This window comes from Erpetoichthys calabaricus, chromosome 10 (assembly GCF_900747795.2).
Source record: "Erpetoichthys calabaricus chromosome 10, fErpCal1.3, whole genome shotgun sequence".
In the NCBI taxonomy this organism is placed as follows: Eukaryota; Metazoa; Chordata; class Cladistia; order Polypteriformes; family Polypteridae; genus Erpetoichthys; species Erpetoichthys calabaricus.
Window position 1 is genome coordinate 85,023,343 of NC_041403.2, and position 127,713 is coordinate 85,151,055.

At 37.4% G+C, this 127,713-nt stretch overlaps 3 protein-coding genes across 3 annotated transcripts in view; 2 read left to right on the forward strand and 1 right to left on the reverse strand.

The window, feature by feature from the left end:
* Positions 1 to 6,682: 6,682 nt before the first annotated feature.
* On the reverse strand, positions 6,683 to 52,552 carry dnai3 (dynein axonemal intermediate chain 3). The gene is made up of 23 exons (XM_028811527.2): positions 52,457 to 52,552; positions 49,075 to 49,198; positions 45,250 to 45,288; positions 43,621 to 43,805; positions 42,957 to 43,061; positions 41,676 to 41,813; positions 41,024 to 41,223; positions 40,656 to 40,772; positions 39,475 to 39,665; positions 38,695 to 38,819; positions 33,351 to 33,440; positions 32,986 to 33,078; positions 29,036 to 29,158; positions 26,525 to 26,598; positions 22,796 to 22,946; positions 21,459 to 21,555; positions 18,051 to 18,175; positions 17,297 to 17,360; positions 16,849 to 16,979; positions 15,534 to 15,738; positions 13,206 to 13,297; positions 12,361 to 12,483; positions 6,683 to 7,170 (listed from the first exon to the last, which is right to left on the reverse strand). Exons 2-23 carry the CDS (start codon positions 49,196 to 49,198, stop codon positions 7,027 to 7,029), a joined length of 2,736 nt encoding a protein of 911 aa, XP_028667360.1. The 5' UTR covers positions 52,457 to 52,552; the 3' UTR covers positions 6,683 to 7,026.
* A 466-nt stretch (positions 52,553 to 53,018) lies between these two features.
* Positions 53,019 to 91,296, forward strand: mcoln3b (mucolipin TRP cation channel 3b). The gene is made up of 14 exons (XM_028811528.2): positions 53,019 to 53,192; positions 58,522 to 58,751; positions 59,532 to 59,699; positions 63,980 to 64,133; positions 72,679 to 72,763; positions 72,843 to 72,939; positions 74,311 to 74,410; positions 74,563 to 74,675; positions 76,291 to 76,440; positions 78,990 to 79,091; positions 79,189 to 79,311; positions 82,907 to 83,113; positions 84,685 to 84,815; positions 90,972 to 91,296. Exons 1-14 carry the CDS (start codon positions 53,144 to 53,146, stop codon positions 91,003 to 91,005), a joined length of 1,743 nt encoding a protein of 580 aa, XP_028667361.1. The 5' UTR covers positions 53,019 to 53,143; the 3' UTR covers positions 91,006 to 91,296.
* A 15,369-nt stretch (positions 91,297 to 106,665) lies between these two features.
* LOC114659205 (mucolipin-2-like) overlaps positions 106,666 to 127,713 on the forward strand; it is a 116,411-nt gene continuing 95,363 nt past the window's right edge. Inside the window, exon 1 of the mRNA XM_028811534.2 lies at positions 106,666 to 107,063. Within this exon, the coding sequence (XP_028667367.1) occupies positions 107,014 to 107,063 (50 nt within the window). The 5' untranslated portion in view covers positions 106,666 to 107,013. The remainder of the gene's footprint in view (positions 107,064 to 127,713) is intronic.

Sequence of the window (127,713 nt, forward strand, 5' to 3'; positions counted from 1 at the left end):
GCTTCAGAATACGAATAACTGAAAATTTTTGGAGAAATTTTGAACTCTTAAAAGTTTTTGGTAGTAAAAAGCGGTTTCCATAACCTATCAGAGCAAGCAAGCTTAGCCTAATTCTGGTCATACACTGTGTGATTCTGGCTCGATTTGTATTCGCTGAATAATAATCTTCTGAGTCCATCCAAATTTCATCTTCATTGGCTATTGTTTCACATGTGGTATGAGAGGGGTTGCAATGCCCGATTACAGTATGTCTTACAACTGGGCTGTCATTTCTGTCATCTCCAAAATTTCAGCCAGCCTCTTGTATTGTGAGCAGTCTCATGACCAGATTTTCTGATGTCACCATCAAATTTCCTGAAATTCATTGTGCAGCCATCACAATACACTGTACATTTGGCATTATTGTTACCATGCTCATTTTAACCTTTTTGATTTCAAAAAGTTACATAGATGAACAACAACATGGCCAATAACAAAAGTAACTTAGCAAACGTTTACTAGAAGAGCCTGAAATACACATGCACAGGTAAATTACATGCTGTAGACTGCATACACCCATTTCTCTCTGTAAAATAGACTGTCTGTATACCCTGTACCTTCCCAAACATACGCATGTCCATTTATGTCTTTTTCTTTTCTTTTTAGTTTCAGAGCACAGTACAGTAAGAGCCGGCAAAGTAGCTCTTTTGTTTGTTGACATTTTGAGAAGCCCGTGGCCATATTGTTTCTTGAATGGGTGAAACTGTCTGTTGGAGCCATTTACACATATAGTTGAAGCGGCCTGTCAATTGGACCAAACATGCTCGTTTGTGCTCCCATGCGACTCTCGACTGTCATACAGTGTGAGTAGTTGTGTGGCCATTATTTCTAAAGGCTGCACAGTGTACACCTGGTACTAGTCAATAATGCAACAAACGCCAATTAGGCCCTTTCACTTAATGCACTAGCAGTGCACACTGGGAAAAACACCACCAGGTATTATTTCAGAGTAATTGTAAAACTATATCTTCAATCATAATTTTGATTTCTCAAAACTTATGTTTAAATTCTTTTTGCGACGGGGATCCTACTTCATTTTCGATGACCTCAGTGGTGTTTCTCTTTCCCAATGCTCGTCTGTTTTCTTTCTTGCCTTTTCCTTGATCTTGGCTAATGCTGCTCTTGCTATAGTAATATACTGACTCATTCTTTCACTATTTTTAATGCTTTAATGTTGACTAATCTTACCTACAGGATGTTGACATTTTGTGCTTTTGCTTTGAATTTTTTTGTAACAATTGCCACACAGATAGTATTTTGCAACTAACTGCTGTCCTTAAGAAAATTATCATCTATTTTTATACCTACATCTTATTAACACAGTATTACAACATGGAGATTATTATCCTTAACAAATTATCATTATATTTCTGTTTAAAATACATAAACCCTTCAGGGCCTTTTGATAATCCTCTATGAAAAGTGTAATCCATTTAAATATTTCCATAATTATGTGACAGAATATACATGGCAGGTGATTCCATTATGTTGCAATTATTATAACAAAAAACTAAAATATCCCAGTGATGCAATGGAAGGAGAATATCCTAAAGGAGCTTAATATACTTAGTAGAAATGAATGGTCATGCAAGGTTGTTATTATTCACAAGGAAGAGGATAATGACAATAGATTGATGAGATACCACTTTATAGAGTTATAAACATGCTAAGACTGACAAGGGCCCTGGCTGAAAAAGGAAAAAATGGGGGACATTCCAAGGTACTCGTGGCAGGCGGTGCCACTTTCTTTTTGGTCGAAAAACATGAAAAGCGGAACCGATGTCTTGTGCGCTGTGCACTTTCAAATGGCCTCTCTCCATTCAGATATAGGGCTCTTTAACGGGGGCATCTCTGGTTTGTTTTGGGAGCCCCTTTAAGGTACCTGTGGTTTCCACAAACACAGTACTTGTAATTTAAAGTATGTAGTCATGTATTTTATTCATGCGTATTATTTTCTTGTGGTAATCCATAATTCTGAGTTTTGTTCCTTATCATTTTTGCAATTTAATACTTCAGACATTAGCTTCTACAGAGATATATACCAACTGATATTGATTATTTCTATTTGTGCTTGTATTGTTGTGTCACTCACAATATGGAAACTTTATGATTATTTTTAGTAAAGAACTAAAATAAAACTACCACCTGATACTCCAAAAAATTCTGCTTAGATATAACATCTTGAGTACTTTTTATAATTTGTGTTCATTTAGACAAATAGAAATTGGCTGTGAATGATATAACATGAGAAAGCGGAAATGTGTGTTAAAACTGTATCAGCAAAGCTAACAAAAGCATATTAAGCTTCAGGTTTGAGTTATTATTGTTTTACAAAATAATGTAACATTCTCAAACCTGCTCAATCAAAGCAGAGCCATAGGGGCCTGGAGCCTATCCTGGTACTACTGGCGGCAAGAAAGCAAGCCACTTAGGGCATGGTGCCAGTCCATTGATGTTGAAGTGTTTTAAAAAATGTCATGAATCACTGATGTGTGCAAAACTTAGTAACAAAACAAATTAATATGTTTATAAAGAGTTAAGGTCCTTATTGCCACATGTACAGAGCTAAACAGCATGCAATATACTGCCACACTCTGTGCCATGATTAGTGAAAATAACTGCTTTACCTTAATATTTCTATCTTCCCTACCTGAACAATTTCAGAAATAATATGTTCTAAACTTGCATTTTTTCTGAAGTTTTTAAATGCGAGGATGTGTATAACTTTCCACTAGTAACAGGGACTACTAAGGAGGTACTGGTTTAATTAGAAATTGTAGAGGGAGAAGTAATGCTTGGATTAAATAGTCCGAAATATATCAAATCAGCGGGAACAGGCAATATTTATCTTTGAGTGCTCAAGGAGTTAGTGAGTACTTATATAAACCCTTGAAGCATATTTTTAGGATGTCACTGCACACTGGGGAAATTCCTAAGGACTAGAAAATGGCTAATATAATCCCGTTATATAAAAAGGGTATTCAGGAATTATTATAAAAGAGATGGAACAACACATGGCAAGAGCAGGAGTGTTAGTGAACAGTCAGCATGGGTTCTGAAGAGGGAGGTCGTCTTTTACTAACATGTTGGAATTCTATGAGGAAGCAACAAAAAGATATGATCAGAGTGAAGCTTATTATATTATTTATCTGATTTTCAGAAAACATTTGAGAAGGTGCCACACAAGAGGTTGGGCATCAAACTAAAAGAGGTAGGAGTTCAGGGTGATGTTTGCAGATGGGCGCAGAATTGGTCAAAACACAAGAAGCAGAAGGTCATGCTGTGAAGAACACTATCAGAATTGGGGAATGTTAAGAGCAGTGTCCCTAAGTGGTCATAAAAAATGGGGCCCATAATTACAACAGCGCAAGTGAGCAGAGAGCTGAGGAGACTTCGTGCCAGCAAAGCAGCGGGTCCAGATGGAGTATCGCCACGACTGCTGAAGGTCTGTGCATCAGAGCTGGGGGGTCCTCTACAGCGCATCTTCAACCTGAGCCTGGAACAAGGGAGAGTCCTGAGGCTTTGGAAAACATATTGCATCACCGCAGTCCCAAAGGTATCACGTCCTAGTGAGCTGAATGACTTCCGGCCTGTTGCTCTGACATCACATGTGATGAAGACCATGGAGAGGCTGCTGCTTCACCACCTGAGGCCACAGGTTCAATATGCCCTCGACCCTCTGCAGTTTGCATATAAGGAGAAGGTGGGAGCAGAGGATGCCATCATCTATATGCTACACTGATCCCTCTCCCACTTGGACAGAGGCAGTGGTGCTGTAAGAATTATGTTTCTAGACTTCTCTAGCGCCTTCAGCACAGTCCAACCTCTGCTCCTTAGGGACAAGCTGACAGAGATGAGAGTAGATTCATAACTGGTGGCATGGATCGTGGACTATCTTAAAGACAGACCTCATTATGTGCGTCTTGGGATCTGCACGTCTGACATTGTGGTCAGCAACACAGGAGCGCCACAAGGGACTGTACTTTCTCCCGTCCTGTTCAACCTATATACATCGGACTTCCAATACAACTCGGAGTCCTGCCATGTGCAAAAGTTCGCTGACGACACTGCTATCGTGGGCTGCATCAGGAGTAGGCAGGAGGAGGAGTATAGGGACCTTATCAATGACTTTGTTAAATGGTGCGACTCAAACCACCTACACCTGAACACCAGCAAAACCAAGGAGCTGGTGGTGGATTTTAGGAGGCCCAGACCCCTCATGGACCACGTGATCATCAGAGGTGACTGTGTGCAGATGGTGCAGACCTATAAATACCTGGGAGTGCAGCTGGATGATAAATTAGACTGGACTGCCAATACTGATGCTCTGTGTAAGAAAGGACAGAGCCTACTATACTTCCTGAGAAGGCTGGCGTCCTTCAACATCTGCAATAAGATGCTGCAGATGTTCTATCAGAAGGTTGTGGCGAGCGCCCTCTTCTACGCGGTGGTGTGCTGGGGAGGCAGCATTAAGAAGAAACATGCCTCACGGCTGGACAAACTGGTGAGGAAGGCAGGCTATATTGTTGGCATGGAGCTGGACAGTTTGACATCTGTGGCAGAGCGACGGGCGCTAAGCATGCTCCTATCAATTATGGAGAATCCACTAAACAGTATTATCTCCAGACAGAGGAGCAGCTTCAGCGACAGACTGCTGTCACTGTCCTGCTCCACTGACAGACTGAGAAGATCGTTCCTCCCCCAAACTATGCGACTCTTCAATTCCACCTGGGGGGGTAAACATTAACATTATACAAAGTTATTGTCTGTTTTTACATGCATTATTATCAATCTTTAATTTAATATTGTTTTTTGTATCAGTAAGGTGCTGCTGGAGTATGTGAACTTCCCCTTGGGATTAATAAAGTATCTATCTATCTATCTATCTATCTATCTATCTATCTATCTATCTATCTATCTATCTATCTATCTATCTATCTATCTATCTAGGGCCGCTACTATTTGAAATATTAATAAATGATATGGATACGAATATAAATAACCAGCTGGAAAAGTTTGCAGATGATATCAAACTAGATGGATTGGCAGATAACCGAGAATCCGTTGAATTACAACAGAGGGACTTGGACAGCATACAGGCTTGAGCAGATTTGTCGAAGATGAAATTTCATTTAAGAAAATGTAAAGTATTACACTTAGGAAGTAAAAGTTTAAGATTTGAATGTGAATTTGGAAATCTGAAACCACAAAGTACTGCTTATGAGAAAGACCAAGGAGATGCAGTGGACTTGTCACTATCACCTTCCAGACAGTGTTCAGAAGCCAATAAGAAGGTTAATAGAATGTTAGACTATGTAGCACAATGTATAGACTACAAGCCAAAGCTTTTCATGCTCAAGCTTTATAATGCTGTAGTGAGGCCAAACCTGGAGTACTTTGTGCAGCTTTGGTCTCCAGGCTATAAAAAAAGACATAGCAGTGCTAGAAAAAGTCAAGAGAAGAATGACTAGGCTGATTCGAGGACAGACAGGTATTAGTTGTGAGATAACAATAAAATAGTTGAATCTTTTCAGTTTCACCAGAAGGAGATATAGACATGAAATGACTGAAGTGTTTAAAATTATGAACAGAATTGCTACAGTGGATCGAGACTGTTACTTTAAAATGAGTTCAACAAGAACACAGAGACACAGTTGGAAGGGTAAGTGAGAAGGGTTAGGGTAAATTTCAAACATTAGGAAGTTTATCTTCACACAGAAAACCATACCTAATGAAGTACTGTAGTAAACAGTAGAATTTTAGGGAGCTTCTAATGTTGTAATAAGTATAACTAAGATTGACTAGGATATACAGTACATTTATAATTGAGACTGTAGTCATTGGTATTTTTCACAACAGGAAATATTGACTTCTAATGCATAATTAATGTTTTTAATATAATTTGTAGTTTTGGCCTTTTACTTTCTTTGTAGCATTAAAAAACACAAAATACAAAGGGATGTAATAGACCTAATTGATATAAATACAATAATAGTTTCTAGGGAAGGCCATGTGGACAGAAAATCTGTGAATAAAAAAAATCTCAACAGTTGAGTAAAATATACTGTAACTAATTTATTTCCTTACTTATTTTTATTTTTAGTGTTTTCTTAACAAAAATGTGACAAGTGCTCCGTAGTAATCAATTAGACAACTCTGTAAACAAGGACTATACTAATGTTCAGAAGGCCCTGCACACTGGGAATTCAATTCAAAATGTATTTTAAAAGCTATACCTTTAAAGAGTTTCAAAAAGTACATTTGATTTTTAGCAGATGAGAATATTGAGTTATGTGTTCCTATAATTGTTTTAGGTGTGACAAGGTGTTCGGCACCAGCAGCTGTTGGATGAGGATAAGGAACAATGCTGAGGAGTGGTGCTCATTTGATTTTTTTTTCTGAAAGGTATTACGTTAATAGGCCCAAATATTCCTTCCTGTTCAAATCTGAGGATTCTGATCGTCTCATTGGGATTTTTGTGAGACCACAAACATGGCACACCTAGGATTCAATGTACTTAAGGCAGCCTTCACAAATCTTAGTTGATTGATAGAACATTCATTTAAGTGGATTATTCCAAAAGCTTTTATAAGCATCAGTTTAAGTTGAACAATAAAACCATTGAATTCTGACGAGTATGATGCTGTTAATAGCACAGGTATTCTGAATTCTGTCTTTATTTAAGTATTCTGCTCCTACCCACAAGCTCATAAAATATACAACCTTAGTCTTAAATGCTGCTCTAAATGAGTAAGAGCAGTTAAAACAGACAAAGGATATGTGTATTTTTCTCAGGATAAAAACAGTGTATATTGGCAGCAAGAAAACAAAACACAGGCAACTAAATATTGATTATATATTGTGCAAAAGAAGCCTTAGATACAACTTACCATGTTGTTACTTAGTTTTTTTATAGGGTAAGAAAAAAAGTTACAGTAAAATCTGAATTTACACTGTACATACAAATAGCCACTCAGCCATTGCACCTTAAACAGTAGGCAGTGGCTCCTCTGCTTCTTGTAAAATCCCAACTTGGATCAGAATTTTTTTCTCCACTTCCAAATACTCTTCATATTCAGTTTTTCTCTCCATTTCCAGTTGTTCTGCTGTTTTCTCTGGAGGCACTGCTTCCTGCATAAAATAAATATAAACCCATACGTTAACCATGGTTAGAGTAAACACTTTAGAACAGTCAGTCATTCTCAAGTTCAGTCCTGGGAAAGTCCTATGGCTGCAGGTTTTTGTTCCAACTAATTTCACAATCAGTGAGTTATTTTACTGTCAATTAATATCATTGTTGGATTAGTGCAGTAGTATGAGATTTACATTTGTATGAATTTTTTGTATTTTTACTATATCTTCTAATAGAAGTCATTTTCATTGTGATTCACTTTTTCTGTTGAGTTTTCTCTCTTAATTGTAATCAGCAATTGACAATTAAAGACAAAGTAAGGAGACACCAGTGCAAACAACAGAGAATGATAAAGAGCAGCTACAGAATTTCACAGTTACCCCATAACCGGAACATTAAAAAGAACAAAATGTTAAAAATCAAAGATAGTGAATTCTTAACTATGAACAGTAATACATGTGAATTCTTGCTTCATTCACGGAAATAATGAGCATATCCAGTTTGTCATTTCTGGGAACTAACAGCTTGCTGAGTTGAGGGGGTTGAGACCTCAGGACTGAACTTGAGATCACTAATTTAAAACAAACATAAAATATTCACTAAGCATTCTTTCTTTATTTTCAAATAATCCAGAAAACATACATGGACTTTAAACATTTTCACCAACAGAATATAAGACTCAGTCTTTCACCCATTTATCTATTACAGGGTTGTAGGTATCTGGAGCCTACCCAAGGGGATCTGATCAAAGAAGGGCACTACATCTGTAGAAAATGCTAGTCCACACAGGGCACATGCTTGCACCTAGCCACACTCATTTATATTAGGCCGTTTTAATGTTTGCAGTGAACCTGTGCTGCAAAAGTTGTATGTGTGGGAAGAAAACCAGAGTAAACTGTTAAAGCTGGCAAAACCATTGGAAGAACATACAAAATCCAGAGTTGTCACTAGGCAAAAAGTTAAATGTAGATCCAAAGAATTGTGACTGTTGTAGTCCCCTTCACCATCCATAGCAAGCACCCTCACATTAATATAACAAGGTAAATTACAAGATCAATAAATCACAGGGAAATTGGGCACCGAGTGTACAGTTGATTGCATGACTTGAGGTGAAAACGTTTGTGTTCTGTTTACTTTTGTTTGTTTTGCTCCTCAGGACCGTAGCTTGATGGTTAATATATTAAGCATACACTGTCAGTATGAAGTTTACGCATTATAAATACGTGTTTGCCTGGGTATCTTCCTGGTACTCTACTTTTCCTCTCACATCCTGAAGATATGCATGTTATTAGGTTACTTGGAGATTCTTACACGTCGTATGATGAACTGGCACCCCACTCTGAACTATTCGTGCCTTGCTGCTAATGCTGATGGATCCTCCTTTGGATTAAGTTAGGTATCCATCAGCATTTGTCATAATATGAAGGAGTGGAGTTAAATGTTTAAACTTTCCAATACTTCCTAGATGTCACACGTTTGGGGGGTTTATCCTGCCCCCAGATATAGTGAGGACACACTCTGTTAACTGGCCTTGAGAATATACTGTAGGTGTATTATTAGTTCATAAGATTGCTGTTCTTCTGCACAATTGTCATTTACCTAACCACAAGGAAATACATGAATTAATTAAAATAAGAGGATCTTACATACTTTATGTACTTTACATTTCTATTAACCTGTACATCATTTAAGTAGAGTTTAGAAAAATTACATAAAAATGACAACTTAATCTACTTGTATCTGCATACAACAGAAACAGATGTACTGTCTATTATTATAATGCTGTTCCATTTATTTATAATGTTGCAATTTATTACAACTTACATGTAAGCCAGAAAGGCAGGTATCATAAAATAATGCCATTCATGATGCTGAATGTTAGTTTTTGTATTCTGGGTAATTCATTTTATGTCATTTTAAACTCTTTTTATTATTTGAACAAAGTTTATAAACAAACAAGCTCCACAACATAGCATCATCCCTCCGTGGATAAATTCCTTCAAATAAAACCTTCTCATGTAGTTGGTTTTAGTTTATTTCCAAGTAGACCTTAGCACAAGGTTTCACTTCAGTTTTGAACACTTTTTGTCCCTGATTTCTCTTTTGATTCATCCTTGTGCTTTGTTCACTGATTACCTCTTTCCTTTTAGTTCAGATCTTTACATCATTATATGCCTGCCTGACTTGACATCTCCTGGTCTCCCTGCATCTCACAATATTTTTGGAGACACCGTCTCAAGAGTAGAAGTGAAGTCTGACTGCTAAAAACTGGCAGATCTGAAGTACAGAGCCACAATGCCACTTATTCCTCATAGCCTGATTAGTTAAATGGTCACAATAAATGACACAAGGAAGTAATATAATGATACTGATATATTTAAAAGAAATCAATTCCATTATAAATATTTCACTGAAAAGTGTGCATGTGAGATTTTCCTAGTTATTTTTGCTAGCATTTTGTTCCATACATGACAACATGATTAACTATTTAAAATGTGCTGGTGCAGACTCACAGCAGAATGAGCACATAAATATTTTCACTTATATACAGTATATGTCACACACGTGCGGATAGGTGGTACCTTCAGAGCTGTGACAAGGTAAGCGAAAGCACCATGGGAAGAGTCTTTTCATCCACAGCTCCGAAAGAACACAGTAGGGGATACCTAAGCCCCCTAGTATATCTCATTGGAAGCGGAGGTCTGTGATACGGTTTGCATATTTGTATCCTGCATATGCATACCATGTGGCGCATGACTAGCTGTATACATAGGAGAAACATCTAAAATGCTTGCAACATGTATACAAGAACATCATAGTGCTGTCAGAAGGAAGGACACATGGCCTCATATGTGCAAATACCAATTCAACCAGACACACGTTTAACTGGGACACAGTGCAAGTAAGAGTCAGGGCTAATACTAAGAGTGCCAGAGAGCTGGCTGAATCATGTCTTTCAAACGAAAACACCATTAACAGACACTAGGACATGAACACTGCATATGCAGGCTTAAAAAGTACAACATCCAAATAATAAAAAAAAGACTTTATGGCCAACACCCTACAAACCCCACCTTTCCATCCATCACTACTCCAGACCCCCATTTGCTATGTATTGCCTTTTATTGCTGTATGTCTAATCATTTACTTCTGATGATGACATCTGGTTGGTTGTTAAAGGATAGGAATAAAAGACTGTTTTATGATATGTGATTAATTTTCTCCCTGTGTGGATTTCTAGCTACAAATAAATAAATTATATATCTTAAACTAGGGAAGAATGGCACAGTGACCCACTGGTTAGGACTGCTGCCTGACAGTTCCAGCCCTGACCACCCTTAAACACTGTCTGTATGGAGTTTGTACATCGTCAGCATGTTTGTGTGAGAGCTTTTCTCAGGGTATTTTGATTTTCTTCCTGCATCCCAAACAAATGCAGGTTGCGTAGATTGAGAGATGTAAATTAGCCTGGCATGATTCAGTAAGGGTATGTCAGTGATTATGTTCTGCAATAGCTTTGGCTTCCTATGATTACAAAGTGGATGGGTGGATGGCATGATGCCCCACACTACCAGTATAATGCATGTTGTGCTCGTGTCTTTGAGGTTTTTTTGTAGGTGTGCTGTTTTCACATACAATCCAGAAGAAGTTTGACTGATGACTCTAAAGTGGCTTGGTGTGTATGTGTGTGTGTATAAACATGCTTTGTGATAATCATCCAGAGTTGGTACTAGCTTTGTGCATGATGCTAATGAGACAGACTACAGTTCTTTATGGCCCTGTAACAGAATAAACAACCTCAAAAATTGAATATATGCATTTCTGCATAAAAATTATAAGTACATATTTAAGGCTTTGTAAAGATATAGGTGATCATGGATAACTCTTTAGAAAAATGATTTGTTTAGCTTCAGTTCACGTTTCTTACAAAAATTTCAATAATGTGATTAATTTAGTTAAGTTTCATAAAAACAGATATGGGTTAACACTGGAAAAATGAAATTTCATTATACATCAGGTTGCTCAACTACATGGAAACAGATATTTAAAGCAGAGAGAGAGAGAGAAAGAGATTTCAAAATTGTTAAACAAAATGCATTCAACCACAATCAAAATAAACCTGTGCCTCTTCAGGCTTATGTATATTGGGTTGTTGGCTAAGATGTCATTACATCCTTATACCTTTGAGGCAATGCCTTGTATCTGTAATGCTAAAACTAATTTACTAGCTGTCAAAATGTGGCCATGGCCTACTTCTACTTTGCTGTAAAAGCTGGCAACAAAATAGTTTATGAGGTCAATGAAAAATGTGCCAAGAATTCCACTAATCTGATGTGTGGTTACTACCCAACATTAGTTTCAGATTCCTTTTATCCTGCTCATTCCACCATAAACCAGTGTCTTAATCGTTATCTTAAGATGTGCAAACCTGATTGCTTTATCACGATGTAAAACCTTTTCCTGTGCTCTTGTGTAACATAAGTGCAGAAAGCAAGAAATATTAGATGTAAATATGGTAACAAAGCAATAAATCATATTTAAGGAGTTATAAAACCTTTGCTCATAATGTGAAGTACTCTCATTTATTGCTGAAGGAGTAGGTTTTGTTAAGGCTAATTATTACTTGCCCCTTGTTTTCACAATCTAGTCTATGAACAAAATTAATTTATTCAGAATTGCCAGTTGTAATAAACTTGCAGGACTATGTATGTCATCCTTGGGAATAAATAATATTGCTTTTTGCAAGAATATCAGGAACCACGGGGCGCCAATACTAGTTCACTTGTGACCCCATTTTGCATAAAATAATTCCAATTTAAGAAAACAAACTGAATGTTTAAAAATAGTGCAGAAGGAACAGTGACTGTGTTAACAAAACAGCCTTGTTGAAGATGTTCTCATTGGTATGGGTCCAGAAACAAATCAGGAACAAAGGAAACTGGGACATTTCATGAGTGGTTCCAGGAACCTTCAGAATAAATGTAGTGGAAACAAAACTGGCTTGTCATGGGCCCACCTGGTCCTTGGTTCTAATGGAAAAGTGGCATAACAGAATAATTAAGTAGTTTAAATCAGTAAAATACACAATTTAACTGTTGCTACTTTTCCTTCAATAAGCTTAACTTCTCCAATATTCTCAGCCTAAAATGGGAATGAAATATTTAATCATTTTCAGCCATATTACATACTGCTTTTCGTTTTTGCTCATCTGCCTCCATTTCGCTTTTTTCCCTCTCTCTAAAGAGTTTCCGTGCCTCAAAGTATTGCAGGTGTTTAACTTCTCTTTCAAAGTAATTGCTGACACTTGTCTTCTGTAGAAATCAATTAAGAGAGAAAATAGAGCATATTAGAAACAAAACACATACAAAATTATTTTATATGGTACTATCGAAAATGCCAGTTTGATGTGTGCTATATTTACACATCAACCCAACTTTGAAATATCTAAAGTTCTGTACACCATTGGAACCTGACTGGGTTAAGTGACACTGTTGGCCATTAGCTGATTTGAAATGCTAACCATATCATTTCCAGACAAGAACCTTTTCCGCTAAGGCATATAGTATTTATCTTACAGAGAAGGAGTAATTTATGCTGTACTTGTTAAAAACTTGCTTAATGCGTACATATATTTATTGCAAATGTATACAATAAAGTTCAGTTTTATAAATTACACTTACTGTAAACTTTATACAAGTAAATTAGACATTGTGATTAACTAGTTGAAGATTAACTAACAACACATTCAGTATCCAGTGCACTAGGATATTAAAATATCATAATGTTGTGTGTGTGGTACCCAATACTTTCACACAAAAATGAGAACATTTCAGTGTAAAGTGTAAAACATAATATATAGCATCAGTAGTTTAAATTCTCTTCCTTTACGCTGCTTGAACACTTTCTTCTTCCTTCACAGAAGTGGCAGCTCAAAACAGTAAAGAGAAATTAGTATATTATGCATTATTCAATTCAAGAACTTTTAGTTAAAAACGCACCCATAACTAAGAACAAATGTTCCTATTTTACTTACTTCATTGTTTGAAGGATGACGTATTGTCCAAGGAATCTCTAAAATATATACCGTTCCTTGTTCATCTGAGACAGCTAAAAGGTGTTGTCTTGCTAAATGAAAAAATATAAAAGGAGAGTCATCTTAAAATATAAAAGCAATAACATTCAGAAATATACATAACTTCTCTACACACATTTCAGCATTATCAAGCTATTGGCCTCACATCATATATTCAAGACACATTACTTCTATTATTTATGTACAGTATGGTAACATCATAAACTGTTAACGAAGAACAAAGCTTAAAATATAAAAAAACAACACATTTGAATATGTCTACACACATATCTGGCTTGTTTGCCAGATTGTTGTTTTAATTCAGATTTGACAAGTGTATACCAACATCGCACAACAAGACTGGGCATTTTATTCTTTCTTTCTTTTTTTTTAAAGGACTGTTCAAGCTTGATAACACTGAAAGAGAACCATTAAAGAAGTCTGGGCTCCAACTTGGCTACCCAAGGATATTTAACTTTTACTTTTTTAGCCACTTGACTATAGTGCTTTGGTTGAGTGGTTAAGGTTGTTTCCATGTTGAAAGGTAAACATCTTCTCAGTTTCAGTATTCAGACACAGTAGGTATCTTTAAAAGTCTATTTGTTTTGTTCCAACCAATTTCCCTCCTGTCCTGAAAAACGTCTCTTTCCAAAAAAGAAACACCCCATATCAGTATGCAGCCTCCACTGTGCTTTAAAATGGAACTGGTAGTCCACAATGTTACTTTCTGTATTGGGTTTTCCTTCAATTGTGCTATTTACTCTTTAGGCTATGATTTCTGCCTTCATTAGGAAATCCTGAGAACAATGCGCACACTGGCTATTTTCAACATTCAAACTGGGTTTGAATGAATGGTGTCTTTCTTCACATTACTTTCCTGTTGCAGTCAGAACTGTGAAGTGATGGGATAACGCTTCAAGTTACATATGTAGACCAGCCTAGCCAATCTTTTGAAGTTATTACAAGTCTTTTTGCACTTAACAGTATGTCAGTTCTTTCTCAGTTCTAACAAGATTTTTGGTGGCTCGCTAGAAAGACTAGATGAAGGCAAGGTATTGGTGGTGCCACAAACTGAGTAGTTTGACTGGGCTCAAAAATTACTAAAAGTATTTTAAATCTTTTTATATTTTTTATACTGAGTTTTGGGCATTTCCTCTTCTGTATTCTATCTTTTCAAATCTCCCTATTATCCATAGTTAAACCTCCCCAGCAAAACAAACACATTGGAGCAGCTAATATTTTTCTGAAATGAACGGAATTATTTACAGGCTGACAGTGCAAAATGAGATTTATCAGAGTTCATTTTCTTATGTTATTATTAGTGAGTAAGTACACTTCTCTAACCAATTTTGCAGGTTTCCAATTTTAAGTAATATTCAGATATTTTATAATATGTTTTTCCACTTAAGGAGTTTATTTAACAATGCAGAAATATAGATAAATAAGTCAGTCAGTCAGTCAGTCAGTCATTGTCCAACCCGATTTCTGATTTAAGAAAAAATTCTGGCAATTGTGAAAGGGTATGGAAGACTACAAACTGGCACTGTCTAATGCAAAATGTACTGTAGATATGTTGTAAACTGTGGAAAACTAAACTTCTGTCCAGGCGTTCAATATTAAGACTTATTGTCAATAGAAATTATTAATGCCAATTTCTAAATGTAAAAATTGAAATTAATGAATTAAAAACTTCATAAAATGTTCTACTACTTTGCTATAAGCAACCTGGTCATCTAGTATGTTGTTCAGCTTTTTACATGCTAACCATGACAAAGTAAATTGATCATATTTAGAATGGATGGCCTGTCTTTAGATTTTTGAGCCCATATGCTAAATTTTTTAATTTTGCTACACTTCAGAAAAGAAAATAGTCAAGGCTACTGACAATTAGCCAACACCCATTGCATGAAAGTGAATGTTTAATCATTCCACACAGTGAAGTGCTTTCATGCGAAGGCCTGGCTAGCTGAGGAATCATCATGAAATTAATCTCATTAAAATCAAAAAACTCGGATTTAAAGAATGGGTTAAGTCTTACTAGTCACTGTACTGGCCATTATGAATATGAATACCATTATGAATGCAATTTTTATATCTTAACTCATAGATTTCTTAACCAGTCAAAATAGTATAGCACATGTATAACTGATTAAATGCTCAGAATATCTCATAGCAACCACATGTAACTAAGACCAACTAGAATAACGTATTAAATGTTTTTTTTCAGTATAATGCATATGTACTGTAGTATAAAGGTAAACTTTCATAAGAGGATGTTTCTGTACACACATGACATTATCCAGGGTTTAATGCACGTGATTGGTGCAGTACAGATGTTTTGTGTTTGTGATGGCTCGTGGGTTTTTTCTAGAAGATCCCAAATGTCAATGCTTCCATCTTCTTTGCCAATAAAAAAAACACCAGGCCTTGAAATAGACCAATGTCCCACAGTGCACCTCTTCTGAGAGCAACATGATTGAAGAAGGGGTCCGCTCTAGAATGTAAATATAGTTCAGGAGACATGCATTAATTAATTATTGTGGATAGTTTAGCTAAATTTAACAAATGTATAAACTGTAATTTAAAAAACTCAACTAATACAAGAATCATTTTAGCCTTATTTGTCATGTATAATATGTTTACTTGTATGTGCATAACACATCACATTGAAGATTAAGGATTATATTATTCATGCTTTGTAATCAGTATAGGAATAAAGTTATTGTTCTTGTATTCTTAATATTATTTTACACTTTATTGGTATCATCTTAGAAAAATTACATAAAATTTAACATATTTATAAATCCCTAACATCATAATGTTCCACAGAAACATTCATATTTTTATGTGGTTTGGAGGACATCTTGAGTGTACTTTTTCCTAACATTTCTTTACAAGTACACTGCAGAAGCCACTTGCCCTAACAGACAACTTCCCAAATGGGATATATGCTGACAAACATATCGAATGAAACCAGACCACTGTCACTGTTTATTGGCTTTTTTTGGACAGGGAAAATATCACTGTTGTGGCAGCGCTTTCCTGAGGCAGTAAGCCATTTGCATGGACATTACCAAATATTAACACTGAGTCATATCCTACAAAATGATTTAAAAGAATATAAGAATATTGAAACAGTGAATAAATGTGATTAAGAACAAACATGAAATGTATGGCTAGTAGAATTAAACATTATGTCTAGCCAAGAAGCATCATGCACCTTGTACACAATCCATGATGTAGGTAACTAATAGAAACATGTAAATGAATGTTTTTATATGTTTTAACAACTATACTTTAAAGCTTTAAAAAATATAGACATGCTCATGGAATAGGCTCATAGCTAGCATGGACTGAAATATTTTTGCAATGTGTAAATGAGATATACATACAGTCTAGAAAAGTCTTTTTTTTCTTTTTTTTTACTATTATAGTTTTAATAATAGGATTTGATATGAAAGATTCAAATAATTCAGGGAATTACAAATCTGAAACTAGTAATACATACATTCAAGACTGTTGCTCATTGGCTGCATGACAGTTAAATAAAAAAAATAAATACATGGTTTAGTAAAAAGCTACGAATTTGAGGAGGCATTGTTACCATAATATCTTCTTTCCAAATGGCGAAGGTCCATCCTCCAACTGTCAGAACTATATCTTTAAAAAATGGAGATCTTTGCACCGTATTTAATAAGCCATCATGAATTACAAAACAATTAGAGGGTTTAGAACCTAAAAATTAAAGCATAATAAATAACTGTAATGAAAAATAGATAATCATACAGTTAAATAACTATAACACTGACTTAATACAGTATAACCTGAATTAATTGGAATTGGTTCTGTCATTGTGATATTAGGCCTATTAGATAGAATCAAAATGGACAAGTTCATTATACGTGTATATAAATTAAGGGAACTATAATAGCAGTATTTATTCAAGTAACTACTTGCCCTATGCATTGGCTAAACGTATGGTTAGAAGGACACATTGAAAGACAGTGAAAACACACTTTATTCATACAGTACTGTACAGTACAATGACTTACTTGAAAGTTTGCCTGTATCGTTGTCTTTTTCCATTTTCCAGTCTGCATATACAAGTTCCCCATCCTAAAATAAAAATATAACCACACATAATAATCTTTATGAATCTAACTGAATGCAAAACTACAATTTCATGTTATTAAAATGAATCCTTAAATGTGCAAGTCAAAAGCTCACATATAGCTATTGTTTATTAGAATCTTATTTATATTCTTATAAATTGGAAAGAATAAAGATAATTGTCATATGGATGTGTGAAGTGTCTGTGAGGAGAAGATGAATGATGAGTTAAAAGAAAGATTTGGTGTGGAGGCTATGGTGTCATGTTGAGGAGGTAGTTTGGGCAAGTGGAGTGAAAGGCAGAGAGTGATTGGGTATAGAGGAGCACAATGATGGAGGTGGAGCTGATGAGGCCCAGAGGGAAGCCCAAGAAGACATAGTTGGAGGTTGGTATTGTTATAATATATAAGTATGAGTCTGACCTCAAACAATGCTTAGTGCTGGGAAGAGTCAATGGAAAACCAGTCAAAATAGTATAGCACATGTATAACTGTTTAAATGCTCAGAATATCTCTGGGGACAATTGGCTAACTTGGGTAAACATAGAAAATGGCTGTTAAATTGTTAATGATGATTTATATTCTTCATTGGTAAACATTTTTGACATTACTTTTTATATCAAAACCTTTATACCAGCCATTGTTAACATAATAAATATGCATTTACTACTACATGTTATTTTATTAAAATTCATACCTCAGTGCCTAGTGAAAATTTTGTGCTGACATCACTCTGTCCTTTAAGATTTTTAGCTGAAGGAACCCTCAATGTAGCATAATCAATGCCACTTTCTAACTTTTCAGTCTTAGGATGGAATTTGTCTTGCAAAAAACAGGAAAGAAATATTATTTGTGTATTGGTTACAATTATTTTGTTTTAATTTATCAGTTATTTCATAACTGATTAGTTTCTACTTACCTGAGGCACCCGAATACGTTTTTTCAGAACAACAGAACATAATGAAGAAAGATATTGAATAGCAAGTCATAATGAGCTGCTAAATCATAACTTATATCACTTCATCAAGAGATTTAGGCTAGAAAATGTTTCACTGAGTATGCATTTCACTGCAAAGTAACACATGTTAATCAGCTTCCCAATCCATAACTGCGATTTAGAAATTGGTAGCATGTAAATACAGGTAGTAGTACAAACATGTTTCCTGCTAAACAAAATCATTTTTTTCAAATGGCTATGTCAAACCTAAAAATGTCCTTCAAGGCAGATCACATACCTAATAGAGTTATGCAGGTTTGAACTGTATTTGCCATATACTCTTCTTTATTTATGCCATCCATTCAATAATGTTCTAAACATACTTTGTTAATTACATGATTATTTAAATTAGGAGCCCATGTTATCAGAACTAGCTCCAAAGCAGAAACAACCAAGTCTATTGGAAACTGCAAAACATACACACTCAGACTAGGCGATTTAACCCAGTATGTTTCTGAAATGTGGGAGGAAACTGGAACACAGTAAAAAGACTCTTCTGAACACAGGAAGAACACACTAACACTGTGGACCATTCATATTTTAGCCGACACTGGGTGCAAGTAAAGGATCAACTATAGGATAAGATGTAAATCCATCAAAAAAAAAAAGAAAACGGGCACCAACATCATCACAACCACCAACCCACCTTCAACACACACACACACACAAATACAATCACGTTAGAAGATATTTAGAGTCACTTGCTGAACAGACAGCATGTCAATGGAGTTCAGGGGGAAACAAACATGGTAATGGAGAAAATAACCAAATCATACAGACAAAGCCTGGTATTCAAGAACAAAAATAGGGCCTGATCAGGCCTCTTTCACTCCGTCTTATTTAAATGGTACAAAGAGGCACTTCAGGAATCTGAATGGAGACTTTTCTAATCCAATTTGTTGATGTGGAAAACCATAAGTTACTACTGAGGGAGTAAAAATATGCAACTGTGTGAAAGGAATGCCAGAAATGAAGACTCAAGTTTAATTCAGCAATAATGGGCCACTGAATTCTAAAGCATTATTTATTGGATCAGCAATTTAGTGTCAATACCAAACATTTTATGCTGAAGTGAATGCCTCTCAAATAAGAGACAGATGCATTAGTAACTGATTTTTTTTTCCTTTCCCATACCAAAATCGTATTGCTTTCAAACTGTGTGTCCTGCAATGGCCTGTGATAGTCCGGGGTCCTCTCCAGGGTTAGTTTCTGTGTAATATCCAGTGCTGCTGGAGCAGGCTCTCGCTGCTTATGACCCTTAACTGGATTAAGTGGTTGGGAAATCTTATGTTATGTTGTGTTACCAAAAATGAATTTCAAGAGGGCATAAATAAAAAAATGTACAAATTGTTAATTGGTAAGAATCTTAAAGGGCTGTTGGGAATAATGGAGTAAATGTGCAAGAGGACATAAAGAAGTAGGCAAAGAATGCATGTGAACTGCTAAACAAGCTATAATGTGAACCTCAGCGTTTATTGATTACAAACTGAACAGTAAAAAAAAATGGACTTATCTGTACTATTCGGTGCTTTGAAAAAGTATTCAGTCCCCAAAAAAATTATCTTATTGTCAGATTTTAAACTTCAATATATTAAATAAGAATTTTTCAGCTGATCTACAAAACAGTGCACCTCATGCCAAATCAAAAGCAACAAATTAAAAACCTTTCAGCAATGTGCTAAAATAGAAAAAATCAAATTGTCAGACTTAAACATTTTTCATACCCTTTGTAAATATAAGACTAACATTCCCCAAGTGCAGTGCATTACCTTATTAACTCAGCTAATTTGCTGGCTATCTCCACCTAGGTAGGAAATGGGTGGATCAACTATTCTCAGTTAATTTATGAGAATAAATACCTGCCTGTTGCTTGGATCCAACAGTATGGTAGAGATTTTACACAAAGAAAATCAAAATGAAGACAAATGGATGTTCATAATAAGTGAAAGATACAATTATAGTGAAGCACAGATCTGGGAAAAAGAGTACAAGATCATTGCAAAGGCAGTGAACATACCGTGGAGCTCACTGAGTCCATCTTATGATAGTTGAAAAAGTATAAATCTATAGCCACACTGCCTAAGTCAGGCCATCTCTCTAATCTGAACAACAATGGCACTTGTCAGAGAGACTACTGTGACAACAACTGTCATTGTGACTGAGTAGCAGAAAACAGTGGCTGCAACTGGAGAAGATGTTCATGGCTCAACAATTTCCAAAGTATTACATAAGAAAGATCTTTATCAAAGAGTGGCAAAGAAGAAGACCTAGCTGAAAAAAATATGCCCATAAAGAATTTGCTACATGTCTCTTGGAAGATATGCCCAAGATGGAACAGAAGGTCTTGTGGTCTGATGAGACTGCAGTAGAGCTTTTTGTCTTGAATACTGAGCAGTATTTTTGGCATAAATCCAACACCGCATATCAGCCATGGAATACCATCCTCGCTGTAAAATGTGATGATGGCAGCATCCTGTTGTAGGGATGCATTTTAGCAGCTGTGACTGGCATTCTGGTCACAATTGATGTGAACATGAATGCATTATAATACAGACAGATCTTGGTATTACTGCCACTGAAAGAAGATATCATTAGGTAGACTGTTGTTGTTTTAAGGGGGGACTAAAAATCTTGACTAACTGCCACTTGCTAACACATTTTAGCAGCCAGAGCTCTGAAAATCTGGAACTAGTTTAAGAGGACTTGTCCTTTTTAAAAATGATTTGAGCATGCAGTTAAGGGGGAGTACCAAAAATTTAAGAAAACAACAACAGGCCAAAGGTAGCTAATTTGGTGCAAATTGTGGCCAGGGCACCTATAAAAGTCATTCTAGTCAGGGCCTGGTGAATATTTAAGAAATTAGACATGGATAAATTGATATGGAAGCAGCCAGTTGGGTTTAGCAGATCTAAGCAGCTGATCCCTATTACCACTGATCATGTCAATATTACAGGCATTTACTCTCAGCAGTAGAACTTAAAATGTAATGGTATTATTCTTATCATTTTAAAAGGAATATGAAAGTAAGCGGCTGAAAACCTCACACCTTGCCTAATTAAAAGCATTTTGTTTTTTTCTGATTTTTACTTGTTAAACTTATGTACTCACCAACATTGCCATGTATCCAGGTGTCACGATGACTGTCTACAAGACTGAATTTCATGGAGCTATATTCTCCACCTCCATCAAGTTTAGGAAGAGCTACCTAGTGTTAACAGTAAAGTATAGTAATTAAATCTCCAATTAGCTTTTGTGGGTTATGTTGTACAAAATTATATTTGTTTAAACTTGCATGACCTGGTTGCCCCCAAACAGCTTTTTATTAATAACATGAAAAGGTGGGAGGCTCGTTTATTAAAAAATGATGTTTAACACATATCTAGTCTTATTATCCAACAACTCTCTAGTGTATCCATTACAATGTCACTGGGAGGAAATAAGTCAGACCTGTGTGCGTGCCTAGTCTATTCAAAACGCTTTGGAAATTTAGAATCAATAATTTACACAGTAGAGTGTAGCCAAATTTCAAGATAAAAAAACAATATAGACAAAATGAAAATGACAAACCAAAACTGTGCCCTAGCAAGGAATCAAATTGGGGTCCATGTGTGGTGAAGTACTCACACTACTGGTACCAAAGTCCTGTCTTGTAATATGAGGTTTCAAATTCCTAGTGTGTCTTGTTTAAATTTTAATATATTTAGGCAAAATAACTTCCCTGTGGAATGCTAATGTAAACCTTAACTAACAATGGATGAAACATGCAATTACAATATTTTATTAATTTCTTTTTATTAATATTGTAGTTGAAGTCAGTCAGTCAGTCATTGTCCAACCCGCTATATCCTAACACAGGGTCATGGGGGTCTGCTGGAGCAAATCCCAACCAGCGCGGGGCACAAGGCAGGAACAAATCCCTGGGCAGGACGCCAGCCCACTGCAGGACTTGTAGTTGAAGTCCTTTTCAAAGTCATTTTTTCTTTTAGCTACTTAAATAGTGCATATATAAACTTTAGCACTTGTGTCTTTTTTTAAAGTGAAACTTTACTTCTTCACAATCTCTTTACTACAGAGTACTGACAATGTATTTACAAAAAATTAGAACTGTAAATTAAATAAACTTCATATTCTTAAAAAATGTCTTTTCAATTACAACACACAAAACAAATTTGTACATTTTCGTTTTGTTTTTTGCAGTACATTAATTTATTCTTTTATTCATTTTTCAAACCTGTTTATTACAATTCATGATCTTTGGCACCCTGAGTGAACACCAGCATCGCTGGTACAATGCTGGAACCAGTCATGGGCTCAACATTTGCTCCGAACAAGGCACACTTATTTTGACACCGCCAAATCAGAGTCAATCTATGGCACTTAATTTTCATTTTGTATTACTAATTACAAAACTGTTTTTTTACTAGACAAATGTATAAACTCATTACCTTAATTAAAGGTTTCCATGTCAGATCAAGGTGTTTAAAAGTATCTGGAATTTCATGAAGAATGTCAAGACGCTTTTCTTCAGCCTTTTTTCTGTCTGTCATTTGGGATAACGGGGCCTTTGGTGCTCGAACATCCCATATAAAGACAGTACTACAAAAAAAAACCAGACTAAATAATATAACTAGTATACTTGGAACAATTTTCCTTATTATACTGAACAATATTAATTGCATACAACTCACAACTTAACCTCTATTATTTTAATTAGTAAAAATGCTTACTTTAATCAAATAAAAAATGCATATCAACCCTTTTAGTACTATGACTATAAGTAGGTGTATTGCATTGAATTGCCCATGGAGCCTTTGACCAAAGTTTTCTAGAGTTTTGTGCTTGTGGTAGAGCTACCTCTGGGAAACTGGTCTAATGGGATGAGCATTTCAAAGTATGTGTTATCAAACTGAAATCAATTTTGGCTTGATTATCCATGTACCACACGAGACTTTCTTGGTTTTAAGCAAACACGCTCATGGAGAGTGGCATTCTTATGCTTTGCTGACTCAGTCTTAAGAAGCTACATGAAACACTGTATAAGCTTACCACCCACAAGATATAGAGTGGGAGTCTGATACAGTGTCCTTCAGATGATGGGCATGTGGAGGACATATCCATACAGATTGGATGGTGGCAAAGTAAATTGAATCTTGGGATGTTGAATGTTATTTCACTTATAGTAATAAAGCAAAGACTTTTTCAGACATTTGAAAGCTGCTGATAGATATTATCAGACTCACTTCTCATACTCTGTAATTGCCTGATAAGTGAGGCTCTGTGCAAGCATAAGGGGACTCGCAAGACCCTAAGCTGAGAGTTGACCATTTAGAAATTTAACAAATGAATGACAGGGAGTCCTTATTGGTATTCTGAGTTAGAAAGAGGAAAGCTTTGACTGTTGTTTGTATGCTTCTAACAAACTGTTTAGAGTAGTTAGATGTGGTGGAAGTTGTTTGGAGTAGTTAGAGGTGGCAGATGCAGTATTTCAAAAGTAACCTGGAGTGTTCAGTGTTACCACTGGGGAAATACAGACACCAGAAAGGGTATTAATGGAAGGAAGTGTTGTAATTCTTATTTTTTTGCTTTAAGGAAGAGTATTGTTTATAGTCTTTTGGGTGATATCATTACAGTGCCATTTGTGTTCACTCTGTGTGCTATATTGTTAACAATTAGTACACTCTTGGTCATTTCATTGATGATGCTGTTGTGTGGGATGTTGAAATCATGGAAATTATTTAAGAAGGTGGCATGGATTGTTTGGTGACCAAGTTTTTGGATAAAAAAACCTCTTGTGAATGACTGATTGATTTAGAGAAAGAAATGTAGGTGAAATTCTCACTAGCTAAAGTTTTGAGGTTTTAGTTAACATTTTGGTGATCATTAGTTTGACTTCTTAATACTGATCCTCTGCCTGCTTTTCTGATTATTTTTTGGCTTGCCCTGGTAGATACTTTCATTTCTTGGTCTGCATATCATTTTACAAGTCCATTTTGCACAAGCTTTTCGTCAGCTCAAGACAGAAACAGTCTACCTAATCTGAGTTTACACTTTTCACAGATTCTTCATAATTAATACCATGGCCATGCACAAAGTACCTGATAAACATGCATTTCACAATGGTACCCTTAGGTCCTAAGTCATTGACTGAATTTATAGTTGTTACCTAAACTTTGGGCCATGTGCTCTAAATTCTAAAGTTGAAAAAAAAAACAAAAAAAACAAGGAGCTTATTACCACTTTGAAGTGAGCTGACTCAAGCTAGCCAGGGCAACACTAGACAGGTAGCAATGATGCCCTGGAAATATAAAGTATAGTCAGATCCTCTGCTCAAAACAACTTACGCTTCTACCTCCTGATTGACTGTTTTGGCACCTGAACAAATTACAAACATGGTGTCTAAATAGGCACTATTGAAAACATTGATATTATGTCTGCAAAAAACTGAACCAAATGGCTTGAGAAATAATAGGTGGGACATCATCTAGACACAAACTGCAGTTGAGAACCCAAAATAATTACATTTGGAGACCTGAAGGTTATGACTCTGCATTTTCTAAATAATACTGTAGCCTCATTTGACAGTACTCGGAAGTGAGCTGGTATTACACGTTCAGAATTGGAATTACCTCCAGGTGTTGTTTACAAGTGCTATAAGTATTATACAAGATGCTGGTGGTAATTCACAAGTTACGTCTGGTTAATCTACATCGTTGTCTTCACTTAAGATCATAAAGAAAATAATGTAGGCATAAGTAGATGAACTAAGTTTCCTCAGTAGGGATGTGGAGTTCACATGCCATGATATGCTGAGAAGCGTGATTACGGTGAGGACCTTAAAGTAAAGCGTATGCTCTTTGAGTCTGAGAGAAGCTAGATGAGATGGCGTGGATTCCTAGCAACTACACTCCTGGGACTGCCCAATAGCAATTTCATGTGTCATTTATTGAAGTTATTATATAGCATTTTGTTAATCACATATTAAAAAAATTTGTTAAAAATGTAAAATAAAATGAATAATAATGTCAGCATACTCTTTTTATTATTGTATAAAATTACAGAAAGTTAATTTGAGATATCTTGTAATGATTTAAACATATGTAGAGAATACTTTAAGATATCTTTTAAGTTAACTAAAGTTATGTATGCACCAATCAGCCACAACATTAAAACCAGTGACAAGTGAGATTAACAACATTTATTATCTCATTACAATGGCATTTGTCAAGTGGTAGGATATATTAGCCAGCAAGTGAACAGTCAGTTCTTGAAGGTGATTAGTTAGAAGCAGTAAAAATGGGCAAGCGTAATGATCTGAATGATCTGAAAAGGGCCAAATTGTGATGGCTATATAACTGGGTTAGAGCATCTCCAATACAGCAGATCTTGTGGGGTGGTCCCAGTATGCAGTGGCTAGTACCAATCAAAAGTGGTCCCAGGAAGGATAACCTGTGAACAGGCAACAAGGAGATAGGTGCCCAAGGCTCACTGATACTTATCGAGAGCAAAGGTTAGTCCGCCTGGTCCAATCACACAGAAGAGCTACTGTAGCACAAATTGCTGAGAAAATAATGCTGGCCAAGACAGAAAGGTGTCAGAACACACAGTGTATCTCAGCTTACTGTGTATGGGGCTGCATAGCTGCAGACCAGTTACAGTGCCCATGTTGACCCCTGCCTACTGCCAAAATCGTCTACAATAGGCACATGAACATCAGAACTGAACTATGGAGCAATGGAAGAAGGTGACCTGGTCTGATAACTGAGGTTTTTTTTTAGATCATATGGATGGATGGATGGTGTGTGTGTGGTTTACCTGGGGAAGAGATGGAAGCAGGATGCACTATAGTAAGTTGGCAAGCTGGCAAAGGCAGTATAATGCTCTGGTCAAGTTCTGGTGGTATGTGCTGGAAAAAATAAGTCTGAGCAATGGAGGCCTCACCTCAAAACTTACAGGACATGAAGGACCTGCTGCTAACTGCTAATGTCTTGGTGCCAGGTACCACAGGAGACCTTCAGAGGTCTTGTGGAGTCCATGCTTTGACGTGTCAGAGCAATTTTGGAGGCAATATTAGGCAAATGGTTTTAATTTTGTGGGTGATTGGTATAACATGATATGTATAAAACTCAGTGTAATCACAATTTATTCAAATACATTTATACAGTAAGAAAGCTCACCAGTCGGGGGAACATGTCATAATCTGTAAGCACATTCCACTACTGTTTTCTACAGGGGTTCCCAATCTTGAAACCTACAAAGATATTTGTACTGTAAAAAGAATTCAACCATTTTCTATTATTACCACTATAAATAGCTGAACAGTGTATTACTACTTACACAACACTGCATCATGCAAAAGCTACTACATCATCTTTGGATAAGAAGCTTGTTGTTCTGGGGCACCTTCAATTACTTACTCACTACTGTACTCTCTTTAGGTCAATATGCTGGTGTCACAGAAAAGTTATAAAGGAGTGCAGAATTTAAGGGTGACCTTATGGCTCAGTGTATCGCCATGATGTACATTCTGATGTACAACTGATGTACATTCATTGCAAATGTGTCACAATATAATAATAATAATAATAATAATAATAATAATAAATTTAAGACTTCACTGAATTATACAGTGTAATACTAAATAAATAGTGGAATGAAAATATTTGGATAATTTAAATGGAATGTCTTAATGATTTACAAGAGAAACATTAAAATGTCAGTATCACATCTGCTGTTAAATTCAACTAAGTAGGTGATCATTTAATGTAAAACATGCTGCATAAAATAAACATTTTTAAGAAATGACACTGAGATACCAATTTTAAACAAATTTAATAAAGATAACATCTTGTCATAAAAGTGAAATGACAACTAAAGCACTTTTATTGATTATTCCAATTTTGCTATATAATTTGTAAGAATATTCATCCACTGATTTTCTAATTTGCTAATTCGGATAATGGGAATGAGAAGCCAGTGCCTATCACAGTAGCATTGGGGACAAATGAAGACACATCCCTAGTTTGAATGCCAGTAATTGTCAAATATATGATGGATAAAACAACACTAAGGCACTGACCACAATACCAAAAAAAGAATTTCCCTAAACCTTTTTCACAATTGAAGAAAACTAAAATAATGTAATGATAGAGTGACAGGGATTGAAATGTATTTCAGAAGTTGAAAATTGCTTTTCACTAATAGCTACTATGCAACTTAAGAATACTTGAGCAATTCTGCAAAGAAAATCGGTCAACCATTAGAATGACTAGGTATGTAATGCTTGAAGAGGCTGGAATTTGCTTTAATTTTTGCCAAAAACAGTGTCTATGGAACAATGACTACTTAAGGACTTGGTTATTCCCCTTTCTTACATATAATTAATTTAGCAGAAACTGTGCAGTTTTGTTTTCACTTCAAGATTAGGTGTATTTATTCTGGATAAACACTGAAGAAAAAAAAAATCCCAGGTAAACACATTAAGATTGAATAATGCAACATTAAAAAAAAATTGCACATTATGAGGACAAACAAATCATACTTTAGATTGCTCATTTGTATACAAGAGTTAGGAATACTTATAAAAATAATCATTAAATAATACGTTAAATGCTTCAAATATAAAGTACTTTACATATATTAAAACAGCTTCAACCAAAGTTGTTTTCAAAAGTCTGTAATTTCTGTTTAACAATTGTTTAGCTACACCTAGTGGCCAGAGTGAAATATTACTTTTACTTTCTGTTTCATTTGGTTAGACTGGGCTTTAACAAATTCAAAGTAGACTGAATATTAAACTAGGAATCAAAACTGATACTTTCTGAAACATACATATGTACAAGCAGTATAGAAGACTTTTAACTTCATTAAAAAACAAATCTTTAATGCACGTATATATTTACTGTTTATATAGTTTTTATTGTTTTACAGCTATACTGTATTTTTTGTGGAAAAAGTGACAAAAACAGAAATTTAGTGTTGTGGATAGTAAGATTTTGGAGACCTTTAAAACTTGATTTAATGTCATATTGGAGAAATTAGCATTGTTGGAATGAATGGGCTGTGTTCGCTTCAGAATTGTTCTAATGTTGAAATGTTGGTCATATATAAATTGTTACTCTACATTTTTATTTTAAAATGTATTTTTTGCATTCTCTTTAAATATTTGAATAATTGTTAAACATTGACAGCATATAATGTATGTCACCACAGTACGTATAGAAAGAGAGAAATATATAGAATACTAATGACATACTTATGAAATGTAGTGATTGTTTCAAGCTCCCAGCTAATATGTCTGTCCTAAGATGTATTTTATATAGATAATCTGATATTTTGTTGGGTTTAACTTGCAGTGGTAATGGCAAATGTGTTCTGAGATTTTTCTGGTAGGAAGGCAAAAATTTCAAGATGAGGTTGTTACTGTATACTCGTTAATCACAGCACCAGGGAGGGGTGACATGTTGTATGTTGATTAGCATATGTAAGTAAAAATTTCATTGTACTTTGTACACGTGACAATAACAATGCTATAGACCTCTAAATAATGACGCTATTAATAATTTAAAATTCCTCTTCACATTCAATGATTAGGATACTGTTTTGTTGTTGTCTATGATTGATACCAGATCTCTTTTGCCATGGTCAGAGAAAAGATAAAACAACAGGAAATATGTGTATGTCCTTACCTCATAATAATCTGGCAGCCATTGAACATCTGTGACAGGTGCTTTATGACCGCTTTCAATAGATGACACAGCACAGTAACGCATGACTGGAGTGTCATTGGCATGTGGATCTTCAAACCCAGGCTGGTGAATTAAAACAGAAAAATGCAATTCATAAAATTCCATAATGCATTTCGCAAATAAGTGCTCCTTTAAATTTTGTTTAATATTTAAATTAGTAATTCTGAAATAAGGGAGGGGTGTTTAGCATTGGTTTGTCAGTTATACATTTTCTTTTTCTACCTTAATATGGAAGAGCAGGAACTGAAAGATAAATCTCGACTCAATCTCTAATCTCACCTCCTCTGGCACTTCACCATAAAAAAAGCCCAAACCAGCACAACAATATCATCCCTGTTGACCAGACAGCATAAAAGGCAGAACAGAGCCCAGAACTGTCTTCTTTGCTGTTTTTATAAACAGCATATTTTTCAACTCAGCCTGCAGGCTATTAAAGGAGGTTACCCCTGCTATTCAAAAGCTTTAGCTTGTCATCTTGTCTTAACTGCCTTACAGTTTTACATGGACCTGAATTTAATTTAAAATAATGTATAATAATTAACCAGCACTTTCTAACTGATATTATAATTGTGGATAAGCTAATCATCTGATATGTAACACATGATCACAAGTGCTACTTGACATCTGTGGAAACACCAGAACATACAGTACAATCCTATCAAACTACCAAAAAGAGATTGGCACTAGGTGGAAAAAAATTAAGGCGGGCGGAAACAAGCAAAAGGTGCAAGTCAGTGTTGTTCAAGCCTTTTCCTGGAAAGACAACTTTATTCATCTTAATATATACATTATCTTGTTATTGTGAGTTGTACTCCTAATTACTTTGTGAAGGTGTACTCTGTGAAACATACAACCTGTAGATATTACATGAGATACTGATTAAATAACTGAACAATGTTTAGAAAATGAAAACAATATATAATTTGCTATGTTGAAGTGTGTTTGCATTAGTATTCAGTTATCATAATTGGTTTATGTTGTAAGTAACATTTACTATTTTAAATCAGTCTAATATCAACCGATGAAGCATCAAGCTCTCAATTTAAAGTTAAAACCAGAATTTTCTAAACTAGTAGAACTTAACAACATGCAGCATTCCAGTGATCTAAGAGTCCAAAATGGCAACACGAAGGATGGAGTGGGTGGCTTAGGGTTTGAGTGTAGGGTGGGGAGGCTCAAAACGCAAAAGAACTACAAAAAAAAAGTCACAAAAAAATGAATGATATAAATAAAACTGAGCTATATTTGCACAATTCAGACAACTATGAGTTTGATGGTTTTCTTTGTGGAATTTAAATATTCTTCCAATGTTTGTGGCTGGGGGCAGCACCGTGGCGCAGTGGTAGCGCTGTAGCCTCGCAGTTAGGAGACCTGGGTTCGCTTCCCGGGTCCTCCCTGCGTGGAGTTTGCATGTTCTCCCCGTGTCTGCGTGGGTTTCCTCCGGGTGCTCCGGTTTCCTCCCACAGTCCAAAGACATGCAGGTTAGGTGGATTGGCGATTCTAAATTGGCCCTAGTGTGTGCTTGGTGTGTGGATGTGTTTGTGTGTGTCCTGCGGTGGGTTGGCACCCTGCCCGGGATTGGTTCCTGCCTTGTGCCCTGTGTTGACTGAGATTGGCTCCAGCAGACCCCCGTGACCCTGTGTTCGGATTCAGCGGGTTGGAAAATGGATGGATGGATGTTTGTGGCTGTTAACCTTAGGGCTCTGGACATGTTCTTGTAGAAATGGCTGATGTGTAAGTGTTGTTAAGGGGGTAAATGGCAGATTATTCAGAGCTGGTCCTTACTTTGTGTCTATTGCTGCTATATACTGGTAAGAGAAGATTCAAGAAATTGATGGAGGATGGAGAAATGTACAAGCAAATTTGGTGGTGTAGGCTTGTTTGATAATGCAAACATTAAATGAAGATGGATGTTCTTCTTGTAAAAGTATGAGTTGCTGTTCTTTGTGTTTATTGCCTTGTAATTCATCCCATGTGTAAGATTTGCTGTCTCATAACCCCTTAACCCTGGGTTCAATTTCTGCTTAAGGTACAGATTTATTTTAGCATTCTGATTTTCTTGAGCTTCATAAAGACTAGCAGATATGGTTGATTGTTGACTCTTGTGACTGAATGATGCCTTGTGAAATGTTAGTTCAAAATGATGGAATGCTTCAAGCAAGATGTTTATAGATGATAATCTCATCATCTCACATTACTTATTTTTACAACATGAATTCTTCCAGCTAAACTTCTAAGCATCTTTAATCAAAATATCTCTATTTATATCAATGTATCCATTGTACAAAAAGTTGGACAAAATTGTAATTTTGAATATTTGGAACACAATGCTACATATTGAAAAGAAGACCTTCCCAAGATCTAAGACAGACAGTTCCATGGCAATACAAAATTTCCAGTTTGTGCAATGTATACAGAATACACTCAGAGTCTTTTGAAAAAAGTAGGAGGCAACAAAACTGCACCTGCTTTGTCATGGAGAGGTAATCTTGTCCAAACTCTTCTCTGTATGGTTTGCTCTGTGCCTCAGTCATTGTTAACTATCAACAATTCACTACTACTACTCACTCACTCAAAACATTCTTTCTGGTTTCAGCCAGGGTTCCTTTCCTGGCCTGGGTTCAAATATCTCTTTTATATCTGTTTTTTATGTTAGCATTGTTCATTATTTAGTTTCTTTATGTCTACGCATCTTTTCCTATGTGCTTTGTGTTTTGTGAGTGGTCCCCAAGAGGCATGACCACATGTCCATCAATGTCAAGAGACTACCCTTGAAAACCAACAGTCCATGCAGTTTATTGAATGTGCTTGAGGTGGTTTTGCTCTTTTTATGATTATTGTGATTTATGGGATTTTGTGACTTTTTCATCTGCCTATTGAACATTCTTTGATTTTCCTATCGGGACTTTGTTTGATTTTGAAATTGCCTACATCAGAAGACACTGCCTTTTGCACCTTTGTACTCCTTAGAGCTTATATTAGTTCAACAGAGCTTTTTTTAACATAATTATTTTATTTATAAAGATTCATTCACTGCGGTGGGCTGGCGCCCTGTCCGGGATTTGTTCCCTGCCTTGCACTCTGTGTTGGCTGGGATTGGCTCCAGCAGACCCCCGTGACTCTGAAGTTAGGATATAGCAGGTTGGATAATGGATGGATGGAGATTCATTCATTGTCCTTTCTTTAACTAGCCAGAGTTTGAAGGTCTTCCCCCATCTAGTGGGCATTTTGATTTTTTGGGGGACTTGTGTGCTTGCAAACTCTTTAGTTCATAATAAATATTTCTATCACAGAAGACATTTTAAGGCAAATAAACAACAATCATATATTTCAAACTTCTTTAACCTGCACTGTATTTAATCAAAAAGTCACTTGGTATCTGGATGTTTAGAGACTTTTGCATAGACAATTAAAATACATTGTTCAAACAATTACGCTTCAAATATAATCTTTTCATAACACAATCTTTCCTCTGTACAAGTTAGAATCTTTGTGCCCACATACAGAAAATCCTGCAACAGATCACTTTAAATTGCTCTGGTGTGTGTGGGTATGTGAGGGTGTGTGGGTGTGCAAGTATGATGCACTGGAATTTGATCCAGGTTTGCTATGATAATGAATTAGAAAAAGTAGTTTAGAAAATGGATGGAATGATGGATAGATAAACAAACAATAAACGTACTCAACCTCAGAGAAACATGATATTAGTTTTCTTCAAAAACAGAAGACTTCAGCAAACATTTAGCATTCTGCTCCACCCACTGTGTGTTCAGATGTTCTTCCCATATGTGACAGATGCTCTCCATGTGTATACTGTATATAACATCTGCATTCTTTATTTCCTAGTATTTGCTTTTCCTTAGAAGTCAGATTTATTATAAGGTACATACTAATGAGGTTGCTTTAGCAGGAGCATGTTTTCCCCCTCCAGTCCTGGTGCTTTGTAGCCTTTCCATGTGTGCAGAAATGTCCCAGAGTGCAATCTGTAAATGAATAAATAACCACTATATCGATAAGGAAAACAAAATCAGATGTAAATATTTACTTTATTTTTATGGGGCACTGAAAATTGAGGCCAAGTTGATGTTAAAGAAATCTTCTAAAAGAAAAAGAAACTCCAAAATATACAATAAATATAAAATACTTATATAAAAAAAAATTCTGTAATATTGCTGTGATGCAGCTTATAGACATCTTTTATCTTAACAAAATGCAAAATAACATATTTTAACATTTTTTAAGCTAGAGATAATACCTGTCCATTCATACAGCCACCAACAATGATACTGGGATCAGACGGACAGAATTCAAAACAGTATACATCATCTGGACATTCCAGCAACAACTACATTAAAAAAAAGAAAGATGGAAATTAACTTTAATTCATAAATTACATTTTATTATTCTATCTAGTAAATAATTCTTATACAGGTTTAATGCTTTTAACACTACAGTAGAATGTTATTTAATGACTAAACAAATAACAACTACAGTATAATATTTTTAGAAACATAATGGTCTGGGTGATAAACCCTCATGAGATGTGTTCCAAAATACTGGCTTTAGAAAAGACTGAGATGACAGATTGATAAGGAAAATGGGAGATAATATTCATGATATAACTAGATAACAAGTGGCTGTTTTAAACAATAAAGATTTAAACATTACTTTTGAATGCCATGTGATGAGCAGTCAAAGACAATGTATACATTTTGCTCTTTTCGTTCTAGAATTCCTTTTGAATACTCATTCTGAAAGAAAACATTTATATCTTTATTTTGTTTCTATTTTGTAAGATGAAGAAATCAATGAATGCCAGATCATTATATATTAAAACATAAAAAACAGACTACCTACAAGGTATACATATGCTAATATACAGTCTAAGCTGTCATAATGCAGCAAAAGTCAAGTATTACAAATGGTCCAAATAGTGGAATGATTTAAGTTCACATTACTTAAACTCAATTAAACTCAAAATAAAATGTTTCATGACATAAAGACAGATTTTCATGTTAGGCTAATTAATACAACAAGAATTAAAAAAAATGGTCAATTTGATTAGGACAATCTGATTAATCATCAAGACCTACCTTCAAATCTAACAAATTAATTATACCACCCTGTCTTAATATTTACAGTGGACTACAATTTAAATGATCTATTTTCAGCTTTTTTCTCTAGTTGTGTTGATTGTAAAATGAATAATTTACAGGTTTGGTTGTGAGCTTGGGTTCTGATAACCGCTAGTCTAGTAGCTGTCCAGAGATTTGAATTTCAGCAACACAAAAGCAGGAGCTTAAATAAACATCCATCCATCCATCCATTATCCAACCCACTATATCCTAACTACAGGGTCACGGGGGTCTGCTGGAGCCAATCCCAGCCAACACAGAGTGCAAGGCAGGGAACAAATCCCGGGCAGGGCGCCAGCCCACTGCAGGACACACACACACCCACACACCAAGCACACACTAGGGACAATTTAGGATCACCAATGCACCTAACCTGCTTGGCTTTGGACTGTGGGAGGAAGCCAGAGTACCCGGAGGAAACCCACGCAGACACGGGGAGAACATGCAAACTCCACACAGGGAGGACCCGGGAAGTGAACCCGGGTCTCCTAACTGCAAGGCAGCAGCGCTACCCACTGCACCACCATGCCGCCCTTAAATAAACACCTTTTTCCTAATCCCTGACAAAGAATATATTGTGACTGCCTTACTGTACAATAGAACAGAAAGGAGCTCTTAAATAACGACACTATTAAATGGCAAACCTGTACAAAATAAACACAAAATAAATAAATACCACATGTTAGTTATCCAGACTTCACATTGTAAATAAGGTAAGAATGTTGAGCAACATTTATTACAATTCATTGAAAAACTTGTGCTTAATGAGGAATGATAAAAGCTATTTTTACATTAACCATTTTTATTCCAAACTGAAATGTATATTGAAAAATGTAATGCATTAAATAAGTCTGAAATCAGCAAAATATATATACCTATTATATTATTATATTATATATACCTGACCAAAATATTTGTTTCCTGCTAACTGAAAATAACACCTTAAAGAGTTTAGTACTGTACTATCTTTATGATTAGATTAAAATGTTCAGTCTAAATAATGTACATATAATTTGTGAATCAATAAAAATGGAATGAATATTTTTGTAATTTACTATACATCTTGGAATTCATTCTTCTGTATATTAAAGGATTGTCAGAGAAACAAATTTAAAAACAGAGTCAATGCAAAAAAGAATATTCAGTAGTAAATTTTACAGGTAACAGAGAATATTTCTTAAATCTGTAGGTGAAAGAATGAGATATGCTAGGGTAATACATTTTAGTGTGTTTATCCTTTGCTGTGGTAAAACCCAGCCACAGGGGATTCACAAACCAGTGATTTTCTTAGTACCGGTCCCAAGCCCAAATAAATGGGGAGGGTTACGTCAGGAAGGGCATCTGGTATAAAATTTTGCCAAATCAATATGCGGACAACAATACAAATTTCCATACCAGATTGGTTGAACCCCGGGTTAACAACGACCGCCACCAGTACTGTTAGTCAACAGGGTGCAGGTGGAAATTGGGCTTTTGTTGGCGGAAGAGGAAGAAGAAGAAGAATAAGAAGAGGGGGGAGACGTGTCCGGAGGCAGGAGGAGAGGAGGAAGATAAAGAGAGTGGAACTGAGGGTAAGAACTTTGAATGTTGGCAGTATGACTGGTATAGGGAGAGAGTTAGCAGATATGATGGAGAGAAGGAAGGTTGATATATTGTGCGTGCAAGAGACTAAATGGAAGGGGAGTAAGGCCAGGTGGATCAGAGGTGGATTCAAATTGTTCTATCATGGTGTGAATAGGAGGAGAAATGGAGTAGGGGTTATTCTGAAGGAACAGTATGTCAAGAGTGTTTTGGAGGTAAAAAGAGTGTCAGACAGAGTAACGATTATGAAGCTGGAAATTGGAGGTGTGATGATGAGTGTTGTTAGTGCATATGCCCCGCAAGTTGGGTGTGCAATGGATGAGAAAGAAGATTTTTGGAGTGAGTTGGATGAATTGATGAACACTGTACCCAAGGGACAGAAAGTGGTGATTGGAGCGGATTTCAATGGACATGTTGGTGAAGGGAACAGAGGAGATGAGGAGGTGATGGGTAGGTATGGTATCAAGGAGAGGAATGAAATGAAGAAGGTCAGAGGATAGTGGATTTTGCCAAAAGGATGGACATGGCTGTGGTGAAAATGTATTTTAAGAAGAGGGAGAAACATAGGGTTATGTACAAGAGTGGAGGAAGATGGACACAGGTAGATTACATCCTATGCAGAAGAGTCAATCTGAAGGAGATTAAAGACTGCAAAGTGGTGGCAGGGTAAAGTGTAGTTAAGCAGCATAGGATGGTGGTCTGTAGGATGACGCTGGATATCAAGAAGAGGAAGAGAGTGAGGGCAGAGCCAAGGATCAAATGGTGGAAGTTGAAAAAGAAAGACTGCAAGGTTGAGTTTAGGGAGAAGGTGAGACAGGCACTGGGTGATAGTGAAGAGTTACCAGGCAGCTGGGAAACTACAGCAGTAGTAAGGGTGACAGCAAGAAGGGTGCTTGGCATGACATCTGGACAGAGGAAGGAGGAAAAGGAAATCTGGTGGTGGAATGGGGAAGTACAGGAGAGTACACAGAGGAAAAGGATGGCAAAGAAGAAGTGGGATAGTCAGAGAGATGCAGAAAGTAGACAAGAGTACAAAGAGATAAGGCACAAGGTGAAGAGAGAAGTGGCGAAGGCTAAAGAAAAGGCATATGATGAGTTGTATGAGAGGTTGGACACTAAGGAGGGAGAAAAGGACCTGTAACGATTGGCTAGACAGAGGGACCAAGCTGGGAAAGATGTGCAGCAGGTTAGGGTGATAAAAGATTAAGATGGAAACATACTCACAGGTGAGGAGAGTGTGTTGAGCAGATGGAAAGAGTAATTTGAGAGGCTGATGAATGAAGAGAACGAGAGAGAGAGTAGAGGTTGGATGTTGTGGAGATAGTGAATCAGGAAGTGCAACAGATTAGCAAGGAGGAAGTAAGGACATCTGTGAAGAGGATGAAGAATGGAAAAGCCGTTGGTCTAGATGACATACCTGTGGAAGCATGGAGGTGTTTAGGAGAGATGGCAGTGGAGTTTTTATCCAGATTTTTTAATGGAATCTTGGAAAGTGAGAGGATGCCCGAGAAGTGGAGAAGAAGTGTACTGGTGCCGATATTTAAGAATAAGGGGTGCAGGACTGTAGTAACTACAGGGGGATAAAATTGATGAGCCACAGCATGAAGTTATGGGAAAGAGTAGTGAAAGCTAGGTTAAGAAGGGGGTGATGATTAGTGAGCAGCAGTATGGTTTCATGCCAAGAAAGAGCACCAGATGCGATGTTTGCTCTGAGGGTGTTGATGGAGAAGTATAGAGAAGGTCAGAAGGAGTTGCATTGCGTCTTTGTGGACCTGAAGAAAGCATATGACAGGGTGCCTCGAGAGGAGTTGTGGTATTGTATGAGGAAGTCTGGAGTGGCAGAGAAGTATGTAAGAGTTGTATAGGATATGTATGAGGGAAGTGTGACCGTGGTGAGGTCTGCGGTGGGAGTGACTGATGCTTTCAAGGTGGAGGTGGGATTACATCAGGGATCGGCTCTGAGCCCTTTCTTATTTGCAATGGTGATGGACAGGTTGACAGACGAGATTAGACAGGAGTCCCCGTGGACTATGATGTTTGCTGATGACATTGTGATCTGTAGCGATAGTAGGGAGCAGGTTGAGCAGACCCTGGAGAGGTGGAGATATGCTGTAGAGAGGAGAGGAATGAAGGTCAGTAGGAACAAGACAGAACACATGTGTGTAAATGAGAGGGAGGTCAGTGGAATGGTGAGGATGCAGGGAGTAGAGTTGGTGAAGGTGGATGAGTTTAAATACTTGGGATCAACAGTACAGAGTAATGGGGATTGTGGAAGAGAGGTGAAAAAGAGAGTGCAGGCAGGGTGGAATGGATGGAGAAGAGTGTCAGGAGTGATTTGTGACAGATGGATATCAGCAAGAGTGAAAGGGAAGGTCTACAGGACCGTAGTGAGACCAGCTATGTTATATGGGTTGGACACAGTGGCACTGACCAGAAACCAGGAGACAGAGCTGGAGGTAGCAGAGTTAAAGATGCTAAGATTTTGCATTGGGTGTGACGAGGATGGTCAGGATTAGAAATGAGTACATTAGAGGGTCAGCTCAAGTTGGACGGTTGGGAGACAAAGTCAGAGAGGCGAGATTGCGCTGGTTTGGACATGTGTAGAGGAGAGATGCGGAGTATATTGGGAGAAGGATGTTAAAGATAGAGCTGCCAGGTAAGAGGGAAAGAGGAAGGCTTAAGTGAAGGTTTATGGATGTGGTGAGAGAGCACATGCAGTTGATGGGTGTAACAGAACAAGATGCAGAGGATAGAAAGATATGGAAAAAGATGATCCACTGTGGCGACCTCTAACGGGAGCAGCTGAAAGAAGAAGAAGATCCTTTGCTGTGGTAAAATACTACTTATTAAAAACAAAGTATTATACATAACAGTATGTCAAACCTGAGGGTGTATGGGATCAGAAAAGCTCCATATAAGTATCAATGCATGGGTTAGAAGCAGTTTTGCACTGAAATTAATTCTTTCTTCAAATGAATATTTTTCTCTAACAGCAACAGCTATTATTCCTGAAGAAATAAATTAAAAGGCGTATAAGAAGAGAGGTAAACAGTACAATAATAAATTGAAGCAAAACAGAAATGTACACATCATAAACAAAGTACACAATGCTAAAGCATAAATGGCAATCATATGTCTGTGTTGTATATATGAATACACAGTAGAAAAAACACATTTTATGAGAGTATTTGAAAATATTATTTAACTCAGGAAAAGATTTAAAGTTCCAGTAGTAAAGTGAATTTGGAAAAAAATATGTGTACAGTTAAGTCCTGATATTTCAAGTTTTAATGATTAATCTGATATATTAAGCATTTTGAAAAACGAGTATTAGTACATTGTTATGGCAGCAGGTTGATGCAGTGTTAGCACTATATCCTGGGTGCCCCCTGTGTGGAGTTTGAATGCTCTCTTCGTGAGTTTCCTCCCACAATTTAAAGTCATGCAGGTTAGGTGGATTGGTGATGTTAAATGGGCCCTTGATAAGAGTGTGTATGTGTTTTTTTTCAGCATGTGATTGGCTGGCTCCTGCTGCTAATGCTGAGCATTTACAATTGTTGTGGAGAAGGTTTTGGAATACAATAGCAACAATATAAAACCAAAAATATTTCTTGTATACAACTTGTATCATAAAATATACTGTATGATCTGTTGTCAAAATACCTGGGATGGATGGATGCCAGTTGACAAAGCTGACAGCTTTATTTTTGCTGAAGTGCAGATCAGTAAAAGATTGATATTCTTTAAGATGAGTATCTGTCTTCCCACCAAAAGAACTTTCTTCTTCTCCAAGAACTTTCCAGTCATCAATAAATGCATTCATAATTTCATTTTGTTGTAAAGCAATTTCAAATCTGTTGTACAAACGAAAAGACAAATGGTGTGTCTACAATTCAATACCCAAAAAACATATTCCTCTGTGGAGTTTTTCATAATTTTTGCAAACTGTACCAGTAAAGTGTTTAACTGGGCTTTGCTGCCACTGAGAAACACACAAATTCAATGTTAAACTGATAATAAATCTACACAGTCTTTTCAAAATGAATCATAAATACTTCACATAAGATGATTGATCCTTTAAATATTCTCCCTCATTGCCATAATACAATAAACCTAACCAAGCTCTGGTATGGTAAGTTTTCTATAGAAGTAGCATGGTTGGGTGGTCTTGTCACTCTGTGACATTGTGAAATACAAGGGTGGTTAGTAAAGATCTTTACAAAAACCTATATCATTACAAAAAGCAACATTTACAGCAAATTCAGAATAAAACCTTTGGATCGACCAGTCAGGAACAGAATATCAGAAAATTTCAGTGAGACTAAAAATCCTCCAAAAAATAGTAAAGTCTATTATAAAGGAATTGAGCATAATCTGGTAGTATCTATGTAGTACAGGATGCAACATGAAACTGAGTGTCTGAGAGGAAAGCACTAGTCAACAAAACATGAATGGCAAAATAAAAGGAATTAAAAAAAAAAGGCATTATTTCATGTAATAGAGTGTCATCGCTACTGCCTTGTAGTAAGGAGACCTAGGTTTGCGTCCCAGGTCCTCACTGCAAGGAGTTTGCATGTTCTCCCTGTGCCTGCGTGAGTTTCCTCCAGGTGCTCTGGTTTCCTCCCACAGTCCAAAGACTTGCAGGTTAGATGAATTGGTGATCCTAAATTTGCCCTAGTGTATTGTTGGGTGTGGCGTCCCATCCAGGGCTTGTTCCTGCTTTGTGCCTTACGCTAGCTGGGATAAGCTCCAGCAGACCCCTGTGACCCTATTCAGGACTAAATGGGTCATTACAAGTTTCTATACATTTATTTTGAGAAATAATAACAGACCTAATACATTACCTAATGGACACTGAGTTTATGAAGTCTTTTAGGCTCTTTGAAGTGAATAATTTCTGTTTTTCTTCATCTGAGAACTCTTGGGCTGAATATTGTGTACAGGCATTTTTAGGATACTTCCTATGAAATGTCATAGTATAGTAAGAAAACATGTCAAAATGCAACAGAAGAAAACAAAGACACTATGCAAAAGATATTAGCATATAAAAACAAATTGGGTTGGAAAACATACTTTATAATAAAATCAAAACTGCTATTGAACACTGTGATCTTTTGATATGAAAAAGGTTAAATTGATTTCAAGGTTAATTAATTGGGCATGAGCATCATGATAAAAATTTAAATAACTTAATTTACTTTGTAACTCCTACCATTTAGTTTGTGTACTAGCCTCTACTAGCATTGGAATTGCTTGTATGCCTGCATTCTTCTCCATTTGTTTAATATTGAATGTTTTATCTTGGTATGAAGGGCATTCTACATAATTCTCTTTCTCTTTCACAGCACTATGATCAGAGAACTTCACTGGAGCTCCAAATTCTCTTCGGATTCTAGAAATCTTAAAACAAATCTGAAAAAGATATTGTGATTATGTAAAAAAGCTGTATAATGTTTAAAAACACATAATGAAGGTTATATGCAGAATGAATCTATCTAAAATCATTTTATAAGTTAAAAAAAAACAACCGTACTGTCCTGATAATTATGTACTATAAAGCATCATATACTTTATATATTATTAAACATTTATGTACTCAGCTCTTAAATAAATATGTCACTTGAATATGTGCCTTGTTTGTCAGATGATGAACCTGGGGTATTCAAATTACATTAGATCGGGATAGCAGCTATTTATTAAGAATCATTTCAATAACATTTAAAAAGTATACAGCATAAGCAGTATGAATCAGTTCATTGTTAATGAAATTTGTAAAAGATTTCCTCTTGTTATTCAAAGCAAATTGTTAATATAAGTGCCTCTCAAGTTAGTCTATGAGTGTTTATCATAATGCTGTCTGGCACCTTTTGTCTGTGATCTTTTATAGACTCATCTTCAATCTCAACTTCACTTCCAAGGGATATCCAGAGTTTAGATTCTGGTGGTTTGTATGGAGCCTCCTGTGCTTCCTCTTCTTCTTCTTGTGTTGATGCTTCTGGGGGCTGCATTAGTATTAACATCACAATTAGCTTACTGTATGAGAAAAGGTATTAACATTATAATTCCTACTTTTATATTAACATTATAATTCCTACTTTTAGAATAGTAACATTTTATAAATATATCTGAACCCTTGGGGGAAAAAAAAAAGAATTTTAATCTTCAAATGAAAAGACATTTGTATTTTTTATAAATCTATGCAGGAAAGTAGTATTTTTTCATTAAATATGCTTATTTGTTTTACTCTTTCCAAATTACTGTCCACTTCATTTCTTTAAAAGAACCATTAATTTGTATAATACTAAAAGTGCCAGAGTACTGGCTGAATTGTAGCTATCAAATGAAAACGCCATTAACAGACATTTGGACATGAACCCAGCATATGCAGGCTTGAAAAGAAGAACATGCAAATAATAAATAAGACTTTATGACCAACACCCTCCGAACCCCACCTCATCAATTCATTCCCCCACATCCACTTATCCTCCCCTCCTTATTTGCTATATATTGCCTTGGGTTCTTGTAGTTCTAATCATTGTTGTTTGATAAGGACTCCTGATAGGAGTTGAAGGCTTAGGAATATAAAACTATTTTTTTAAGATATGTGGTTCATTTTCTTCCTATGTGGATTTCCAGCTACAAATATACAAACCATATCACAGACTTTTGCTTCCATTTTAAGTTGTGTACTTAAAACGCAGCTGCTTCTAAAACCATCATATATTATATTGAAAAGCAGCCTAAAGTAAGCTGTGTAACTTTCCCAGTGAACATAGAATGTTTGATAAACCACATTATACAGCTAAATTGGAAAAAGAGACCACACATGTCTACAATAGTTTACATTTTATCTCTATGACACTCACTGTAAATCAGATAAATAATAGGTACAAAAGCAAAATGTGGAAATAAGACCTAACATATTTCTATAATGTAATGCAAAATTCTAGCCTGATTGGTCACTAGGCAATTGCAGTGCTCATGTACAGACACAGAGACACACACACACTCAAATGCACCCAATACAGTTTAGAAAAAAAAGAAAAAATGTCAAGATTTTAAGTATAATATCACTTTAAAATCAACATATATAAAGATCAGTTTTTAATTTAGGAAACAAAAAACAATTCAAACTATTTCATTACATGTAAAAATTGTTCTTTCTTTTCTTCTGAGCCAACAAGGTAAAAATTATTTCCATATTTAAAGTCTCTGTCATACACCAATAAAATTTCTTCCTCAGGATAGTCCTGGATAAGACAGAAAGAAAAAGATAATTAAAAAGAAATGAATAGTCTTCTCTTGTGGTTCAGAAAGTAACACCAAAAACTGTTCGAAAATGATTTGTGAGACAATGTTATTAACTAACACTAAGGTACATTTTAATTATTGCTTCATTAATACTTCAGCCTATTTAACAAGTAATATGTGATGTGACAGAAATATAAAGTCCAGTTAAAATGGGGGGAAAGGGCTGAATAGATGGGAAAAAACATAGAACTGAATAAAGATGATTTTAAGCACAAACTATCAGGTTTTTATTGTTCTTGTACAAAGGCTTACAAGCACTGAATGAAATATAATGTGCCTGCGAGTGAGTGGAAGGATCATTTGTAATAAAAGTTAAACAAACTGCTGTCTACTTCAGATCCATTACAAGTACATAAAAGAAACACGAAAAAGGAGGTAAGAAGTTTAACTAATCAAGTAGCTTGTTAAGAGAACCAAATTTAGATTAATAAGATATCCCTTTGGTACATTAAATGTTTCATTTGGTTTAAATGCATCACAGAGTAAATCAATACATACAAGAACCAGCTGTTTAAATGGTTGAAAATCAGACACCACCCCTCTGGTCTTTACATCCAGGAGAATGTCTTCTTTTCTAAGCAGTTTATAGGGATTTTCTTGTGTAAGATCCTCATCAGCTCGACACTGAAAAAGCTCCTGGGTTTTTGATGTTAGCACCAGGGGAAATATATCCTCTGGTGGAGCTAGGCATGATGAAAAAGAACAATTACAAAATTAATTAAAATAAGTTACATTTGTTAGACAGCAATTACTTAAAGTTAGCAATGACCGTGATAAAAAAAAAAAATTTCTATCGCTGCTAAAGACAGAACATAAAGGAATTCTTCTGCATAACAATGGTGTTTGGCATTGGTAATTGGTATAACATTGGTATTATTGCATAAGCATGTTTTTTAGTTTTCTTTTAACAAGAAAGACATATCTATAACATGTCAATTTTCTGTGCAAGGTACATATATCATGGTAATTTATGATTAAGTAAGACTTCTACATTGGATGCATATGTTAATACAACTTGATATTATTTTTATATATTAAAATGTATTCATGTTCTTGAAGGATTTTGTCATGCATTGTTGCATTCAGGTTTCTGGAAAAGAGCTAAAAACTTAAAAAATGAATCACAACACTAAAGAAAAGCAATGTATTTAATATGCTGAATTTATCCTCTACTATATGCATCCGTTTTTCTAACCCCATGTTTTCCACAAGAGGAACCGGTTGGTTTCAAGATTAATTTAGAGGTATGTATTAATCAGACATCATACATGTGGAAGAAAGTGCATGAATATATGGGGAGGAATATGCTCCAAGAAATTTGGTCTTGTCGGATTGTTCCATTGTCCAAAGATATACACTGACAACAGAAGTAGTAGCAACTTTCATGCACCCACTCGGGCTAAGTGAACTAGGTTTATAGCTGTAATACTAATGACTGATAACTTCTCGTGGTGGGCAATGGATGACAGTAAATAATAATAAATCAATGCACATATCGAGAAACCAAAGCCCCAACACAACTAGGCTAGATCAGGCCATTAAAGTAGCAGCCACAGCCACATTTTCCTAGCAGTACACTTTGACTGTAAGAGTGGTCAGTTCAGTAAGTGGTGCCAAGACAAAGCGATGAAAACAGGTGGCTCAGTCCAAATAGGAATAGGTTGCAGTGAGGAAAAGGGATTGGGTGCATTTATTATAGCAGCCCAAATGTACAACCCATGTATTGAATAAAAAATGTTATGTCTATTTTCATTACCCAGACTTCAACCCATTTTAGATGAGCAGCACTGCTAGTACAGAATATTCTGTAAAGAGTATTAGATAGCTAGATGGAAAAAGAGACCCCAAATTTCTATAGTAGTTTAAATATAAGATATATCACAAAAACTGCAAATCAGCTAAAGAACAGGCACAAAGGCAAAACATATTATCTGCTTTAAGAACTTTGGAAATAAAGACTAAAGTGTATTTATATAACAAACTTCTATACCTACTTAATCCAAGGAACATAATCATTTTTCAAAAAATAGTTAGGATGTAGTCTCCAACATTTATTGGTTCCATGAAGAACAAAGAATAGCAGTGGAATAACCTTTAAGGAAATTACTGTAGATATATTTATCTTACCACATTCTGAAGCAGGTGGTGCAGCTTCTTCTTTTTTACCTACAAGGTTTACAAATATTAGTACATTATTAAGTTAAAAAAATCTAAGAAGAGGAGGTTAACCATTTACTTGTAATTATCATTATTCTCATTAATGTCAGTTATATAATAAGTATTAATTACTGAAAATCAAGTAATTTCCCAAAAAGCATAAAGTAAAAATTCTTTATTGCATTAGTTTATGAACTCACTTTTTCAATTATATGGCCACAGGAAGCTCAAGCCTACCACTAGAAAAAGTCCAGGACTTGAGAATGCCAATCCACTAGACAGCACAATAATAATAATAATTCATTACATTTATATAGCGCTTTTCTCAGTACTCAAAGCGCTATCCACACAGGGAGGAACCGGGAAGCGAACCCACAATCGTCCACAGTCTCCTTACTGCAAAGCAGCAGCACTACCACTGCGCCACCTGTGAGCACACTCATGCAAGCATCCACAGTCACTACCACAGGGCTAATTTACAGTCATGAATCAATCTAACCTGGACATTGTACCTGGAGAAAACCCCTGTCAACATCAGGGGAATGTGCAAACTTCAAATTTAAAGTGACTAAGATGGTAATCATGCCCAGATCCTAAAAGTAGAGAGGCTATACAACACAGCAGGAAAATCAGCATAATAAAGAACTGGCATAATAAAACAGTTTCTGCTGACGTCTAACAGAATATGCTTTGGATCTCAATAACATCTACTTGTAGTGGCTGGTAAAAGTCAAGGTGGAAATATTTCAGAACACCACTATCTTCAAACAAAGTTCAGCTGTAAAACGACAAAACTGAGTTCTGAGAAAAGCAACCGTGAGACCTTTCTTTATATAAATACACCACAGCTAGATGTGTGGCAAACCAATTAGGCATTTTATGACAGCAGTCAACTTGTATCACACAAGTGCAAGATAAGAAATATTCAACCAAATCCTACTTTTAACTTAGTCTTGAAAAGATCATCAAAATAAATCTGATTTTAACAACTAAACTTAATATTATGCAAAGTATAAAGTAGGTTTATCAAACCTACTTCCTACAAAACAACATGGTCTTCTTTTACTTAAATGATAATTCCTCCCTCTTACCAAAGGACTTAACTATAAGTTTTTTTTTCTCAATTTGGGTATCTGAATGTGACAGTATTGATTCCATAAACCTATAAACACATCTTAAGGCGTTTGCTGATCTAACTATTTAATTTGTATTGACTTCTTCACACAGAACTGATTCTTCCTTCCATGTGCTTGATTGGCTATTCACAGCAAGGCCTTCAGCCTAGCCACAGCTGATTTTGTTTTGTTTGCATGTGCACCTCTTTTTGTGCCCCCATCAGTCTAACTTAATCAAAACTAGACTAGGAATAGGAACAAAACATAGCATAAAATTCTCAAACCCACCTTATCCAGTAAAGGTAGCAGGGTGGGGTTGGGAACCATTTTGGGCAGCATAGGGTACAGGACAAGAAACAGCCCTAGACAGGGAACCCGCATGGCTGAGCATATGATTCATGAAAACACTTCATATTTTATGAATTATATTAGCAAATCAAACCTAACTAAAGCACTTCAGTAAAAGGTGTAAAAAGCTTCTTGTAAGAGGAAACTGAAATAACAATCTGTACATACTGCAGACCACAGGCCATAATCTCAACAGTACCAGAAGATGTAATTAAATTAATACTTACTGTATTTAACCGATAGGAGACAAAAAATAAAAATGTGCTTATTATGTGTAATCTAACATTTTTAGGATTAATAGTAAAGTAGCACTGTGGTTTGCAGTGCTGACATTCTGGGTTTGAATACTTCACCTGGTCATTCTCAGTGTGTAGTTTACATGCATGAATTATTCTCTAGGTAGATTCATTAGATTTTGCAAATTACTCCAATGTGTGGGTGGGGCATACTGGTTTATTCTGTTTTGTACCAAAAATGTCTCCTACATACCTAAACTGGATTATGCAGGTTTCAAAAAGTAATGTGAAATTAATCAATCCTAATTATTACCATTTGTCAAACATCAATCATCACCTTATTTCTTCAGCCTACTTGTTTCACTTTTAGGATCAGCTGTCTGCTTTCATTTGATTTTTAAATTAGGTAATACCCACACTACTTATCCTGTATCAGATTAATCATTTATCAGGTATCACCTGTAATGCTTCTCAGGTATCAAGCTATTGACATTTAAAGTCCCTGAACTGATGCTTGGAAACATAGTTTAAAATCAAAGGAAGAATTATAACTGACCCAAAAACAAAATGACATTTGATCCTATGCCTAAAGAAATCAAAAATAAAAATGCTCTAGAATAAAACAGAATGTGGAAATAGCGAGTACAAAAGAAGAGATCATTATGGCTGGGGTGTCATTTCAACATAGTCATACAAACTTTCACATGAATTTAAGTTTTCAGTGCTAAATGACATAACTGCACTCCTTCTCAGTCTTCAGAAAATGAGTGGAAGGTGGGATCTCCTAAGCAAATAAGACAGGGACAAGATGCAAATTCCACAGATAAAGTATCCCAGCTTAGAGCTGTAACAAGAGTTTGGATGCAGCGGAGTGAGCACACTACATATTCAGCAACTTGTTCAGTCATCTGTTTGTCCATTCACTTGTCTGATTTGCCTTATCTAATAGAGAGTGGGTGGCTGGTCTAATCACTGAAGCGTTGAGAAAAAGGCAAGAAGTAATCATAGATGGGAAGACAGTGCACTGCAGAAAACCTTCAAGTACACAAATGTTTACTTTCACTGGGCAATTTAAAGTCACCATTTACTTAGACCAGGGGTTCTCAACGTCGGTCCTGGGGGCCCACTGTGGATGCAGGTTTTTGTTCCAACCAGTTTCTATTTTTATTCGGACTCCTGGGCTAATTAAGTGAAATGTTATTTGCCATATTCTGTGTTCTGAGAAAAATGTAGAAATTAGAAAACTAAGTTTGGTAAATATATATATAAAATTTACCAAGCAGTTATATGGAAATACAGTAATGTATTTTTTTTTCTTTTTTAACAATATTTTCATCTTGATTGTCATTCTATTTTTTGCCAGGTGTTCTAATTGTTTAATTAATTGATTAATTATTTTCTAATTAGTGGGTCTAATGCTAAAGTAGTTGCAGCCTTTGATTATTCAGTGTTGTTTGCCTGGCTGTCTGCTCTGCTGGTTGTCATTATTAAGATTCAATGAAAGGAGCAAACTGCACAGAGAAAGGGCAAAATATAATACAATCAAAAAAAGATGGTTAAGCATTTAAATCACTGGCAAAAATGGAAATATTCCTAAATGTCTTATAAATGTAAAAATCATGCTGTGGTGCTTTCTTAATGTAGAATAAGAGAAGAGGAAAAAAAATACCAGCTAATTAGTTGTGATCAGTGTTATCAGGTGTTGGCACTGATTATGAATTTGGTTGGAAGAAACACCTGAAGCCACAGTGGGCCCCCAGGACCGGCTTTGAGAACCCCTGACTTAGACATTCATATTACTGAACTATGGGAGGATACTGAAGTGCCAAAAAAAATCCAGATGAATACAGGAGCAACCTATAAACTCTACACATACAAAAGCTATACAAGAACTTTGGTCAGTTCCTGGAGCTTAAGCATCTGAATAGTATTACTGCAAAATGACTACAGTTTTCTCACTATTCCCTGGTCTTCTTGCCTTTGAATTGGATAAGCACACTAACAAAATGGAAGGATATGTTTATAATAATGCATAACATGCTTCACACATATGTTGAAATGTGACTAAGAAAATAAATCAAATTAAATAATTATACCTGCAGAAGGTTTTGGCTTTCCTTTAGCACTTTTGTTTGATTTTGCACTTCCAGCACTGCTTGAGCTTTTTGGCCTACTGGCAGAACCCCTGGCACCAGCTTTTGGACTTCCTTTACCTGTCATCTGAAAATTCATAAAACATACTGTAAATATGCAACAATTTCATTCAGGTATTCTCCGTTTTAACACAGCTAATCAGCTGACTTTTTCTTTATTGATACTAAACTTATGTTTTTACCTTACAAAGATGCAAACAACATAAAAATAATCAAACTGGGAATGATAACTGCTGTAAAGACTTCACACAATTTTATTATACGTTTTAATAAGTCAGAAATAAATTGTGAATATAGTGTTATTGTTAGAGTGTTCATTGGGTAATAGTGCCTCTTGAGTCTGACAGTCAGTGAAAGGATGGACTGCACTAGGGAGATTACTGGATGTAGTACTTTCTCTGCACTTTTTTGTTTATATTAAATGTGATTTTCAATTTTACACTTAAAAGGAAGTCATTCAGGAATACTATAATGGCTATAACATTGTCTTTTATTCTGTAAAACAAATTAATTTTAAAATCATGAATAGAGAATTTTGATAAAGGGAACAACTTTCGGCGGCATGGTGGCGCAGTGGGTAGCGCTGCTGCCTCGCAGTTAGGAGACCTGGGGACCCGGGTTCGCTTCCCGGGTCCTCCCTGCGTGGAGTTTGCATGTTCTCCCCGTGTCTGCGTGGGTTTCCTCTGGGCGCTCCGGTTTCCTCCCACAGTCCAAAGACATGCAGGTTAGGTGGATTGGCAATTCTAAATTGGCCCTAGTGTGTGCTTGGTGTGTGGGTGTGTTTGTGTGTGTCCTGTGGTGGGTTGGCACCCTGCCCGGGATTGGTTCCTGCCTTGTGCCCTGTGTTGGCTGGGATTGGCTCCAGCAGACCCCCATGACCCTGTAGTTAGGATTCAGCGGGTTGGAAAATGGATGGATGGATGGAACAACTTTCTGTTAGCATTGTCTATTAAAAAAAAAAGAGTTAGAATATAAATACTTTGAACAGAATAAGCACGCAAAGAAACCTAATTGGCAGGAGGAACAGGCCTTTTTATTTAACAATCCATTAAGTCAATATTAATAGTTAAAAAGAAAAGGAATATGCTTCTTGGCCCCTTCTTTAAAAGCGGCAGCCTGAATTACAATTTCAAGTAAAAAAAAACAAAACATAGTGGGTAACTACTATTAATGAATATAATGTTTTGTACACGCTGCGCATTTAGCTGATGACTCTTTGGTCATTTGCCGCCAAGCTGTGTAAGTCTCTTCTGATTAACCCAAGTTGCACTGGCTATCACTGAGCTTTTTGTAGTCAAGAAATGTTCGTTCTTCTTCATACTTTAATGCTACTCAAAAGACACAGAAAGCAATAATACGATACTTAATTCAAATATCAGTTGTGAATTAGTTGCAATACATGTGAGTTATTAAGCCAGGCACTGAACAAACAGGCAACTGGCAACATTTACGTTTTTGTATTTATTTCTTAGTATGGGGAAGAGAGAAAAAAGTAGGAATTACAGTATAATCAAACTTGAGATATATATATTTACAGCAAAAGAAAGCCTGTTAAAAAATCCATGTTGCAACTAGCTAACTATGAGGAGTAATTCATCCAAGACCGTGGTGCAGGCCCCACAAATTCACAATTATCAACATTTTCTCTTTTATTCTACAAACACTTTTTTAGGCTGGTGACTTCTTCAATATCTTGCAGGTTTTGTGTCACAGTATTGAGTATGATGAAAATTAATAGTCCATGTATTTAACATATCCTTAATTTAGCATAACTAGAATATAAACAAGCTCACACCAACAACAAATACCTAGGTTGCCAGCTTCACCCATTTACCATTATGTCAGGATTCACACAAAGTCTTGAAGTCAAAATTCCAGAATGTTTATTTACTTTATACATAATATACAGCCCTGTAAGACACATACAGTAAGGTCTTCTAATGTACACCTTTTTGTTATCACAAAACTAACATTGTACATCTATCAGCTAGCATTTTTTCCTGTTAGTGGTTGACTGTCTCTTGATCACTCTAGGTATTTCTTACCTTTACTTTTGCCCTTTTTAGTGACTATCCTGCTAACCTTCTCCTTTGCACCAATCTTATGTAGAAAGGAGCTATAGAAATAAAAATTTCGCTTGGTACACCCTAGCTGTCAGGCTTTTGCTGTGTTAACACAAAGCTCTATAGAGGGTATATGGGAAAATCTTAAAGACTTAAGACAATTTACTGTGTGATGATGACTGCAGAGAACAAAGTGCCAGTATAATCTAATGACTTTCTTTATGGAAATGGAAAGAGAGTCTGTCACTGGCAGTTCCTTCAATACTGTAGAGTGGCATTTGAAGTCATCCAAAGAATGGTTACTTGCAATAACCCTGTACTGGATTAAGTGGATTTAAGAAAAAATATTAAATGTGTTATACTATTACCCCTTTATCTTGTATTTTTAAAATTCTTTCTAAAGTGAGGTTTTCCATAGTTGCCTACTACCGTGTTTCAATATTAATCAGGTTTAAAAATATCCACCAGTTACTTCATATAGTTTCTAACTCTAATTTACATTCATATTGCTTTAATTTACATTTATTTAACTATACTTGATGTGTTGTTAAAAACAACAAATCAGTTTGAGTTATAGTGTACAATGAATGCCCACGTTATTAGGTACCGTATCTCTATCCTTCTTACATACATCTCTGCCCCATTCATTGATGGTATCATACTGTATGTGTAGACATAAAAACTGAAATTTGGTTGGACATATCTGCAATAGTGAGATAAAATGGAATGAGCTATTCAGAAAACAGATCCACCAAAATGGGGTCGACATTAACTTGTGGCATGTTGTGTACATAATAATGATTTCATTGCTCAAATTAACACTCTCTATCCAGCTGTCAGTTTCTCTTAGGTTGTTGTACCTATCAAACTGAAAAATCAGTGCACATGTATTATATTACATTATATGTACAATATTTTATTAGCATACTAGGGGTGTATATATTAAGAATTAAACAAATTTAAATAGCCCAAGCACTAGACGTTGAACTCAAGTCATATATTGCTTTAGAAAAAAATCCATTTACATTTAATCACAAGGGAACTATAATGTAAGTAACACCCTTCAAGAAAAGTGAAGGTTTGCAATTGATAAACCTGTCTTATTTTCATCGGCGTGTACAACAACTGATAGTTCAACATTTTTAAAAAGACTAATAAAGAGTATCACGTAATGTTTATAATATTCATCGATATTTCGAAATTTTTAAAGAATAACGAGTATCACGTAGGTTAATGTTTATAATAGTCCAAAAAAAACCAACCTTCGACTTCCTTTTGTCCTTTTAAAAATATGTATAGTTCAATAATCCCGAGGAGCGCTAACTCTTGCAAGTCTTCCCGAGTCTCTTGAGTTTCCATGGATGCCACACCTTCCGGTATCGAGCTCTCCTGACAGCCTATCGGTTTCTTCTTCTTAGACCGGACGTCCCGCCCATATTTAAAGCGCCACTTTCCACTGTTATACGGAGCCGTACAGTTTGAAGTCGCATGTAACTCTTCACTTTTTAGGGCAAGCCATTTTAGCTTTATGGTGCTATTTTTTCGGATATTAAAATTATAACAATGTGAAGCTGTCAGTTAAACATATCTTAGTCCGTAGGCAAAGTGGTATCACTAACAGCGTACATAATAGTGTATGCTAACATTCAATAGGTAAGAATAATCTTTAACTGTGTTATCTTTTTTTATGAACGTTCCAGGTGATCCCAACGAGTACGGTTAGACAGTTGGTTACATCGTGATAACATGACGTAAGAGACAGTTATTTATTTAGTTATTAAACGAACGATAAACACATTTAAGCTTTTGGGTTCTGTAGTTCGGTGGCGCAGTGGTAGCGCTGTTGCCTCGTAATAAAGAGACGGCTTGGAGTTTGCAAGGCCTCCCTATGTTGCCGTGTGTTTCCTCGAGATTTCCTCCCACAGACCTGCAGGACAAGTGGATTGACGATGCCAAATTGTGTGTGTTCACCATGCGATAGACTAACGTCCTGTCAAGGTATTGTTCATATCCTCAGCCAGCTAATTGCTGGGACAAGCTTTAACTGCCTTGCGACCCTGCCCTGGATAAGCGGGTTATTTTAAATGTAAATTTGACAACCAATATTCTTTATTTCCTAGATTACTATTGGAATAAACAAAACACTTTTAGTGAATTTAGTTAAACAATACCAAGAGATCTCACAAATCTTACAAGTACATTTCAAATATTCGTTCTGATTTGGGCGTTTTTGCTACTTCCGTTATGTAAAAGGCCCAACAATATGGATAAAGGACGCATGTACTATTTACACCAAGGTCTGGTCACTGGCTGTTTGGAATTAGTACATTCTCCCCTTGGGTGTGTAAGTTGTATATTGAATGAGATGACCCTCGCAGCAGACCAGCACACCGTCCAGTGCAGTTTTCTGAATTCTACCCGAAACCCCACTCCTCCAGACCTTCCCGACTTGGATTGTGCCTATTTAAAAATGTTATTATGTCAAATGTTATATTTCATGTGTTCGCGTGGATGTATCCATCCATGCATCGTTACAAAGACCGGGGGCTACAGTCAATGTTTGCTGGATTGGAAACGAAGTGGAGATAACAGGGCGCCACTCAATTGCAGCAGGGTAAACTTGCGAGCACAGCCACACTTATTCGAAATTCTGCTGTACTAATTGGGTACCCGCTATTAAAGCAACTGTATGTGTAAGGGCGCACTTGGTCAGTATGATGTCCCAGTCTACCTGGGGTAATTTCGTATGGTTTATTTATATATATATATATATATATATATATATATATATATATATATATATATATATATATATATAATTTTTTTTTTTTTTTTCTCAATCAGATTCAACAGAAACAATTACACGCTGGCACCACATTCACATATGGTTGCACCAAATGTTGCCTGGATTCGCACTGACTCTACATCCCTTTTCAGGCAAGAAATTGAATGGACAGACGTACAAAAAGTTGTATAAACATGTATTAGAAACACATGATTTAGTAATGGCTACAATGACGCGATGCAATTAACAGGTTAGCGCCATAACCGTAATACTGTATTTGTTCAGTAGGTATACACTTGCCACCTTAGTACACCATTCTGTATTAACAGCATAATGGGCCAGAGAAAGCTGAAGTTATCTATTGATGAGAATCAGAGTAAGGTTAATATGCACCGTGCTTGTTCATCGTCTTTGGGCGAAAAGGCTGCTTGTTTGTCTCCCTGGTCACATGATGACGACGATTTTGTGTCATGGGAATACCTTCTCATTGCCATTGCCGTCGATAGATTAACTCAATCTGGAATGTATTTCTCGGTGAGAGGAGTACGGTAGTTCGTGAGCGGTGATATAATTATCCAGTTACACAAAGCGGTGAGTAATTTTTCCGTCCCTATTAGGGGCGTCAGGTGAGCGATTGTAAGTCACTTGCTCACCTGTTTAGTAATTCTTTTATTGTAAACTTGCGTTTAAATTAACAGGATTTTTTTTTCCTGTCCGCGATTGGCAATGCTGTCTATATGGACGATGCAGGCAGACAACAACACTGCGAATTGCAGTTTGTTTATAAGTATTATTAGGTAAGAGTTTAATTACTGTAAATGATTTTAACATGTTTTTACTGTGTATATAACAATAAACTTCTTGTATAATAATAAGGTAAAAGTGTCAGTCGCTAAGTCTAACTTTTTTATTTACCCCTTGATATAAAACAGATGTGTTATGTAACAGCACAGAATATGTAGCTTTTATTATCATTTGAATAATAGTGTCAGGTTGTTGAGTGCTAAAGCAGATAAAGAATTGAAAGAAGCATTGATACCTTTCTCCGGTTTTTCTGTTCAAATGAGGGCTGATTTTTGAATGTGGCGTGATTACTTACTAATCAATTTAATTCGATTGTTGTAGGTTTGAACATGGACGGGCAGATGAATGTGTATTAAAGAAACTTCTGGAAACGGTAGACAGGCGATGTCTGTAAAATGGGAAGGACTTTGGGAAAAGTAGCTTTTGTGCGATAAAAATGCATAGTTATTAACCGGATGTTAGCAGTCGATTTTAAACAGAGCACACATATATATTTGAAATTTTATTTTAAAGACTTAAGTCGAAATTCCAATTGTTGCTCGTGCTATGTGCAACTATAACCATGATCTGATACTGATGCTCAAGTTATGCACCAGTTAAGTGACTATGTATATTGGGCGCACTTACGGCCCATTATAGCTGGATAACCGATAAACACTCACGGATATCGAATCCAGACATTGCAAAGGCGTTCTATAAACAATTAGGTAAGCAAGCCACATGTCGTATTTAAAATCAAACTTTTTTTTTTTCGATTCGCTGCCGAGCGATCTAATATCCGGGGGAGAATGGGAGGCGTCATTCCCCTTGGAAGTGAGCGGCTCAGTTGATTGACTATTGATCAAAGGTCTCTCTCTTTGTCCTTTTGAGGACAAATAAAGTATATCTTTCTATCTGTATATACTTGATCACACCAGGGTAATTATGGTGGTGCAGTTGTTAATGTTGTCTCCCAAATATTCAGGGACCCAAGTCTGATTTCTGGCCTGTTACATTTTGCACAGTTTTCAAATTGTTCAGATGTTTTTATTTCCTTTAATAACCTGATGTCTGTTTTTCAGCTGATGTATTTCGGTAAAGAAAGACTCATTTGTTTTTGGTTTTACAGTTAACTCTGACTTTTGTTTGTTATTGCTGTTGTGTGTCTGTTTTTAGCTTTTTGGAATTTTTGTTATTTTTCTTTTCGGTTTGTAAAGGAGAAAGAAGTTAAACTCTGAGTCAAATTATCTTGGGAGGTATTTTTATAGTTACAAATTGTTAAGTAACTGGAGCAAACTAAAATTATGACTTTAAAATGTTTAATGTCTCCTAAATGAGAATCTAGTTAGGCCATGCCGGCTGTGTTACTTTGCCGCTTGCTTCACCACCTTCACATTTTGTATGGATGCAGTTTTAAAGGTGCAAATGCACAATCTGCTGAAATCATAGATGCGAACATTTGGTGTGTTTAGATACAGTCCTTGAAAAATTATTTTAGACTGCACATTCAAACTGTAGTATGGAGCATATAATATTTCCATAGTAGTTCAGAAAAATCATAGCACAACAATTTACATATGGGGGTGCCACTTTAAGGCGGTGTTCTTATACTGTTCATGTTATAATTTTGTGAGATCCAAAATAATAAATTATTTATGTTTTCTTATGTTGTATATTTCCTGATCAAACTTGCTTACATTTCATTTTTCACTGTTGCTTTTTATAACAAACTGAAGGTTTTCTGTAAAAATATTTTGTGAATTTGCTTTACTGCTATTCAAACACCTTATTTTCTAGAAGTGTTCAAGGTATTGTCACATCTCCTACAAATTTCTAAATTTAAATAGTAGCTTTTGCCAAAGAAATGGAAAAAAAATTGCATGAGTGAATGTCTATACTGCAGCTTACATACACACATCTTTTCTCAGCCCTGTACTTCATCTGATAATAAAAGCGTACATCAGAGTTGAGCTGATACCTCTGCAGACAGAGCCGCATTAAGATGGGTGCTATTGATGCTGCAGCATTAGACCCATTCCTGAAATAGGCCCAGATGAAAACAGATGAGTGAGTGTCAAATGCACATGCACCAATGATGGCGAGAAAAAATAGGCCTTTTTTGCGCTGCAGCATCAGGCTCAATTTCGTCTGTAATCCGGCCCTGTCTGCAGAGGCTCTTTTAGACAAAAAGATGGCTAAATAGATTTTCATTTTAGCCATGTGACTGCAAATTGAACCCTGCCTGGATGTCATGAAAAAATAACACTCCTATAAGGAGGCATTGATTCAGTTGTCAGAGGTTGCACCTTCCTTCAAAGTTAGCTGCATCCATCTCTTTTGGGGACATGAAAACTGATGAGCTGCTCTGTCTTTGGGAGAACTGAAAGCTGATGATCCACTCTCTTTGGGTTAAGAAGCCTCTGTGGAGAAAAAAAGCCAAGCTCTGTGATATGGACTGAGCCCAGTCTGAGAAGCAGTACTACTTCAAGAAGGGATGATCAACACCTACACTCTTGTACCAGAAAGAGCATTGATGTGCTCGCTACAGCTTCATAGGGAAAAGCAAAGATTCTAACAGTGAGCTAAGAAAGGCAGCCTCACACCACACTACGAAGAAAGGACTTGGTAGGGGTTCAGTGGCACTTGAACCTGGAGAAACAACAGGCAACTCCACAAAGCACTAGACATTCTCTTTAAAGACTTGGTATTGTAAAACTGGTCCAAGATAAATTAGATCTCTAAATAGCCAGCAAACAGTCAGCCTCTTCGGTGTTACTTGTTTGTTTGTCTGTTTTATGTCCTGTCTTCTATGTCAATATACAGTATATGAAGTTATCATATCTCAATAATCCTTGTGTTTATCAATAAATTGTGTTATTCTGGCTTTACATAAAGTGTGCTTCAGTTACCTTGGTATGAATCTGTTAGAAACTAAGGAAAACAAGGTGGGAGCCTTATGTAATTATTTAATTACTGGTATTGCCAAAGACAAAACTACATCAATCAAATCTCTCCCCCCCCCCCCTATACTTCATTTGCTACATTTTATTTGGTGTCCCCGAGTGGGCGAAACAGAAATACCACACATTAAACTGGTGTCCTTCTGTGGGCTTGAGTTAAAATTATTTTATGAGATTTTTGTGTTCATCTAACATTTATTTATATATATATATATTTATATATATATATATATATATATATATATATATATATATATATAAATAAAAAAAAGTGTGTGTCTGTTTTCTTGTCCAGTTGCTGTGTCTCTGTGATATCCCATTTGGTATAAGATTTGTGAAGAAATGCTAATGTTTGTGATACAACATCTGTTGGTATGAAAAATGCAATGCATGTTATTACTACATGCATTACAAAATACATTCCAGTTAATAGTGCACTGGAAATGTTAACGGTGAATATGCTGAGTAAAACATTGATTACTTTGAGTTCATCCGTTTTTAAATGGGTAGCACAGCTAGTTATTACATACAATGAAATTAAGATAGGCTTTTTTTTTTTTTTTTTTATAATCTATTTTGCAGACACTTTTCTGTGCCTGCAGTTGCTTTGCAGTTTCGGGGTTTAAGTTTCTGCCATAGAATTCCAGTACTTTAAGTGTAAGGTGTTTATGGGTCTATCACTGCCTTTCCCTATGAAGTCTGTCACTATTAATCTGTGAAATCTCATTTCCTATGTATTTTTATAAGCTGATACAGTATATATTGTGTTTATTACTATTTTAATTATTTGAATTGGTAGATATGGAGAAACCTGAGATGATTTTTAAGAATTACAACAGAACTCGTGAAAGCAACAGTTATACATACGATTCTAAAAAATATGAGCTTGACGACCCAGATGCTGAGGATAATTTTCGAAGAAAATTGAAATTCTATTTTATGAATCCGTGTGATAAATTCAAAGCCCGTGGAAGAAAGCCTTGGAAATTAGGACTACAGATTCTTAAGATTATTATTATAACAGCCCAGGTAGGTATTTTATTAACGCAGCGGTAGTTTTATTTTCTTTTTGTAATCCTAAAATGGGTAACTTGCAGTAGTACACTTCTAACAAATGAAATTACCTTTTTATTTTATGTAAAATATAAATTTAGACATTACTACATTTATATTTTATAGAACAGAACTATCTTTCACAGTACATTTTAAAAATAGAAAGCCATATTTTATTACAGTGGTGAGTTTGCTTTGTGCCTGATGTTCTCCCATAAATCCCTAAATTGGATTGAGCAGATTCATAAATCAAAGGAAGGGCAGTGTTAAATTTTGGCTAGAACAAACTTGGGGGTGAGGTCCTTGGGGAAACATCTCCATAGTGCTAAATACCATTAAATACAACTTGCTTTGGATGTAATGTTTGCCCAATGTAAAGTCAACTTGGGAACTTTGCAAAAGAATAAATTTTCAGATTTACTTCTGTTAGGAAATGGGTGGCATGAAAATTCACTTTAATACTACTGAAAAATGCATCTAATATTCATGGTTATCTAATTCTTTGAAAGATTCTGAATTTTTCTGCGGGCTTGATCTGTCTGTACAAGCATTTACCCTTTCTCTAGAATGTCCCCTGTGGCCCATGGTGTTATTTTACTTTCATATTCTTTCTGATGATCAGAGTTTGTGGATTACAGAGAAATATCTAAACCTCAAGAGGGCCCGTCTGTGGTCTACTTCAATTGTATGAACTGGAGAGGAAGTCTTGGTTATGAATTTTATTTACAAATTTTTCTTTTTCTCTCCATTTTGTAGCTGGTATCCTTTGGTTTGAGTAATCAGATGGTGGTTGCTTTTAAAGAAGACAACCTGAATGCCTTTAAACACCTTTTCCTCAGAGGCTATACATATAAACTGGAAGATAACTTTGCAGTATACACTAAAAGTGATTTTTTTGAATCGATCTCTTATGCAGTGTATCAGGCAAGTAAATTGCTTAACAACCAGTATTCCATTAAATGTGTTTTGTTTGTATGTATAATTGTTTGCTTTTAACTTTATTCTGAACTATTTTATTAGCTTAAAGATTACGTCTGATGTGATGCATTGAATGTTACACCTGAATGTCCAGTTTGTAGCTTTTGAAGAGCTAGCTGGAATTAGTTGTTCTTTTCCTAAGAATTCAATTTGTAGGAATACTAACAGGCACAGTAACCTTGAGGGTCAGCATGGAAAAAATGATGCAAAATCTATCCTATATGGTGTCCTTTTAGGTACTTGTCCTAATTGTGTGTGACATTTTGAGTGTGTTTAATTTAGAGTCTTTGCTGTTGAAACATTGAAATTTAATGCTCAATAATGGCATTCTATTGCAACCTCTAATTGTGTGTGAATACAGGAAGGAGCTATGGGATGAGACAAGGTTCTAGTGAGAACATATTTGGATTACTATGTGCAGTTGTGGTCACCATGCTACACAGTTACAGTATATTAGAGAAGCTGTAGAAACGATAGTGGGTAAATGCATAGTGTGGCTAAAAGAGCAGAATAGGCTATGTGGGAACCTAATACAACTGTTCTAAATTCTCAAAGATATAGATGAAGTTGATTTAAGTAGGAACTTTTTTTTTCTTCTTTTCCAATTATATATTGAATCACATGTTCAAGGTGGAAAGAAAAGTGCATTTGAGACTGAAATAAGGAGGAAATTATTTAAACACAGGAATCTATGACTAAGTACAAAGTCCTACGGTTAAAGTGGTAACCTTCACATCTTATGTGGACAAGATATTGTGACAAATGTATTTATTTATTGATTTCTATTAGCTAGTCAGTTGAGCTTGATGAACTGGACTGAAAGTTCTAGCTCTTATAGTATGTTGAAGAAATGAGTAAGCTAAACACTGTGTTCTTTTAGGCAGGATGAAGTACAAAAGTTCTTTTTGAATAAAATTTAAAAAGCATCAGGGGAAAATGACTCGTTTAATTCCATACTAGTAATATAACAAGTAAAAAAAATAGATTAGAAGTAAGAACAAATAATACCAATGAAATGTTGTGTCAAACATATTTTAAATTACAAATCCTGTATTGGAAAGTGATCTTCCCTCGAGATAGAGTAGTAAAGAAACCTGAATACCTATTTATCAATATTGCAATTATATTGTATCCTGCAACTTTAAGGTCCTTTTGTAGTCTAATCCTAATTTAATGCTTGCTTGTAAGCCAACACTGTTGCCGAGATGTGTCAATACTTTAAATTCTATTTAACATCCTGAGGTTCCGTAAATGCATCCTTGAGATATCCCTTTTGCGGTTTGCTCTAGCACTGAATAGTACATATCTACAATACTAATAGAAAATGCTTTTAGTCTTTGTTTGAATAGAATAAATTCAAGTGTTTTTTTGTAATCGAAGGTAAAAAACAAAAACAGATCTAGCATTTTGCAGTAACAGGAAAATACTATATGTAAGTTAGCAAATTTGGTATACATTTTAATGACCAACCAATTTGTTTCCAAGCACTACTTTGAATTGTGAATTTAACTTCAGTTAATAGGTCTTGATATGGTCTTAACATAAAACAGGAACTAGCCAGCAAGTTCATTATTAAAGTTACATACTGTATTCTTCTTGCCTATTTTTTTACTTCTCTACTCTATTGGTTATGGTAGGAGTATTTTCATTTTTAATGTATAGTTCTAAACAAAGTTAATGCTCATCACAGAGTAGTTGGTTGAATTTCTTATTTCAGATTAAGTAAAGGTTTTGGAAAGTTTGAGGAAGGAATTTCTTGTATTTTCCATAAACATAATTAACAGTAGTGACTTAAAGTACAATCACTCACAATTCTTTTTATAAAAAAAGGAAGTATATGGGTACTGTCATGGTACAAATGTCATGGTACAAATATCCTTATTTGAAGTGTTACTGATACTAAGTTCAGAGCAATTAAGATACATATTACAATCCAAAATGTTTTAAAATGTTTATATACAGACACATGTGCAGAATGCACATTTTTAATAGGAACACTGGTCACTACATATTATGATGAAGTTGATGCTGTTGACCAATGTGTCCAGTATTGCACAAACAAAAATGGGAGTCTGCACTTAGACCACAGTATGTCATGTCAGACTGGAAGGCATTCCAGGAATACATTATAGTTGTGCAAGTATCCTGGTGGCGAGATTATGGCCCAAGTTGGCAGTGATTAATGGAGTGGGTTACTGGATTGCTGACAGGAGTCAGTCTTTCAGTTTGGGAAATTAACAGGAGTTGGAGTGAACAATAGTTGGGGCATTCCTATTTAATTCTGTCTTGAAGTACAGTTGGGTCCATAAATATTTGGACAGAGACAACTTTTTTCTAATTTTGGTTCTGTACATTACCACAATGAATTTTAAATGAAACAACTCAGATGCAGTTGAAGTGCAGACTTTCAGCTTTAATTCAGTTGGGTGAACAAAACGATTGCATAAAAATGTGAGGCAACTAAAGCATTTTTTTAACACAATCCCTTCATTTCAGGGGCTCAAAAGTAATTGGACAAATTAAATAACTGGAAATAAAATGTTCATTTCTAATACTTGGTTGAAAACCCTTGAACTCATGGACATCACCAGATGCTGGGTTTCCTCCTTTTTAATGCTCTGCCAGGCCTTTACTGCAGCGGCTTTCAGTTGCTGTTTGTTTGTGGGCCTTTCTGTCCGAAGTTTAGTCTTCAACAAGTGAAATGCATGCTCAATTGGGTTAAGATCAGGTGACTGACTTGGCCATTAAAGAATTTTCCACTTCTTTGCTTTAATAAACTCCTGGGTTGCTTTGGCTGTATGTTTTGGGTCATTGTCCATCTGTATCATGAAACGCCGCCCAATCAATTGGACTGTATTTAGCTGGATTTGAGCAGACAGTATGTCTCTGAACACCTCAGAATTCATTCGGCTGCTTCTGTCCTGTGTCACATCATCAATAAACACTAGTGTCCCAGTGCCACTGGGAGCTATGCACGCCCAAGCCATCACACTGCCTCCACCGTGTTTTACAGATGATGTGGTATGCTTTGGATAATGAGCTGTTCCATGGCTTCTCCATACTTTTTTCTTGCCATCATTCTGGTAGAGGTTTTTTTTTTTTTTGTTTTTTGTTTCGCCTTATACAATTTCTTGTATTAGGAATTTGGTAGTTTTCGCATACCCTTTGGGGTCAGAGCGCAGGGTCAGCCATTGTACAGAGCCCCTGGAGCAATTACAGGTTAAGGGCCTTGCTCAAGGGCCCAGCAGAGCAGTGGCCTTTTTTGGCAGTGACGGGGATTGGAACCGGCAACCTTCGGAATACCAGCGCAGCTCCTTAGCCTCAGAGCCACCACTCCGCCCTCATTTGATCTTGGTTTCATCTGTCCAAAGAACTGTGCTGGCTTTTTTAGATGTTCTTTAGCAAAGTCCAATCTAGCCTTTCTATTTTTGAGGCTTATTAGTGGCTTGCACCTTGCAGTGCACCCTTTGTATTTACTTTCATGCAGTCCTCTCTTTATGGTAGACTTGGATATCGATACGCCTAACCCCTGGAGAGTGTTGTTCACTTGGTTGGCTGTTGTGAAGGGGTTTCTCTTCACCATGGACGTCCAGGTCTTTTTGCGTTGCTGAGTTCACCAGTGCTCGCTTTCTTTCTCAGGATGTACCAAACTGTAGATTTTGCCACTCGTAATATTGTAGCAATTTTTTGGATGGGTTTTTTCTGTTTTCGCAGCTTCTTTCACCTGCATGGAGAGCTCCTTTGACTGCATGTTGTCTGTTCACAGCAAAATCTTCCACATGCAAGCACCATACCTCAAATCAACTCCAGGCCTTTTATCTGCTTAATTGATAATGACATAACGACGGACTTGCCCACACCTGCCCATGAAATAGCCTTTGAGTCAATTGTCCAATTACTTTTGAGCCCCTGAAATGAAGGGATTGTGTTAAAAAAATGCTTTAGTTGCCTTCACATTTTTATGCAATTGTTTTGTTCACCCCACTGAATTAAAGCTGAAAGTTTGCACTTCAACTGCATCTGAGTTGTTTCATTTAAAATTCATTGTGGTAATGTGCAGAACCAAAATTAGAAAAAGGTTGTCTGTCCAAATATTTATGGACCTAACTGTATACTATTTATTTGAGTGGGTTTTTTTCTCCAATTGATAGATGCCTGAAAATTGATGTTGACATCATAGTTCTTTTTTTTAGGTAGGGGACTTAATTGATGTTTTATTTCTGCAGTACTTGCACCTCCCAAATGTATCTGTTGGAAATCATGCTTATGAATGGAATGGTGAGGAATATCCTGGCTTGATTATCTGCCAGGAGCTGTATAAGAATAGTTCAATCTATCCTGGAAATGAGACTTTTGATATTGACACTAAAGTTGAAACAGGTAAGGTATTTTACTAAACTTTTCATAAGAATACGTCAGGTCTTGGAACAGATGAGTTTATTCTGCTAAAGTGGTGATATAGTGAACTTTACTCTCTAGCATCTCTCAGGCACGTGCTTTAACCATATTTTACAAGTCACTTAATATAAATAAGAAGGTCCAGGCAACTGGATTTGCTTGTTACTGTCTGTCACTTGTACTTTGTGTGTGTATGTATAAATGTGTGTATGTGTATATATATATATATATATATATAATATTATACTAGACAAAGAGCCCGTTTCGAAAACGAAAGATGAAACGGGCACGAGTTTGTGTCAGCAGTGTATGAAGAACAAATGATAAGTAACGAAGAAGTGGTTTTGTAATGATTGTAGTCCGCTTTACTCATTACTGTACAGGCTTGTACTGTTAGTTGATGAATTTTTCAGGCCTATAGTATAATATTGAATGATGAATGTTCCAGTACAATATGGAATAGAAATAAGTATAAGCACCACAAACCTGATATAGGTGTATTGAATGAATGCGTAATTGAATCAGAATGCGTAATTAGGCCTCGAGCTGTAGTCGAAATCGACTTTCAGGCCTCTAGAGCTTTAATCGAAGTCGCCTTTCTCTTTGAATTTTCACGGCCGTAAATCCGCCGCCTGCCGCGATGTCGGTCTCATAAGGTTTTTCGGGCAGCTGCGCAGAAGGCGACTGTGCATTCGGCTTCAGACAGACGTGAGTGAGTGAGTAGGCTGGCGAAATTATATATATAATTTTTTTTTTTTTTTTTCTTCCCACATCCAATCCAGGTTAAATGACTCACACCTGACCTAGTTTATTTGACATAAACACAGTATTTGCGTTATGTGGACAACTGTTCTGTCTGGGGCTTATTTTCTTGCTTGTACCCAGTGTTAAAGCGTCTTGGTGCCCAGGGATGGATAAGGTGGCATCATAAAATGATTGAGTTACTAATAATGTTTTTTTGTTGTGTTAGTGTACGTTTGTTGTAATACTTGGATCGGATTAAAAAATTGAATTGAAAGCTTTATTGCCATTTAACACCGTTGCTAGAAATTGAATTTAATATTACAGCCAAATCAACAACAAGAGTAGATCGTAACTTAATGTATTTAACATCACCTCGGTTGTGTTCAACAACAGATAACAATATAATAAGTAACCAGTAAAGTACATACACAGTATGTGGCTTCACTCCTACAGGTCTTTTAAGTTTACAAATATGATGTTTGTGTTGAGTGTACAGAAGTACTATTAAACATGTGTTATGAAGGATGCAGTGATATTTTCATTGTTTCTATAAAATGAAACCAGAATGGACTTTGAGATTTTTATGTTGAATAGGGTTGAATATTTTTTCCTCATTCTATGAAGTGTTTTTTTTTTTTTTTTTTTATTTCCTCTGAATGTTGAAATTTACAGCCAGAGGTGGAGTAGAAAGTAATTTTCTGTAAAATCCATAACCACAGGATGCGGACGGTAGAACAAACTCCACATGAAAAGGAGTTTGATTTAATTCATAATTTCACTTGTGACTGCAAAAGTATATCATATTAGTTTGATTGTCAAGTAGCAGGCATAAAAGAGGTCTGAAAATGTAGCACTTTCATTTGCAAGTTCTCAAAACAAGAGATGGCATCTAAGCAGAGCTACAGTGGGTACGGAAAGTATTCAGACCCCCTTCAATTTTTCACTCTTTGTCATATTGCAGCCATTTGCTAAAATCATTTAAATTAATTTTTTCCCTCATTAATGTACACACAGCACCCCATATTGACAGACAAAAAAAAGAATTTTTGAAATTGTTTCAGATTTATTAAAAAAGAAAAACTGAAATATCACACCGCTTAGAATTAAGGCTAACTCCCGCATGGAGTTTGCTAAAAGACACCTGAAGGACTCTGAGATGGTGAGAAATAAGATTCTCTGGTCTGATGAGACCAAGATAGAACTTTCTGGCCTTAATTCTAAGCGGTATGTGTGGAGACAACCAGGCACTGCTCATCACTTGTCCAATACAGTCCCCACAGTGAAGCATGGCAGTGGCAGCATCATGCTGTGGGGGTGTTTTTCAGCTGCAGGGACAGGACGACTGATTGCAGTCGAGGGAAAGATGAATGCGGTGAAGTACAGGGATATCCTGGACAAAAACCTTCTCCAGAGTGCTAAGGACCTCAGACTGGGCCAAAGGTTTACCTTCCAACAAGACAATGACCCTAAGCACACAGCTAAAATAACGAAGGAGTGGCTTCACAACAACTCTGTGACTGTTCTTGAAAGGCCCAGCCAGAGCTCTGACTTAAACCCAATTGAGCATCTCTGGAGAGACCTAAAAATGGCTGTCCACCAACGTTTACCATCCAACCTGACAGAACTGGAGAGGATCTGCAAGGAGGAATGGCAGAGGATCCCCAAATCCAGGTGTGAAAAACTTGTTGCATCTTTCTCAAGAAGACTCATGGCTGTATTAGCTCAAAAGGGTGCTTCTACTAAATACTGAGCAAAGGGTCTGAATACTTAGGACCATGTGATATTTCAGTTTTTCTTTTTTAATAAATCTGCAACAATTTCAAAAATTCTTTTTTTTGTCTGTCAATATGGGGTGAAAATGAGGGAAAAAATTAATTTAAATGATTTTAGCAAATGGCTGTAGTATGACAAAGAGTGAAAAATTGAAGGGGGTCTGAATACTTTCCGTACCCACTGTAAGTAGTGGATGCCTGAATTGCAGGTGCATTGGTCATAAAAAAAACTGCAAAACTAATGTATAAAGAGGAACATTCAAAAGTAGTCACAGCTATATGGCAAACATGGGTACAGTGCATTGGAATTGTGAAACCATGAGAGTAACTTTAAGCTCACCAGCAGGGTTAAATGGACATTTCACAGGATAGTTGATAAATACCATAAATGCTCAGCCTTGAATCTGTGCTATTTAAAATGAGTGGCTGAACTTGTGCCGAAAACCGTGTTAAACCCCTCACTGGTCTTCAATTTATCTGAGAGAGAGAGAGGGTGTTAAAGGAAAATGGTATTATAACACTCATCGGTAAGACTTCCAGTAAATCCTTAAGTACTCAAAAGTTTGACTTTTTTCAGTAAGGAGTGTCAGGGTGAAGCTGATGTTAAGATGATCTGATCAACTTTTATAGTTTTGTGTTTTATTTCATGCATTAAAAGATGATCAAGAATTAACCTTCTTGGTGAGGACCCCGAACATGACTCTGGCTTGGAAGGTTATGTAATTACAGTTAAGCCCGAGTCAAACTCTGGGTGATGTGTTATAATCCGTATAATGGGGTTAAACCTGAATAACTCTTGGGACAGTGTTCTGTTGCCATCTAGTGGTTAACATAAAACATTGTGCTGCAAAACATGCATGAATATTTCTCTGCATTTTGTTATTCTAAAGTAACTCCTCAATATTAACCCCTTTAATGGGGCTGTGAAAACAATGCTGAATCAGGGAGAGCATCTATAGACGTGCTTAATAAAGTGTTTTTAATAAAAAAAAAAATATATATATATATAAACTTGGTGGTCGTAGAGGCAGAGGTTCAGACATCCTTTACTTGGGAGAAAGTTTTAAGGTAGTTTCGAGACCAAAGAACTCCTAATGGTACTTTTTCTTTCATGTGCCCTCCGTCACATTTCTTAGGGAAAAGGATATAGTTTTAGACATTCGGCCACTAAAAATAAATGCCTTCTTTCAGCGGTGTACCTTCGCAGTTTTTATCATGCGTAAAGTTACAAGCATGTTTTGAACATTTGAAATTTCTTTGATTACTGTTCTTATTTTGCGAGTGGTAATTTAGTTAGTAGTTTTGCCCGTGTTTTGGTGCTTTTATAAGTTTCTTTTTTGAGATTTGTTTCTTCTGTGTAGCAATTAGACATATGTTAACCATTATTTGGTAATGAAGTATATAGTGACACCAGACCAGTTTCTCCAAAGATGTATAAAATCAAGCCATTCTTTGCCCACTGCATTCGAAAATGATCTGGAAGTTATATTCCAGAGGGAGATCTTTTGATCAAAGAAAGTTTACTGCTATGGAACGTTCGCCTAGGGTGGAAGGTATACATTCCGAAAAAAATCACATTTTGGGATGGAATCCTATAAGCTTTGTGAGGCAAAAAGTGGATATGTGTGGAATATGATGATGTACACAGGAAAAGATACAGAACTTGATGATGTTTGCATGCTGAGCAGACATTTACATCTCATAAGAGATGTGTAGTGTTTGTCACACAAGTAGAGGAGGGAAACCATATACTGCTTCAGAGACTGCAATGTTCCACTCTGTGCTGCTCCGTGCGTATCACATGCAACTGGAGCACTAAGTGAACAATGGACAATTTGTACATAATGTAAATAAATCTACAAAAAAATAGCATGAAATTAGCTTATTGTTGCCAACAAAAAAATGTTTAAATAACTGTTTGTAGTTTTAACTTTTTTTTTCTTCCAACAATTTTTAACTTGCATGTCAATTAGATCATCCATCCATCCATTATCCAACCCGCTATATCCTAACTACAGGGTCACGGGGGGGGTCTGCTGGAGCCAATCCCAGCCAACACAGGGCACAAGGCAGGAAACAAACCCTGGGCAGGGCGCCAGCCCACCGCAGGGCGCACACACACACACCAAGCACACACTCGGGACAATTTAGAATGGCCAATGCACCAAACCTGCATGTCTTTGGACTGTGGGAGGAAACCGGAGTACCTGGAGGAAACCCACACAGACACGGGGAGAACATGCAAACTCCATGCAGGGAGCAATTACATAATATTCTAGCAAAATTAAACTATTTCTATCAACTGATCTTTATATATATATATATATATATATATATATATATATAAAGGGGAATGACTACTGAAAAAAGAGCCCTGATGTATACAGCACTGCATGAACAAACCACCATGATATGCCTGGTGATTTTGATTGCCTGAAGGTTCACTTTGATGCAAGTAGCTGCATGGCCAAAAGACAAAATAAAGCCAATCAAGTAGAAGGACAAAAAAGATGTTTGTCCCCTCCTAAGCACTCTTCACAATGCAGCAACTGTTATTTGTGACATGGGAAATGTGGAAGTCACTAAACCTTGCACTGTGGTAGCCTACAATAATACAAGTGGTGTGTTGATTGTGCATTTCAGGCAGTGAAAATCTGCCCTGTCGTGCTCCAAGCAACAGAAAAAATATTCTAAGAAAAGTGTGCAAAGAAACACAATTGTACTGTCTCAATTGCAATACTGAGCTGTGCTTTGGTAACTGTTTCAAAACATGGCACACAGAGGACATTCTAAATCTGTTTACTAAACATGCTACTAGACATGCTAAATCTGCAGCAGTAGACACTATACATACCTTTCCCGCTGTATTTATGTTGACGTTTTGATATTTACATGTTTCAGTTACACATTTTGTTGTTGAAACATATTCAACATATTTCAGTTGGTTTTTCCAAGGATAAACACAATGCTAAGGAGGCTACAAGTAATGTAAGTAAAGTATGACAGTGTAGCATATCACAAGAGTACAAGGTTAAAATGATGTGTTAAAGATTACATGAAGAAATAGCAGTTTAAAATGCAATGCAGAAGTGGTAGAAGAGTAGTACTTCTTATATAATATGCTACTACGGCTGTTTGTGTGTCTGTCCAGGATTTTAAATCACCTGTAGCTTGTAAACCATTTGAACTATTGACCTGAAATGTGGTACACATATACTACGTGATGTCTACTATCCGCTTTCAGGGTGATTGACCTCAAAGGTTATTCCATTTTTTTTTTTTTTTTTTATTGTTCTTTTATTTTATTGTAGAATCAACTCCCAGTAGCGGGCAGCTGTGTGGTGCATGCCTATGGGTGCCATTTTCATTCCCTACCACCTATGCCGTCACTTCCCCTACCTCTTCATATCTTAAATTATTCTTGAGGCAGATTGAAGACTTAAGTGAAAATGAAAATGTACAAAGTAATTGCAACACAAACACTGACTTAATCAGTTTTAACGCAAAAAGATGCAGACGAAAGAAGAGAAGAAGCAGGCCACAAGGGTGGAGAAAAGCAGAGCTGCTCAGGAAGCAGCAAGCGCATCAACCTCTGAGCAAATGAATGCTAAACGTACAGAGATAGTATGAAAACTATGAATGCTCAAGTCAAGTGTATTCGTGCAGTGCGCCGTTACTAGTTGGAATATATTAGCGCCAGGGAGCTTTAATGTTCAGAATGATCCTTTTAAAGGTTAATGAGCATTTACATCCTTAAAATAGGGAAGACCCTATAAACTATTCTTTTAAGTAGGTGGATTCTGGAGTACCAGTTTTGTTTTTCTGTTGTTGAAGACCCCTTTTTAAGTAATAACTAGGATCTACTTACGTGAAGTTTTTAAAATTATGAAAGTTTTAATTTCACTAATTTATCTCAAATGTTCTACTTCTTAAACATGTCTTCACAGCTCATTTTTTAAGTCCTAGAATCAGAATACAGTCAAGCACTGATTTATGGCAGACCAAGTTGAGGACATCCGTACATGCGGCCAGTGTCTCCTGTATTTACTATTTTTTTTTTTTTTTTTAAATGATGAGCAGATGTGAATAATTGATGAGTTAGAACTTTCCTTTTACAACTGGCTACTTCAGTCCCTTGTAGACTACACAAGCTTTCCCCTGTGAAATACTGATAATTCATTTTGAAGAACCAACAAATGAATGAATGATGAGTTTTCCCAGTGATGTAACAAATACCATGAAGTATTGACACATGAATGATAAGCAGTTCCCCAATGGAGTTTCGGGAGCATAACTGTGCAGGACTTCCATACTGCTATGTGAGAGGGAGAGTAAGCGGCATGATAACTGCTGAGCGACAGTTCAAAAGTGTTGCACAGCACCCTGAAAAAATTCCACTGAGACTTGAATATCGGTTTGTGCTACCCCACACCAGCAGTTAAAGTATGCATACCAGTGACCCATACCAGGCCCAGAGAGCCTTAATTGCTATGAACTATACACTTTGTGACTTGCATTCGATCAATTTGACATGCAACCAAATGGAGCCATAATTCAGCATATGACAATAGTCTTTCTCTAGCATTGCTATGTCTTCCTTTTTGTACTATGGAGACCAAAACATGCACGGTACTTCAGATGAGTCCTCACTGGTGTTTTATATAAACATAATTTTCCTTGACTTACACTCTCTACATAATCATAATATCCTGTTTGCTTCTGTAATGGTTGTAGTAAATTCATCACTCTCTAGAAATTTTATATTTTCAAGTTTTAAGTCCATGTATTCAAATCTAAAATTTTGACTTCCAATGTGTAATTCCTTAGATCAAAATTGGGTCATCCAATCTGCCCAAGCCTGTATTCTGTCTAGGTCCCTCTGTAATGACTCACCTATATTTCATCAAGTTTGGTGTCCTCTGAAAACGTAGCCTTCAAAAAGCCAATATTAACAAGAGCAGTGGCCTTATCTGGTACTTATCTGTTGGGGGAAACTCTTTTTAACATCACCTAATTCTGAAAAAGATGCTGACACCATAACTGAGTCTGAAAGCCAATTTTGCACCAATCTACAAACTGTGGCTTGATTTCAATATTCTATTAGTCTAATCATTAACGTCTCAAGCATTACCTTATCAAAAACTTTTAGATAAATGCAGATAAATATAATATGCTCTTCCCTGGTTATTTGCTGAAATATAATGAGGAAATAACAAAAGTTATTAATGAGAAATAATCTCCCCTATTTGAACCCATACTGTTTACCAATATACCTGTTCTTGCCATGTCATGCCCAGTCTTTGTTTAATAATTGTTTCCATCAATTTACCCATGATGCATGTTAATCTTACTTGCAATCAGGCTGATCCAAGTAACTATAAGTATTTTTTTATGTAAAGATATATTTGCTAGCTTGCAGTTCTTGGTGATTTGCCCCTTTTATGGAGATTGTCTTTCAAAAACTAGGAGTCAGTGATTTCTACTGTATATGTACTGTATTCACTAACCTCCTTAAGCACTCGAAGTTAAGTTTTGTCAAGTCCTGGCAGTTTGCTCTGTTTCAGCCTATTTAATCTAAGCAGCACATTTTCCTTTACAATTTCCAAATTACCAAGCACCTCCTTAGTTTTAATTTTCCACTGTTGGGAGGTTTTGAACTTTTTAGCATGTCGAAACTTAAAATGTGAGTTTTAGAGCAATTACTATTTCACTGTTTGTAACATTTTGTTCATCCCTATTGCTTTTGAGGTATTTCTTCCTTGCCATTCGTTTTAATTCAGCCTGTCAATTTAATTTTTGAAAGTGTGTGTTTTTTTTTTTTTTTTTTTAAGCAGTCCTTTCATGTCTCAATGAAATCTGTCCATTCTTGTTGCGTTTCCCCCTTATTCCAATAGTGTCTATGTACAGTAGTCTAAATTATTTAATACGACTTGTTTAAAATTATAAACCCTTAAGTTATCACAATTTACTTGAATATCCTGTAAACAATATTTTTATTTATTTTTTTTAAGACTGCCTTAATATTAAGCCTGATGTACCAACAGAGAATGAAATGTTAAGAAATGACAAGTTCAATTATAGTGTGGACTTTCAAAGGTAAGTATAATAGCTGTTTTTAATGTATACAAGACTGATAATTTAGTAATTTTAAAGTCTTTTTTTTCCCCTTTTTTAGACTGTTGTCTGTAAATATTTATTTTACCCTAAAGGCGGTGAATTTGCAAGCCATCCGAAACAATGAACTTCCAGATTGTTACGATTTTAACATTTCAGTAAGTTCATTTTAAGGAATTTTTCTTTTTCTATATAATTTTAAATGTGCTCTAGCAATGCCTAATATGATTGCCTGGGGTAATTACAAGAGGCAGTACATGGGTTGCATTGCATTATTTCACTTTTATGTTGCTGTGTTTTTGCTCCTGTTACATCTAAAATACTTGTCTGTTAGTTAGGCCTATTCTCTGAATTCTAACTGGGCCTTTTCCTTAAATTCTACATGGTGTGCAGCAAGAGTCTAAGATAAGGCTGTCAGCATGACCATTAGCCTTCTTGAAATCCACCAAACATGTATGTACAGTTGCCAACTCCCACGACCACTTAAATGTCCATGCAAGGAACAAATGTTGGTCTACTATTCTACTGCACAAATAAAATTTACTTGTAGATTTTGAATGTCAATAATAGGGTGCATTTTAATCGGTATTTGGGGCTTGTACCATAATATTAATTCACTCCAAGGTTATTATAGTTTTGCCTTTTTATATTAGTTTTTATTTCTATATTTGTTTCTGACCTTACTTGTAAATTCAGTTTAGGTTGTTTTCCTTCATTGTGTATTTTTAGTTTTTATTTTACAAAGACATTTATATTTTTTGCATATAAAATATATATAATCAAATCAAATTAATAATATATTGAACAATTATTAAAAGTAAAGTTGAATAAATCGGACACTGCAGCGGGTTTGAATAAAAAAAAAATCGAGTATGTGTTCAGGTAAAGGTACTCCACTTCTGGTTAATGGAAATACAGATCTACAATTCTGATGTAACAACCACATGCCAAATTTCATCCATCTATGTAGTTGCGTTTTTGAGATATATCATGTGTTTATAGACATATGTGTTGACATATAGACATAAATAGATAGATAGATAGATAGATATAAGAGGAAAAATTATTTGGTAAATGATGACCCAGTCCCTTTATTCATATACGTTTAAACAGGTAATGTATGCAGGACAGATTTCCACTGCTTTGTAAAGGAGGCGCTCCATCACTACTCTCTCATCTCTCTTTCTCTTTCCCCTGTGAAAAGGTCATGCAGCCACATTTAATTACAAACAATAGAAGTGTTTATTGATATAGCAACTTGTAAATTTCTGGGCTTTATAAACTACGGACTAGATACATTCAGATAATGTTCAAACATCTTAAGACATTTTTTTTTTCATTCTGCCTTTAAATAATTTGTATTTAAAAGTATAGCTTTTTGTTTAAGCTTTACTGTAGTAGTTTTTAATTGTAGCTGTGTCAACCAACCTTTCCTTAAATCTTTTACTGGGTCGTATAATGTAGTTTATATGTAAATGCATTTCCTATAGCAAACTGAAATTTGAAACAATTTTTTTTTTTTTTTAAAGATCAGATTTATCAATAATGCATACAGTGGTAGAATTCAAGTGATGCTTGACCAGGATGTTGGCATAAATGAATGTAAAGAATTAAAAGTGTCTGGATCCAGTAAGTATGATATGCTTTAAGGTAGTAGTAATAAAAATGGCCATTGTTAAAACTTTTTTTTTCTGTAGAATTGTTTTTAAATAGCATTGTTAAAATGCTATGTGTCATATATTTTTTGCATATCTAAAGTATGTTTTCTTTTCCCTTTTTAGTACAAAGAAACACCCCATATCTTGTATTATTTGATACTTTCATCATTTTAGCCTGCTTGGGGTCTTTGATTCTCTGTGTGCGGTCAGTAATAAATGGCCTCCAGTTGCAATATGTAAGTAGAAATGTTTTTTATATTAAGGTTTTAATGATGTGTAACCTTTGGAAACTTTGAATATTTACTGCTGTGTGAGTAGGATAACGCATCTGTAAATGGTATTTTTTATATACAGTATATATATAAAAAACATGCATGCAGAGTGGAAAGCTGTAGTATTGATTGAGTTGTGACATCACACATGCCCTAAAGATCTTGGCAATAGTCTTGCTGAATAAAAGCATGAAAGTTTAGTGCATGGCTGCTACAGCTCTGTGAAGTCACACTGCCTTTCAGAGTATTCTGGGCTTGTGAAAAAATATTGGTCTAAGCCATCAGCAAGACAAATTCACTGGAAAATATTACACTAACAAGGTCACCAGCAAATACAGCATATTAATTGTGAAAAACTCGCTTTACTGAGCAAGACTAGTAAACACAAAGATCTGATACATGTATTGGAGGGTACCTGTTTTCTTGGATTGAACCCAATGTCATTTATATATTATATCTTATTCCACCACAGGTAGAAGCTACAAAAAAAAGGAAATTCTTAGTTGATGTAAGATAAGTACTTGATTACTGCACTGACTACACCAAATGTGCAGGGCCATCTGGAAAACCTTGGTCTTCATCTGACAGACACCTGGAATTTCAGGTGCATCAAAATTCCAAATACATCTGTTACCAAACTGAATATTGGGCTGTGGTATAGTACAGCAAGAACACACACTCATTCCATGCAATAGCTGCAGTGTGTGCCCAATGAGCACGTAAGATACTTAAGTCGTCTTCACTGTTTGACTGACAACTATAATATACGGTAAAAACAGCCCATGCATATTGATATCTCCCTTCCATTATGCGTTCATGTGCTTATCTACAAATGAGACTCCCAAAAAAAAAAAATTGTCACGTAAACTGAAATGTGAAATTACATCAAAGCTAGGAGCTAGCACAGATTTAGTCTTCTGATTTTTTTGAAAATGTTTATCACAGAACAGAGGGAACATGTATAACAGGGTCTATCCTTCTGGAACTGATGAAGCTGGACAAAAAGTACAGGGATACCTACTGGTATTTAATATCTCCAGTTAGCTGTCCTGAAGCTAATTTGCAATTGATGCAAATTTAATCTAAATTGGAGGAAATGTCTTTACAAATTATTTAAACCTGCATTATCCACTTGGAGTGAGAATATTACTACTGTTTATAACAATGGGTACAGCAGAGTCTGTATGTTAATCTGTATGCAAAAAAGGTGTTTTACTATCTTTTTTTTTTTTTTTTGTGTAGTAGTAAAATACATCCTAAACTATCTTTGTTGAAATCTAAGTAATCAACATAGACTTCAGTGTGTGGATCTCTGTTATATGCCATTTAGTATGGAATTTGTAAAAAAATAGCATTAATGTTTGTGATGTGCCATGTATTGGAATGGCAAATGCAATGTATTTTATTACTAAAAATATTTCTGCCATCTTTTGCAATGACCGAGACATTGCAACCTGATGGACACTTATCCTTGTAATTAAAGTGGATAATTGTATTATTCTAAAGTATGTGGCTAATTATAATAATCAATTTTTGATTTTGTGAATATACAAATTTAACATGTCTCTCTCTAACCTAGGAATACATAACTTTTTCTTTGACTCGCTACAACAAGACCGTGCCATTTTCTGATCGAATGGAATTTGTAAATGGATGGTACATTTTGATTATAATTAGCGATATTCTGACCATTATTGGATCTATTCTGAAAATTGAAATTCAAACAAAGGTAGAGAATCTCTTTTACTTCTTATTTTGAGGTGAATTTATACTTGATTGATTTTTTTTGTTTGTTTTAATTTTAAAGCTTATAGTAGTGGTATTGCTCCCATATCTGAATGAGGTACATGTTCCAAATATCCTGTTTTAAAGCACATTCAACAATAAAAATGAACTGTTTTAATCAAGACTTTTTTATTTTTATTTTTTTAAATTGGGAGATTCAAAATTTATAACAGATTTCCAGATAATATGTATTAAATACCACTGCACCAGTTTGCTCTCATCCAATCTGGGTATAAAGAGACCTGGGTCATAAAACTTTTCTACATTTATTAAAAAAAAAAAAAAAAAAAGCCAAAATGTGCATACGCAACATTCCACACACAGGTTTGTGAGAAAAGAAATCTTGACGGAAGAACACGTATATTTATGAGCAACTCTGACCTATCTATATGCAACATTTCGGAGAAAGTGGGAAATTACACCCTGGGAAATGCAGCCAAGTCAACTAAATGACAACTGTTGCACATAATGCATATCACTGAGCCATTATTATAATGTGCTTAGCTCCAAGAAATTTTCTGTGTTGGGTCTGGCATTAGAAAGACACTGCTTGAAATCTGGCTATACCTGTTCTTATACAGGTTTTAACACCTTACATTTACATTTTCTTATTTGGCTCACACCTTTATCCAAGGCAACTTAACAACATTTATGATATAATTGGTTACATTTCCTTTTTGGTTTTCCAACTGGAGTGCAGGCAGGTCAGGTGACTTTGTCATGGTCACACAGTCAAGGCTTGGTGGCCTTTGTCAACCCATTATTCATTTATTATGAGACAAAGTAACATTGGCAGATGATATGGTAATGGTGCTATACGTGTTGACTTGCTTATTACTAAGGTAGTAGACTTAACTCTCAGTTTTTAATATGTTCTATACTATTCATTGTAACAGCAATTATGTCATTACATATGCTTGGTAATAGTGGCTGCCTAGTCTGACACTGGCACTTTGCACCTTCTGCAACACCCCACGAATTCAGAGGAGCGGTGGTGTAATGCCATGCATGCTCAGTTTTGGAGTGCAGCATAGGACTCCTCAAATACAGGTGCTGGTGTCTTGATGCATCAGGGAGGCCTCAATGGGAGGCTGCTCTACCAGCCAATGAAGGTCTGTAGCATTGTGATTGCATATGTGCAAGGCTGAATAGCATAGTCCATGTGTAGTTGTTTCAGACTGGCAAGCAGGTGGGGTTCAAGCATTTTCACATATGCACATTTATAAGATGATTGTGGGAAAATAAACTGTAAATTGTGATTATAATCATATGCTAGGTTTTAAAAATAAATGTTTTTTGGCATAAACATTTTCCTGTTTTTTGGCATACACCGGCTTTCACACTTGAATCCACACAGAGTTTTACAAATGAGACCCCTGGTTTTAGCTATGACACTGAACAGAAATTTTTGACATACCCCACCCAAGCTATATTCCAAAAATATAACTCTATGGCAAGGGAAAATGTGCACTCGATTGCTTATTGGTAAAGATATTTTTAACTAACCTGAACTTGTCCATATAATAATGTATAAATCAGAAGGGGGTCCAGTATTAAAAAGCAAGCATCTCAATTGTTTGTAAAATCTTCATACTACTGCAGGTATCAAGCACAAATGTAGCCTAGGCATCCTGAAATGGCAGAACAATTGATAAACTGGGTCCTGGCCATTACAAATTAAGAACTGTGAAAAAATATAGCACTCATGCTTCTGTTTATAGATTAAAAAAAAAAAATATTAGTTGGGTGAAAACATCAGGAGGTTACAAAATATGTTCCTGAAAACAAAGATAGTAATAGTCTGACACTGGTTTTAATTATCTGTTGGATACGCAGTTAATACTTTTAAAAATTGCTGGGTGAGAGTATCAGTATTTGTGATTCTGTTAGAGGGCAATGAATACCAGTGACACTCAAAATTTAGTTAATGTTGATTGCATGCTTAATATAATGTTCGCTTCCCAGAATAATTCTTGGGACAGTGAGGACTGGAAGGATGAATAAGAGTGGCATCCTGTAGGTCATAAGAGAGCGCCGGCAGTAAAATGAATTCACCTGAGTGATGAGAAGATATCTGTAATTATCCGAGAGCAGCAATATATTTGGATATAACTTTCTATTGAAGTAACATTAATGTGAATAATGGGGGGGGGGAGAGAGCTCCAAATCTGAGTTTGTTGAAATCAAAATCATATCATAATTTCAAGGAGCTTTTGCTAGTAGGGGAGTAACAGTAAGGTGGTTATTACCAGTTTTCTACATGTCATCTATATATGTCTGTGAGTAATCTGATTTTTAGTAGAATTATTTTCCTTTCTCAATTTTTACTCTATTTTCATTTTCATTGTCATTGATTGTACTAAGATAAAATACATTATTTGGTATGCTGTTTTGTTATTTAAAAAAAAACAATGTATGCAGTACTGTACCCACCTGAAATGGATAAGACAGCTGTAGAATATTTTATGAAGAAAGCTTTATTTTCATTTTTAGAATCTGACAAACTATGATGTCTGCAGTATCTTGCTTGGAACTTCAACAATGCTGGTCTGGATCGGAGTTATTCGCTACCTTGGTTTCTTCCAAAAATATAATGTAAGGACGATGCTTTTTCAATAGCTTTCCCTAAAAAATGTTTTAAACTGATTATTTTCTTGTGTGTGTTTCCTAATGTGCTCTCTCCTTGATGCAGCTTCTCATCTTAACCTTAAGGGCTGCATTTCCCAATGTGATTCGTTTCTGCTGCTGTGCTGCAATGATTTATTTTGGATATTGCTTTTGTGGATGGATTGTGCTTGGACCCTATCATGTTAAAGTAAGAGTGGTTCGTTATCTGTATTTTGTTACTGAATATTTCACTTTTTCTGAAATGTGTGCTTTGAGTTGTAAATTCTATACAGTATATATGAATGTATAAAATACATCAACAAGCCTATTCCTATATGTTTCTATTTTAAAAATTACTGGAAAACAATGATTAAACAAGAGTATGCCTCATGCATGATTCATATTTTAGAATTTAGAGGAATTAAAAGCATCTCATTTTTGCTTCTGCAAGAAATAAAGTAGAAGCTAACAAAGTCATGGTCATGGCTTTTAAAATTAGTGCTATGGCTTTTTTTTTTTTTTTTTTCCTTTGTTTTTTTTTTTTTTTAGCTGTAGCTTTTCTTCCTGTTAGTTGTTTTTAATATGTTATCACTCTTTTGAAGTCTGTCAACAGATTAAGTTTAAAAGAAAAAAAAAAACTGGAAAAACTGAGGTGTACAAAAACGTTCAACTGGTAGTGTAGTTTGATATTTTAGCCATGTATTAGGGGTAATCGTCATGCAGCTGAATGAAGATAGACTGATCCATCATGTAATACAATAAGGGTGGCATCTGACAAGAATCTGCCTGAACTTCTCAGCAGTGTGGGGGGCCATCAATTGTGATCAAATCACTAACTCTGTGGAAATAGAGCCTCAGACCTGCAGGGAACCTCCACCATGCTTTGCATGCACACATTCATCCATGTACCATTCTCTAGACCTTCCCAGGACAAACTGCCTTCTGTTGGAGCCAAAAAAGTTGACTCATCAGTCCAGAACATCTGCTGCCATTTATTTTTTATTTTTTTTGCACCACAGTCCTTGTATTTTATGTATAGGTGAATCATTTGTCTTTATTTCCACCTTGGAAGAATGGCTTTTTGGTTGCAACTCTTTCGTGAAGACCACTTCTGATAGAAAAACTTTGGACTGTAGATGGGTCTCAGTGGTTTTTGCTGGCTGTGAGCTGATCGCGGTGCTGGACATCTTCTGGTTTTGAAGACACACAGGCTTGATGTATTGCAGTTGCTGTGATCAACCATTGTTTTTTTGTTCCTCAGCCTTGCTCCGTTGTGTGTAGTTCTGTAGAATAATTTGTAATGCACATCTGAAAACTCAAGTCTGCCACAATTTCTGCTTAGGAGATATTTTAATGTGACAGGATGATTACCTTGTGTGGTGTTGCTGTGTTTACTCTTTCCATGATGTAAGATTTGCGGGTCAAACCACATCTTCTGAAACGTCACCTTTTAGTATGGTTGTCTCTGTTTTTTATCCTCCACATAGCTGCCTCTTTTTCTGTTAATCACTTTGTTTTATCTTACACATCATTTCATTGATCATTAGCTGTTGTATTTGCTTAAGCAAGCACTGGGCTGTATGCCTACAAAGATCTCACATCCCTTTAACTGGTAAGTGGCTTATTCCTATGTTAAGTTTTGATTTTTGTTTTCCTTTAAGGACCTTGAAATATCTTATTGCTTCAGCTTTTGCAAAAGGAATGTTTGGAACTCAAAAATATGATATTTTCTAACCATTCATAGATCATTTGAAGACAGATTTTTATAAACTGTCTAACATGCTTATGGCATTTGCACATACTATAATTTTTATATATAAAAATTACTATGGATACTTAGAAGCACTGTTTCCAACAGTACAACTATTTTTATATTTGAAGCACTTGGAGGTTAAGCAAAAGGCAGAAAGTAAATGGTCAAGGCTGAACTAGTGACCTTGCAGTTTACAAGTTTGCCTACTTTGTGTGTTGTGGAATATAACGGGGCCGTACCGCTCCCTGAACCCAGACACAGACGGGCACAGAGACACAAGTCCAAAACGCACCCTTTCATTTTCCTAGTGGGGCAGCTCTGTTTCCCAGCTCCCCACTTTCAAGCACAGTACATAATACACAGCACTTAATACTGCTAAGTTCCTTCTTTCTTCTTCTTTCTCTCTCTCTCTCTTTTTTTACCACCTCCACGCGACTCTGGCTCCCTGAATGAAGTGAGGCGGCCTCCTTTACAGTGTACACGGAAGTGCTCCAGGTGCACTCTGATCTTCTTCCGGCAGCACTCCCGAGTGTGGTGGAAGTGCTGCAGGCCAGGGCTCCGGAACTGTCCAAGCGCCCCCTGGTCCCAGGGGGGTTGCCCTTTCATGTTCCGGGTGAGATTTTTCCGTGAGCCTGTCCTCTCCCCTGGTCCTTCCATCACAGGGGGCGTCCTGGCTGGGCAAGGTCCCCATCCACCTGCCACATTGTCTAAACGCTTTTGGCCAGTCATTACTTGATTTTCCTATAGCTTGTGTACATTGTCCCTCTCTAGTCCTTACCTGCTGTCTCTCCTGGGCCTTTTCCTTTTAGATGTAACCCAGGGTTCTGGTTCCATCCTCTGGGCAGCTTACAGCTTGTTAATGATGTAATAAATGTGTAAATCCACTGAGAGAAGCATACAGTCATTGACAATGTTTTACAATATTTTATCCACCCAAGAGTTTTTATTTGCCACATATCATTTGCATACGTTAGTGAAAGAAAAATATAACTCATTGTTACAATTGACTATTGTTGCACTGACATGAGACACTGCAAGGCTCTTCTTGTAACATGTAAAAAAATAACATAAAATGATTTGTGCTGCTTGCTTAAAACCATATTTACTGTTAAAATGGAGTTCTGTCATCACCACGTCACTTGGTTATCTGTGGTCTATAGATAATGTACCTGTAATCTGTTGTTCAAATTTGATTCAGTGCCCTGTGTCAAAGGACCTAAATTGTGTGTGTGTGTGTGTGTCTTAATACTTTTAAATCAAAGCAAAAGCACTAAAGCTTTCTAGAAATTCAACTGCAATGTTTTGGAGGATGAGCTTGTTGAAAAACACAATCCCTGCTCATACCATTCTTACCAATTGGTTTAGGAGTGTCGGAGGTACATTTACATTTGGTGTGCCAATTTTAGCAGCCCCCATTGTTCACTAAAATAGTTTATTTCTGCCTGCCTCTCCAGTCTGAACACTAGCTTTTAATAATTTTATTAATGTTTTAATCATTTTGCAAGAAAACATACCTAATGCTGGGTGGGAAATGTCTTGTTTATGATGTTATTTACAAAATGTTATCCAGATGAAGAAGGAATTGCATGACAGCTTGAGTAAAATTTTGACTTCTAGATCTTCTGCTGCTTGTTGGGTTTAATTTTTGATTTGCCATAAAGGTGCCCATTATTTAATCGTGCACTCTTGTACAGGATGCTATATAGTAAAATCTTCTGAAGCTCCTAATTTATTACACCTCCACCCCCGCGACCCCCCCATTTACATGCAAGTTCTTTGTATATATTCATTAGTTAAATTGTTTCTTTCTTCAGGGCATTTTAGGGCTTTCTACACCCTTTCCTACTTGTGTCCCTTGATGCACACTTGTGTCATACAGAACGAGATTTTGAACTGCAAATTTATTTGACAGACTACCTTTTACCTAGCGAGTACCCTTTGTTTTATTACATTAAAGTAAATGTTGTATTTACACATTTCAACTCTAATTAATTTTTGCAAAATAATATTTTAAATCTTTGACCTTTTTGTATGCTTCTGTTCTTTTTAGTTTCGTACTCTAAATACAGTTACAGAGTGTCTGTTCTCTTTGGTCAACGGCGATGACATGTTTCCCACGTTCAAGGAAATGCAGCAGAAAAGTCACCTGGTATGGCTTTTCAGCAGAGTCTACCTGTATTCTTTCATCAGTCTTTTCATCTACATGGTGCTAAGCCTGTTCATTGCTCTTATCACAGATACCTATGAAACAATTAAGGTAAGGCATTTTATTACCTTCTTTATCAAAATTTGTATGAGCACATTTTTAAGCATTGCATTCAGATTTGTACCATTTTTGTAATGCTAGCTACATTCAGTCTTTAAAGTATTATTGCACAGTTTGTCCTGAAGCAATGCTTATGTTACTAATTTTTCTTAAATCCAAAAAAAAAAATCTTTGTAGTGTAAATGTACATAATAATGAATTTTAAAAAATGCCACTTTGAGAATCCAGTGCTTCTTCCCATAGTGCTACAGTCAAGTTGGATGTACTGATTGAATTCTTGTATAGCAGGGAGTGGTGTGAATTTGCTAATAGTGCTAAAATCAATTTTTTAAACTTAATAGTGCCATTTAATTTAAGCAAACTCCTTTTTGCACACCGCTGAGCTCAGTTTGCTTGTGTATGTTAGTTCATGGGCTTTTAAATTTAATATGAAGTGCTCAGATTTCTGAAATTTGAGTGTCTTAAAGCTGGGAAGTTTAGTTTGGAAAATTCAAAACTGTCTGCAATGAGTGAATGTTACCTGCAATGAATTTGAAAGTTACTTCCTACCTTGTGCAACTCTGCATTATAATAAAATAGATTTAAGAAAACTAAATGGTAAAAAATCAGCAATAATGGTACTTGTGAGAATTTTGTTCATTCCTAAACCCAATTTTCAACCTGAGTGCATACATTTTTGGTTCACACAGAAGCCAGTGCTAATCCATGTAGCATTGGATGAAAGGCAGGACCCAGCTTTGGATGGGGCACCAGTCACATATGCTGGCATACAGACAGCCATGTTTAATCACAATTGACCTATTTATGTAATCTAATGTAACATTGTCCTTTAATTCATGGTTGCACTGGAGCAAATGTCTATCTCAGTAGTAATGGGGTGCAAGGCATTAAATAGCCCTGGACAGATGTGCACGCACACACACCCATTTACTGTTAAACGGGGCCAGTTTGAAATGATCAATTACCTAACAATGATGTCTTTTGGAATATGGTGGAGAGGAGCTGAATCACCAGATGGTGACTAACTCTGTTTCAAGTGCCAGACAATCTCAGCCCTGACACACTTCCTCAGTTTAGTACCATAGTCAAACCAGAGTACCCTGGGGGGAGCGGGGGGGGGTAGAGGACTGGGGAGAATGTGCAAATTCCACAGGGTGACCAGACACAGAATTTGAACCTAGGATACAAGATCCATGAGGCAGTAGTATTAACCACTATGCTGCCATACTGCCTATTTTACTGTATTTGCTAAATATGAACAGATACAATAAAACTTTAACCTCATTTATTAAATTAGAGGTTTTGTTTCAGCTAAGACAAAGTTCTGAAAGAGAGATGAATGTTGTTCAGCTTTTTTCAGGCAAAGTAGGCAAGGCTCAATGCAATTTTAAAGGCCTCTCTGGTTTTTCAAAGTGGATGAAAGCTTTTCACTTTCTTCCCCTGCGATCTTTCACCACTAGGTGTGTTGTCATTAATGTATATTCATTGTCTGTTTGTACTATTCACAGTCTTGTGATGCCAAACCTTTTTATCAACAACGTTTTCTCCCTTTTTTTTTCTAGCAATACCAAAGGGAGGGATTTCCACAAACTGAACTACATTTATTTATGGCAGAATGTAAAGATCTACCAAGTTCTGGGAGGTACAGAATAGAGGGAGAGTCTCCAGTAGCTGCTTTCTGTTGTTGTAGCCGGTATGTATATGTGATCAAATACAATATTTGTATTTTTGTATCTTCTTTTGTGTTTGTATCTTCTGCACATTTGTTTAGAAGCTCTTCCACAATTGCAGTCTTTGGTTGACAGGCTAAATCTCCAGATGTATTTTCAGGGATTTCTAATTGTTCCCCATAGTCCAAAATATTTTCCGGTCTTTTTGGACTTTTATTTCAGTTAAATATACTGTTACTACATGTTGTATGTTAATCCAGAAATTCCACCACTGGTTTGTTTAACAGAATACAACAGATTTAGCAGTGTTTCTAATCCTGATACTTAATGTTACCACTTGTTTTAAATCGTCTTGCTTGTTTTAAGCTTGTTTATGATAACATAAGTGTAAATGACACTGAAGTAGCTGTTTCTTTTCAGTATTCATTCTTATTTAAACTTCAATTAACAATTGAAACATCAACTTTCTCCTAAAATCCTTGATCTATATCTATATATAAAACTTCCCTTCAGTCTGTTTACAGAATTAGTGTAGGCTAACTGATTTTAAACTTTTAGTTGGCAAATGTAATTGTGCTGTAGTTGTGACAGCTAAAAAAAGCGGACACTGAGGCAAACACTTATGAGTAGGGACAGCCGCTAGTTCAATATCAATCCAATTTTTTTGTGATCTTTGGCTCAAAATGCCCTTAACCTATGTATTTTTAAATAATGCAACAAAATCGTAAGCAGTAAAAGTTAAGACTAAAATAACAAGCCTATTTAAAATAGCCATAAAATTAGGTGTAAATAACAGTCACAAAATATATCCCCATACTATATATCTATGATGCCAAATGGCTTCTCTATGATCCCATTAATAGAGCAGCAAACTATAATAAATTGCTTGCTGGTATGGAAATTGGATTTGGCATATCTGCATACCTTATGTAGTATAAATGATATGCTTTTATTTTCAATACCAACTAGTTAAAAAAAAATGTTGAATGGTATTGTATCATAAATGAGACACTTCATGTACAAAAACTGCCAAATGAGTTTAACACAGTTTAATTACAATATATTTAATACTGAACTTGCTGATCAGGTAGGTCCGTATTAATGTTAACTCAATATCCAGTGTTTGGCCATACATTTTTTTAAGGAGCCATTCACTTACTCAGATCTATTTTGAGCAATTCAGGACTCTCAAAATTTACAATAGGTGATCTATTGCAGGTGGCACGGTTGCGCAGCGATAGCTTTGCTGTTTTGCCTCAAGGAGGCCTGGGTTCTCTTCCTGGGTCCTCCCAGCATGGAGTTTGCATGTTCTCTTCGTGTCTGCGTGGGTTTCCTCCCACAGTCCAAAGACATACAGGTTAGGTGCATTGCCGATCCTAAATTGTTCCTAGTGTGTGCTTGGTGTGTGGTGGGTGTGTGTGTGTGTCCCCTGCGGTGTGCTGGCACCCTGCCTGGGATTTGTTCCTGCCTTGCACCCTGTGTTGGTTGGGATTGGCTCCAGCAGACCCCCATGACCCTGTAGTTCAGATATAGCGGGTTGGAGAATGGGTGAGTGAGTGATCTATTGCAGGGGTTTTCAAACTCGGTCCTGGGAGACCCACGTTGGCTGCAGGTTTTTGTTCCAACCAGTATCTCTTTTGTCTGTTTTTAATTGAACTCTTGGGCTAATTAAGTGAACTTTTATTTCCCATATTCTGTGTTTTGGGAACAATATAGAAATTAGAAGCCTAAGCTTTTTTAAAAAATGTATTAAAATCTTCTAAGCAGATATATGGGAATAATGTATTTTTTTTCCTTTTAACAATATTTTTATCTTGATTTTCATTCTACTTTTCCCATGTGATCTAATCTATTATTTACTAATTAGTGGGTCTTGAGGCTAAAGTAGTGGCAGCCTTTCATTATTAATGTTGTTTGCCTATGTGCCTGCTCTGCTAGTTTTTAATTATTATAGTGATACAAAGAAGGGAGCAAAATATAATGAAATCAACAAAAGAGAATTAAGCATTTTAAATCTATAGCTAATGCAGAAATATTTCGAAATGCCTTATAAATGTAAAAATCATGCTGCTGTACTTTTCTGAATGTATAATAAGAGAACAGAAAAAAAACCCAGGTAATTAAGTGATGTCAGTGTTTTTAGGTTGTTGTCACTGATTATACAGTGCATCCAGAAAGTATTCACAGCACATCACTTTTTCCACATTTTGTTATGTTACAGCCTTATTCCAAAATGGATTAAATTCATTTGTTTCCTCAGAATTCTGCACACAACACCCCATAATGACAATGTGAAAAAAGTTTACTTGAGGTTTTTGCAAATTTATTAAAAATAAAAAAACTGAGAAATCACATGTACATAAGTATTCACAGCCTTTGCTCAATACTTTGTCGATGCACCTTTGGCAGCAATTACAGCCTCAAGTCTTTTTGAATATGATGCCACAAGCTTGGCACACCTATCCTTGGCCAGTTTTGCCCATTCCTCTTTGCAGCACTTCTCAAGCTCCATCAGGTTGGATGGGAAGCATCGTTGCACAGCCATTTTAAGATCTCTCCAGAGGTGTTCAATCGGATTCAAGTCTGGGCTCTGGCTGGGCCACTCAAGGACATTCACAGAGTTGTCCTGAAGCCACTCCTTTGATATCTTGGCTGTGTGCTTAAGGTCATTGTCCTGCTGAAAGATGAACCATCTCCCCAGTCTGAGGTCAAGAGCGCTCTGGAGCAGGTTTTCATCCAGGATGCCTCTGTACATTGCTATAGATAGATAGATACTTTATTAATCCCAATGGGAAATTCACATTCTCCAGCAGCAGCATACTGATGCGATAAATAATATTAAATTAAAGAACGATAATAATGCAGGTGAAAAACAGACAATAACTTTGTATAATGTTAAATGTTAACGTTTACCCCACCGGGTGGAACTGAAGAATTGAAGAGTCGCATAGTTTCGCATAGTCATCTTTCCCTTTATCCTGACTAGTCTCTCAGTTCCTGCCACTGAAAAACATCCCTACGGCATGATGCTGCCACCACCATGCTTCACTGTAGGGATGGTATTGGCCTGGTGATGAGCGGTGCCTGGTTTCCTCCAAACGTGATGCCTGGCATTCACACCGAAGAGTTCAATCTTTGTCTCGTCAGACCAGAGAATTTTCTTTCTCATGGCACCTGAAGGACTCTCAGACCTTTTGGCAAACTCCAGGTGGGCTGCCATGTGCCTTTTACTAAGGAGTGGCTTCCGTCTGGCCACTCTACCATACAGGCCTGATTGGTGGATTGCTGCAGAGATGGTTGTCCTTCTGGAAGGTTCTCCTCTCTCCACAGAGGACCTCTGGAGCTCTGACAGAATGACCATCGGGTTCTTGGTCACCTCCCTGACTAAGGCCCTTCTCCCCCAATCACTCAGTTTAGATGGCCGGCCAGCTCTAGGAAGAGTCCTGGTGGTTTCGAACTTCTTCCACTTATGGATGGAGGCCACTGTGCTCATTGGGACCTTCAAAGCAGCAGAAATTTTTCTGTAACCTTCCCCAAATTTGTGCCTCGAGACAATCCTGTCTCGGAGGTCTACAAACAATTCCTTTGACTTCATGCTTGGTTTGTGCTCTGACATGAACTGTCAACTGTGGGACCTTTATATAGACAGGTGTGTGTCTTTCCAAATCATGTCCAATCAACTGAATTTACCACAGGTGGACTTCAATTAAGCCGCAGAAACATCTCAAGGATGATCAGGGGAAACAGGATGCACCTGAGCTCAATTTTGAGCTTCATGGCAAAGGCTGTGAATACTTATGTACATGTGCTTTCTCAGTTTTTTTTATTTTTAATAAATTTGCAAAAATCTCAAGTAAATTTTTTTCATGTTGTCATTATGGGGTGTTTGTGTGTAGAATTCTGATGGAAAAAAATGAATTTAATCCATTTTGGAATAAGGCTGTAACATAACAAAATTTGGAAAAAGTGATGTGCTGTGAATACTTTCCGGATGCACTGTAAATCTGGCTGGAACAAAAACCTGCAGCCACAGTGGGTCCCCAGGAACGAGACTGAAACCCCCTGATCTATTGTGATAGTCCACTAAAACGGCCTGATGACCTAGACATTGGACCATAATTCAGCATAGCGAAACATACAAAATATGTCTGCCATATAGAAATTATGAAATGGGTGGCTGGGGAATTGTATTCTTCTATTCAAACAGCCCCCCACTTGAATATTTGAATATTTGAGACAAAGTCACATTTTTCCTTCACGTCCCCCTTTTTGGTCCACAGTAAAAATTACAAGTCAAATAATTCAGACGTGATTAAAGTGCACATTGCAGACTTTAATTTAAGGTTATTTGCATACATTTTGGTCACATGTAGATATTACACTTTTTATACACGGTCCTCTCATTTCAGGGCCTCAGTGTTTGGGAATTTTGGGGTCACACGGTTTTGATCATTCAGGTGTGTTTCAAGGCTTCATCTGTGTGGTCATAAGATACCTAGGCTTGCTTCTACCCTTTAAAGTCTGTAGTTGCCATTGTTCAACACGAGGACAAGAAAATGGCAACTATTTATGGAAGTGTTTTTGTGATGCTCATGGATTTAGTGTTTTCTTTGGCCAGCTTCATTCTTGACTTGATCCATCTGTTCTCATTATCCATCCATCCATCCATTATCCAACCCGCTATATCCTAACTACAAGGTCACGGGGGTCTGTTTGTTTTCATTATAATTTTTAAAATAATAATAGTCCATTGAAAAGATTCAACATGAAGTTTAATTATCCTGGTTTATAGTTTACTATCTTAAATGCCCCTCACATACTTTGCACAGTCTGATTTTCTCAGAGATTGGCAGATTACCAGTCAGGCTGCTTATGAGCTACAATGAAAATATTCTACCAACATTCTTATTGAATTTATATGTCAAGGTGCAAAGCTTATTGCCTGGATTACGAGTGTTACCTTGCAGTATAAAAAGTTAAAGGCACTTATTTACAAAAAAAATACACATCAAGTAAAATATACTAAATATCTCTTCAGGTCATCACTGAAAGTCCTATTATGCACTACACTAAGAAACAAAGTTTTTTTTTCTCAGCAGTAAACTTTACCAGATTTTGTTTGGTATATTAAATGGTGTTCATTCCACTCACTGTATTATGGTACTAAATTCAGCTCGTTGCAAGTTTCCTTTTTTGGTAAGCAGACACTTGTAATCTTTATTTCAGATTAATGTAGATTTAAATTTGAATACACAGAAAAATTAAACCTGCATAAAAGGACTGCCACCTAGTGGGGGGAAAAGCTAGTACACCATGACTTACTCTACCACCTTCAGGCATTTATTTGTTTTCTGAACTTAATTTGAATACAGAGTTCTGGGGAACCAGGGTCAACTCCAACAGGTAAAATGCAGAAAGAAATTAGCATATCAGTAAATGATGGGGCTTATATGTCGTCAAACAACCAAATGTGCATGTCTTTAGTATGTGGGAGGAAACAGGAGTATTAAAGAAACCAAGGAAGACTAAGAAGAATGTATAATAAATATATAGATTTGTGTTCGACAAGGAGTTGAACCCAGGACTGTCAGCTGTACTGTATTCAGAAAAGTTTAAAAACGCAGGAGAATAGGCATTTCTATATCTAATATGCATTTGAATAAATATCTGTAATAGAGAAGACTTTTTTTTTCACCTCCCCCAGATAATTGGATATTGTGTTAAGTATTTGATGCTTAAAATCTTAAGAGTTAACTAAAAACAGAAGCTGAAGAAAATGTTCCAAAGACATGCGTGTTCAATTAGTCGGAAATTCTAAGCTTACCTTGAACAGGTGTAGGCCTTCCGATGGATTGTATCCAATGTTACATATACCCTGCTGTTTTTTTCTAAGACTCTGTGAAGTGCCTTGAGTGTGGGAAAGGCGCTATATAAATAAAATGTATTATTATTATTATTATGCCCTGTCCATGGTTGGTGCTGACCTTATGCTAAATGTTGCCAACACTGAAACTCCCTTGGGGGAAACTAAAATGGATTAAGCAGGCTTGAAACTGTTATGGATATGAACTTGTTAGGTCTGAGTGTAAACATTTTTAAATATTCTAATTGAAGTTTACATTATATTAATGACTTAACTGGTTCTAGTTTTATATTTTTTTGTTTGTTTTTCCCCACAGGTCTGACGATTCACAACAGATTTTAACAAATTGATTTTTTTTTTATTAACTATTCTAGAAATTGTATAATTTAATCTGTTTTCAAATGCTGGCTATTTTTTGTCTTAAATTATTGTTATGCACTATATCTACATTTTAATTGTCTGAAAAATGTACTTTGTGTTTTGCAATTAAATTTAAAGGATACCTGTTGGAGCTCTCAGCTGTACTGAACTGTTGCACTATGTACACCATTTAGTAAATTATAACTATATACTGTACATGAGTGTCCATTTACTACAGTGTTGTGGGTTCCTCTCACCTTTTGAATGAAAGGATGACCCCATTACCCTCTGAAAATACATTCACTGGGTTTGTGTGCTTTTTTTTTTGTTTTGCCCACACAGAATGTAATAATAGAGAGGATTATTCAATATATGTAGTTCATTGTACTATAATTTAAAGCCCTCTCATATATTTTGAATGATAGCAGTGTTACAGAATTTCTATCAATCCAGTGGTATGCTTCTGTCAAATTTCTTTTTTTTTTTTTTAATTTTATTTTATTATACGTATATATATTTTGGAAGTGAAAGTATGTGATGCATATTTGTAGATAGAGATCCACAAAGGGGGAAGACATGTATCTTAAAATTTTTTATTCCTAAGCTTTTGATAAACTGCCAGGTGTCGTCAGAGGAAAATCATTAGACATACAGGAAACAAGGGCAATATACCTGGTGAGGGGTCGGGATACAGGGCCAGTAGTAAGAGTGCCAGAGAGTTGGCTGAATTGTGGCTCGCTAATGAAAAAACGCCATTAACAGACACTTGGACTTGAACCCAGCATATGCAGGCTTAAAAAGAAGAACTAAATAATAAAAAAGGAATAAAAAACTAAGCTTTCGACAATTTGCCAGGTGGTGAAGGGTAGAGATGAAGGGGTGAGGTTCAGAAGGTGGTGGTCATAAAGTCCTATCTTAAGATACATGGCTTGTTTTTTTCCCTTTCTGGATCTCTAGTTATCTGTATGTGTGTATGTATGCATGTAGGTAGAGATATAGAGATAGATGCATGCAATTGCCGGTTAACCTGACTTGGACTAATTTCACAGTGTGTGAGGAAAACTGGAGTACCCTGAAGGAAAAAAACAGCTGTGGGTTTTTAATCATGAGGCAGCGACTACCATAACACCATGCCACTTTGAAAATCTACAGCTAATCGTTTCTGCTACCAGTATAAATGTTTAAAAAGACAACTGTTCTGGAGTAGAAATTAAAATTCGCTTTAGGGAGTAGATGCTTTTGGAACAAGTTGCTGAAATGTGGCCATAATAATGTTAGCCTTCCTGGAAGACAAAAATGTATGAAAACATCTGTTTTTTATTAGTCAATAAGCATTTAAATGTCATTTCAGTTTAAGTGGTTGTCATTATGCTGAATTTGTTTTTTGGCAGTTTGTAACCTGTAGTTTCCTGAAAACTGAAGAAATATCCGTTAAAAGGAAACTTGGTAACAAAATTAAAGGGGGGGGGGGGCGGGGGGAGTAAAAAAAGAACCACAAGCTGATGATGGCCACAGTCTGAATAACACTGCAACTGGCCATGATGTCTCCATAATATTGCATTTGTCCTGTGCAAGAGTTCATTCATCCTTCCATTAGGCTGTGCTTACAGACATTTTTGTATGCAAAACAGGGCAACTAATTTGAGGCATACAGCATAGACCATGTTCTTTGTAAATGGTAAGAAATGGAATGCTGAGAATCTTCTTCTGACATTTTTCCATTTGTGTGCTCTGATGTTATAAAAAAAAAAAATTACTTTTTTTTTTTATAGCATGGCACGTGTGCATAGAGGCTCTTTAGTTTTCATTTAGTGACCTAATACATTTGAATTTTGCCTGTATACTGTGCAACATTGAGTAAACATTTATTAGGTTAAGCTTTGTGATATTGCCAATTGCACTCGGATTCCCAAAACATTTTTAACAAACTGAATTTTTTTTTATGTATTATAAAAATTGTAGAATGGTAGTTGTCAAGGCTAGAAGACATCTGAAAATCAGTCAAGTGTTCCATTACTCTCGTGCTTGCCATTGGTTGCCACCTGTACCAGTAATGAATCCAACAAGTTGCTCCATATCGCTCACTGGGACCACATATGCAGAGATTACCATAATGTATAGTTGTTGGAGCAGTTTTCGACAATGAAACATCTTGAAAAGGAAGATCAAATGCTAGTTACATGTCTCCAGAGAGTTAGGTGGCAAAAAAATCAAGAGTGGTGTCCCTTAGACTTTCTCGCATACTGTGATATGGGGATGGATATTTGAGGAGTAAACCACAAGCCAATGATTATATTTTTTATATTATGTACATTAAAGATCCATCAATAACGTTAAATTAATAATATATTGAACAATTATTATAAAAGTAAAGTTGAATAAATTGGACTCTGCAACTGCATGAATAAAAGGTAAAGTACCACTTCCGGTTAGCAGAAATAGCCCAAAAGTTGATAGAAATCTATGTTTTGTACCTAATACTTGTATGCAAAATTTGGTTGACCAAAGTGAAAGTGTTCAAGTTATTGTGTTTACATACACACCGACAAACACACAGACATAATTCCAAAAATGGTATTTTCTGACTCGAAAAAATGTAAAGATTCATCAAAATCTCGAAATGGAATATTTGGAGGATTACAATACTTTCCCTATACTTTGTATATGAGAAAGTAAAAATGCTTTTCCTTTGTAAAGGTAATCTGTTGTTGCCTTAACTTCAGACTACTTTGGCCATATTGAGTTTGTCTCCATGTATGCTACACTGTATGCATGGGTATTGCCAGGGCTGGCTAATGTGATTGTGATGAATGATCATACTCGACTGTAGGCTTTTTTTTTTTTTTTTAAACAAAAAAAAAAAAAAAAAATACTAATGCCTCTTCTGCTGATAAATACCTTTCTATTTGTTGAAAGGCAGTCCATGCAAGAAATAGGCTCTCTCTATGTTGCTTGTGATATCTTTTCATTTTGTTGTTGTTTGGGGTGATGGTAAGATACAATGTTAACATTGTCGCCTTACAGCTCTGGGTGTTCAAATTCAGTTTCTGAAATGAGGATGTCGGGGTTAATTTGACACATCCAAGAATGTTGCAGCCCTATGTCGTCGTTTTTAAGAGATCAGCTTGAGTTTCCCATATTACCGTAATAATTCAGTTATCTCTTACAGGAACCCTTGTTCCTCTTTAATGTCTTCTTACAACACTGTGTACACAATTCACTTCCTATATCTGTTTTGTTCTGCTTGTATAGAAATAGACCCCCAGGCAAAAGTAGTCCTGGCCATGGTACCAGCATTTGACAATCATTTGATCTGTAGAAAAATACTAAGATTAAATGAGCTGGTAGCTGTAAAAACCTACAGCAGGATCAGTGATGCCTGATCTGTACTTTGTTTCTAAAAAGACTGTGTCTGCCTTGTGGAACTTACTGTAACATCAGTTTCATTATTTAAAATAATTTTAAGTGTCTGTTTACCACACAAGAACTAAAACATGGGTACACAGTCACGGTTTATTTATTTTTTTTATTAATTACCCCCAGGCCCATCTCTTTCTTTATTTCATTGATAGGTTTAATGTGAAGTTCTACTTTTTTGATCTCAATCCAACTCTCATTTTTCTGAATCAACTTTCTTCCATTACAGGATCATTAAGGCTCCTGGCATTCATCGTACTACCTAGAGTTAGAACTGATGCTGTATAACAGAGCAGCCTTTTGTGAAGCAGGAATTAATATTATAAGATTCCAGCCCCTCACAAAGGTGACTCACAGACATCTACACTTGCAATGGCATATGTGGGTTTAGAGAAATGGCAAAGTAGCTAGTGGAAACCATGTGGACCTGGAGAACTGAGAAAAAGACCATACCAGCAATGAAATGAAAGTCTCCTTAGCAGTGATGCAGCATTGCCATCCAATACACTATTCTCCATACTCGCAAGTAGTGGATTAAAGTTGACAGACATTTAGAAAAACCTCTGTTTAACTAGAAAAAAGCACATAAAGAAAATAGATTGATACATTTGTTGGTATGACAAAATTTATCATACATGCCTGAGCTTATACAGTTTCAAAATCCCAGTTTATGCATTCACTCTTTATGAATGACAGATACACAGCATGCAGTAACAACACAGAAAAAGTATGCAAAATGGAGACTGCTAATTTAGATCTGTATTCAAAAGGTAGACTCGGGTTTAGTAATGTGAAAGAAAGGAGACAAAAGTCTTCATGTTTATATGTTGGAATTTCTCCTTGGGATTAGTAACTCTTATCTAATGAGAAAACATTTTAGTGTTAATGCATCTTTCAAAAGTAAAACAAATTGTACATGGTTTTTGAGTTTGCATGTTAAATGCAGAAACCTCTCATCAAACCCCCCTCATCCAGTTCTGGATTGGATAGGGTTAAAGCTTTTCCCGGCAGAGTTGGCTATAAATAAAGCAAGACCTGATCATGGGTTGGGGTTGGTGTGTGTGCACGTCTGTGCCTGTTCAGGTCATGTTCAAGTACACACCCCCTGACAATTATTAGTCCCCATAAACATAACATGCTTCATCTGCAGGATTTGGGAGGAAAGGCCTTTGTAACGGAAGAATCACGGTTGAGAGAAAGAGAGATAGATTGCTTTTGCAGGTGGAAGTGTGATTGGTCAATGGACTCGAGCCATTGAAGTTCTCTTCGCTTTATTGACTGAAAAAGTGCTCTTTAAGCCAAAGGCCCAAAGTTGGAGTCATGCAGCTGCTCAGAGAGGATGAACAGCAAGGAAGGGGGTGTCACTCAGGGAAAATTCCTCGGTAGCGACAGTCACTTAGTTCAGACCAAAGGTCTGTGTTCTTTTCTGTATATTTTATTCCTTAAGGATTATATTACAAGAAATAGATTCCATGGCAGTAAGCTGGACAATACTACATCAAAACATGCCACATGTCTCCTAAACTATCTACCCAGAGAGCTGAGAAAGGAACAAAGATGGTTTAATTTTATGTTACCACTCAAAAAGCCAAACTTTTCATAAGGTTAGCAACAGTTCAGTGCATGACCTGGTAAGTATTTTTATGATGGGCTCCTTTTTCAAAAAGATTGCTGTTTCTTTTAAAACTTTACAGATTGTTTTCAATACAAATAGACAAGTTCTGGGGTCCACCAGATCAAATTTCAGAAAGACTTTGTTACATATATGGAGTGTAATCACCACTCACCACTCAAAAGAATTACTTCTGTACCTTAAGGTTGCATTCAAGCACATCTTAACTGTTTAGAACCCCCTGAGCGCTTATGTGAATCATCATCTTGCCTACCAGAGGTCTGCACAGGGCAGAAGTACCATCTTTGATCTAGAGGACCATCCAGCTCCTTTCCTGTCATTTACTAAGAACCAGTCTCAATTTGCATATCTGGTACATTCTGATATCTCCCAAACATGGACAGACTTCCATTTACACCTGTTTGTATTTATTGTGAACTATCTGGTTTAATAAAATATTTGGAATGAAACTAAAGAGAAAAAAGTTTAGGACTGAGAATTGCTTGCTTCTGGCTATAAATCATGTGGATGATATCATTGGAAAGGAAAAAATTTCACTCATAAAATTAAATAAGCTCTGTTACTGGAAAAAATGGCTTCTAATTAATAATCAGGATGGAACAAAAACCTTCAGCCTCTACATTCCTCCAGGACGGACTTCATAGACCCCAGCTCTAGACCAGTGTTTTTAGCTTCCTCAGGGACCCCCAATGGTTGCAGGTTTTTATTCGAACCAATTTCATAATCCGTGCCTTGTTCTTTTAATTGATCTCATTGCTTTGTGAGCTTTCCTTTTATATTTGCATAATCTAAGAAATTTTGAACTATTCTTATTTTTACAAAATGCTTAAGTTTCTTTGCCATTTCCTTTTAATTCACCTCTTCTTACTGAGTTTGCCCCTTTGATTGTATCTAAATGCTGCCAAAACTTACTGCTAAAGGACAGCAGTTACTTCAGTGCCATATTCTTAATGTGAAGACAAGTGAAAATGGCAGTGAAGTAACTACAGTACTAGCAATCAAAACTCAGTACTGATCATTAGCATTCTGATCCAATTAAGACAAAAGACGTTGGGAAAATGTGAATTAAAAAGAAAGCATTAAAAGCACACCTTTACAGTTGTGACAAAGAATATCAATGTTTACAAATTTCTTAAAGATGGCTGCTGGCCAAATAACTAGAAATTGGAATCAATTAGAAGACAGACTGATGCACTGAGAAATTGGTTAGAATAAAAACCCACAGTCTGCTACGGTGGACCCCAAGTAGTGGAGCTGAAACCCCTGCTCTGAATAGTCTGGGCCACTTGCGGAGTACTTGGGTGATCCCATGCTGATTTGGTGTTAGTCATGTTACTAACTTTGGGGATTAGGGCTGTTATAGAGTGCCTCAGGGGAGCAGACTAGCCTCAGACCAAGACTATGGGCAGTTGTATTGTACTTCTTGGAGATGGAGATGGGGGAGCAAAGTTGCTTACTAATTTGCACCATCTCATGAGCAGGTTTAACAGATTTATATAGTACAGTGAGTATTGCTATAAAATGAATTCTGCATGCATCAGGCAGACTGTTACAGACATGAAAAAAGCACAAATATTCCATACAAATATATAAGCTTTATTTTATATTTGTGCTGAAGTATAGTATGATATGGAATCAAATATATTTAACTCAATGCCACAGAAAAAGACAAGTGATGCCTGTGTATAAACTGCTCAAAAAAATTAAAGGAACACTTTGAAAACGCACCAGATCTCAATAGGAAAAAGAAATCCTGCTAGATATCTCTACTGATATGGACTGGGTAATATGTTAGGAATGAAAGGATGCCACATCGTTTAATGGAAATGAAAATTATCAACCTGCAGAGGGCTGAATTCAAAGACACCCTGAAAATCAAAGTGAAACAATGATGTGGCAGGATAGTCCATTTTGCCAAAATTTCATTGCAGCAACTCAAAATCATACTCCATAATTTGTATGGCCCCCACGTGCTTATATACAAGCCTGACAACGTGGGGGGGGATGCTCTTAATGAGATGACAGATGGTGTCCTGGGGGATCTTCTCCCAGATCTGGACCAGGGCATCACTGAGCTCCTGGTCAGTCTAAGGTGCAACCTGGCAGTGTCGGATGGACCAAAACATAAAGTCCCAGAGGTGTTCTATTGGATTTAGGTCAGGCGAGCATGGGGGCCAGTCAATGGTATCAATTCCTTCATCCTCCAGGAACTGCCTGCATACTCTTGCCACATGAGGCCAGGCATTGCCGTGCACCAGGAGGAGCCCAGGACCCACTGCACCAGCATAGGGTCTGACAATAGGTGAATTCATCCCGATACCTAATGGCAGCCAAGGTGCCATTGTCTAGCCTGTTGAGGTCTGTGCGTCTCTCCATGGATATGCCTCCCTAGACCATCACTAACAAACCACCAAACTGGTCATGCTGAATAATGTTACAGGCGGCATTACCTTCTCCACGGCTTCTCCAGACCCTTTTGCGTCTGTCACATGTGCTCAGGGTGAACCTGGTCTCATCTGTGAAAAGCACAGGGCACCAGTGGTGGACCTGCCAATTCTGGTATTCTATGGCAAATGCCAATCGAGCTGCATGCTGCCAGGCAGTGAGCACAGGGCCCACCAGAGGACGTTGGGCCCTCAGACCACCCTCATGAAATCTGTTTCTGATTGTGTGGTCAGAGACATTCACACTAGTGGCCTGCTGGAGGTCATTTTGTAGGGCTCTGGCAGTGCTCATCCTGTTCCTCCTTGCCCAAAGGAGCAGATGGGTTAAGGACCTTCTACGGCCCTGTCCAGCTCTCCTAGAGTAACTGCCTGTCTCCTGGAATCTCCTCCATGCCCTTGAGATTGTGCTGGGAGACACAGCAAACCTTCTGGTAATGGTACTTTTTGATAGATAGATACTTTATTAATCCCAGGGGGAAATTCACATATTCCAGCAGCAAAAATATTAAACTAAAGAGTAATAAAAAATGCAGATAAAAAAACAGACAATAACTTGAATAATGTTCAACGTTTACCCCCTCTGGTGGAATTGAAGAGTCGCATAGTTTGGGGGAGGAATGATCTTCTCAGTCTGTCAGTGGAGCAGGACAGTGACAGCAGTCTGTCGCTGAAACTGCTCCTCTGTCTGGAGATGACACTGTTTAATGGATGTAGTGGATTCTCCATAATTGATAGGAGCCTGCTGAGCGCCCTTCGTTCTGCCACAGATGTTAAACTGTCCAGCTCTATGCCAACAATAGAGCCTGCCTTCCTCACCAGTTTGTCCAGGCGTGAGGCATCCTTCTTCTTAATGCTGCCTCCCCAGCACACCACTGCGTAGAAGAGGGCACTCGCCACAACCATCTGATAGAACATCTGCAGCATCTTACTGCAGATGTTGAAGGATGCCAGTCTTCTAAGGAAGTACAGGCGGCTCTGTCCTTTCTTGCACAGAGAATCAGTATTGGCAGTCCAGTCTAATTTATCGTCCAGCTGCACTCCTAGGTATTTATAGGTCTGCACCCTCTGCACACAGTCACCTCTGATGATCACGGGGTCCATGAGGGGCCTGGGTCTCCTAAAATCCACCACCAGTTCCTTGGTTTTGCTGGTGTTCAGGTGTAGGTGGTTTAAGTCGCACCATTTAACAAAGTCCTTGATGAGGTTTCTATACTCCTCCTCCTGCCCACTCCTGATGCAGCCCACGATAGCAGTGTCGTCAGCAAACTTTTGCACGTGGCAGGACTCTGAGTTATATTGGAAGTCCGATGTATATAGGCTGAATAGGACCGGAGAAAGTACAGTCCCCTGCGGCGCTCCTGTGTTGCTGACCACAATGTCAGATCTGCAATTCCCGAGACGCACATACTGAGGTCTGTTTGTAAGATAGTCCACGATCCATGCCACCAGGTATGACTCTACTCCCATCTCTGTCAGCTTGTCCCTAAGGAGCAGAGGTTGGATGGTGTTGAAGGTGCTAGAGAAGTCTAGAAACATAATTCTTACAGCACCACTGCCTCTGTCCAAGTGGGAGAGGGATCGATGTAGCATATAGATGATGGCATCTTCCGCTCCCACCTTCTCCTGGTATGCGAACTGCAGAGGGTCGAGGGCGTGTTGGACCTGTGGCCTCAGGTGGTGAAGCAGCAGCCGCTCCATGGTCTTCATCACATGTGATGTTAGAGCGACAGGCCGGAAGTCATTCAGCTCACCAGGATGTGATACCTTTGGGACTGGGGTGATGCAAGATGTTTTCCAAAGCCTCGGGACTTTCCCCTGTTCCAGGCTCAGGTTGAAGATGCGCTGTAGAGGACCCCCCAGCTCTGATGCACAGACCTTCAGCAGTCGTGGCGATACTCCATCTGGACCTGCTGCTTTGCTGGCACGAAGTTTCCTCAGCTCTCTGCTCACTTGCGCTGCTGTAATTGTGGGTGGGGATGTCTCTCCTATGTTGGTATCAGCAGAAGGATGTGTAGAGAGTGCAGTAATCCGAGGTGAGAGTGGGTTAGGGTGGTCAAACCTGTTAAAGATGTTCATTTGGTTTGCTCTCTTCACGTCTCTCTCGATGGTGGCACCCTGCTTCGAGCTGCAGCCAGTGATGATCTTCATCCCATCCCACACTTCCTTCATGCTGTTGTTCTGCAACTTCTGCTCCAGCTTTCTCCTGTACTGCTCCTTTGCCGCCCTGAGCTGGACTCGGAGTTCCTTCTGCACGCGCTTGAGCTCATGCTGATCACCGTCTTTAAAGGCCCTTTTCTTCTGGTTCAAAAGGCCCTTGATGTCACTTGTAATCCATGGCTTGTTGTTAGCATAGCAGCATACTGTTCTTACTGGAACTAAAGTGTCCATACAGAAGTTGATGTAGTCAGTAGTGCAGTCAACAACCTCCTCAATGTTCTCACTATGTGATCCCTGCAGGATATCCCAGTCTGTAGTTTCAAAACATTGTCTCAGAGTATTCTCAACCTCCGGGGTCCACTTCCTGAATGATCGTTTGGTTACAGGTAGGACTCTCACTTTTGGTTTGTAGTGAGGCTGAAGCAGAACCAGGTTATGATCTCCTTTCCCAAGCGCAGGCAGCGGGGTGGCACTGTATGCGTCTTTAACGTTTGCATACAGTAAATCAATAGTCTTATTTCCCCTGGTGTTACAGTGCACATACTGGGAGAATGCAGGCAATGTTTTGTCCAGCGTCACATGGTTAAAGTCTCCAGCGATTAGCACAAGTGCCTCGGGGTGCTGCGTTTGTAACTTAGCAACAGCAGAATGGATGATGTCACTCGCTATCTCCACGTCCGCCCGAGGAGGGATGTACACGACGACAACAATGACTTGTCCAAACTCTCTGGGCAAGTAATAGGGACGCAGACTTATGGCCAACAGTTCGATGTCCCTGCAGCAAGTGGAGATTTTGACTTTAACATGTCCAGAGTTACACCACCGTGTATTAACATAGAGAGCGAGTCCTCCTCCTTTGTGCTTCCCACAGGTACTTGCATCTCTGTCCGCTCTAACTGTGCTAAACCCGGGTAGCTCCACATTAGCATCTGGGATAGTGTTAGTTAGCCACGTTTCGCAGAAACACAACAAACTGCATTCTCTGTAAGTTCTGACATTTTTCACCAGCGCAGCCAGTTCGTCGATCTTATTTGAGATTGAGTTCACATTCCCCAGAATAACAGAATGCACCGAAGGCTTAAAACGCCACTTTCTCGCAAGCTGCTTCATTTTTAGCTTAGTGCCGGCTCTGCTGCCACGATACCGCCTTCTTACCTCGTCGGGTAAATAGGGAACCACACCGGCACTGGCATTTGTTCTCAGCGCCCGAAGTTGAGTACTTGAATAGGCGAGTCTCGGCGTGTAAAAATCCATGCCCATGTTGTAAAAGTAAGTGTATCCAGGGAACGAATCCACATAAAATAAAGTGGTAGGAGTGATCAATAAATAAAAATAGAAAAAAATAAAAGTAGAAAAATACACATATATATACAGTCATACACGGAGCTGCTGAAAAGGCTGCCACTCTCGGCGGCGCCGGATGTGCCATCCTTGAGAATTTGGACTACTTGTGCAACCTCTGTATGGTCCAGGTATCGCCTCATGGTACCAGTAGTGACACTGACCGTAGCCAAATGCAAAACTAGTGAAAAAACGGTCAGAAAAGGTGAGGTGAGAAAAATGTCAGTGGCCACAACCTATTAAACCATTCCTGTTTTGGGAGTCATTTCATTGTTGCCCCTCTAGTGCACCTGTTGTTAATTTTATCTACACTTTGTCTTTTACTTCCGCCCCTGGGTGTGGTTAAATCTCTTGGCACAAAGTCTCGTCTCACAGGACGTGAAAGTATCTCTCTGAAAAAGTCATGTCTCGTCCCAGGATTTTTTTATTATAATAGAGAGATTGCCCCACATCTGACTAGGTATTTTATATCCTTTGGAGACTGTTAATTCAGTTATTGGTAAAAGAAGAGAGCATATTAAATGAAAATATCAGCTCTCCTGTTTTATCTACTCAATTGAGAAATGAGTTACAACCAGACCAGATTAAGACCCACACAGGCCCCAGACTGTCATTTACACACCTTGAGCCGGGGAGGTGGTCTTCCTTTGGAGAGTTAAGGGCGATGTCAGTCATACATTTAATCGAGAGGCTGCTATATACTGTAGTGTACAAGTAACCGCATTACTGTCTTGTGTGGAAGAACATGAAACAGAAAGTTGCCGGCTTTACTTTTTTCTTGCATGTGCCAAGGCTCCAGGGCATGCACCCAAGTCACACTTATGGTAGAGTTACAGAGACGATTATGCTTCAGATATGATTTTGCTAATGTTTACCTTTCTGTTTAAGGAGTTCAGGGTCTTTTCATACACTTGAAGTGAAAACATTCACAACAGTGACAGCGACACACATTTCGCTCTAATGTAGCTTTACGATTGCAACTATTTTTATGAAGTTTACATGAGGATGTATTTTTTCCCTGTGCTCCATCTTTTTAAATCAAGAGAATGTCTAGCTGCAAGCCGTTACTGAAGAGAGGACAAGACATTAATTCCTGGCTCGTTGCCATTAACAGACAATCTGACGGCTAACTGAGCAAACCAAGGAGAAACCCAAAACAAAAAACGAGACTAGCTGTGAATTTGTTAGACTTGGTACTGCTCTTGTTCTGCTGTTCAACAGCACTTAGACCTGAGGATTGTCTCCTTTTAGTACTGCACTACATAGGCTGGTCTTGATCCGCAGTGAGGATGGGATTATCTCAGTACACTGCAACTGACCGTACAACTCTAAAGATCGGTGGTGCATGCTTGGCCCTCCATCACAATCTTGGGAGCCCCATAATGCTTCTATTAGTGCTACTTTAAAAAGAAAAAGCAGATGGTGTAAATAAACTCAATAAATAAACCTATCTGCAGCCGAACTGTTCAAAGCAGAGCTGAATACAGCCAGCCATCCATCCATCACTTTTTTAGCGTGGCATGTCTTTGGAATGTGGAGTGCAGCCTGGCACATGAGCAGAACAACCCACACTGACACTGGGAGAATCTGCACTGTTGCACACAAGGCAGTGTCTGGACCAGGATTTCTTATCCTGGACCCTGAAGCTGTGAGGCAGCACTGCTAACCACTGTACCATTGCTTCATGTAGACCTTAATTCGTTCCATCACAATTTTTTTAGGCTTGGGAAGACTAGGGTTGGTTTCCACACGATTTTTCTTGGTATTGGATGAACCATAGCAGTCCTAACTAATGTTCGCCGGCATTAGAATGAGCTGTTAACGTTTTAACAATTTCGGGCAAAGTAAAGCGCTCACTACATCTGATCAAGCAACGTGAATTGAGCTGTCATATAATAAAGACGGGATGAAGACTAAACCTCAGTACGTCTACCGAGTACACCCCAGCTGAAAACACAACTATCCACAAGTGATGAACATTACATATGCAAATAATAATTCAGGAATTAAAGGAAAACATGTTCCAAATTTTATATCGGGCCAGCTCCGCCTATATTTTCTGTTCGTTTGTGTATTACAATGAACGCGAAGCTCTGAGGAGTGCAACATCGCTGCTGCTTGAATTCAGCTTGCGTGCCGATATCGCAGTTAACGAACATCGATTTAACTTTTATAACGGCTTATGACTGTTTGTGGTTAAACGGTGATATGTAACGGAGGATTTGGGGGCCACATAAAATGAGAGAATGAAAAGGGACATTCTATCGAGTTTGGCTTTGTTTCGTGTGTCTTTTCTGTTGCAGTTGCCTCGCTGTCTGCAACACTGCCGTGGAACGGGACGGCATATGTTAAAGCTGCCAGAAGCGGCGATACCAACCTCTCTCGACGAGCTGTCAGGTTATTCTCATTAGTCGAAAAAGCTGCATTTGTGGCTTCTTCCGAACACTTCATCATTTTGTTAATTTTAAATGTATTTTTCAGCACAACGGTATATATGCTTCTATATCTTTTTTTCGCTGCGCCGCTGGGTTATTGTTCAAATGACACTCCATTTTCTCTTTTGCGGTTCGGTAACAAATACGATCTCGTAAGAGGGACATGGGAGACACCTGCTCTGATCCCGACCCACTCAAGTCAACCAGCTATTGGACTCATAGTCAGGCAGACAGTCATCCTCCAACCCGCTATATCCTAACACAGGGTCACGGGGGTCTGCTGGAGCCAATCCCAGACAACACAGGGCGCAAGGCAGGAAACAAATCCCGGGCAGGGTGCCAGCCCACCGCAGGGTACACACACACACACCAAGCACACACTTGGGACAATTTTTTGTTTTATAAATGCTTTTTATTTGTGTGTGATTTGATAGATTTATAATCGCGAGGATCTAAGTGGTGCAGGAGTGTGTGCTGTGAGCGCCTGTACTGGAGACGGAAACGGGGATGCTTCCTGTTATCAGACATTGCTTCTCGCGCCTATGCCAAGGCTCCTTTGTGAGCAGAGCCCCATGGGGCACACCCAAGTCCCACTGAAGGTAAGTCCGGCCATTCATATAGGCTTCTCTATTCAACGTCACATTAGACTTTACCTGTTTATTGAAATATTGATTAGATTAGATTAAATACACTTTATTAATCCCAAGGGTAAATTCACATGCATACAGTAACAGAAACATACAAACAAGGATACAGACTCGCAGAACAAATAATACTGCGAATCAATCAATCGATATGTATAAATAAATAGATTGATATTGTTCAAATATTTCAAAATGGTATTTCAAAATACACTTAACGACCGGGAGGAAATCTTGAAATGCCAAATAGCTGTAGGCAGGAAAGACCCCCAGATGCGCTTTTTAGCAATAACAGTTTTAGCAAAAACCTGCGGCTAAAACGGGTGCTACAGAGCGCCCCCTTGAGGGGATTTTTCATGATGGCCTCCGATTTTGCCACCATCCTCTTTTCCACAGCAGCTTCCAGTGTCTAGGAATCGTCCAGTGACGGCACAATCTTTCCTTGTAAATTTATTCTGGGATTGTGCGTCTTTGAACTAACGTTGCTTCCCCAGACGACTACAGCGTAGAACGGCACACTGCTTTTATTATATTCAGCCACGTTATAGCGATATAAAAATCACTATCTGAAATGCTTATCGTAAAAAAGGCCTTTTAAATTCTACAAATTAAATGTCATTTAGGGCGATTTTACAATATTGTTGCTTAAATGTATACTGTTGACGTATATTTCTTGTTTTTGGTCTCTATGAACATTCATTACTTTTTGAGGTTCGCAGAACATGTTAGTACTTCATACTAATGTCTGTAATTTGTAATTTTTACCATTCTGGGAGTGGCACTTAAAAGGTTTGGATCAGCACAAGAATCAAAAATATCCTATTCGTGATCTGCAACCTTGAAACAGCAAAAACAACACTCTGCAGCAGCGAATAAGGAGCCACCTTCAGCTTCTTCTCCATATTACTGACTGATCCCCATTGTTTCGAAGTTTTATAAAAAGGAGTAACTTTGACCCCTTGTAACCCGTTAGGGTGGGAAGCCCTTGGGACTGTTGATGTGTCCTGCTCAACTTCAAGTCCTTGTGATCATTTTTACTGAAGACGCCTATTGGTTTGTTCAATTTCCCCTTGGGATTAATAAAGTAACTATCTATCTATCTTTTTCATAAGGGTTACCTGTAGCATACGATCCAGGAACGGCTTAAAATGAGGGGGGTTTCGGGTCTAGATAGCCAAAAATAGTAGGGAACCCCAAAAACCTCGAGGGCTCGCATAACTTCATATCCAGACGAAGCGAATGGTGTATGGGGGGGGGGGGAGGCGGGGGTTCTCGTATCAGTGGGTCAGGAAGAGACGGTGATTTCAAAGCGTTCACAAGTAATTCTCATCGACTTGGAACAGTTAAATAATGTATTTTGGTAAGCCATAGTCTAGCCTTCACGGATCACTTATTATTTAAGTTGTTTTCTCAGTGCCCCTTGTAATATTTTCAAGGCTCTCAACTTCAGCCATACATCCTAGTGTTTAACTGTAGCACGGCGGCGCAGTAGTTTGTCCTGATCGCGTCACTTTCCGTGTGAGTATTAATGCCTTACCGCCCAAATCCCAAAGACGCGCTTGTTTAGTTGAATTGTGGGGTGTGAAATGGGCCCGCATGACTGTGCATGGGTGGTCTCGGTGATCACCTGGCGACCCCGAACAGGACCGTGCGGGTGCAGAGGGCCGACGCACGGTGCCGGAAGTTGGAGTTGCCGTCCACAGCGGAGTCCGCGCGCTCAGGGCTTCCTAATGTCCGGCGACGCAGCACCTGCTGCAATGTGATCTGTTTAAGAAAGCGTGGCGGCCTCGGAGTGGAGAGGGGATGTCTTTGCGGTCACTTTGAGTTTCCTGCCATTCGATTTCATAGGCAACGAGGATAAAAAGTGAAACTGGGACGGGCGGCGGCTGTAGCGGTGACGGCGCCCCTTCGAGGTTTGGCGTGGCGCTTCATGGAGCTGTCGGTGGTGACACGCTCGTCGGGAGTCGACGGGTCAGTCAGGTAAAGTCCGACTTCATCACGCGGAGAAATTAAAGCTGGCTGTAGGTGAGCTGCGCGCTCTTTTTCGGGTGTACGCTTGACGGGACTCGCTGGGTGTTTCGAAGAGAACTTTTCATCATCGCATCTTGAGGTGAGAATTCATTCGTGAGGGTTGCACTCGGCGGTACTTTGGGTTTTCATGTTGCAAACCACGAGCCTTATGGCCGTTTCCTGCTTTTGATAAAAGTCGACTTGTTCCGTTTTATTTGATATTGACAAAACACTAATGGTGTGTACGTCTATTGATATGTTTATTGGCATTTAAAATGTGCGCAAACGTTCGGTCATTTTTCAAATCCACTAAACCCAAATTTCCCGTTGAGCAATATAAGGGTATTACCGTACACGGCTTCTGTTATAAATCGGGAATCTGCTCTGACATCTTTAATTGTCTTTGATTAAAGGAACTGAAAGCGTAATTGTTCTTAATGTACCCAAGTACCTCTAGAACCATTCAGCTGCTTGGCCTTCTCCACCACAGGTTGCGGTTGGCTGCCTTTTTTTTATTCTTCATCAGTTTCGCTATCGTTGATGACGATGATCAAACCCCTCATATCTGTGGAAAGGTTCTGAATATTCTGGAACTTTTCCAAACTTTCTGTATAAACTGGAATTTTTTTTATTTTAAAAATCGTTCTTTACTCTTAAAGAACTGGTGCTGTAGAATTCTTTCTTTCTTTCTTTCGAGTTGAACACAAAGTGCTGTACAAACCATACACCAGGTAACACAAAAAGTAAGATTTTATACAACAAATGACAAACAATTTTAAAATCAGGACAAAGGGTAAGCATACAACTGTCAAACGGAGTTAAAAGCCAGGGAACAGAAGTAGTTTTAAGAAGGTAGAAGTTTTAAGATGCGATTTAAACACGGGCAGTGAGAGGGCCATCCTAACATTCAGGGTTAAACCGTTCCACAGATTCGGAGCCAGAACAGTGAAAGCCTGGTCTCCTCTCTGTCTCAGCCTTCCGAGCAGTCAACAAAAACAGATAATCAGACTAGAGAGACATTGCTGGGGTGTACTGAATAATCCGGTCGTTAAGGTAGGTGGGGGCCGTGCCTTTTATAGTTTTAAAAGTAAAGACCTTCATCTTTCTGCTGCTCCCGTTAGGGGTTGCAACAGCGGATCATCTTCTTCCATATCTTTCTGTCCTCTGCATCTTTCTCTGTTACATCCATAACCTGCATGTCCTCTCTCACCACATCCATAAACCTTCGCTTAGGCCTTCCTCTTTTACTCTTATCTGGCAGCTCAATCTTTAGATAGATAGATAGATAGATACTTTATTAATCCCAATGGGAAATTCACATTCTTCAGCAGCAGCATACTGATACAATAAATAATATTAAATTAAAGAATGATAACAATGCAGGTGAAAAACAGAAAAACAGACAATAACTATGTATAATGTTGAATGTTAACGTTTACCCTTCTGGGTGGAATTAAAGAGTCGCATAGTTTGGGGGAGAAACGATCTCCTCAATCTGTCAGTGGAGCAGGACAGTGACAGCAGTCTGTCGCTGAAGCTGCTCTTCTGTCTGGAGATGATACTATTAAGTGGATGCAGTGGATTCTCCATAATTGATAGGAGCCTGCTGAGCGCCCTTTGCTCTGCCACAGATGTTAAACTGTCCAGCTCCATGCCAACAATAGAGCTTGCCTTCCTCACCAGTTTGTCCAGACGTGAGGCGTCTTTCCTCTTAATGCTGCCTCCCCAGCACACCACTGCGTAGAAGAGGGCGCTCGCCACAACTGTCTGATAGAACATCTGCATCATCTTATTGCAGATGTTGAAGGACGCCAGCCTTCTAAGGTAGTATAACCGGCTCTGTCCTTTCTTGCACAGCGCATCAGTATTGGCAGTCCAGTCTAATTTATCATCCAGCTGCACTCCCAGATATTTATAGGTCTGCACCATCTGTACACAGTCACCTCTAATGATCACGGGGTCCATGAGGGGTCTGGGCCTCCCAAAATCCACCACCAGCTCTTTGGTTTTGCTGGTGTTCAGGTGTAGGTGGTTTGAGTCGCACCATTTAACAAAGTCATTGATTAGGTCCCTATACTCCTCCTCCAGCCCATTCCTGATGCAGCCCACGATAGCAGTGTCATCAGCGAACTTTTGCACATGGCAGGACTCCGAGTTGTATTGGAAGTCCGATGTATATAGGCTGAACAGGACCGGAGAAAGTACAGTCCCCTGTGGCGCTCCTGTGTTGCTGACCACAATGTCAGACGTGCAGTTCCCAAGACGCACATACTGAGGTCTGTCTTTAAGATAGTCCACGATCCATGCCACTAGGTATGAATCTACTCCCATCTCTGTCAGCTTGTCCCTAAGGAGCAGAGGTTGGATTGTGTTGAAGGCGCTAGAGAAGTCTAGAAACATAATTCTTACAGCACCACTACCTCTGTCCAAGTGAGAGAGGGATCAGTGTAGCATATAGATGATGGCATCCTCTGCTCCCACCTTCTCCTGATATGCAAACTGCAGAGGGTCGAGGGCGTGTTGAACCTGTGGCCTAAGGTGGTGAAGCAGCAGCCTCTCCATGGTCTTCATCACATGTGATGTCAGAGCAACAGGCCGAAAGTCATTCAGCTCACTAGGACGTGATACCTTTGGGATTGGGGTGATACAAGATGTTTTCCAAAGCCTCGGGACTCTCCCCTGTTCCAGGCTCAGGTTGAAGATGCGCTGTAGAGGGCCCCCCAGCTCCGATGCACAGACCTTCAGCAGTCGTGGCGATACTCCATCTGGACCTGCTGCTTTGCTGGCACGAAGTCTCCTCAGCTCTTTGCTCACTTGCGCTGTTGTAATTATGGGTGGGGATGTCTTTCCTATGCTGGTATCAGCAGAAGGATGTGTGGAGGGTGCAATACTCCGAGGTGAGAGTGGGTTAGGGTGGTCAAACCTGTTAAAAAAGTTGTTCATTTGGTTTGCTCTCTTCACGTCTCTCTCAATGGTGGTACCCCGCTTCGAGCTGCAGCCAGTGATGATCTTCATCCCATCCAACACTTCCTTCATGCTGTTATTCTGCAACTTCTGCTCCAGCTTTCTCCTGTACTGCTCCTTCGCCGCCCTGAGCTGGACTCGGAGTTCCTTCTGCACACGCTTGAGCTCATGCTGATCACCGTTTTTAAAAGCCCTTTTCTTCTGGTTCAAAAGGCCCTTGATGTCACTTGTAATCCATGGCTTGTTGTTAGCATAGCAGCGTACAGTTCTTACTGGAACTACAATGTCCATACAGAAGTTGATGTAGTCAGTAGTGCAGTCAACAACTTCCTCAATGTTCTCATTATGAGATCCCTGCAGGATATCCCAGTCTGTAGTTCCAAAAAGTTCTCTCAGAGTATTCTCAGCCTCCGGGGTCCACTTCCTGAATGATCGTGTGGTTACAGGTAGGACTCTCACTTTTGGTTTATAGTGAGGCTGAAGCAGAACCAGGTTATGATCTGCTTTCCCAAGCGCAGGCAGCAGGGTGGCGCTGTATGCGTCTTTAACGTTTGCATACAGTAAATCAATAGTCTTATTTCCCCGGGTGTTACAGTCCACATACTGGCAGAATGCAGGTAATGTTTTGTCCAGCGTCACATGGTTAAAGTCTCCAGCGATTAGCACAAGCGCCTCAGGGTGCTGTGTTTGTAACTTAGCAACAGCAGAATGGATGATGTCACTCGCTGACTCCTCGTCCGCCCGAGGAGGAATATACACGATGACAACAATGACATGTCCAAACTCTCTGGGCAAGCAGTAGGGACGTAAACTTACGGCCAACAGTTCGATATCCCTGCAGCAAGTGGAGATTTTGACGTTAATGTGTCCATCATTTTACATCTTGCCTGAAGAAGGGGCCTGAGTTGCCTCGAAAGCTTGCATATTGTAATCTTTTTAGTTAGCCAATAAAAGGTGTCATTTTGCTTGTCAGATTTTAGTAAGCTGGTGAAGTACATACGGTTTTGTTGCCAGGAAGTGATAAACTAGCAAATAACGGTACTTGTGTACTAAACAGATGGCAGTGAAACCCCACAGAGCCCAACACTAGAATAATAGGTAGGAGGAAAACTTAAATTTATATATAAATATGTTATGAATTCGTCAAAACAATTGAACATATGTATTACTGTAAATTTTCTATTTTTTTTTATCACAAGTACCCAAATAACTATTAGACAAAAGAAGAAAAAAACCTGTTGTACTCTACGACCAGAAAAAAAAAGCAGGCCTTTATTTTTAATTTTGTAGCATGTTGCTCTCTTTACTGGTATTTCTATATTTGGTTGCTTTTCACCATATACAGCAGTGTCTCTAAGAGGTAACCCTAGCTGATCATTAATGTTCTGTTTTCTTTCTGTCAAAATGAGTCCCTTGTTTTCCTGCAGCAAACTCTCTGGTGTAGATGTGCAACTCCTGAATGGATTTGACGTGGCCAAGTATATTTCTTTCCCATTTTCTTATAGCAACTCCGTGTAGAGGTTTATCTGGAAAGAGAAAGCTACATTAGGACCCAGGCATGAATGCTGTTGAAGGCTTGCCATATTTTACAAGACTTGCAGGCCTGTTTGACTAAGTCGCCTTTCTGTTCATTTTAGATTCTTCAAGACCTTTGCCCTGAACCAACCCTAAAAAAATCAATAAGATCCACCATTGTTGAGTACTTCTCTCCATATCTTTGTTTACTGCCGATGTCTAGCATTATTATTTTTGGAAGCCTGATGGTGTCACTCCTGACAAATGTGCATTTGGTTTTGTGTCTGAACCCACAGTATGCCGCTGTCTCTCTTGCTCTTGGTGGTTGTTATCATTGGTTCTGACCAAATGTCTTATTGTTCCCTCTTCTTGTGACTTGCTCAGTTTATATCTTATGCTTTTAAGGTAGTCTCTTGCCTGCCTTAATCCAAATGCATGCTAGGATTGTAAATATTTGATGTATTCATGTAATTGGATATCATGCTGAAAATAAGTAAGTTATAATCTATCAATTTAAATTGTAGTACTTTGTCTTTTTAATTTAGTTTTTAGTTGGTGTTCTTTAAGTGTTTTGCATACTAAGGACCTCATTTCAACCCTCAGATCGCATCTCGTCTGTTTGCCTGCCTGCTTGTCTGTCTGTTCTCCAGTCAAGCAAAAATGGCTGAACTGATCTTCACAAAATTTTAGTTAGTTGTAGTTTTCCCAAATTAATAGGCTATACAGTGTTTTAGAAAATTGAATTGGGGAGGGCACCCCCAAAAACTGTATTCTTCTAAAGCAGCTGTCTTATCTTAATGGAGTTTTGAATGCATGACAAAGCTGAATCAACTTCAAGTCCAGTAATTTCATTCAAGCTTTTGAGGCATCTTGCCTGAAGAAGGGCCCCGAGTTGCCTTGAAATCTTGCATATTGTAATCTTTTTAGTTCACTAATAAAAGGTGTCATTTTGTTTGACTTCTCATTACATTGATAATGGCTAACACGGTACGGTAACACCCTAGTATTTCAGTAATTTCATTCGGAACGATAGTTGTTGGTGTGGTGAAAGGGAGCAAAAAATGCATCACTGTCAAATATCTAAGCTAAGGAAATTGTCCATGCACTTAAAATCTGAACTTTAAAGCCATTCAAACATTTCAATTAAAGTCGGTGTTGTGGTTCATGGAGTTTTAAGAATCGTGGACTTGTAATGGGAGGGTCAAAACCCCAAAAAACATGCATTACTCCAAAACGGCCATATAATGAATGCAATTAACTGAGCTCGCCATAAAGAGTCGAAGGGATTTCAAAAATTTCATCATGAATACGAGTTCAGTAGAAGGAAAAACACAAAAATCGGTAGATTTGTCCAACATACGTGCCTTATCAGTGATTCATTTATTCAACAATCCATCCAGTTTACTATCATGGGAGAAAATGTCCATTTGTGAAACCCCAGTAAACTAGGATATACAAAAAAGTAGTACAGTAATCCCTCCTCCATCGCGGGGGTTTGCGTTCCAGAGCCACCCGCGAAATAAGAAAATCCGCGAAGTAGAAACCATATGTTTATATGGTTATTTTTATATTGTCATGCTTGGGTCACAGATTTGCGCAGAAACACAGGAGGTTGTAGAGAGACATGAACTTTATTCAAACACTGCAAACAAACATTTGTCTCTTTTTCAAAAGTTTAAACTGTGCTCCATGACAAGACAGAGATGACAGTTCAGTCTCACAATTAAAAGAATGCAAACATATCTTCCTCTTCAAAGGAGTGCTCGTCAGGAGCAGTGACTGTCACAGAGAGAGAGAAAAGCAAACAGATCAATAGTGCTGTTTTTCTTTTAAGTATGTGAAGCACCGAGGCACAAAGCTGTTGAAGGCGGCAGCTCACACCCCCTCCGTCAGGAGCAGACAAAGTGAGACAGAGTTTGTTTTTCAATCAAAAATCAATACGTGCCCTTCGAGCTTTTAAGTATGCGAAGCTCCGTGCAGCATGTCGTTTCAGGAAGCAGCTGCACAGAAGGTAGCCAACGTGAAGATAATCTTTCAGCATTTTTAGACGAGCGTCCGTACCGTCTAGGTGTGCGAACAGCCCCACTGCTCAATCCCCATACGTCGGGATCAGAGAAAGTCAGCGCAAGAGACAGAGAAATGTAAGCTGGGTAGCTTCTCAGCCATCTGTCAATAGCATCCCTTGTATGAAATCAACTGGGCAAACCAACTGAGGAAGCATGTACCAGAAATTAAAAGACCCATTGTCCGCAGAAACCCGCGAAGCAGCGAAAAATCTGCGGTATATATTTAAATATGCTTACATATAAAATCCGCGATGGAGTGAAGCCGCGAAAGGCGAAGCGCGATATAGCGAGGGATTACTGTACTTGTGGTTCCAACCCAGAAAGCAGTTAGAACATTAATGGAATCCAATCATACACTAAGGAGCAAATTTTTGATTAGTGAGAGCAGAGAAGTTACCAGGGAGGTAGTGTAGATGGGACCCTTACTGTTCAGGCAGCAGTGAACAAAGGTTCAACATTTTCAAAAACCCATTTTTGCTTTCTTCACTTATCTTCTTACACAAATATACCTGGCAATTTTGCAAACTATGGCTATTCAATGTAAAGTTGATTGTGTTTTTGTTCTGTGCGCAAATCCTCTCCACTGAACTTATCCTTGTCAAATATTGCACAGATTCCCAATTTCTTCAGGGGAAGACCATAGGCTGTGTTTCATTCCAAAGGTTTTCCCCTTGGGAATCTCAATTTATTTAGCACATCTCTACTTTAAACTGGGCAACACAGGGTACCCCTATTTGTACGTTAATACACATGATGCTAGCCTAGTAAAACAGGCACTAGATAGTCACCCCACCATGTACTTGCTGAAACAGAACTGATATCTACAACATGGAGCAAATCCAACTGTAACTTGCTTCACTGTGTACGTCTTGTAGGTATGCAGTTGATCAGATGAATTCTCACGAGGGAATGAAATCATTTAGTGAGGAAAAACAATACTGATGTACCTTTTCGTGTACCATATATGTTTACTCTTGTTGCATATACTGTACTATGGATATCTCTCTGGCTGTATGATGACAGCCAAAGGTGCTTAAATGGCTAATAATTAAACTGCAAAAATAACATCTTATTACCTGCAATATTTTGTCAGTCCTGAAAGCTTATATTAAATATTTTCATTTCATACAGTGTGCTGGAAGTTCTGCAGCTTTCATAAAATATTTGCGTTGTGACCAGGTTTACATCTGGGATTTTCTTCACAATGTTGTACCCGTCTGTCTAAATTTAGCCCCCTACTGAAGAATTGTGTTCTGATTTGGGACTTTGCTGTTAGGATTAATGGTGAAGAGCGTTTGGAAGGTGCGTTTTGCAGTGATGATGGATTCATTGTTTCAAAGAACACTTCAACAGCGAAAGCACAGTGCGCACTTGACCAAGGCATGTTGCTGACTAAAAACTACAAGGGATTGCCTATCAAAGGACCCCCACCCCAAACCACTCAGCTGCCTCTACCTCGCGCGATGACCTTCAGAAATGTGGTGGTACTTTGTGGCTCACCCTGTACATCGTACTGCTCCTATGCTATCTGGCACTGTAGATTTGCTAAATGACAAGGGGCTATATGTTTTTCTTTCGTACTCAAGAAAATGGGATACTTAGTCATACTATAATTCCTGGTGTAAGGGTGTGTTTTATTTTGAATATATTTATCAGGACCTGTATATTATTGTGAGGTAAGGATAAAATCCTGAAAGGCAGAAGAGTCAGTGGATTATGTAATACAGAAATTGTCTGTCCTAATTTAAGTTCAGAGGATATAATCTTTAGAAGCATTAGAGAATTAACTAGAACTTTGCAATTATTACATTCATTATATTTTTTTCATTCTGCTAAATCTGGCAAATACATAGTAATTCAGTGCAGAAAAAAAATCATGTTTAATTGACCACCATTGGTTGTTTGTTTACATGTGTGCAACGAGCACTCCTTGGCATAGAAAGATTACTTCTCCTACAGTTTTACATTTGACTATTGGACAGTGCAGACTTTTCTAACTTTAACATTACCTAACTGATAATGTCTATCCCTTTCTCACCAATGACCAGTGAAACATGCAAATTAACACACTTTTCGTGTCTCAAAAAAAAATCTCACTAAAAGTTTGGCATCTAATCATTGTGATACCCTCTGACATCATTACTGACAAAGTGCTGCCATCTAGATTTAAATGTTAAGTATAGTGAGAGCTTTGCAACCTCCTGAGGCCTTATGTATAATGTCTTTCATAGAATGCACACTAAAACATGGCGTACTGACAAAACTAAAAATTTGCATACACACAAAAAATTCAGATGCATTTTAACCTGTGCAATAAGCAAAGATCTGCACACTTTCCCTTTATAATTACGCGCCTACAGACCCACCACGTTTCCTCTCATAATTTAGCCCATTTGAATAAACAAATCAATATAAATAGCCCATTCTGTTCAGTGTTTTGTTAAGACAGTGGAAAAAGCATGTGGGGTGGGGTGGGGAAGAAGTTGAGGGAAGGAAAAACTTACTATTTGGTGGCTTAAGCAGTGTTATAAGCAACAGAAAGAAATTGATGGAACAGCACAGTGTGATGAGGGCACTCCAAAGTTTGTGTTCAGAAAGTTGCACAGTGCCCGAAATAAATAAAAAAAAAAAAAATCTATAGTGTTCAGATACCAAACTTGTCAGGAAAGGGTGAGTTGCAGTGTCATATGGAAGTGTATTAGGGCCACAGAGAGGAAAAAAAATCTTGAAATTTCAACATTAATCTCATTTATTTTGTCATGAACTTCATTTTAAAATCAATCTTTAATTTACTAGAGTTTGTCAAATCCCATTGTCACTAAAGTAGCACATTAAATGCTTCATATTTTAGGTTTTCCCCAACCTAGTTATTAATTGCTACGTGTTTCTTAAACTGGCTTTCTGTTACACTGATAGGAACACACAGGCAGTGATTGCCACACATAATACATTACATTCATGATATTGCAGCTCTTTGAACATTTTAGAATACTAAGATGTATACTTTATCATTTTCATGATGAAATGCATTAAAGCTTGTATTAAACATGTGGGTTTACAGTTGCGCAACAATAGTGCTGCTACTTCACATTAAGGGGCTTGCGTTCCGAGTTTACAATACAATTTATTTTTATATAGTTCAGAATGGGCTTTAACAGGCCCTGTCTTTTGACAGCCCCCCAGCCTTGACTCTCTGAAACGACAAGGAAACCCCCCCCCAAAAAAAACCCTTGTAGCAAAAAAAAAAAAAATGGAAGAAACCTTGGGAAAGGCGGTTCAAAAAAAGAGCCCTTTCCAGGTAGGTTGGGCATGCAGTGGGTAACCAAAAAAGGGGGTAAATACAATATATAGAACAGAACACAAGTAATGCTTAATACAGTATGAAGAAATATTACAAGTACAGAGCAGAATTAACAACAACAACATTTATTTATATAGCACATTTTCATACAAAAAGTAGCTCAAAGTGCTTACAGTTCAACAGTAGATGATATTATATAATACGATTTGGATTTGTTCAGAGTCCTGGAGACCTTGGCCATCAAGCTGCCTCCACCTATTGGCCATTCTACAGCTGAGTCAGTGCTGGGCCAGCCAATCCAATGAAAGAAATCCTCTACCCGATGATTCCTGCGATCCTCCATCAGAGATGATTTTACTTTAGGCAGGCAAAACAACTTGGCAGGTGGGCAGTGGCACCAAGTGCTACATTTGAGTACCAAAAAGAGAAACCGAATAGGTGAGGGTTAGTAACAAATAACTATCATATTACTTATTTTTTATACAGCTAATGACTAATAACAGAGATGTAGTCCGTACAGTTAATCAGCAGCTCTAGTCAGGATATGCTAAACTGAAGTAGTGAGTCTTCAGCCGGGATTTGAAAGCTGAGACTGAAGGAGCATCTCTTGTAGTAGCAGGCAGACCACTCCACAGTTTAAGGGCCCTGTAATTAAAAGCACAACCTCCCACTGTTATTTTATTAATCCTTGGAATCATAAGCAGACCAGCATCTTGAGATCTTAATGTGCTCGCTGGTTTGTAAGTCATGATAAGTTCAGATAAGTAAGCCGGACCTTGGCCATTTAAGGCTTTATATGTTAAAAGGAGGATTTTGAAATCTGCCCTAAACTTAACCGGGAGCCATTGTAAAGATTTAAGAACTGGAGTTATGTGTTCATATTTTCTTGTTCTTGTAATAATTCTTGGATTAACTGGAAGCTGTATAAAGAACAGTTTGAACATCCAGTGAACACTGCATTGCAATAGTCAATCTTACTAGAAATAAATGCATTAATTAATTTCTCAGAATTCTTTTTATGTAGAAAATGGCTTAATTTCCCAACATTTTTAAGATGGAAGAAACATGTTTTGGACAATTTTGTAATGTGCACTTTAAATGACATGCTAGAATCAAAGATAACTCCTAGGTTGCGGACTGATTCAGTAAAATGAATGGCAATTCCATCTGAGTTAAATGATGACAAAATATTGTTGCGTTCTGCGTCATTCCCACCATAATTAACATCTGTTTTATCAATGTTTAAAGACATGTAGTTCTCATCCATCCACTGCTTTAATTCAGTCACACAACTAATTAAAGACACCATTGGAGAAACTTCATTTGGTCTAAAAGAAAGGTGTAACTGGATGTCATCTGCGTATGAGTGAAAATTAACATTTTCTAGTGATAGATTCCAGTGGAAGCATGTAAAGTGAAAACAGTAAAGGTCCCAGTACTGAGCCTTGTGGGACACCATATCTCACTTCTGTGTATCATGATGGAGTACTGTCAGAACTAGGGCTGCAACGATTAGTCGTCGTAATCGACGGCATCGACTACAAAAAATTGTCAACGTGGATTTTTTATTGTCGACGCGTCATAAACAGAACCTTCAATAGAGGCTCCAGTCACAAAGAACCACATTGGTTTTTGTAACTGCAATGCACTACATGAACGTCTGGGGGCAGTATCATTTGTTATTGTTTGTCAAGACTGCACACAATATACCAACGCAAGCATCCTGGAGCTGTGATGCCACCACCGTCTCTCGAGAGGTAAATTTTAGCAAGTAAAGTTAGTGTCACATGTTAATGTTGATGTTTGTACTATAATGTGTATAATCAAGGTTTCGACAATGATAGTTAACCCTTAAACCAACACATACTTGGGGTTTAATGCACCCCTGACGCCAAATACTTTTTAGCTGCACTTTTTAACCCCTTAACCGCCCTCTGCCGGATATATCCGGCACCGTTGTTTTATTGCTAACGCCATACTGCCGGAATTATCCGGCACATTTGCCTGTGGTTATGTGAATGCCTGGCACGTAGTACAACTGACAGTTTGGCGTGGGTATTATTACTACGTTGTATTTCGACAACTCTGCGCTTGTATTGGCCGATCACGTGATGTGATTCGAAAGTGAAAGCTGTGAATATGGCGAAACGTAAACTGACTTCAAGTGAGGCTTTGCAGGTGATTTTGGACAGTTCTGATCATGATTGTAGCAGTTCTGAAGAAGATTTTAGCGACAATGATGAGTAGCAACGTGCGCTGCATGATACTGTGAATGAAGACGCATCGGATGACGGCGATGAGTGGGTGTATCCCCAGCATCTCAACTGGACTGCTGCCCGTGGTGAACTACCTTTTCTGCATCCGTGTGGCTTTATTGTTGATGTAAACAATTACACTGCTGAGCAGTTTTATGAGCTGTTTGTGTCACCTGATTTGATCAGACATTTTGTTCATCAGACAAATCTGTATGCAGCACAGTTTATTGAGAAAAATCCCAATTTACCTCCACATTCCCGTGTTCGTGCTTGGTTTGTAACTGATGAAAGCGAAATGAAAAAATTCATTGGGATTTTGATGTTGATGGGAATAATCAGAAAACCAGATATTGAGATGTACTGGTCTACAGATCCTATGTATGCAACACCTATTTTTGCAGCTGTCATGACACGTAACCGATTCTCTTTGCTGCTGAAATTCTTTCATTTGAATGACAACAGAAATGAGCCAGATAAGAAAGATCCAAACCGCGACCGCTTGTTCAAGCTACGTCCTTTGATTGATCATTTATTTGAAGCATTTCAGTTGCCCTACATGCCAGGACCGTCAGTTGCAGTTGATGAAAGTTTATTGTTGTGGAAGGGCCGCTTACAGTTTCGACAGTATCTACCATTGAAAAGGGCACGGTTTGGTATCAAGATGTTTTGCTTAGCTGAGAATTCAGGTTACATTTATAGATTTCGTGTATACACTGGCAAAGAGGATCCTATGAGTAGTATTTCAGCAGTGTTGCCAGATGAATGTAAGGACTTTGGACTTTCAGAAAAACGCTGTCGTGTCTGTTCAAAGAAGGGTCAGCGTAGAGACGTCAAGACCTTCTGCTCAAAGTGTCCCAGCAATCCAGGACTTTGTGCAGTTCCCTGCTTTGGCATGTGGCACAGCAAACTCAAATACTGGGAATGAAACTATGATTGACTGAACTACTTTTGACTTTTGAATTACTTTTGACTGTTCCGTTTTGTAGTAGACAATAAATCCAGAAGCCTGAGAAAAGGTACATTTTGTGTTTTATTATGTGTTTGCCCATTTCTAGAACTTGCACAACATTTAGTGGTCAATACTGCTTGAATAAATGTAAAAAATGTAAAAAAAATGTAAAAAAGTAAAAAAACGAAAATTGTTCAGATTTCGCCTGGCGTGGGGAATATTTAGGGAGTTGGCGGTTAAAGGGTTAAGTAAACGTCACAATTCACAAAGAAAATGTGAAATTTTATTGGAACAGTTTTTTTTTTTCATGCAAAGAGCATCACAATTACTGCAACATTGATCATTTTACACACTGCAAATGAACTGTAAAAACTATATACTGTATATATTAAAAAAAAAAAAGAAAAACTAAATAAAAACTACTGCAACAATCTATTATTATATGTTCAAGGTGCAACTAACGCCATTGAAAATTCAGTAAATCACAAAGCCAACTGTGCTTGAACTGTCTGCATGCGAACACACAGAGGTAAACGCTGATGATTGCAGGCTCGACTAGTGCAGCAGCTGAATCCCAGAGACCATGGTGCTGCAGTTCTGCCGGGGTCGGCAGTGGTCATGAGCTGGCTGCTCAATGAATATACAGCACTGACTGATCAGCTCCAGTGTGCTGGCAAATTGCTCTGTGAAGCAAATATAGTGGGTTGCGGGGTTCAATGAATGTACGTCACCGGCATGCTGGCAAATTGCACTGAGAAACAACTGTAGCCGGTTACGGAGTTCAATTAATGTATGTCGCCGCATATACTCGGCTTCAGCGTGCTTCCAAATTGCACTGGAAACTGACTCTAGCTGATTGCGGCATTCAACAAATGTACTTTTCCAAATATACTCTGCTCCGGCGTGCTTTCAGTACTTAGCTTGTTATATACAGTATTTTAGTTCGTTATTTTTTTATTTTGGCATAATATAGTACAGGGTGTGATAAACTACAACACTTTTCCTTCAGAGTGTGATGATTAAAACATCTTTCTCTGTATGAAAAATCATTCTTGTGTATTCCTGCTACCTCTACTCCCTCTTAGCGTCTCTTCTCAGCAGCTGGGAACATTGTCTCAAAGAAGAGTGCCAGCCTCACACCAGAGCATGTCGAAATGCTCACGTTCCTGCACTGCAATCAGGAGTATATGAACTGAATATTTTATAAACTGTACATTATTGTTTTATTTTATTTGAATTGAAGCTTTATTTAAACTTTTGGACTTTAAGACACACCAGTGGCCATTTTTGATTAAGTTAAATTCACTTTTTTGTTTAAAGACTGTGCACTTTAGTTTTATATTAGTGTGACCATCACAATAAAAAAGAAATACATTAAACAATACAAACATCTGATTACAGGTAAAATTCCATTACAACGAATATCTTTACAACAAAATTTTTATTACAACGGAGTATTTTTATGGTCCCGACAGCTTCCCCATATGACACGAGTCTATAGAAATCTCGTTACTACAAAGTACATTCAGCAAATACTTTCATTACAATGAAGTGCACAAAAGACCTTGAAATGCCTGAATGAATCATCCACAGAACAGTTAGTTCTGTGGCTGCAGCTCAGTTGTGCACAACAATCCCCAAACAGAAACACTTTAATTTTTTTTCTTTCTTCGAACTTTCCTCGTACTGTGTTTTTTTTTTTTTTTTTTTTTTTTTTTTTTTTGTTTCCTGCGGTTTTCAGTGATACCTTTTGCTTATTGCTCGTCAACATTTGAAAAACAACCATTGGAATTTAACTCATTGTCACCCTCCTATAGAAACGGCAGACACAAAAAAACGAGAACAGTTCATATTAGAAAAAAAAAAAAAATTTTGCAGCTCTCGATTGCAGCAAAAAAGAAAAAAGACGTTGCCAGTGAATTCAGAATTTCGCCATGGACACTGTCAACTTTCTTGAAAGACCGAGCAAAAAAAGAATAAAAATCTTGGGTTGCAAACGTATGTGTACTGCTGCATTTGAAGATGTCGAAAAAGCCGTTTTTATGTGGTTCAGTGATGCTCGTTCAAGAAACATTCCCATTAATGCGGCACTCATTCAGGAAAATGTGAGGTTTGTAAACTCTCTTGGGACCTCCCACAACTAGACAGCAAGCCGAAGAGCGTCCTGAAGTGCAATCTCCACGTCTGTACGGGGCAACAGCAGGCTCAAAGATATGCTGCGTCTCTCCGCCAAAGTAAACAGAAAAGATCTTGATTGGTGATGCAAGGTTAGGAGCATGTACATTGTAAATGCAGATAACAGGTTTACTTGATCACTGACCTGCACGACTCTGCCTGACTGCTGTGTCTGTGTATAGCAGAGTGGCAAATCACGCTACAATAAACAACTGTGCTGTTGCTGTTTCAAGCTGAATAAAGCTGGTTTTGCTAAAGTACTGTGACTCAGCATTGTGTTTTGGTGTGCAAGACAGGGACTTATTATAGCGTGACCCTGATCTTTTATGATTTGCTTCTGTGGCGCTTCACTGCAGCACTGTGAGCCTCCTATTGCCCTGCCCCAGCAATGGACAAACAATCTTACACAGACGCTGCAATCGCGCTTCAGGACGCACTTCAGTGTGTTGTTCCTGTTGGGTGGGGAGTGGGGGGTCTTAAAAGAGTTCAGAAACCTCGCAATATGAAGAAAAAAAAAAGGATGATTCAGCTTTTGATTGATAACTGTGCTGCCCACAACATGCTTCCTCATTTAGATAATCACGTTGAATTCCTCCCACCCAATTGCACGTTATTGCTTCAGCCATTGGATTTGGGCATCATTCGCACCCTGAAAGTGTGTCATCACAAGGAAATGCTGAGGGAAAAATTCTCATCAGCATAACTTGTAGACAGGAGGAGATTAAAATTAACGCGAAAGAAGCTATTGAAATCATTGCAAATGTCTGGATACAAGTTAAAAAAAGCACTATAGTAACAAATACAGAATCTCATTACAACAAAATTTTCATTACAACGAAATATTTTTGAGGTCCGTGGGAGTTTGTTTTAATGGAATTTTACCTGTATTTTCAAATTCATATGTTTCACTGGTTGTTATTTTAATTTGATTATAATTAATTATAATCGTGTTAATACAGAGACATCAGGGTGATTTTCACAGGTGGACAGACGTGAGCAGATGAGGTGAGACATGCACTGGAGCCCAGAACAGGATGTACAACCACAGGTCGCAGGCATCAAAACAGTCAGTCATGAAATTATCGTGACTAATCGGGGGTTGGGAATTGAACGATTAGTTGACTACCAAAATCATTAGTTGCCGCCCTAGTCAGCACATTTCTGTATGTATTGGAATCGATTTAATAAATAAGAATGAAACTGGGCAAGGACGGTTTCTGTAACCCCAACATCATTTTCCAGCCTGTGCAGTAAAATAGAATGTTCAATTGTGTCAAATGCTGTGCTTAAGTCTAACAACATAATTACAGTGATGGTTCCTTCATCAGAGGATATCAGAATGTCGTTTACAACACGCATTAGTGCTGTTTCACTTTCTGTACTATGACCAGTGCAGAAACCAGGCTGGTTGGCGACCAGTTGTGAAGATTCTTCTAACAATGCTAAAGCAGTCATGGTAGTTGGAATAGTTTTGCGATTGCACAATTGTATTGTTACAGATTGATTACAATCAAGAGCCTAAATTTGTAAATGATATGCATTTCAGTGTATTTGATAAAGCCCATGTCATGGATGCAAATATGAAACAGATAGGGAGACCGCATAGAAACAATGGCACTGCTTTGATGCTGCAGAAACGTGCATACACATGGTGTGAGGCTGCCATAAATATTTGCGTAACTTTACGCCATGTTTAGTTTTTATACATCTCAATGTGAGCATGAAAAACGCTGCATGCAACATTTTAGTGTATATGTACCGTTTATACATGAGGCCCATGGTTTTTAGAACACTGCTTAAATCAAAACAGCAATATCTTAAATTTAGAAGTGAGAAGGATAAGTCACAAAAATTTGAAAGAATATGCAGACTAAACCCACTGCATGTCTTGTAGCACCATTTAAAAACTATGGCCAGGTAGTTTGCATAATACTTGTTCTTACCATGCCAGGATTGCGTGCTTTTTTTTGTAATATATTGCTTATGAAGACAAAGCTGAGTTGTTATAAATTATGTTTTAATAAGTTAAATAACTACCCCCCCCCCCCCCCCCGCAGTACATCTGCGGGACTTTAAGAAATATATGTTGCTTATCTTTATAGCCTCAAAAAAAAAATTATCTAACTCCCATGTCCTCTTCATACATCCAGGCTTTCGCCTTGTCAGCTGTTGCCCCTTTCATTCTTTTCCTGATCGTTCCCTTAACCAAAATCCATAGACCCATTTGCAAGCATTGCACAAATAGTTTCTTCACTTTGCATTGCCAGCCTGTCTAATTGCAACTCTCAGTTCACATTTTATTACTGTATATGAAAACACTGTATGTGTGTATTTTTTTTTTTTTCAAATTATATCAATTATATTTTGCTTATTAGCTTTTCATAAGGAAAACATTCTCAAATATACTAAATCTAATTCAGTACCACTAGGCATACCCTGGGCTCATTGGATACATTACTACTTTGTTATTTAGAAATAAAGATTAAACACAGACATAAAAATAAAGTAACTGAAATAAATGTTAGCAGAAAGCTAAATAAGAATAGGTAATGACTTTTGCAATTGGTTTGGATAAATATAAATCTAATCACTGCTATTTTACTATAGGGCTAAGGCCAGAATGATCTATCTGCAGAATATGACATAACCAATTGAGATAGTAAAACACAGCGGTGTGTTTTAAGAAAATCTAAAGAAGAAAAACTTGAAAATAAGTTTGAAGGAGGTGATTTATTAATGCGGAAAATAAAATTGTCAACATTATATCAAAGCAACAATAAATTGTTACTGAAGAATTAAAACATTTCATTTGTACTTCAGTATTTAATGATAGTAATTCATAGTGTTCCTTAAATTCTTTCTAATTCGATGATTTACAGAGAGGTTGTAAGCAGTGACATAGCCTTTAATGCTAACAGTATACTTCATGCACAACTATTTTATCGTTGAATCCAGTAACCATAACAAGTTACTGAACTCTTAATTCCATCCTTTATATTCTAAAACCCTTAAGCTTTGAGTTATTCCTATGTTGGAAGGTAAAGAAGACATTTTTTTTTGTCTATACAGGTATTTATCGACTTATGCCCTATGCGTCTTACAACTTACAACTGTTTCCGCATCTCATGGGCAAATGACAGTTTTTGCCATGCCAGCTCTGTATGTCGTGACTCATTTATCTCAATCTCCATTTATTACCTTCAGTGGTTTCAATTACATTCAGTTACTTTTATCTTACAATTGCAGAAAAAAAGGCATTTGATTTCAACACACAAATGAAGGTGATCAAGCAGTATGAGTGAGTGAAAAAGCGAATGCAATCATATGTGACTTTAAGTTGTCCCATAGTAACTGGTGTTCCCCGCACATGCTATACTGCCACACTCCTGCTTTGAATCTGGTTAACCTATGAAGCTTCTGTGCTGCAACTCATGATGTGCTGCTTTGAACCAACTGCCACGAAGGGGTAATGCAACCACATTGAACTCCTTTATCTGTTCATGTTTATTATTAACAGGCTGAAATGTTAAAACAGAAAACATATGAGTGCTCAAACTGTGCTGGTACAATTCCTCCTCTCACAGTTAACACAACAAATATTGGTAGAGGCAAACACTGATGTAATATAACACAGAGAGAATTTGTGAAGCTGTTAAAAGTTTGGCACCCATGTGAGCAACAGTAATAATGAAACAAGATAAAAATAAAATAATTTACTCAAAAAAAAAAAAGAATCTATGCAATGTTCCTTGAATGATGAGAAAGGATATAAAACAAGGAATATGACTTAAGAGACTTACCATACAGCAGGCATGTCAAACTTACTACCATTGGTGGGCTGCTTCGATTGCCATACGTGCATCAGCGGGCCGCACTATAACAAATACTATTATACATAGTTACTGTAGCTTTCTTTCCAATACTGAAAAGTTGAAAGAAAAGCAATTTATTTCCATACAATCTCCGTACAACAGCATACAATTAGAGTCTTAGTCTCTTAGCTAGGTCCTTATATTACTATATTATATTCATCTATATATATAAAAATGGAATGGGTGGGTCGTCGGGTGGGCCTTTTTTTCATTCCGTTGAAAGACACGCCCTACTCACTGGACAGTTAAAAACACCAATCAAACTAACGATGACATCAAGTATTACCCAATCAAAAGTAGGAAAGGAGGCATCTTCATAAAATGCGTGTGGGATGATTTGCATGAGACGCTGCTTTAAAAAAAAAAATGATAAAAAAAATACGGGATAAATCCCGTCCAGTATTGATTCAAAACGGGACGCGCAATTTCATTCTCAAACGCGGCACGATTCCGTATTTTAAAGGACGGGTGGCAACCCTACAGTGCCAGGTAACCACCCATACAATCACATTGTGATTCAGTCTAGGAATGCAATGAATGTAATTACCCCGATCTACATACAAGGCGAAAGTGTTGCAACATTCAAAGATGATGGTTTGGGATAAGTACACCATACAACATAAAAGAGCTTATGAAGCCTTGAACCGAAAAAAGCAACATCTCAGAGATCGTAAAAAAAAAAATAGGAGCTAATGTCGTTTTACTCGCTGTAGATTTTAGTCAAACATTACCAGTTATTTCACGAGGGAGACCAGCACATCAACTCAACGCGTGTTTAAAATCCATGCTTCTCCCACGCTCGGTTATATGTCGCGTGTTCTCGGGTAGGTGCACCAAAAAATGTATACATTTAAGCATGTAATGGGCAAACAAAAAATGAGGTATACCCGAAGGCACAGCAGTAGTACTTAATGTAACTTTACTTCTTAAATGTTAATGTTTTACTGTTTAATAATTTATACGCTTCTTATATGTTGTTCAAATTCTTTTATCAAAATACCACTGACAGCGCAATGCACGATAACATCGAGTGAATACACCATATACATCCGCCCACGGCTGCCCTGCTGTGCGCAGATAGGACTTGATTGTACAATAAAATAAAATAAAGATAAAAAGACTAAAACAATCATCACCCATAAAGCGGATAGTAGACGTGACGTACTATATGTGTACCACATTTCAAGTGTATAGGTGCAACGGTTTGCGAGCTACAGGTCATTTAAAATCCTGGACAGACACACAAATTGCCACGGTAGCAAATTACAGAAGAAGATTTTACTGTTTAATAATTTATATTTATATGAAATGTGCTTCTTATATATTACTTCATATTCTCATATGATAATGATGTTAATGTTTATATTGATTTCTGTGTTATTAAAACTGCATGTATGTGTATATATATATATATATATATATATATATATATATATATATATATATATATATATATATATATATATATATATATATATATATATATACTAGCAAAATACCCGCGCTTCGCAGCGGAGAAGTAG

Bases quoted from the DNA above. Each gene is read 5' to 3' on its own strand.
- dnai3 (XM_028811527.2), bottom strand. From the start codon at position 49,198: ATGACAGGTAAAGGAAGTCCAAAAGCTGGTGCCAGGGGTTCTGCCAGT. The intron at 22,947-26,524 runs GTGAGCTTTCTT...TTTTTTTTGTAG, and splicing joins ATGACATGTTCCCCCGACTG to TACTGTCTTTATATGGGATG. The intron at 15,739-16,848 runs GTAACAATGCCT...TTTACATTCTAG, and splicing joins TTTGGAAAGAAGATATTATG to AGCGGACCCCTTCTTCAATC.
- mcoln3b (XM_028811528.2), top strand. From the start codon at position 53,144: ATGCCAAATTGTGTGTGTTCACCATGCGATAGACTAACGTCCTGTCAA. The intron at 58,752-59,531 runs GTAGGTATTTTA...TCCATTTTGTAG, and splicing joins TTATTATTATAACAGCCCAG to CTGGTATCCTTTGGTTTGAG. The intron at 84,816-90,971 runs GTATGTATATGT...TTTTCCCCACAG, and splicing joins GCTTTCTGTTGTTGTAGCCG to GTCTGACGATTCACAACAGA.